Source organism: Musca autumnalis, unplaced genomic scaffold (genome assembly GCF_047663935.1).
Source record: "Musca autumnalis isolate F117 unplaced genomic scaffold, ASM4766393v1 scaffold_5, whole genome shotgun sequence".
Classification (NCBI taxonomy): domain Eukaryota; kingdom Metazoa; phylum Arthropoda; class Insecta; order Diptera; family Muscidae; genus Musca; species Musca autumnalis.
In genome coordinates this window covers 31,473,667-31,596,118 of record NW_027412088.1, presented here as the reverse complement: position 1 = coordinate 31,596,118, position 122,452 = coordinate 31,473,667, and the positions used below count along the sequence as shown (strand labels likewise).

Below are 122,452 nucleotides of genomic sequence, written 5' to 3'. Positions count from 1 at the left end.
TACTCAACGCGCCGTATTTGCAGCGGCCTTATGGCCCCGGCACATACGGTCCGTTCTGCGTCGCGTTACGCGTTAAAAGCTACAACCACATGAAAAAGTGTAAGTGATGCCAAGTTTGCTGTTGAAGTTTTCATGTGGTTGTTGTAACGAGACTCTCAACGGACCGTATGTGCCGCGGCCTTTAAATGTAACACCTTCCTATTCCACCATGGTAGCCTAAAAGTCCATTTAGACTACGCTGGATTTAATCTTAAATCCACTGGATTTGCTAAATCCAGCATAGTCTAAATCAGCCATTAGTCCATGGTGGAATAAGAAGGTGCTACATCAAATCATGTCAAACGTCAAATTTGCTCACAATAATGCATTACTGTAAATTTCTTGTTTACATTTTGCATGTGATTTTATTCACAATAACGCATTTTGACAACTGGTATGAAGATCAGCTGTTTTTGGCGTTACACCTTATTATTCCACCATACCTTCGTCCATGGTGGAATAATGTTTGGTTTACATTCGGCGTCTTTTCGTGATTTCAAAGGCGTTTCGTGATTTCGCGCGGAATCATGCAAAATTTATCATGATTTCGCATACAAAAATGAAATCATTTCATTTCGTGATTTCAGCGAAATCAGCATCGAAATCACAGTACACATGATAAACAACCCTGTTTTTGCCTAAAAAAGTGCCAAAAGTTGCAACACTTTTCACGTATCACAATAAACAAGGTAGATGGTCAATTGCTTTAACAAAAAAATTTAGTATCAAAATTTGTAAACAATGTAAAAAAAATATTAAATTACTTTGTTACAATGCTGGGGCCTAATTATGTGAGTCGATTCGATCGAGAAATTACTCGTGAATTTGTTTTCGACACGATAAAGAAGCGGCATTATAAGTCTCGATCGAAAACGTTTAAGCATTGTTATCGATTTTTTCGATAGTAACCGGTAATCGAACTGTGAAAACCGGTAATCGAACTGTGAAAGCCTAAATTTTCTTTAAGGAACATAATTATAGGTAGATGCCGAAAAAGTATTTATTTTAAAACAAAAACGAAAAAAGCATTATTATGAATAAAAAAATTTAAATTTTTAAGAAATTTTTTGAAAAATACTTTGAATAATAATTTCGGAATAAAGTTGTGGTAAGAAAATAAGAACATTATTAATGTTTGGAAATCCTTTTTTAAATTGTTGTGACACATTGATAATGCATCTACCTTAATAAACGTACGGTTGTTTTGGCAGAATTATTAGAAACATTCTTGGTTGGCGCAATTTTTATAAGAAATGAACATAAAATAATAAAATGGATCCATCTGTGTTATTCTTGTTATCTTCTTCTGACGAAGAAGATGACAACATTAATTTAATTCGTAAACAAATTCGTTCACACAGTGAACCTTTATCTTTACCGGAAGCTGCGTATGTGTTTTAAAGTATAAATCATAAATTGATCAATTTAAAATTTATATTATATTTCTTCGCAGATTTCTACAGAGATTCAGGCTGACAAAAGAGGCTTTCCGTTATGTACTTTTTTGTTTGGAATTTTCGTGCCAAAGTTCAAAATCTGTCCCCCCAATTTTGCAGTTGGCAGCAACGTTGTCACTTTTGGGAAGTGGCGGTTACCAATATACTATAGGGAATGATTTAATTTTAGGTCTGTGTCAGAGTGTTACATCAAAAATTGTTAAACATGTTGTAAATGAAATGGAGCGAAAACTATGCCCACAACATTTACGATTTTCTCCAGAGCAGTCTACTCTATGTAAGGAATCATTTTATACCAAATATGGAATTCCTGGAAGTTCGTATATAATATTTAATATATCATGCAATAATTAACAAAATTATATTAGTAATTGGATGTGTTGACGGAACCCATTTTGGCCGAAAAGGCTATCACAGCCTTAACTCTATGATAGTAAGTTTTGATTATAGAAAATGTTATTTTCATCAAATTTTATTTTCATGACTATAGATTTGCGATCATGAATATACAATTTTGGCTATATGTTCCAAATATGGCGGTGCGGCGCACGACTTATTATTAATCTTACTTTGTTCAGAAATCTTCACATTTATTAACTAATTTATCTGTATTTTTCATAAACGAAAGCAATATTCAATTTGCACATTACTTTTCTTGCATTTTCTTTCCTTTTGCTTGTTTACGATTGGTAATGTAGCAACGAGAAATGTCTCGCAGAAAATTGATCGATAACTCGATAATTTTACTCGATACCGAATGTTATCATACCAACTTTGGGTACTCGGTTCGAAAAAACTCGATATCGACTCACATAATTAGGCCCCTGTTTTCATTGTGTTCTCCTTCTTTTTTAATTGTAATAAAAAAGCGAATTCTCAAAAATTGCTTCCCCATACAAATTTCTTAAAAAATACGGGAACGAAAAAATGATGGAAATGGCAAAGACTGCAGCAGAAATGTCAAAATCAACGTATCAGCTATCGTATTTAGATGATAATGAACATGTTGCTATTGTCTACTATGCCAAAATTGTATGACAGAAAACAGGAGAATAAGGTGTTATTCGGCGCTATTTTTGTTTAAAGAGAAGTGCAAATCTTGCTAGATTTCGGAGTACGGGAAAGCATTTTTAGCACTAAACGGGAAAACTGCTGCAAGTATTAATATTTTGCAAGTTCTTTTCAAGTTCAATTCTTGTTCTATGAAAAGTTTTATAGAGGAAATAAATGTCAAATGCAAAATTTTATAAGGCAAATATTTTTCATTTCAATTTTTCATAGAACATTTCATTTGTTAGTACTATTCACAATTTATACGATATATAGATAATTTTACGATAATTTTCGAAATAAAGTTGTAAAGTTCTATATTGTCGTATATTTTTGATGACTAATTCAATTTACAACAACTTGTTTTGAAAATTTATGTTCGATCAGCTGCACATATTCATCTACCTTGATTATTGTGATATGTTTGAAATCAACAAAAAAATGAATATAAACATCGGGGTGTATTTCAGGATTTCGTGAAATCCTGTGGATTTTAGAGCGCAAGTGTAAACTTGGCATAAGAAGGTGTTACTGTGAATTGCTTGTTTACATTTTGGATGTGATTTTATTTACAATAACGCATTTTGACAACTGGTATGAAGATCAGCTGTTTTTGGCGCAACACCTTATTATTCCACCATGCCTTAGTCAAAGTCACTGCAAAAAAAAAAAAAAAAAAAAACAATCTATAAATCTCTTGTTCCCTTGCAAAACAAATAACACAACGCCGCCAAGTTTATAACTCTGCCAACTTTGAGTTCTTCTCACGTGTTGGTCGTGTATTGGTAAACATTGTGAGAAGAGAGGCAAGACAACGACGAGATATTCCAAAACGACGACAGCAAAATGGTAACCCAAGAACAAATCCAGAAAATAGGATCTGTCCTCAACAATAAAGAACGTCCGCTCAAGGAAAGATTTCGAGCCTTATTTACACTGAAAAATCTGGGTGGTGAGTTGGCCATTGAAGAAATTAGTCGTGGATTTTCTGATGATTCAGCGCTGTTAAAACATGAGTTGGCTTATTGTTTGGGACAAATGCAAGATAGCAAAGCTTTGGGCGTTTTGACAAAAGTCTTGGAGGATACAACACAAGAACCGATGGTACGTCACGAAGCTGCCGAAGCTATGGGTGCCATAGGTGATGCTGAAATCATACCCATTTTGGAAAAATATAAAAATGACCCGGTTGTGGAGGTGGCAGAAACATGTTCCATTGCATTGGATCGTGTTAAATGGTTGGCAAGTGGCCAAAAGGTAGATGACAATAATCCTTATGCATCTGTAGATCCCTCACCACCAGCTGAAAAGGATAAAACTGTTGATGAATTGAAGGCTATTTATTTGGATCCCACACAAAGTCTGTTTGATCGTTATCGTGCCATGTTTAGTTTGCGAAATATGCGGACCGAGGAGGCGGTGCTGGCCATTACCGAAGGATTAAAAGATAAATCGGCACTGTTCCGCCATGAAGTGGCATTTGTTTTGGGCCAATTGCAAGAACCTTGTAGTATACCTTATTTGAAGGAAAATCTAGAAGATCGGTTGGAAAATGAAATGGTACGTCATGAATGTGCCGAAGCTTTGGGTGCCATTGCTACCGAAGAGTGTATAGATATTTTAAGTCGTTATGCTGAGGATGATAAACGTGTGGTCAAGGAGTCGTGTGTCATTGCCCTGGATATGTGTGAATATGAAAATAGTCCCGAGTTTCAATATGCAGACGGTTTGTTAAATTTAAATAAATAATTAACGTGACGTTGTAAAATAACAATAACCAAAATACATAACTGTATTTGAGTATTAAATATAAGTGAAATTAAAAATGATTTTATATATTTGTTGTATCTATTAATAATAAATTAAAGAAATACGAATTTAAAATGGTTTTTGTGATAACAAAAATAAAACTGATTCAAAGTTGTATTATCCAAAAGAGCTTCTTATATTGTTGAATTATAGAAATGCTTTGCCACTCTTTTCCAATATATTTTCGCATGGTTAGCAGTCCATATATCGGATTTAACCCTAACGATATGTACACAATTTTGATGAGCTCAACAAGAAATACTTTATTTCATAGTCGTGCGAGTGGGAGTTATTAGACTGAATTGTGTTCCTCTTTTTTACAAAAGATAAATTCCTGTTATATCGAAATTAGTATAACTTAAAACATCATATTAATATTTAATTATTTGTATTTAAAATACTTAAAGTACATATTAGAAAAACTCGAAAGTACCTTATTACTATATTAATTCGGAATCACTTAAAGTCTCAATAGTAAACTCTTCCAATTCTTCTTCATCATCATCATCCAGTGGGTCTATGGCCATATCAGTTGAGGTATTTGACACATTCTCCAGCGGATTTTTAGCGTGGCTTTCGTTTTCAGAAGCTTTTGCTGAAACAAATGAAAAAAAAAACTTTTGGATAAACTATGGGTCTAATTATTCCACTGAAAGACCCAATCAACACTGTATCCACAGAATAAAACATACTAAAAAACTTTAGTAAGAAAGGTGTATGAAGGAGTAGCCCTAAATATTGGGAAATTTCGGTGCACTTATCGCCACATGTATTGTTATTACTACAATGACCAACTCTTTGGAAAAACGCAAAAGTGTTGAACTTTCACGGAGTAACGAAGTGGATCGACTTTTGTGAGGGTGGTCCCGATGGCATTGCCCGATACAGACCATCTTGGAAATTGATGTACGTTTAGAAGAAACTTACCGACGAGCAAAGTTTAGAACAAACCGGACACTCAATGCGTTAGTTGTGGTGCTCTTCTGCCCTTTTAGTTTGGACCGATAGGGTTTATAGAGGAAGTATGGACTTGCCGTCTAAAAAAATAGACCGCTGTAATAGGGGCCTCGAAGAAAAGCTTAAACTCCACAAGTGCGAAAATTGTCAAAATTTTGTGTGGGAGATACCCGAAGCAGTGGACCGATACCTATATCTGGACTCTCTTCTCACAATTTAGGCGAAAAAATTGGAACTTTTTAATGGAGGTACCTATATGACCCATCTTCGAACTTGATGAGAGTTTGGACAAAATATTACTAGATTCAAAATTTGGAATAAATTGGTTGATCCATTCGACAAAGATGACGAGCATAAAGGTCTAAATCGACTTTAAATGGTCTGAAACGACCATATGTTCGATCCAGCCCAACACCATCAGCTTGTCCTTGTGTTGTCCTTTCTTTCCCTGGCCTTATTAGTTTTCGTCCCTGAAAATGTGGAGGAGTGGTCCGTTTCTTTCTTTTCTTTTTTCTTAATAACCTTAGCCACTTGGAAACCTATCGGAATGTGAGGCTATTTCCTCTCAAATTTTCTCCCGAATTTGAGTTTCAGATGAATCTCTAGGAATTCTCATTCCTCTTGGGTACTGTCAACAGATTTGTTGCAGTTCTGTACTGCACGTGTATTTCCTCACAAATCACTTCACGAAACTGAGTTTCAGACGAATCTCGTGGAATGCCGTTTACAAACCTTGTGTTTATTTATTTTTGTACTGTCCTTTTCGTGTCTGGGGATCAGGTAGAGTGGTATTTTTTTCTTCTCCATAACCTCATCCACTACTGCACACTGTGTGGGATGGGGATGCATAAGGGGAAACGTTGCGGAACTTGGGGGTAATTCCACTCAAATCGTACCGGGTCCTCTCTATCAATTTTTTTGCAGTACTGCTGCGCTTCTGTGGACGTCCTTGCCCTTCCTTTACCTGTCATTATTAATATTTAGTGCTAGCGGTAATGCCTCACCCCCAGTTATAGCGGTTGGGAAGGGTGCTCTTCAGACCCACTAGGGAGGACACCACTCTTTTCTCTTGATATCCATCTCATTATACCCTACACCACTATGTGGTAAGGGGTATTATGTGTTAGTGCATTTGTATGTAACATACAAAAGGAAGCGAGATAGACCCATAGTTCCTTCTAGGGATATACATAGAATCACTTTCTGAGTCGATTTATGCATGTCCGTCCGTTCGCAACATACAGGTCGCATTTGTTGACCGATTTCGCTGAAAATTGGGGAATACAATTTTTTTAGCCGTCTGAAGATCAAGTTCGAAGATGGGCTATATCGGTCCAAGTTTTGGTATAGCCCCAATATAACGGTACCTCCCGATTTAAGGTATTTTAAGGATCTTAGCCGCATTTGTTGCCCAAACCAGCTGAAATTTTACATTTGAGGTTCCCAATGGCCGCGAAATTGCTCCACTAAAAATTGTCAAGATAGGTCCACGGTTCGGTATAGTCCCTATATAACGATACCTCCCGATTTAAGGTATTTTATGGATCGTAGCCACATTTTTTGCCCAAACTAGCTGAAATTTTACAATTGAGGTTCTCAATGGCCGCGAAATTGCTCCACAAAAAATTGTCAAGATAGGTCCACGTTTCGGTATAGTCCCCTTATAACGATACCTACCGATTTAAGGTATTTTAGGGATCTTAGCCACATTTTTTGCTTGAACTAGCCGAAATTTTACATATGTGGTTCCCAGTGGCCACGAAATTTCGCCACTTAAAATTGTTAAGATAGGTCCATGTTTACATATTTCGGCTGGTGTAGGGTATTACATAGTCGGCCCCGCCCGACTTTCGTCTTTTCCTACTGGTTTTCAGACAGAGAAATGTCGTCCCAGCTGCTTTCCGTAGAAACTTCCCGACTCAGCTCAAAGATCTGCACTTTTCCTTAGGAGTTAGCTCAATTCCCTGCTCCTTCTCCCAGTTTTGTGGGACTATCTAAAGCAATGATGGCACCAACACGGACACAGGCATAATTGCCTATGACCGTGAACAGCTGAACACCTCCCACACACAATCGATGCAATGCTCGGCTTTCGTTATCCACAAGGCCAAACATTTTGGTTGTTATTTTGAACAAAAATTTCCCGTAAATTTTATCTTTTCTCCATTCCAACTTAAATGAGGAAGTGAGAAAACTGACCGGAAATTTACTTTCAGATTAATCCCCCATAGTGAATATACATACCATAGAAAAAACACTTACGCAACGTATACTCCAACATGTCTTCATCTTCTTCAATCTTCGAAATTTCTATAAAATCCTTTATATAAATTTCATCATCCTCTTGGTACTGCTCCTCCTCTTCCTGCTGCTCCATTTCACTATCTTGCTCCATTATAACAGATTTTCTTTTACTATTACTGGCTTTATTATTTTTTGCACATTCTTCAGACAAAAGATTCTCTTGAGATTCCGGTTTAGTCTCACCAAATCCAATCATGCTATCCGTATTTCGATCTTCAAATATTGCATAAAAAAGGGAATTGAATTGAAACCAAAATTTCACAAAAAAATGCCAAATGCACCATAAAAATTCATTCTTACCCAATATGTACCTTCGTAATCGTTGTTTAAATTCCTTTTCCGTGGGATACACATTGTTTGGACATAGTGTATTCAGTAAATCCTCCATAACATCCTGACTTAAACGGCGCGTCAAAATCACAGGCATGTAATAATCTTTTATATAGCCATGAAGCATTCGTACACTGTTATTAGTGGTAAGAATGGCCAATTGAAAAAGTTCCAGCTCATCTTTATGAGGCGTAATTGGTTGTGACATTAGTTTATCCATACGTTCCAGTATTTGTTCTTGTTTGGGAAATGCAGTGCCATAAGCTTCCTTGGGATATTTTATTCAAGTTTGAAAATTAACAATTTAAATTTATGGAATTGTCGCTATTCCCTTACCTTGCCGGGTCTGTTTAAATTATCTGTTGAGGAATTCATGACATTAAACCATTCATTGATTTGCTTTAAAAAGTTTGCTGTTTCCAATGGTTTATAGATATTCGCCTTAAGATCATGACTACGTTTAAGGGCATTTGTTGTGGTGTTGGAAAATATTTCTACAATCAATTTGTTATCTTCCCTTCCTTAAAAAAGAGCCGAAATCAAAAATATTGTGACCATTGTTTTTTCGTTATACAAACCTTTTTCCGACAAATGTTCTTCGGTGAGATTTAGTTTTAGACGCTTTCTTCCATCTCTCTGGACATATTTCAATAACTCTGTGAGGGTGCAGGATTTTAAAACTGTTTTATTATGCACCAAACCATTATCCATTAAATGATTTCTTATCATCTTCAGCAAATGCATGGGGTTGGCAAATACAAAAATGTTTTGTTCGGGATTTGCTGGACTTGAAAACCAAGGTTTATCTTAAATGAAACTTTAATATTGAATATACAAATTATAAAAATATATATACTTTTCTCTAACCAATGGTTACACCTAATTCTTGCCACAGCCACTTATAATCTTCACTTATGTTACCCACCAGTCCCAAGACCAGAAAATCCACGTTATTTAATTCCTTGATCGCCTTAAATATGGCCTCCTTTTTGATGTCACTATCATAATTGTAATAAATCACTTGTTTCCATGATTTTCTCAATCCTCGTGCCATTATAATTTGCACGGTTTGGGGTTCTTGATCGTCTTCCCGCTTAACCTTCAGTTCATTGAGTATCAAGGTACAGATTTTATCTTCTTCCGATAGTTCTGGCTTATTTTTGAGGAATTCAATTGCGCTCTTTAGAATACCCTTCTCAACATCAAACCTGGTACACCATCTTTGTATGGAAGAAAGACCTGGAAACGGATATCCCATGGCACATAAATGCTTATATGTCTTAGGTCCTCCCTTTTGATATAAAACCAAAGCATTTGCAATGTCACACCATCCCCAGTATAGAGATTGGCGGCCCATTATTTTGCGCATTTGTCCATGGGTAAATATTTTACGCATATTTTCAACAGCGGTTTTATGATCATAAACGATTAATTTCAAATCTCTTATTTCACTTTCCAGCTTTTTAATAGTCTTCTTTTGTTCTTCGAATTTTGCTAAATACGCCACTTCTAAACGTATGGAACTTTTTCCCCTCCATTAAAAACTGAATGTTAGATCAAATCAATATAGACTTACTCCGTTTGTGTTCCCATATCAACAGGTTCATGCGGAAGATCAGTTTGTGTACCCATATTTACACATTGACGACCATTCTTGTCATACACAATACATTCGAAATTGTATGCATCCTCCAGTTGTTCTGATTCGATGTAATCTTCATCTTCTCTGTAAAAAGAAAGTAATTAGTTACTCAATTTCCAGTCTATCTAAATAGCCAGCTTACTCAGTATCCCATAAATAGTTTTCAGCCTCAGGATTTTGACATAGTGGCATGATGGGTGCTGCACAAGGCAGTAACATAGAGCGCTTTCCAATTTTCACAATTTCCTTTGGTATGAAGTGATCCTTACATATCGCATCATGTATTGTTAGCTTTCTTCGACAAACCTTCATCCACTGTTTTCTTCTATTTTCATCCGTTGGTACTCTGAAAAATGTTTCGCCGGTAACACTTTTCTTTCCGCAAATACAACAGGTTTTCATTCTGTATGAAAGTTTTTATTTATTTAATTTAAATTTATCTGGGAAAAATTTAAAATGCTGTAGCAACAAAAAAATGATTTGTTTACTTTTTGTCAATCAAAGCAAAACAGCCTATGGAATTAACGGCTAACCTTAAATAAATGCGTTCCGTACCATGGTACAATTACAAAGGTAGATGCATCGGCGAATTGCTACAACAAATCAACTTTTTTTGTAATGTAAACGGTTTTTTTGACGTTTTAGATTCAATCAGCTGGGCTGAGGCATCTACCTTTGTAATTGTACCATGACTTACACGTAGAAACTTTTAGGCATGTCACAGATTCCGATCGGAATGGTTGCAATTCCGAAATTTCATTTCGATCGTTTTTGTCTTAGCTTCTTTAGATTCCGATCGATTTTGTGAAGTCAAAAAACTTAATTATTTATTTTAAATGCGAAATTAAATGTAAATTTGTTAATAAAACAACATTTTAATTATTTCCAAGTGTTTTTAGAGTATTTTAAAGTGGCAGATTTAAACAAAATAAAAATACAATTCCGTTAGCAAAATCAAAAGTGGTTTCATTCCGAAAAATTCTTCGTTTTTCGTTTTCTGAAGAAGCTAAATACGGAATCAATTCCACTTTCGATCGGAATTCGTTTCTGTGACATGCCTGATTAATTCAAAATGTTTCGTATAAACAGGCATGTCACAGAAACGAATTCCGATCGAAAGTGGAATTGATTCCGTATTTAGCTTCTTCAGAAAACGAAAAACGAAGAATTTTTCGGAATGAAACCACTTTTGATTTTGCTAACGGAATTGTATTTTTATTTTGTTTAAATCTGCCACTTTAAAATACTCTAAAAACACTTGGAAATAATTAAAATGTTGTTTTATTAACAAATTTACATTTAATTTCGCATTTAAAATAAATAATTAAGTTTTTTGACTTCACAAAATCGATCGGAATCTAAAGAAGCTAAGACAAAAACGATCGAAATGAAATTTCGGAATTGCAACCATTCCGATCGGAATCTGTGACATGCCTGAATGTGTGTAATCTGGGATTTAACTATAAGGACTACTTTTTTTCAAAGTCGTGCGGGTGAGTTTTATTAAACTGACTTGTTTTCATCTTTTTTAACAAAATATAAAGTCCCATTATTTTCAAATGAATGTAATTTAAAACATCATATTCATATTTATTTGTATTTTTATTTTAATATTTAAGGGGTACTTTACACGGTATGTTTTTTACATATGAGTTGTCACTTCTGCCATACAAAATGTATATGCAAAGTGACAACTCTTATGTAAAAAACATATCGTGTAAAGTACCCATAAAGTACTTATTAGAAAAACTCGAAACAAACTTATTACTATATTAATTCGGAATCACTTAAAGTCTCAATAGTAAACTCTTCCAATTCTTCTTCATCATCATGCAGTGGGTCTATGGCCATATCAGTTGAAGTATTTGATACGTCTTCGAGCGGATTTTTGGCGTGACTTTCGTTTTCAGGAGCTTTTGCTAAAACAAATGAAAAAATTAATTTCGTGGCGGTAGGAATCATAAATAGTGGGCCTAATTATTCCATTGACAGACCCAATCAGAACTGTCTACACAGAATAAAAGTATAGCATTGTAGTAAAGAGCACAAAGATACTAAAAACTTTAGTACAAGAGGTGTATGACCTATGCCTGGAAATAATATTATGATGTGCAAAGTTTGTACTAATTCGGTTACTCTTCGGAAGTTATCGTGGTCACCATTTCAGCAATAAAATTTTTTGAGGGAGGTATCTATATTGTCCATATTCGAACTTGAGCTAAGTTTAGGCAAAAGATTACGAGATCCAAAGTTTGGTTGGTTGATCCGTTCGAGATTTGTAGAGCCAAACCAGAGACAGACCGACGGACAGTTCCAAAAGCCTCTAAATTATGGAAACAAATGCCTTGGGGGATTGTGTGATTTGTCGCCATCTCCGACTTCAACACGATGGTCACATTGGTAGGTGTCTGGTTGATTTGGTGGAAATCTTTCGGACCGTGAGGATAATTCCTCTCAAATTACCTCACGGACCTGAGTTGTTGACGAAACTCTAAGAAATTTCATTCTTGTTAACAAATTTGTTGCAGTTCTGCACTGCTTGGTCTTTTAGTTACGACACCTTATTATTTTTCGTGTTTAGGGATGTGAGATTTATTCCCTGATGACGTTACGTTCTGGTTGTTTGGAATGGTGCGGAAGACAACTTCTCTTTTCTAATGGTATTTATCTCATTGTCAGACAGAGAAATGCCCTCCCAATTAGTCTTCGTAGAACCTTTCCTATTCAGCCCAAGAGTTGTACTTTTCCTTAGGAGATGGAGCAATGTCCTGATCCATGAGGGTATTGTCCTTCTCCGCAATGATGTATAGAAAAAATACTTACGCAACGTATACTCCAACATGTCTTCATCTTCTTCAATCTTCTGAATTTCTAAAAACTCATTTATATCAATTTCATCGTCCTCTTGATACTGCTCCTCCCCTTCCTGCTCCATTTCACTATCTTGCTCCGTTGTAATAGATTTTCTTTTACTATTACTGGCTTTTTTATTTTTCGCACATTCTTCAAACAAAATATTCTCTTGAGATTCCGGTTTAGTCTCACCAAATCCAATCATGCTATCCATATTTCGATCTTCAAATATTGCATAAAAAAGGGAATTGAAATCAAAAAATTTCACAAAAAATTGCCAAATGCACCATAAAAGATCATTCTTACCCAATATGTACCTTCGTAATCGTTGTTTAAATTCCTTTTCCGTGGGATACACATTGTTTGGACATAGTGTATTCAGTAAGTCCTCCATAACATCCTGACTTAAACGGCGCGTCAATATCACAGGCATGTAATAATCTTTTATATAACTATGAAGCATTCTTACACTATTATTGGTGGTAAGAATGGCCAATTGAAAAAGTTCCAACTCATCTACGTGTCGAGTAATGGGTTGTGACATTAGCTTATCAATACGTTCCAGTATTTGTTCTTGTTTGGGAAATACACTGCCATAAGCTTCCTTGAGATATTTTATTCAAGTTTGAAAATTAATAATTTAAATTTATGGAATTGTCACTATTCCCTTACCTTGCCGGGTCTGTTTAAATTATCTGTTGAGGAATTCATGACATGGAACCATTCATTAATTTGCTTTAAAAAGTTTGCTGTTTCCAATGGTTTATAGATATTCGCCTTAAGATCATGACAACGTTTAAGGGCATTTGTTGTGGTCTTGGAAAATATTTCAACAATCAATTTGTTATCTTCCCTTCCTTAAAAAAAACAGTAGAAATCAAAAATATTGTAAACATTGTTTTGCGCGTTGTACAAACCTTTATCTGACAAGTGCTCTTCGGTGATATTAAGTTTTACACGTTTTCTCCCATCTCTCTGGGCATAGTTCAACAACTCTATGAGGGTGCATGGTTTTAAAACCGTTTTATTATACTCTAAATCATTATCCATTAAATGATTTCTTATCATTTTTAGCAAATGCATTGGATTGACAAATACAAAAATGTTTTGTTCAGCATTTGCTGGACTTGGAAACCAAGGTTTATCTTAAAAGAAACTTTAATATTGAATAAACGAATAAAAATAAATAAACTATCTCATTTACCTATGGTTACACCCAATTCTTGCCACAAGCCATAATACTCCTCACTTATATTACACACTAATCCCAAGACCAGAAAATCAGCATTTTTTAATTCCTTGATCACTTCAAATATGGTCTCTTTATTGATGTCACTCTCATAATTGTAATAGACAACTTGTTTCCATGATTTTCTCAATCCTCGTGCCATTATAATTTGTACAGTTTGGGGATCTTGATCATAATCCTTCTTAACCTTCAGTTCATTGAGTATCAAGGTACAAATTTTATCTTCTTCCGATAGTTCTGGCTTATTTTTAAGAAATTCAATTGCACTCTTTAGAATACCCTTCTCAACATCAAATCTGGTACCCCATCCTCTTATGGAAGAAAATGCTGGAAACGGATATCCCATAGCACATAAATGCTTATAAGTTTTGGGTCCTCCTTTTTGATATAAAACCAAAGCATTTGCAATGTCACACCACTGCCAGATATGGGTGCGGCCCATAATTTTGCGCACTTGACCTTGGGTAAATATTTTACGCATATTTTCAACAGCGTTTTTATAATCATTAAAGAATAATTTAATATCTCTTAATTCACTTTCCAACTTTCTAATCGTCTTCTTCTGTTCCTCGAATTTTGTTAGATATTCTGCTTCGAAAAATATGGACCTTTTTTCCATTAGAAACTGAAAATTATATACTAATCCAAATCTACATGTAGACTTACTCCGTTTGTGTTCCCATATCCACAGGTTCAGCCGGAAGATCAGTTTGTGTACCCATATTTACACATTGAAGACCATTCTTGTCATACACAATGCATTCGAAATTGTACGCATCATCCAGTTTTTGTGGTTCGATATAAGTTTCTTCTTCATATTCTCTGTAAGAAGAAACAAATTTTAAATTTGTTTCTCAATTTCCAATCGATAATCTAAACAGCCAGCTTACTCAGTATCCAATAAATAGTTCTCAGCCTCAGGATTTTGACATAGTGGCATAATGGGTGCAGCACAAGGCAGTAACATAGAGCGCTTTCCAATTTTTACAATTTCCTTTGGTATGAAGTGATCCTTACATATTCTATCATGTACTGATAGCTTCCTTCGACAAACCTTCATCCACTGTTTCCTTCTATTTTCATCCGTTGGTACTCTGAACAATGTTTCACCGGCAACACATTTCTTTCCGCAAATACAACAACTTTTCATTCTGTATGGAAGTTTTTATTTATTATTTAATTTAGAATTATTTGAGCAAAATTAAAATGCTGTAGCAACAAAAAATGATTTGTTTATTTTTTGGCAATCAAAGCATCAAAACAAAATAGCCTTTGAAATTAACGCCTAACCTTAAAAAATGCGTTCCGCACAAAAATACTTATGCTTGGTTTACATTTACGAAACCCACTAGATTTCAACAGTCAATTCCATGGCACAATTACCCAGGTAGTGGCATCGTAAAATTTTGAATATGTTATGTCAAAACTTTCTTTATGTTGTTGGGGAAATTACAACAAAAATATTTTTTATAACGTGATTTGACTTTTCATATTCGATCAGCTGGTGTGATACCACTACCTGGTAGTTCTGCCATGGTCAATTCCATTGCTTAAACGTCAAATGAATTGAAAGTTGAAATCGAGCATTATGCTATGTTTACATTTACGAAATCCACTCGATTTCATCTGTCAAATCTATAGGTTAAACGTCAAATGAAATCCAATGGATTTCAGATGAGATTTAATTTGACGTTTGAGCTATGGAATTGACAGATGAAATCGATTGGATATGGCAAAACAAAATAAAAGCACATTAATGAAAGGTAAAGTAACATCCAGAATAATGAAGAGAGTTCTACATGGTAGTTGTTGTTGCTTAAATAAAGTAACTGCGTAATAAAAACTTTACGTTACAATTCAAATTTTTAAATTAACGGAAATTAAACTAAACTAACTTAAACCTATCAGTTACATTCGTAACATTGCCTCCCGCTTAAGCCTGTTCGTCCCGAATAGGCACAGTTCCCTCTCTGTGGTATGGGCATTGGTAACACTGCCTCCCGCTTAAGCCTGTTCCTCATGACCTGGCACAGTTCTCGTTCCGTAGTTGTAGCAACCAATTTAGTTGTACCCTCTACGCCATTAGCTTTGGACTTTCGCTCTTTTCTCTCCAGGTATCGTGACGTTATATCTTCTTTCTCGGTCATCCTCCTAAGTGCCACCTGGTCGTCATCGGACTTGTCCTTCCTTGTTGTACGGCCGCTTTTCGATGGACCTTTCCTCGACGTACATCTTCGCTTTCTCGTCCTCGTTGCTGGATTTTTCCGCTTTCCTACGGTCCAATTGTCGGCGGCTTCCACCTTCAGCGTACGGACATCGACAGCGATCTCGCCGGATTCTGCCTTTGGGCGATGTTTGCTTTTCTCGTTGTAGCCCACACTTATCGGTATTTCCACATTGGACCAAGTCATCACACGGTGCTTTATGTCCAGGTTGATATCGAAGGCAATCATGAAGTCTACACCAAGTATAACTTCGTCCACAATATCGGCCACTATAAAATCGAAATTTACAGATTTTCTACCCATGCTCAGCCTTTGGTAGGCCTTTCCATGCACCGTTGTAGTCTCGCCTGTGGCCGTCCGCAATTTGACTCCATTTAACGGTCTAATAATGGACTTTGCTGCACCGGTGTCCAATGTCAAATTACGCAAAACACCATTGATGAAGCCTTTAACCGTTAGGTTGTGATTCTTCTGTTGGACTATGGCTATAGAGATGGTGGGACCATCGTTTTCTTCATCTGCCAGCGGCGCCTCGTGATTGACGGAATCCACTTTTGTTGATTCACCTGATGTCTCTCTTTCCAGATTCTTGGCCACCAGTTGGTCGTCGCTTTTTGAAGGCGGTGAGGTGGATCTGGGCCTTGCTTGTCTCAATCTGCATTCTCGGGCCAAGTGTCCAGTTTTCCGACAGTTGTAGCAAGTCCTTCTCGTTTTACCAGCCCTTCGTTTCACTTTACCTACTACCTGCATTAGTGCATCTTTCATTAGTTCGACAACGGTCTGAGGATTGTTGTCCTCAACTTCCAGCCTCCGCACATTGCAAGCCTGAGGTTTCACCATTGTCTCTTGCTTATGTCCGCCACCGTACTTAAGTTCGAGAGCAGCAATTATATCTCCATATTTGCTTCTAGAAGCGGCGGGAATATTCTGTAATATGTCAGCAGCACCGCCCTTCAATGCCATAAGTAGTCGTACCGCCTTGTCGTTGTCGTTCCACGAATTTCTCGAAGACACCGCCTCGAATTGTAATTTGAAGACATCAAACTATGTAGACCCGTCGAATTCCGGAGGCTTGATTTTCAGAGTGTTATCAATAACTCGCACTGGTCCTCCTTTGATTTCCAGTTCAGACATTTTCTTTTCCAGATTCACAATCTTCTCGTCGTGGGCCAGAAATTGCCTATCCAATTTCTTTAAATGGTTTTCCACAACCTCGCATCGCATTCCAATAACTTGCGTAATATTGTCGAGTCTTTCGCTGATTCTTGCCTCTAATTCTTCCAATTTTTCGTCCAATTCCTCCGTCAGACATTTGAAGCTTTCATTTATTGCAATATATTCCTCTTCCATTCTCTTACTAAATTCCTTCGCCAACGTTGCTGCAATCACTTTTGCAACCTCCGTATAACTCGGAACCGTTTTTGTAGCACAGCCTTACTTCCGGTAGTTGGCAACCCAAGCTTAGATAGGAACTTCTTCAAGTGTTCCTCTTGTAGATCCTTGAATTTTAAGTTCATTGTAGGATTATCGTAATCCCACTTCTGACACCAATTGTTACGTAATTAGGTTTAACTAATCTCCGTGTAGACGTTGTTTTATTCCCCAGTACGATTTGTACCAAATAAAACAGGGTTCGTTTTAGATTACGCTTCTACAATGCTTTATTTACTTTATTACACTTATTCAGAACCGACTTTAATTACTAAGCACACAGCAAGTCTCTAGTTAGCACGCAGCTATTTTTTAACCATTGGTACAATAATTCATAGGTAGGCCAGGTATGAGAATCGCCAAAAAAATACAACCCTGTCGCTATGGCGTAAAACGTCAAAATTGTTTTGATGAATGATAACGGATGAGTAAACAAAGAAGAAGAAGAACGAAATGTTGAAATGAAAACAAAACAGAGTTGAATTTTGTGATCAATAATAAATATCAACTCTGCATGTCAACACGGTTTTGATAGATTAAGCCATAACAAAAAAAATTGTAATCAGCTGTTAGCTGTGGCCTACCTAAGAATTATTGTACCATGCTTTAACCGATCTGTTCAGTTCAACGCTTAAAACACAACTACTCCGTCATTGCCATTTCCCCGGTATTTATACCCCAAAGTCTCCCTGTTCTAGAGTCCTCCAGAACACATATGGCAACATCTCGAATCTGTGCAGCGAACACACAGACGCACATTCGCACTAAGCGAACAAGCATACTCACATACATACATGGGGGAATACAATTGGACGACAAGCACAGTAATGACATAACTACAACAACAAACAAGTGCAATAAAGAAGTAACAAACTAAACAATAATTACACATTAATGATTGTTGCTTAAATAAAGTAACTGCGTAATAAAAACTTTACGTTACAATTCAAATTTTTAAATTAACGGAAATTAAACTAAACTAACTTAAACCTATCAGTTACATTCGTAACAGTATGAACAAATTAACTGACACGCAGTTTTAGAAAATTTACAGTGGTCGCGAAGCTTTTCAAGCAAAACATAATGATTGACACGATCGAACGCTTTTGTAATATCCAAAGAAACAAGTGTACAGCTAGAATGTTGATTTAATTGGTACCTAATGGACTCAGTAATTGAAAGTAGAGTCGAGGTTGTGTTGTGGTTTTTTCGAAAAGCAAACTGAAAAGGACTAAAAAACGAGGTTCGACGGTAATGCTCAATTATTTGGTCCTTCATAACATTTTCAAGAATTTTTGATAAAGAAGATAGTATGGAAATCGGTCTATAGTTCCTAATATTGTTTTGAGCATCTTTAGGTATCGGTATAATTTTACCAAGCTTCCAAGCATCAGGAAAACTGGACACAGTAAGAATAGTATTTAAAATATGCAACAAGACATTAGAAATTGCAGGAAATATTTGTTTAATGAATTTGATCGGCACCGAATCAAAACCTGAGGCGTTGGATTTAATAGAAGTAAGTGATACTAATAGTTCATATTCAGAAATAGAACGAAAAGAAAAAGCATTTGCATCTTCAACAAAACTATCAAAATCGAAAGAAACATTATCTAAGGGAGACATATTACTCAAAAAGTTATTTGCTATTGTTTCAACTTCACTTTCTTCAATTTCAACATTTTCACGATCAATGCAACCTAATTGCCGAATTTTTTTCCACATTTGAGTGCAATTGACATTGACGTATTTTCCTAATTATTGACTTGGCCTTATTCCGTAAGCGCTTATAAAAATTCCAGTTTTCATTGTTTGGATTTCTAATAAAGGCAGAATAGGCTCTATCCCTCTCCTTCCTAGCTTGTATAATTTCTCTCGAATTCATCCACGAATGATCCATAGACTTTGCTCTTACTCTTGCTATTGGAACATTAGAGTGGAGTAGATTGATAAAGTTATTTAATATTGATAATTTGGAGTCAACATCATAAACACGATATACAGAATCCAAATCAAACTCATTAATAAGTTGAGAATAATCATTGATTCTGAATTTGTTATAATCTTTAAAATCAATCCACCTTTGCCTTAGTTGGGTTTCGAACTTAAGAGAAATTAATATCAGACAGTGATTAGAAGAGAAAAACGGATATTGAATCTGGCTTTTGTGTGCTACATAAGACGGCTGACTTGTGAGAAACAAATCTAACAATGAAGTGCTGTTTGTAGGAAGATTAATATGCGTAGGTAGCGAGTTGTGAACACAATGAAGACCACACCTGTCAATAAGTGAGCGGAAATTAAACGATTTTACAGTATCAAAAAGGTTATAATTAAAGTCACCCATTACAACTATATTTGAGTATTTATCGAAGATACCTGAATGAAGACTCTCAAAGACATCAACCGAACCACTTGGTAAATAAACCACACCAACAATAAATGAAGAGTTTACGCCGAAAATTTCCACAAACAATGACTCACAAATACCATAACGCATGCCCCTAAAAATAACTTTGAAACGTAAATTTTTTGATATGTATAAACATACACCACCTCCTCTGTTTGAACAGCGGTCATTTCTGATCAGGGTATAATCTGACAGGTCTAAGGAAGTGGAATAAATATTGGGTTTGAACCAGGTCTCAGAAATTCCCACAATGTCCAAACCGCAATCACCAAAAATGTGCTTAAATTCTTCTAACTTAGCATTAGAGTTTGAAGGACACAAGCTTTGAGCGTTTATATGTCCAATATTAAGGTTATTAGAAAAAGAAGATGTAATGTTTTTCAGTATAGTATTATCCGTAGCTACGGGACCAAGATTAATGTTAGGACTCATCAAGATAGCAGTAATATTCATATATATTGGGGAACCGAATAGTAAGTATATATAATATATAAAAGATTTCAAATAACATTTTCAATGTGAAAAAAAATTCATTTAAAGTGGTAAGACCACTTGACTGAAAAAAGAAAAAGGTTTTTACAGCAAAAAAAAAAAAAAAAACTAGGTGTGAGATTAATGGAAAAACTAACAAGTTAAAAATTACATTGATTACTTTTGAAGAAATCAACACATTCTTGAAAATTCAACATTTTTGAAACATTATTAAGCATGATAAATTTTACTTTAAGAGTTTCTCGATTTATGAGATTAAAAGATATAATTTTATTCTCCTTCTTAAGCTTGAGGCAAATTTTCCAAACTCTATTGGCCAAATTAGAATAGTTATCATTTAGATATACGCGAGTTCCATCAGATCCACCAATTACATCAGAAACTTTAAGGGATTTGGTCTTATAATATGCAGCCATAACTTCATCACGCTTGCCAATATTCTTAAATTTGATTAGAATGGAATGTCGCTTTCTGATATATATGACACTATCTATATGATCCGAAATAATATCGACTTTGAGAAGACCACAAATATAAACAGCAATGTCGTTTAACTTATCAAGATTCTCAGGCAGGCCGGTTACAACAATATCCGCTCTGTTTAATCTGTGCTGAAGACAGTGATTTTGAAGCTCAAGCTCCATGAATTTATTTTTGTTAGAGACATCGTTAGAACTAACAAGATCTCTGCACTCTTGTACATCATCTCTTATTTCCTGCAGACCCTTTGTTAAATCACATCGAATTTCGGTCACCATGGTTTCAAGTGTTAGTTTGAATTCATTTTGATCTTTTTTCAAATCACCGGCAAGTGAACTAAAACACTCTCTCATTGCATCAAATTGTTGTCTTATTTCCGCTTTGAAGCCATCATCAATATCGTCTGTAGGATGATTTCCTGGAATTTTTTTGTCCTTGTTTTCTATTTTAATGCCAAGTTTACACTTGCGCTCCAAAATCCACTGGATTTTACGAAATCCTGAAATACACCCCGGTGTTTATACTTATTTTTTGTTGATTTCAAACATATCACAATTATCAAGGTAGATGCATATGCGCAGCTGAACGAACATGAATTTTCAAAACAAGTTGTTGTATATTTAATTAGTCATCAAAAATATACGACAATATAGAACTTTACAACTTTATTTCGAAAATTACCGTAAAATTATCTATATATCGTATTAATTGTGTATAGTACTAAAAAATAAAAAAATATTTTATCGTTGAGACATCATAATAATAAATTTTGATAGATAAAATTTGTGCTCAGAACCTGCAAAATATTATTACTTGATGTAGTTTGCTCGTTCAGTGCTAAAAATGATTTCCCGTACTCCGAAATCTTGCAAGACTTGCACTTCTCTTTAAACAATAACAGCGCCGAATAACACTCTCTTCTCCTATTTTCTGTCATACAATTTTGGCTTATTAGAAACTAGCAGCATGTTCGTTGGCATCTAACTACGATAGCTGATACGTTGATTTTGACATTTCTGCTGGAGTTTTTGCAATTTCCGTCATTTTTCCGTTCCCGTCTTTTTTAAGAAATTTGTATGGGGAAGAAATTTATGAAAATTCGCTCTTTTTTCTAACATAACCACCAAAAAGTACGGGAACACAATAAAAAACAGCATTTTAACAAAGTAATTTCATATTTTTTCACATTGCTTACAAATTTTGATAATAAAATTTTTTGTTGCAGCAACTGACCATCTACCTTGTTTATTGTGATACGTGAAAAGTGTTGCAACTTTTGGTACTTTTTCAGGCAAAAGCAGGGTTGTATATCATGTGTACTGTGATTTCGATGTTGATTTCGCTGAAATCACGAAATGAGATGATTTCATTTTTGTATGCGAAATCATGATAATTTTTGCTTGATTCCGCGCGAGATCACGAAACGCCTTCGAAATCACGAAAAGACGCCGAATGTAAACCAAACATAAGATATAGTGTTACAGCAGAAGTTTTTTGTTGGAACAATTCAGCGATACATCTACCTTTATGATTGCATAATGTCAAAAACAGTACAAAATGTCAACCCAGCTTTTGCCAGATTAGGCCATAAAAAGAAAAAAATTGTAATCAGCTGTTAGCTGTGGCCTACCTTTACTTTATTCTACCATGGGTTTACATTCGGCGTCGTTTCGTGATTTCGAAGGCGTTTCGTGATTTCGCGCAGAATCAAGCAAAATTTATCATGATTTCGCATACAAAAATGAAATCATCTCATTTCGTGATTTCAGCGAAATCAACATCGAAATCACAGTACACATGATATACAACCTTGCTTTTGCCTAAAAAAGTACCAAAAGTTGCAACACTTTTCACGTATCACAATAAACAAGGTAGATGTGCGAATTGCTGGAACAAAAAATTTTAATATCAAAATTTGTAAACAATTTGAAAAACTATTAAGTTACATTGTTACAATGCTATTTTTCATTGTGTTCCCGTGTCAAAAATTGCTTCCCCATACAAATTTCGTAAAAAATACGGGAACGGAAATTACAAAACTCCAGCAGAAATTTCAAAATCAACGTATCAGCTATAATATTAGATACCAATGAACATATGAACATGCTTGCTGCTAGTTTCTACTAGGCCAAAATTGTATAGCAGAAAACAGGAGAAGAGGGTGTTATTCGGCGCTATTTTTGTTTAAAGTCTTGCTAGATTTCGGAGTCCGGGAACGCATTTTTTGCACTAAACGAGAAAACTACTGCAAGTGCTAATATTGTGCAGGATCTGAGCACAACTTTTATCTATCAAAATTTATTATAACGATGTCTCAACGATAAAATCATTTTTTTATTTTTTCATTTGTTAGTACTATACACAAATAATACGATATATAGATATTTTTCCAAAGAAAGTTGTAAAATTCTATATTGTCGTATATTTTTGATGATTCAATTTGCAAAAACTTGATTTGAAAATTCATGTTCTATCAGCTGGGCATATGCCTCTACCTTCATCATTGTGATATGTTTGAAATCAACAAAAAACAAGTAAAAAAGTATCAGTCGGCTTTGCCAACAGAGATATAAGCTCTGTTCCAGAACTAAAAAGTTTTTACAATTTTTACCACTTTTACACATTTTGCGTTCCCGTACACAAAATTTATATGAAAATCGTTTACGACTTTTACAACTTTTACGACTTTTACCACTTTTTAAAGTACGGGAACAGGCCAATATCCTCAGCCTGTGCAAATTTAAACACTTTTTTTCACAAAAGACTTATGTATTTCGGGGGTTTCAAAATTTTGATCGTATGAACCGACAAAAATATTGATTGGGATTAAAGATCAAAATTTTTGCGGAAAAGGTACTTAAAGGAATGGACCGACATAGACTATGGGGGTGCCATAGGGGGTTTTTACACCCTTCGGGCTGTTTTCTCAAGAAGTATGGACTTGCCCCTGAAACAACTTTTACCATCGTAATTGAGGCAGCGAATGTAATTTGCTTCAACAAAAATCAAAGTGATTTGAGAGCATGTCTTAAAGTGAACGTATCCAAAATTGTGTGTGGGAGGTACGGGATGGAGTGGACAAATATAGTCCATATTCGAACCTGATCTATTTCTGGTAGATATTATGAGAATGTGTAAAGTATGGCCCAAATCGTTTACTCCCATCAAGAGTTATCGTGCGCACAATTTTTCCGAATATTTTTGAACTTTTGTGACCGATTGGCTTATCTACGAACTTAAACTACGTTTGGAAACAATATTACGAAGGCCAAATTTTGACCGGAATCAGCATATCCGTTTGAGAATTATCTTGCGCTTCCACCCATAAACAAACCCTATGTTTTTCAACTTTCAGGCTATTTGTTCAGGAAGTATGGACTTGCCCCTGAGGAAACTTGTACCTTCGTATAGGGGACAGTGAATACAATATGTTACAGCAAAAACCAAGGCGATTCGAGAGCAGGTCCTAAACTGAACTTTTCCGAAATTTTGTGTGGGAGGCACTCGACGGAGTTTACCGATTGAGTCCATATTGGAACCTCATCTAAGTTTGGTAGAAATTACACGATGTACAAAGTATGGACCAAATCGGTTACTCCCTTCAAGAGTTATATGGCCTGTTCCCGTACTTTATAAAGTGGTAGAAGTCGTAAAAGTTGTAAAAGTCGTAAACGATTTTCATATAAATTTTGTGTACGGGAACGCAAAATGTGTAAAAGTGGTAAAAATTTTAAAAACTGTTTAGTTCTGGAACAGAGCTATAGTGCGCAGAAATTTTCCGAACATTTTCGAACTTTTGTGGGGGAGGTACCGGAAGGAGTGGACCGAAATTATCAATCTGTGAACTTGAACTAAGTTTGGACAAAATATTATGAAAGCCAAATTTTGGACCGAATCGGCAGATCCGTTCAAGAGTTATCTTGCGCTCCAAACACTACACACGGTGTCATAGGGTTTTTTGTAACGTTCAGGCTATTTTCTCAGGAAGTATGGACTTGCCCCTAATGAAACTTACAGTGTCGTATAGAGGACAGCGAATAAAACTTGCGTAAACAAAAATCAAAGCGATTCGAGTACAGGTCCTAAACTGAACTTTTCCGAAATTTTGTGTGGGAGGTACCCGAAGGAGTGGACCGATTGAGTCCATATTGGAACCTCATCTAAGTTTGGTAGAAATTACACGGTGTGCAAAGTATGGACCAAATCGGTTATTCCTTACAAGAGTTATCGTGCGCACAAGTTTTGCAACAATTTTTGAACATTTGTGGGGGAGGTACCTGAAGGAGTGGACCTATATGGCCCATCTTCGAACTTAAATCGAATCTGGACAAAATATTTCGATACCCAAAATTTGAACCGAATCGATTGATCCGTTCGAGAGTTATCGTGCGCACCAGCCAGACAGACAGACAGACGGACGGACATTGCTAGATCTACTCAAAACTGCCTGAAACGGATATCGTACAAACAAACTTGGGGTCTAAAACCATTATTTCGATGAGTCACATTTTTGGTCGTATCAAACAGCCAGTTTCTGTATGTCGAAAGAAGAATGTGTGCGAATGAAACACGCCCGAACTTTAGTTTTCGAAATAGTTTTACCTTTGCTTTTGCTTCAAAACAAAAAACAAATTTGAAAAACACACAAGAGTTTGGATGTGTTTCTTTCGCACACATTCTTCTTTCGACATACAGAAACTGGCTAAAAGTGTAAATACCCTCTTTAGCCTAAAGGCTGAGGGTATAATAAGTGTAAACACCGGGGTGTATTTCAGGATTTCGTGAAATCCAGTGGATTTTTGAGCGCAAGTGTAAACTTGGCACAAGCATAACATACAGATATGTAAAATCGTATGTGTTTTTCCCAAAAATTACGCTTCTTACAAAAGCCCTGTTCCTTTACGTTCAAGAATCTTCAAGTTTTACAACTTTTTACTCGAAAAGCGTTCCTTTACTTCAGAGACAATACAATTCATATGGGAGCAGTTTTCAACTTTTACTACTTTTGCCGGTTTTACCATTTTCAGAAGTAAAGGAACAGACCAAATATTACGAAAAAATGCAACCCTACAAGTGCGAAAATGGTGATGCATGCAAAAGACCATGGTAGAACAAAGTGAAGGTAGGCCACAGCTAACAGCTGACTAAAATTTTTTTCTTTTTATGGCCTAATCTGTCAAAAGCAGGGTTGACATTTTGTACTGTTTTTGACATTATGCAATCATAAAGGTAGATGTATCGCTGAATTGTTCCAACAAAAAACTTCTGCTGTAACACTATATCTTAAAATTGAAAATAAAATAAAATTATTGATTTTTTTAGCAAAACTTACGAATGAACGATTTATCAAATATAATATCAATATTTGATAAATCGTTCATTCGTAAGTTTTAAATTTGTTCCAAAAGTACGGAAATGTAAAAATTACAATTTTTGTAAATATTCCGCTGACATTTATCTGCAAATTGGATGCCAGCAATCACGATGTCAGATTAGCCAAACTTGTCAAGTAGAAAATAAGTGAATGTCATTTTTCACTGTCATAAGTTTAGGAAGAACTTTTGCTATATGTTTTTGTAATACGGGATAGCTATGCAGGTACATCTACCATTATTATTGTACCATGCCATTTGACGTTTTAAGCCATGGCTGCAGGGTGGCATTTCTCAGTGATTTTCATACCTGGCCTACCTCTACTTTATTGTACCATGCAAAAGTCGCAGTGTGTGTACCAGTGTTGCCGTTCGAAAAATTTTTTTCGGCCCAAAATTTTCCTAAAAACGGCCCAAAACGACCTAAAACGGCCCAATATTAAAAATTAAAACAAAAAATATATACATATTTCTCATAGATACCTTTTATTACTTTTAGAAAAATCGAAAAAAATATTGTCTATTTTTACGTAAAGGTGGTATGTCGCAAAAAATTGACTGAGATATAATGATTGGAAGGCAACAATTTATTGTGATTTGAATGTAGCATATAAACTTTAAGTGCGTGCTTCTCGAAACGGCGTTTTTGAAGACGGTCCAAACGATAGCTCTAAAACGAATTGACCGATCTTCATATGACCTTATTATATTATTCATGTGTTATTCTGTCCCGCTTGACTTTAAGCGAGACAGATTAAAAAAATTATTTTGCCCAATTTTTTTTACAAAAACAGTAAAATTTTTTTCGGTAATGCGGAAATTTTTTTTAAGAATATTTTTTTATTCTTTTTTATGAAGTTCCTAAAGCGCTTACGAAAATGTACTATGATCGGCCCATCCGTTTTCGAGCTATCGTTGGCACCACAAAACGATTTTACATAAAGATGTACAAGAATATGCACTATTTTTCAACAACAAAAATTCCAAAGGTATTAGAAGATGTGTTCTTTGAGATGAAAAAAATTATAGTTTCGCCGAGTCTTAGCAAATTCCAATCTGTTACTATTAAATCGGGGTCACATTCTACAAGTCTGGGAAAATGTAATACCTGGTTCATAATAGACAAAACTTAGTTTGATGTTACCTTATATGGAGTTATTGTATTTAGTAGCCCATATTACATCCTTTCTTTTACTATTGGATGAATTTGAAAACGCAAAAAAAACAATTTTCATGCATTAAAAGTGTAATTTTCACACTAAACGTTAATAAAAAGAAGGTCCTCCTTCAATTTTAATCATTACGTTCAACTTTAAGTTAGCCGAAACGCTATAAATCTGTACGCAAAATCCAAACTATAACTATTTGGGTATAGGATAAACCTGAACTATCTGCTTGAAATTCATTCTTTAGGTTGTTAATTATAGGTAAAATATATGCCAAAAATAGAAAAAAGCCTATAGATTGACATGATTCCGTTGCCACCAATTTATTATGAACTTTTTTATTTATGAAAACAATGCATGAATCTTTACCAAATACTTAAGTATCACGAAAAATATATTTGAAAACCCGGGTAACTAAAAGTTAAAAGTGACAATTAAACTACTAGGAGGACCTTCTTGGCATTAATGGCCTGTTTCACTAAGACGATTCGAGTAAAAATTCGTTCGAACTACTACCAAATTTCTGTTTTTATACCCTAAGCATTTATGGGAAAACATCCCGAAAGTTGTAAAAAGCCATATGTGACCATATGTGTCCCTCGAACTGTTCTACCGATTTGGTGCAACATTTGGTCTTCGTCATATTTTATCCAAACTTAGTTTCATGGGGCAAGACCGGTCCCCAACTTCCGGTACTTCTCCCCAATATGTAAAAAATGTCACTAAAATGTTAGGACGATATCGCTTGAATGGTGCAACCAATTTGGTCCAAACTTTGGATCTCCTAATATTTTGTCAAAATTTAGTTTAACTTCTAAAATGGCCCATATCGGTCCTCCCTAAGGGTACCTCCCCCACAAAAGTTCAACATTTGTGTTAATTCCTTATCCACATTTTTGTCGTCAAGTTCAAATGTTGAAAAAGGGCCACAAAATTCTGAAGAGACGCTAAATACATTCTATCTGTCCGTAGATGAATGTTTTAATTCACATAGGCTGAGGGTATACCTCTGTCTGCAAAGCCGACTGACTTGTTTGAAATATATTTGAATTGTTTTTATTTCCAATCAAACAAATATAACCTACAACAGCAGGAGTTTGGTAGTAATTCGAACGAATTTGAATTCGTCTTAGAGAAACAGGCCATAAGTTCTTATGTGAAAATTATATTTTTAATGCCACCAAATTGCTTTATTTTACAAATCCATCCAATAGTAAAAGTATGCATGTAGTAATAGCCCAAAGGCTAATATTTGATATTTTATAAAATATTGTTTAAAATTTTTAATTAATTATTAGCATGAAAACGGCCCAAAAGGGATTTGGGCCGCCCATCGGCCCAAAATTAAAAATTATTTTTTATTCGGCCCAAATTTGGGCCGAAATGCCCAAAACGGCAACACTGGTGTGTACTCACACCAACTGTGTCTGACAGCTGTTTCATTCCTTCAGTTTCATTTATTTCTGGCAATGCTGGCTTATTTCGAGAATGACATTTGCGTTTGTATGTGTACACTTTTTTCTGCACACTGTATTTTGCATTTCGACAGAGTTCAGATAATTTGTTCCCGTTAAAAGAAAAAGTATTAAAAAACAAATGGCAATTTATAAATATCTTAATGAATAAAACCTATCTTGAAAAAGTTTAAATAAATCATTGCAATGATTGCTAATGTGAAAATTTGTCAAACTAAAGAGTATTGTGATTTTAAAGAAGATTCTTTGGCGAGAGAACAGAATTAGAAGAAAATTCATAGTTTAGTTTCTTCATGTGCTTCTTGTCGTCGTGAATTCATTTCATCGAGAAAAAAAATTGTATCTGAAATATACTTATATCCGCAGTTTGACGTGAAGAAGAAAGAAAAAAAGCGAAAAAAATGGTGAAGCAAAAATTATACGTAACCATAAATGAGAAAATGAAGTGTTATCTTGTTAATTGAAGTAAAAATTCAAGAATTTTTTTGTGTTTGTAAAGATTTAGGCACTACGGCGACGACTGGCGATTACACAAAACTGCGCAAGCAGACCCACACACAAACAACTCACACCGCTTGCTAGGAAAAAGGTAAGAAGATGGTCTGTCTTATGATCAAGTTATGTTGATTGTTGTTTTTGCCAGAAACTAACTGGGTTTGTTTAACTTTTTCTAGTTTAATTTATGATGATGGACGTTTTTTGGTGACGACATTGCCATTCGCATTTTGACATTATGCACCACACACTATGTTCCATCCACATGTATAATTGTGTTAAAACATGAGTCGCTCGCCAGCCACCATGAATCATACATTTTCCATACGTTTTACCTCCCACAAATTTGTTCGAGCTCCCTGCCATACGGTTTTTTTAGCTTTGCTGGCGTCGCTGGCCGAGTGCGCTTTCATTGATTGGCAATTATGGTGTAATTATCAATTATTGTTAAATAAACAACAAATCCTTCTGCTCAAGTCCAATTGTTGGACAACTAAAGGCCACTTTGTAAGCAAGAAATGCGGTTCGGGTCTTTATGATTTGTTTGCTTAACCTGTCTGTCGCAACCAACCAACAAACAATTATTGCCATTCATTCATATATTTTGTCTTAGCTGTTTTTTTCATTCTTTCTTTCTTGTTGTCAGGAGATTTATCTTTAAGGTTGCTATATATACATACTCTCACACATATCTCGAAATATTTTCGTAGGTTATATGGTATCTCACTCTCACGGCCTCAGAAGGAATTGTGTTAATTTTTTGTAGACGGGGAAATTTTAGTGTTCTTTTTTATTGTTTTATTTATTTTTATGTTCCTCTCATTGAATCTGATGGATGATGAATGTCAGTTTTACAGTTTGTCCGTTTGTTTTGTTTTATTTTGCGAACAGTTAGTGTATTTGTTAAAGAGATCATGTGAGCAACATTTTTCCGGGTAGATTAATTACGTTCGTCGTACTCTCTTTATCAGAGTTTGAAGCGAAAAAATAGTAATAAAATTTCATTGTAATTACACTGGCGAACAGATTTAAGCCCCATTTAGGCACAAGTGCCGTTTAGGAACACCTGTCGTATTGGATTGAAATTTGTACCATATGTAGTCTTTGGTTCCCTGATTACAACGATATATAGTTTTTAGGGGGAAAGTATGAAAAAGAAATGTTTCACCTTAATGTTGTTGAAGGACATCAATGGGATTAAAATGGTTATAATATGTAGTACAAATTTCAACCCGTTTCGATTGGTGTACCTAAACGACATGTAGATCTTCGTATTTTTATACCGTCCACCAAGGGTACATTAGGTTTGTTTTCCGTTTGTAACGCTTTGAACTAATCATTTGCGACCCTATAAAGTGTACATACTTTTGATCAGGATCAAATTCTGAGTCGATCTGGTGCGGATTTTTCCCCTTACCAAAAATCTAGTAATAAATGAGCGTATTTCGAAACTTTAGAGGTCCATATCAGGATGTTGGACTTCCCCCCAAGAAATTTGTATTGTAATCAGGACGAGAAGATCTAGCTGTGGTAAAAATTTCAGATTTTTTCGGCAGCTGGTAGAATAATCAATTTGTTCCCGATCCAGCCATGTCCGTCCGTTGTAATCACTCTAGTGTCCACAATAATTAAGATAGAGCACTATATTTTTGCACCCGAGTATCTTTTTTCAATAGGCATGCCAAATTCGAAGATTGGCTATATTGGCCCATGTTTTAGTATAGCTTTCATATAACGCTACCTCCGAATTTTCGGTATTTTGAGGATTTTAGCTATAATTTTTGACCGAACTAACTGTAATTTGACATTTGAGGTTCTTAGGGGTCACAACACTTCTCCACCAAAAATTGTTAACATAGGTTCATGTTTTGGTATTGCGGCCAAAGAACGCCAACTCCCGATTTTCGGTAATTTTAGGATTTAAGGTACATTTTTGACAGAACTTCATGCGTTTTGACATTTGAAATTCCCTTCTCCACCAAAAATTATCAACATAGGTCCATGTTTTGTTATATCGCCTATATAACGGTACCTCCTGAATTTGTAGTATTTTTAGTAGTGTTTTTACTATAATTTGTAGCCAAACTAAACTGGCGCCGCATAGCTTACCACATACCGATCTATCGCGTTATATGTGGTCAGCTAGGTCTGCACTCCAAGTTCTTGCAGTTAGGGACTTGAGGACCTTGCTTCTACTTCTTAGCTTGACGCAGATGGCTTTGGTATGAGCGGACGACATGAAGATGCTGTCGAATGGAACCCCTACAATTTTGGGGTAGTTTGTGGTCGGTATTCTGCTACCATCGATCATGATTTTCAACTCTGTTAACATCTCTGCCGTCCGTTCATGTGGTGAACAGAGTGGCCGTAGGTTAATGGCGGATATTTGCATATTCCTAGCGTGGAAAATGTGGTAAGATCAGTCAAATAGGACTGCAGGCTTTTCACAAGTGATATGAGGAAAGGTACCATCGATCTCAGTGCCGCCTGGAGGGCCGGAATACAGGAGATGTAGAGGTTAAATAGTTTCGGAGATATCACCCCACCTGTGGGAACTCCCTATTTCACTACACAGGGCTTGGACTTCTTGTTTCTGAATTCCCCATATAATAATTGGTTATCCAACAGTTTAAAATTGGCCGCAGGGTGTCTGCTCGATGTCCTCAAACCGTAACAAAGGCTTTTGATACGTCAAGCGCCACCATCACTGTTCTATCAACCGGCTTATCCTGGTTGAGTCATGTGCTTCTCACAGAATTCATTCTGTTGATCGGCAACTAGATAGCTATTTCTGACGCTTCGGAGGACTAAGGCCTCTAGGGTCTTTGCTTTAGGCGACAAAAGCGAAATCTGCCTGTTAGATTCACTTTTGCTGGTATCATTGCTTGGCTTCAGTAGCGGGACCACCCTGCCTGCCCAATTTCCTGACGTCGGGAACAGTGAGGCTGGCTAACAACAGACTCCATTCCAGGCTCATCCAGCTGTTTCAGCACAACCATGGAAATTCCATCAGGACCCAATGCTTTGGATGATATATCGTACCTGATAGCATACGCAACATCATTCATTGTAATCCTTCGCAGGAAAACATCTGATGCGTCATAGTACTCTTCTCTTCGCCCTCGTATCATTCCAGGGGTGCTCGACAAATCTTCGATTAAAATAACTTGCACACATCTTCGGATCAATCAGCTTAATGTCGCCAAACGTGACTGAGGTCCTATCTTCTCCCTTTCCAGGGTTCGAGAGTGACTTAACCTTTGCCCACTGGGGTTGGTGCCACGAAGCTCATCACGCACATTTGCTAATTCCGGTAAATTCGATCTCACATCGGGTATTCGACCAGCAGGTTTATGGCGAGCGGCTGCAGCAGTGATCATGTCTCGGAACCTTCTTTCTGCTACCTGAATATCAGAAGGGTTGGGTCGATCTCTGAAACGGTGATTAGCGAAACTAGATCAATTAGCGTTCCAATGATCGATGAAAGGTCGGCGTTCAGAGGTGATGAAATCGGTGGTCTGCTGATGAAGACAATATGGGGGAGATTGTCTGACCCAAGAGAAACGTTGGGTTGCCAGGTTATGTCATTTGTGTCAGACCAGGTGACACATTATTGTTGTTGTAGCAGCATGAAACCTAGGTGGAAGCAAATGTTTGATGCTGGGTTGGCAGCCGCTGGTCGAAACACTATGGTTTCTGGTCAAATCAGTGCAAAAGAACCTGCTGCCTTGGGAAACAGCTGCCGTGCATTGGTGACACGACAATTATGTCTGGTGAACTGTGATACTATCCGTTAATTCTGGAAGGGGCGTCCTCAGTGACCGTGAGAAACGTTTATCTATCAATCTGCTCAGCCAGCACTATAACACTCTGGTCATTGCCGAGGACCGTATGCCACAACTTATGATGAGCGTGAAAGTCACCAAAAAGACCAACCAGCGGGCTAATATGGGTCTGTAACATGGATTACAGCTATTCCAAATGTATGCCTTCGGCAACTCAACCTGGGCAGTTCCATACCTGACTTCTACCCCCTTACATTCCATGTACGAGTCATTAGAACCAGGCTCAAGCGATATAGGTCTGTCTGTATTGAATAGACTGGTGCAATAGGAAAGCTAATCCCCCACCTTCACTTCTGGTGCGATCCTTCCTTAGACGTTGTAACCATCACAACACTGTAAGCTGCAGTTGTTGTTGAGATTAGTTTCCTACCGTCGCGACCATGATATTCTTCCGCCTCATGAAATCCACTATTTCCTCGATATTACCACGGAGCCCTTTGCAATTAAATTGCAAAAAGGATGCATTTTCGGGGATTGGAACAGCAACGGCTGGTATTAAGTTGTGCATCTGCGGCTGCTGTTGGGAGGGGAGTCTTGTATACAGATGTCGTCGACGACGACTCACTGGGGGATGTGTATTAACCTCGCATGGACGGGTCCAGAACAACCCCTGATATGCACCCAATCCCGACATCTATTCCATTTTATCGAAGGTTAAGTGTGGTAGATGCGGATGTTGCAAACTGAGCACATCCATATTGGTCCTGGGTTTCCGGCGTGCCGGCACGGACCAAAAGAATCCAGAGCAGGCATTCCGGGATATGCTGCTACTAACACAGAAAAACGATAAAAAATACTAACATGTCTATACTGAGGTGGCAGCCCCTGGCCGGAACAATCGTTTTGTGTGGTTCCAGGTCAATCTGGTATCGAAGAAACCGGAAAATTTGTGCGCACGATAACTCTTGAAGGGAGAAACCGATTTGGTCCATACTTTGCACATCGTGAAATGTGTACCAGACTTAGATAAGGTTTCAATATTGACTCAATCGGTCCACTCCTTCGGGTACCTCCCACACAAAATTTCGGAAAAGTTCAGTTTAGGACCTGCTCTCGAATCGATTTGATTTTTGTTGTAGCAACTTATATTCACTGCCCCCTCTATATGACAGTACAAGTTCCCTCAGAGGCAAGTCCACACTTCCTGAGAAAATAGCCTGAAAGATGCAAAAAACCCCTATGACACCGTGTGTAGTGGTTGTAAGATAACACTTGAACGGATCTGCCGTTTCGGTCCAAAACGTGGCCTTCGTAATATTTTGTGCAAACTTTGTTTAAATTCGAAGATAAGCCATATCGGTCCACTCCTACAGGTACCTCCCCCACAAACGTTCAAAAATGTTCGGAAAAATTGTGCGTACGATAACTCTTGATGGGAGTGACAGATTTGGTCCATACTTTACACATCCTAATATATCTACCAGGTATAGGTCAGGTTCGAATATGGACTATATTTGTCTACTCCGTCGGATACCTCCCACACACATTTTTGGATAAATTCACTTTAAGACCTGCTCTCGAATCACTTTGATTTTTGTTGAAGCAACTTGCATTCGCTGCCTCAATTACGACAGTAAAAGTTTTTTTTCAAGGGCAAGTCCATACTGCTTGAGAACAAAGCCCGAAAGTTGTAAAAACCCCCTATGGCACCATATGTAGTGACTGGAGAACTCGAACCGAATACTGCGTTCGTCCACACTTTCTCTGAATATTAGATGGAATTCGAAGGTGGAAGGAGTGGACCTTTCGATACCTCCCCCACAAAAGTTCGAAAATATTCGCTAAATATTGTCGAAAATCAGTTTAAAAAAAGCCCTATCTATCGAAATCCCCGCAAATTTTTGCGCTTTAATCCTATCCATATTGTTTTGAAAATAGGGGGATTTTACGTGTTTTTTTTTTTTTTTTTTTTTTTTTTTTTTGAAAAAAGCATTTCGTTCCACACTGGCTGAGGGTATATCTCTGTCGGCAATGTCGACTGATACTTTTTTACTTGTTTTGTACAGTCATAGCCTAAGGGTATTTAGCTGCCGGCAATGGCTCCTAATTCATTTTAATAGTTTTTTAACTCCTCCCTTTAAACAAATTGTAAACTTGTGCACAATTTGTATTTATGGCCGATAACCATCGTTTGTTATTGTCTACTAACCGACTGAAACTGATTGTAACCAATAAACAATTGGAGAAAACCTAGAACTAATGATTATTTAGCAAATTTTAATATTTTGAAAAATACCCGCAACAAAATTTACAACGAAATTATTGTCACCTTAAAAAATTGAAAGAAGTGCTGAGAACTTTGAGTGGAATCCCCTTGCCGCCTATGTCACGAAATTAATAAGAATTAATTAGGTACTTTCGAACAAATCTTTGATAATTTATTAAACAATTAATTCGTGTTGCGGCCAGCCATGATATTGAAAAAAAAAATAGAAACCAAATTTTATAATTATAGAGATTATTTCAATTAACAACGGCGGCTGTGTAGACAGTCGGCCTTTGTTTATGACATTTGCTTATCTAACTCTTTTGACACAATAAAATCAACGATTTCCTTCCTCCATCATATCTTCAAATAGTTCATGTTCGATAATCAGGTACACTTGATATTGAAATTGTGGTTGATTGTAAATAAATGTCGTTAAATAGTTTATAATACACATTTCTTTAGTATTGGCTGGAGATTTTAAAGATCTTTCTTCATATTTGGGCTAGAAGTTAGAATTTTTTGGCAACTCATTGGGAAGTAATTAATCTTAAATCACCAGATCTTTCAGGTCTTGTGATTGAACAATCAGTTTAGGTTAGATTGAAAAGTGGGGAGAACGTTCCCACAAAAATTCAATTTTTCAAGAAAATTATGCACGCGACAGACTGTTCGAGGCAGAAACCGATTTGATCCAAACTTTGCACATCGTCATGTTTCATCCGGACATCGATTAGGTTCGAATATGGGCTATCGATCCAATCTTTCAAGTATCTCACACACAAAATGTCAAAATTTTCCTCAAAAGTGCAGTTTAAAGACAGGTCTCGAACAGGTTATCCTTATCTATTACGATGGTATTTTTTTGCGAGGGCAGCAAGTGTTCCTGAGATAATGGTTTCGAAGCTCTAAAAATTTACGAATTGAGTATTCGATTTTGCCGGAACTTTGCACAGCGCAAAATTGTTTCAATCAATTTTCAAGAAGGTCTATATCGAACAACACTTTCTGATACCTCCCCAAAAATATTCAAAATAAGTAAAAAAGTATCAGTCGGCTTTGCCGACAGAAATATACCCTCAGCTTCTATATATTGAAACAATTTTTTCCCAAAAAACGGAATTTAAACCGAGAAAAAGTTTCATTAGGATTAGAGGTGAAAAGTTTTGCGGAGGAGATACTAAAAGGAATGTATTTACATTGGCCATTAAGGGGATCTCCAGCCACTACATATGGTGCCATAGGGGGTTTTCGCACCCTTCGGGGTGTTTGCTCAAGAAGTATGGACTTGCCCCTGAAAAAACGTTTTCCATCGTAATTGAGGCAGCGAATGCAAGTTGTTTCAACAAAAATCAAAGTGATAGGATATCAGGTCTTAAAGTGAATTTATCCGAAATTTTGTGTGGGAGGTACCGGATGGAGTGGACATATATAGTCCATATTTGAACCTGATCTATATCTAGTAGATATATTAAGATGTGTAAAGTATGGACCAATTCGGCCACTCCCTCCAAGGGTTACCGTATGAACAAATTTTCCTAATATTTTTGAACTTTTGTAGGGGGGGTACCTGAAGAAGTGGACCGATATGGCTTATCTTCAAACGTAAACTATGTTTGGACAAAATATTACTAACGCCAAATTTTGGACCGAATCGGCAGATCCGTTCTAGAGTTATCTTGCGCTCCAACCACCTAACACGGTGTCATAGGGGAATTTTGCAACTTTCATGCTTGTACCGTCGTATGGAGGGCAGTGAATACATGTTGCTAAAACAAAAATCAGAGCGATTCGAGAGATGGCCCCAAACTGAACTTTTCCGAAATTTTGTGAGGGAGGTACCCGAAGGAGTGGGCCGATTGAGTCTATATTGAAACATTATCTAAGTCTGGTACACATTTTACGATGGGCAAAGTATGGATCAAATCGGTCACTCCCTTCAAGAGTTATTGTGCGCACAAATTTTCCGAACATTTTCGAACTTTTGTGGGGGAGGTACCGGAAGGAGTGGACCGATATAGCCCATCTTCGAACTTAAACTAAGTTGGGGCAAAATATTACGAAAGCCAAAATTTAAACCGAATCGGTTCATCCATTCGAGAGTTATCGTGCGCTCCAGCCAGCCAGACAGACAGACGGACGGACATTGCTCAATCGACTCCAAATTGTCTGAAACACATTTCGTCCAAACATACTTGGGGTCTAAAACTATTATTTTGATGAGGCGCATTTTGCCCGTATAAAAGTGTATATACCCCAGCAAAATTAAATGGAAGTGATTCCATGTGAAATCATGATTTCACTGGTTCTTTTGCATGAGTGCGAAAGGAGTCGTGAAAGATCCCATCTTTTTCATCGAATTTTCATGAGTGCAATTGAAGTCGTGAAAGGTCCGATCTTTTTCATCGAATTTTCATGAGTGCAATCGAAGTCATGAAAGATCCGATTTTTTTCATCGAATTTTCATGAGTGCAATTGAAGTCGTGAAAGATCCGATCTTTGTCACAATATTATCATGAGTTCAAATAAATTGATAAGTAACCGCACAATAAATTATCAAATACTCATATACCCGAATAATTGTGTACTTGCAAAAGTAATTGTTAAAATGAAAATAAAAGTCAGATGAAAGTGGTCGATAGTGGCAAAATTTATATATTTTAATTAAAAATACAATGTAAATTGATATAAAACAAAAGAAAAATATATTTTGTGTTTGGAAACCTGTTTCGATTTGTGGATATTAAAAAGAAGTATGAAAAAGACCCGGTCTATAAACCACGAGCTTCCCCAGCCGACCCACACCGATATAGTAAAACATATCGAGCTGCAATTATTGGGTTGGTTGGGCCATGTTAACAGAATGGATAAAGATGCCACCGGCATATGAATACGAGCCATTTGACGTTATGCGACCCGAGGGAACAAAACTCCAATGGAAAGATCACGATATCACAAGCATGGCATGCAAAGTGAGAGAAGCAAAGTAGGAGATCGGTAAAATAAGTATAAAAGAGACCATAACGTGGTAACTATTACAGGATAAGCTTTTTCTTTTGAAATAAAATAACAGAATTCAAATTTATACTAGATTTCCCAAACGATGAGCTTGGTTCAGAGATTGACACATAATTTATCGAATATTGGAAAAACGGAACCCCCAAGTTGAAAGAAGTATCTTGCAGCCATCGGAAGAGATAAATATGATATGGCAGATTAATATAATATATAATTTTGAAAATTACATACAAAATAAAGAAAAATAACATCTGGCGATACAAATCATCTGCGCATTGTATTCTTATTAATTCAACAAATTACATAATTGTATTGCGAATTTCATTTCTGATTGGCAAAAATCCGGATCCAAAGCATTGGTGCAAGAAGCCATGACGATGAACTGGTGCAAGAAGCCATGACAATGAACTGGTGCAAGAAGCCATGACAATGAACTGGTGCAAAATGCCATGACAATGAACTGGTGCAAAATGTCATGACAATGAACTGGTGCAAAATGCCGTGACAATGAACTGGTGCAAAATGCCGTGACAATGAACAGGTGAAATCAGGTGTCACTCCCTTGTAAATTTCATCGGTGATTCACCTAAATTTGCACCTATGACAAGTCACTTGCACCTATGATTCAACTCATGATCTGTCATCGAACATTTTGTTGGGTTTCTAAGCCAATACTTAGAAAAGTAGAGCAAGAGAAGGGATCAGGAAGAAATAATCATTCCCTATAATTCGCTCCACAAACATGGAACAAGTATAGCACTACAACACAAAGTGAATATAAAGATAAATCTAAGCAAATTTAACAATGCAAATATGGCTCCCCAGCCCAACAAAACAAATAAAATTAAAAAACAAAAAAATATATAATAACCCATAATTAAGTAAAAACACAACTCATAAAATCATAAGGAGTTATTCCGCAAGTACTCAAAGCACCTTGCTCTATATTCTCCTGTCAAACCATTAAAGCGTCGAAGCTCTAGCGGCAACTGATTCCATAATCTATCAACCCGAACAACAAAAGATTTTTCACCAGTTCGGGACGAAAATCTGGGGTACAATAATTGAGGGTTACGCAAAGACCTCAATCTTACAAAATCACTACGTAGTGGGATATTTTGTTGTTGTAACAATATTTTATATGTTTGTACATATGTATGTTTTTTCTGTTTAGTCTGGTTCTGGATCTACCTCCAGTTCTAGGAATCTGGCTGCTTCGATGGGGTGTAACCACAGATTTACTTTAGTTAGTTGAGTGAGTTTTGCAGAGCACTTGAACAGGTGCAGTGTATCGTGCGGACCTGTGCCACATGCTGGGCAGATGTTTTGCACAGTGTCGTCGATCCTTGCCCAATTGGAATTAAAACGGCTGCACCATCCCGAGCGTAGTGGAGCCAAAACTACTCTGAATTGTCGTGGCAGCTGACACTGCTCAGCTAGGGGATGTTCTCCGAGAACCGCATTCACACGGTTGTTGTTTATGGCTGCTTGTTGATCTAGGGATTCTCTCTTGTCCTATCCAAAATATAGTGGTGATTAGGATGACTCTCACGGTAACACCCGAGCAAGTACTGCAACGAAAGCAAGCCATTGTGTTGTTGTATTGTAAGAATCATTGTCTCCTCATGTAGATGGTGCACTGTTGCAGTTTTCAGGGCAGCATTCTGACAGGTTTGAATACTATTCCATCGCGTTGCACTTACATTCACAGACCAAACAGAATTACCACAGACGGACCAGTCCGTAAGGCTTCTTTAACTGCACACCAACTGCATGACCTTGTTCCTACATCTCAGCTTGTCGCAGATAGCGATGGCATGCGCGGACGTCATGAACATGCTGTCTAATGTGACCCCTAGAATTTTGGGGATAGTTAGTGCCGGAAGTCTGCTACCACCGATCATGATATTCAACTCTGTTCTCACCTCTGCCGTCGGCCCATGTGGTGAACAGAGTGACCGCATGAAAAAAGGTGGTAAGATTGGTCAAATAGGAGTTCAGCCTTTCATAAATGTTGGAAAGGTACCTGACGGCAAAATAGTACCATCATCCGCATATGTTACGATCTCAATGCCCTCTGGAGGGTGTGAAATACAGGCTAGGTAAAGGTTAAACAGTTCCGGAGATATAACCCACCTTGCGGAACTACCTGTTTCACTTACGGGGCTTGAACTTCTTGTTCCTGAACTGACGACTGATGTTCACACATATAATTGATTATTCAAACTTGGCGTGGAATGCTTGACAGTAGCAAAGGCGTTTGATAAGTCAAGCGTCACCATCACTGTTCTATCACACGGTTTTCGCTGGTTGAGTCCACGTCGAGGACTCGTCGACTAATATGTGTGGAGATGTCGAGGAGAACTGTTGTTGTGCTGTGCTGCTTACGGGACCCATGATGATGATCGGAAAATGGATAGCTATTTCTGTCTGGGGACTACTAAAGCCTCAAGGATCTTTCCTACGGGCCACAAAAGCGAAATCGGTCTTTATGATTCACTTCAGTGGCGGGTCCACCCTGCCCATTTTCCAGACTTCGGGAACGATGTTTGTGTCTAGCGATAGCTTGAGAACTTTAGTGAGATACTCGACCCCAGGCACAACCAGTTTTTTTTCAGTTTTACAATGGAGATGCCATCAGGTCCCAAAGCTTTGGATTATTTAACCTTCATGATGACATTCGCAACACCATCCATTGTACATTGTGGTGGGTCCGTCTCGGCAGGAAGACATCTAATGTCACATAGTGCTCTTCTCTTCGCCCTGTCACTCCCGAGGAGCTCAACAAACTGTCGATTAAAATAACTTGCGCACCTCTTCGGACCAGTCAGCGTAACGTCGCCAAACGTGACTGAAGTCCTATCTTCCTTCTTTCCAGGGTTCAAAAGTGATTTAACCCTTGCCCAATATTCACTTATTTCGGCTCCAATCTTGCAACTCTTCCGATGATTTAACCACTTGTTTTGTTTATGCTCATCGACAAACCTGTTAACTTTCTGTGTCAGCTCCCTAACTATGAGGTAAATGGGTTGGCACGGTAGAGCTCATTACGCTCATTTGCTAATCCCGACGCCACTGCTGGAAATTTTGGTCTCACTTCGGATATTCGATGAGGAGGTATATGGCGAGCGACTCCAGCAGTGATGATGTCTCGGAACGTCATTTCCGCTACCCGAACATAAGAAGGGTTGGGTAGATCAATTAGCATTCCAATGATTGATGAATGGTCGGCGTTCAGAGGCGATGAAATCGGTGGTCTGCTGATGAAGACGATATGGGGAGATGGTCTGACCCAAGAGAAACGTCGGGTTGCTAGGTTATATCATTTGTCAGACCAGGTGACACATTATTGTTGTTGTAGCAGCATGAAACCTAGGTGGAAGCATATGTTTGATGCTGGGTTGGCAACACTATGGTTTCTGCTCAATTCGGTACAAAAGAACCTACTGCCGTGGGATTGAGGTAAACAGCTGCCGTGGGATTGGGGTAACAGCTGCCGTGCATTGGTGACACGACAATTATGTCTGGTGAACTGTGACATTCTCGGTTAATTCTGGTAGGCGTGTGCTTATTGACAGTGCGAAACGTTGAGCTATCAATCTGCTCAGCCAGCACTATACCCCTCTGGTCATTGCCGAGGACCGTATGCCACAACTTATGATGAGCATTAAAGTCACCCAAGACCAACCAGTTATGACCATCCAAAAGCGGGCCAATATGGGTATGTAACATGGAGTACAGCTATTCGAGATGTATGCGTTCGGCAACTCTACCTGGACAGTTACATACCTGACTTCTACCCCCCTTACATTCCATGTACAAGTCATTAGAGCCAGGCTCCAGTGAGATTGGTCTGTCTGTATTGAATAGACTGGTGCAATAGGAAAGCTAATCCCTCACCTTCACTTCTGGTGCGATCCTTCCTCAGACGTTGTAACCATCACAACGCTGTAAGCTGCAGTTGTTGTTGAGATTCTTCCGACTCTCCGACTCATGAAATCCACTATTTCCTCGATTTTACCTTGGAGCCCTTTGCAATTAAATTGCAAAAATGATGCATTTTAGGGGATTGGAACAGCAACGGCTGGTATTAAGTGCTGCGTCTGCGGCTGCTGTTGGGAGGACTGCAGAGGAGTTGTGTATACTGATGTCGACGACTCACTGGGGGCTGTGTACCAACCTCGTATGGTCCAGAACAACCCCTGATATGCACCCAATCCCGGAATCTATTGCATTTTATCGAAGGTTAAGTGTGGTGGATGCGGATGTTGCAAACTGAGCACATCCATATTGGTCCTGGGTTTCCTGCTTGCCGGCACGGACCAAAAGAATCCGGAGCAGGCATTCCGGGATATGCTGCTACTAACACAGAAAAATGATAAAAAAAATACTATCATGTATATACTGAGGTGGCAGCCACTGGCCGGAACAAGCGTCCATCCATGGAGAGAATTATGGGGAGTTGGTCTGACCCAAGAGAAGCGACGGGTTGTCAGGTGACGTCATTTGTCAGATCAGATGACACGATGGTTATGTCTGGCAAACTGTGAAACTCTCCGCTAATCCTTTTGGGGGAGTAATCATTGACCACAAAACGTAGAGCTATTAATCTGCTCAGCCAGCAGTATACCAACAGTTCCACACCTGCCTGCTAACCCCATATTTTCCATGTACGGGTCATTAGAGCCAGTCTCAAGCGAGATAGGTCCATATTGAACAGACTAGTGCAATAGGAATGCTAATCCTCCACATCCACTTCTGCTGCGATCCTTCCTCAGTTACGTTGCTACCATCACAACGCTGTAAGCTGTTGTTGTTATTGAGCTTGGCTTCCTGCACCGCCGCGACCATAATATTCTTTCGACTCATGAAATACACTATTTCCTCGACCTCGGAGTCAATTGCAATTAAATTGCAAAAGGGATGCATTTTCTGGGATCGGAACACATGTTTCTATTAGTATCGTTTTTGTGTGGTCAATTAATTTACTGTCCACATCCATTTCCAATGGACTATGTCTTTCCATTCCATTCTTTATGCTTTAATCCAGTTTAAGGCAACTTCAGAGATCGTGTTGAAATTTTTATAGCGGGTAGTCCTTGTGACCATGACGTGAAAATCAATATTTAGGGTTACTCCATACACCTTTCGCACTATAATTATATCCTCAGCATTTATGCTAACGAGGACTGGCACTACTTGATAATCATCTTAATTTCGATTCAAAATGTTCATGGTGTTCGGACATTAATTAAACGATATCCAAGTTTGATTGATGTTCGATGGAATGCCATCTTGAGTGCTACATATGAGATATCCTTTTTATACCCTCAGCCTTTAGGCAGCGATTGTATATACACTTTCATACGGGCAAAATGTGCCTCATCGAAATAATGGTTTTAGACCCCAAGTATGTTTGGACGAAATGTGTTTCAGACAATTTGGAGTCGATTGAGCAATGTCCATCCGTCTGTCTGGCTGGCTGGAGCGCACGATAACTCTCGAACGGATGATCCGATTCGGTTCAAATGTTGGCTTTCGTAATATTTTGCCCACACTTAGTTTAAGTTCGAAGATGGGCTATATCGGTCAACTCCTTCCGGTACCTCCCACACAAAAGTTCGAAAATGTTCGGAAAATTTGTGCGCACGATAACTCTTGAAGGAAGTAACCGATTTGGTGCATACTTTGCACATCCTGAAATGTGTACCAGGCTTAGATAAGGTTTCAATATGGACTCAATCGGTCCACTCCTTTGGGTACCTCCCACACAAAATTTCGGAAAAGTTCAGTTTAGGGCCATCTCTCGAATCGCTTTGATTTTTGTTTTAGCAACTTGTATTCACTGCCCCCATACGACAGTACAAGTTTCTTTAGGGGCAAGTCCATACTTCCTGAAAAAATAGCATGAAAGTTGCAAAAAACCCCTATGACACCTCGTGAGGTGGTTGGAGCGAAAGATAACTCTAGAACGGATCTGCCGATTCGGTCCAACATTTGGCCTTAGTAATATTTTGTCCAAACATAGTTTAAGTTAGAAGATAAGCCATATCGGTCCACTCCTTCAGGTACCAACCCCACAAAAGTTCAAAAATGTTCGGAAAAATTGTTCGTACGGTAACTCTTGAAGGGAGTGGCCGAATTGGTCAATACTTTACACATCCTAATATATCTACCAGATATAGATCAGGTTCAAATATGGACTATATTTGTCCACTCCATCCGGTACCTCCCACACAAAATTTCGGATAAGTTCACTTGAAGACCTGATATCGAATCACTTTGATTTTTGTTGAAGCAACTTGCATTCGCTGCCTCAATTAAGATGGTAAAAGTTTTTTTAAGGGCAAGTCCATACTTATTGAGCAAACAGCCCGAAGGGTGTAAAAAACCCCTATGGCACCATATGTAGTGGCTGGAGATCCACTTCCATAATGGTCAATGTCGATCCACTCCTTTTAGTATCTCCTCCGCAAAATTTTTGATTTTTAATCCTAATCGACATTTTTGTCGGTTCAAACGCCCAAAATTTATAAAACCCCGTAAATAATTTTTTTTGGGAAAAAATTGTTTCAATATACACAGGCTGAGGGTATATCTCTGTCGGCAAAGCCGACTGATACTTTTTTACTTGTTTTTAGTAATCCCTCCCAAGTAGTATTCTTCCAATATAATAAGCATTATGGTATTGATGACCGGGTCTGTCAGTGGCCGAGACTGTCAGCCCACTGTTTAGGATACTCATCGCTCAAGCGCTTAAATGTACGCTGGAAATTTCCATAACATCTTTTATCACCTACGAAAATTATTTTTAAAATTGGGGATCTTCTGTTCATAGGACATTTAGCCATATGCTGAGGATATTTAGCTGTCGCAAAAACTGACTGATTCCTTTTTACTTGCTTTTCTACAAAAATGGTGATTTATTACAACCTCCAACAAGGTTGGTGTATTTGATTATATACATATATATGTGTAAAATTTCCCAACATACCTAACAAAAGTCCACCTCCTGTATTGTTTATTCAATTTAAGTGGATTTTTTATAACCCACCTTTTAAATTATCCAAAATATTCTACAAATTGCTGGTCGCTCGCTCTGTCACCAAGCAAAGGTGATGAGTGGTCGTAGTCGTCACTAATCGCAAATGTCTCGCACAAAAATGACTGATCATTATTTGGTGATCTGAGGCGCGCTATATGATACCTCTGGGCTTGGTATCTTTAATTACGTACATTATTTGGATATAAACACACACCCAAATACATACATACATATCTACATAGATATGGTTGTTGAAATTTGAGTGATATCTGTCATTATTTTTGTGCATATGTCAGCTTGGACTGCTGTAAATTGTCAAGTTTTTCGTTGTTTTATTTGGTTTTTATGAAAGATATGTTTGTATGAATATACGATTTCTTTGCACAGTAAAATAAACATATTCACGGCGAAATATTAGGGTAAATAGATAACACATTCTTAATATTTAAATAAAATTTCGAAATAATAAAAATAATTCCCTGCATTAAAAATGTGCTACTATAGCGTTTACCGTTGTTGGTGTAAAGTGTGTCAGTAATAAGACCTTGGGAGTCCGGGCGTTCGAAACTCAAGCAGGAAATCAGAAAGTTATACATCCATCATCCCACTCAAAACAGCCTAAAGAGTGGTTTTAAACAAAATCCTTTGCACACTTCATAGTATGGCAGCGAGGGTAACGTATTCCTTAGCCCCCAAATGCTTTCATGATTTCAGAAATTAAAAATTCTTCAATTCTAAAGTGTAGAAATTCTCACATTATTATTCTCAACATGGTATTCTATCATGATTCTCAATCAATAATTTGAAATCTATTTTTTTGTTTGTTTATTTGTGAAGAAGTTTTGTTGAATATACATATTGCATTTTTATTATTATTATCTGTCTATGCAAAATTTATTTCTTTTTTTTTTTGTAAGAACTTCAAGAATTGTTTACATTCACACCAACATATCTAAGAGCTTTAAACGCTTTGAGGTGATTTCCAATCAATATTTAGAGTACTCGTTGCACAAAACAAAAAAAAAAAAACAATTGTGGTCATTCTTTTTTATTCCATCATGCATGCCGTGCAGTGACTGACAACAGCTGTTGACGACACCTTTATTTTTAGCTTGACACACTCCACAGAATTTGTTATTGATTAGATGTGCATGTAGGTATGTAGGTTTCTTTTTTTCTATGTTCAAAGTTATCTCCAGCCCGAAGCCACCATGCAAATTTTAGATATGTGTGGCCGAAAAAAAGGCTAACAAAGAAAGAACGTTTCGAATATGGAACAAAGAACGAATTTTATTTGTGGTAGGTGGGTGTAACCTTTCACTAAATACCATAGATAAATGTTATTGAAACCATTTTAAAGAAATATTGTATGATCTTTTTAGAGATTTAAGCATGCAATGTTGAATCATTATCAATTATTAACCAAAACTTTTCGTTCCATATTGTGTCATTGGAAAATCTTTTTATTCGAAATATTCAAAATATTCCCACGTACATCACTGAAGGGACAATGGGAGACTTCTCTCATATTGATGATGATCAATCAATTATATGGAAAATATTTTATATAAAATGCACGACTTGAAAAATATTTCATAAAAAATCTACGCACTGAATAAATATTTTATATCAAAATCCACGCCTTAAAACATATTCCATAAAAAATCTACGCACTAAACACATATTTTATAAAAAATGTACCACTTTAATATTTTATATAAAAATCCACGCCTTAAAAAATATTTCATAAAAAAATCTACGCACTAAACAAATATTTTATAAAAATTTACCACTTAAAAATATTTTATATAAAAATCCACGCCTTGAAAAACTATTTAATAAAATTTTAAGACTTGAAAAACTATTTTATAAAAAATGTATGACTTGAAAAAATATTTTATAAAAAATCCAAGCCTTCTAAAAATATTTATAAAAAATTTATGACTTGGAAAACGCACTGAAAAAATATTTTATGAAGAATCCACGCCTTAAATAAGATTTCATAAAAAATCTGCGCACTGAAAACATTTTTATAAAAAATTTATGAGTAAAGAAAAATTTTACAAAAAATTTACTCCTTGAAAAAATATTTTATAAAAAATCCACACCTTAAAAATATTTCATAAAAAATCTACGCACTGAAAAAATATTTTATAAAAAATTTTATAAAAAATCCACGCATTGAAAAACTATTTTATAAAAAATTTACGGCCAAAAATATATTTTATAAAAAATCTACACCTTAAAAATATTTTATAAAAAATTTATAGCTTGAAAATAATATTTAATAAAAAATTCATGACTTGAAAAAATGTATTATAAAAAATTTACAACTTGCAAAAATATTTTATAAAAAATTTACAACTTGCAAAAAATTTTAAAAAAAAATTACGACTTCAAAAATTTGTTATAAAAAATCTACGCCTTGAAAGAATATTTTATAAAAAATGTACGACTTGAAAAATATTCTATAAAAATCATGCCGACTATTGGGTAATGGTGCCGACTACTGGTAAAAAAACAGTATTTCACTAAAATTGTAATTTTTGCATGTTGAACAGAAATAATCAACAAAATTGTTTATATAATCTAAAACTACACAAAATAACGAATCATAACAACTTAAATTCAATTTGATTGGACTTTTAGACTCGGAATTACACACGGCTAAAGATACGAGAATCCTTAAAGTGCCGACTACTGGTGCACTTACCCTACGCAATGAAAAAATATTTTATAAAGAATCCACGCCTGAAATAAAATTTCATAAAAAATCTACGCAATGAAAAAAAAAAAAAATTATAAAAAATTGAACTTGGGAAAAATATTTTATAAAAAATTTATGACATGAAAAAATGTTTTATAAAAAAATCAATCCTTGAAAAAATGTTTTATAAAAAGGAACATTCCTAGTTCGATCGACTTCAAATTTTCACCATAGATAGATCTCGATGCCCTGATTATGAAAATATAAAATTTTGCCAGCGGTCATATCCGGTTATCCGATTATTTGAACCGAAATTACGGTAAAAAAATTTTGGGTACGCGGGCAAAAGTTTCTTTAAAATTTTAAGTTTTCTTCTATGGACAGGTGCAAATTTCGGCTACGCGGACAAAAATTTTTTAAAAAATGTAAGTTTTCTTAAGTATGACGGCCTTCGGCCGAGAATTTAAGACTTTCTCCTATGGACGGGTTCAAATTTAAGCTACGCGGACAACAGTTTCTTTAAAATTGTACGTTTTTTTCCTTAAAGTTTTAATAATTACCAGAATTTTTAAGCAAAAAATATAATAAAAATACACTTTTTTCTCTAACTCCCAAACCGGGTTTAGCATCTTAACAGAAAATAAATCATTAACAATGTAATATTTTAAGCTTTCTTTTGATACGCATATCGGTCCATAAAACCCGGTTATATATCCGGTTTTTACCCGTAATTTCGGTTCAAATAATCGGATAACCGGTTACGACCGCCGCACAGTGGTTCAAAATCGTTGTTTCCTAGTCAAAATTCTGTAACTTTTGAACGGATAGAGATATTTTCACCATTTTTGTTAGACAGATAACACAGTCAGCTTTCCGGTGAATTATAAGCGGTCAAATTCGGTCTGGTAGTTGCAGAGCAATTCAATGTCAAATTTAAACTTTTGAATTTTTGTACTATTTTTCATCAAAATATCAGTGCTTTTGTGTTTTTATATCTTCTTATATATTAAGGATGGCCAAACGCCAATAAATAAACTATAAAAACGCCAAAAAAAAATTAAAAAAAATTTTCAAAAAAAAAGTAAAAAAAAAAATTTTCACAAATTTTTCACATAAGAAAATACAAAAAATTTAAATTTTTTCAAAAATTAAAATAAAATGCTCCTTGGGTGCTCATAAAACTTATATAACTCATATGAAAACTCATATACTCCAAAAACATTTAATTTGTGTAAAAAAGCTGTAATTCATATGGGAATTTGTATTGAAAAAAAAGGGCATCGAGATCTATCTATGAAAAAAATTTCAGATTTATCCGACAGTTATAGCTAAACTAGGAATAAGCCTTTATAAAAAATTTATAAGAATTCCACGCCTTAAAAAATATTTTTAAAAAATTACGACTTAAAAAAATTTTTTATACAAAATCTACGCCTTGAAAGATTATATATAGAAAATGTACAACTTACAAAAAAAAAAATATTTTATAAAAAATTACGACGACTTCAAAAAAATATTTTAAATCTACGTCTTAAAAAATATTTCATAAAATTTCTACGCACTGAAAAAAATATTTAATTAAGAATCCACGCCTTAAATAAGATTTCATAAAAAATCTACGCACTAAAAAAATTTTATAAAAAAGTGATCTTGGAAAAAATATTTTATATTTTATAAAAATCCAAGCTTTGAAAAAAATCGATGAGATGTAGTTTCAGATCTGTCATACTCAAATGATTACTAGATAATGTATAGTACCATAACAGCATTACTGAACCTGAACTGAGCATATCCCGGAAATGTCTGCTCCGTTACATTCGCATCCATCACATTCAAATGTCGGTGACATACAATAGATGCAGGGAGCAGGTGCATTTTAGGGGTTGTTCTGGACTTGTCAATGAGAGAGGGACTACGACATGGACTATGTTGATGCATGCTGCGTGACCACAGACTCCAGTGAGTCGTCATCATCAGAATACACGACTCGCCCGCAGTTCCCCCAACAACAGTCGCACACATATCACTTAATACCAGCCGTTGCTGTTCCAATCCCTGAAAATGCTTCCTTTTTGCAGTTTAATTGCAAGGGTAAAATCGAGAATATTGTGGATTTCAAGAATCGGAATAATAAAAAAGTCGCGGCGCGCAGGAAACCAAGCTCAACAACAACTGCAGCCTTAAGAAATTATAGTGTGAATAAAGTCCTCGAAATACATCCCCCATCTATTGCAGCTGAGGAGCGTCAGCTGCCACGACAAACTAGAGTAGTTTTGGCTCAACTTCGCTCGGGATATTGCAGTCGCCTAAATTCTTATTGGGCGGAAATCGACCGCGCCGTGCAAGACATCTACCCAGTATGTGGCATGGGCCCGCAAGACACAAAACACCTGTTCAACTGCCCAGCCAACCCTACTCATCTAACTTCAGTGGATCTGTGGTTACATCCCATCGAAACAGCCACTTTCCTGGAACTGGAGATAGAACCAGAGCCAGATTGAACAAAGAACGAACATACAAACATAATAACAAACACTGTTACAACAACAACAACTGCATCTTACAGCGTTGTGGTGGTTACAACGTATTGGGCTTGCCTATTCCAACAGTCTATTCAGTACAGACATATCTAGCTTGAGCCTGGCACTAATGACCCGTACATGGAATGTATGTGGGGGTAGCAGTCAGGTGTTGAACTGCCGAGATGGAGTTGCTTAACGTATACATTCCGCGACAAATAGTTGTACTTCAGGTCATAGGCCCAACATAAGCAAGCTTTTGGAAGATCATAACCGTCTGGTCTTGGGGGACTATAATGCTCATCATGGATTGTGGCATTTGGCCCTGGAAAATGGTCAGAGGGATATAGTGCTGGCTAAGAAGATTGATAGCTCTAAGTTTTGCCGGTCGTGCCAACTCCAGTGACCCCTGATGAGTCAGGGAGCTGAAACTGGAAGTTAAGAAGTGGCTAACTCATCTTAAGAGTTGCAACATTGGAGCCGGAATAAGTGAATTGTGGGCAACGGTTAAGTCTTTCTCAAACCCTGGAAAAAAGGAAGATAGGACCTCAGTCAGTCACGTTTGGCGACGTTACGCTGACTGATCCGAAGAGTTGCGCAAGTTATTTCAATCGACCGTTTCTCGAGCACCCCGTGAGTGAAAGGGCAAACAGAAGAGTACTACGACGCATTAGATCTCTTACTGCCGATAATGAACCATCACAATTTATAATGGATGGTGTTGTGATTGTTATAAAGAACTCTAAAAGCTTTGGGCCTTGATGTAATCTTCATGGTAATGGTGAAACAGCTGGATGTGCCGAGAGTCGAGTAAACCTGTACCTCCCGAAGTCTGGAAAATAGGCAGGGTGATCCCGCTACTGAAGCCACGCAGTAAGGAAGCCAGCAAAGGTGAATCGTACAGACCGATTTCGCTTTTGTAGTAGAGACCATTGAGGCTTTAGTTATCCCCAGCGTCAGAAATAGCTATCTAGTTGCCGATTATAAGCACACGACAACAGCGCTCACGCCATCTCCACACATCAATCGAGACTCAACCAGAACAAGATGATGCTTGACCAATCAAATTGATTTGATCCTGTCAAACACTCCACGCTGTTGGAGGACATCAAGCAGACTACCCTTCGGCCAAGTTTGAAACGTTGGATAATCAAGTATATGTGCGGACGCCATTCGTACGTGTGATTCAGAAATAAGAAGTCCAAGCTCCCAAAAGTGAAACAGAGAGTTCCCTAAGGTGGGGTGATATCTCCGGAACTTTTTAACCTATATCTTTCCTGTATTCCTTAACCTCCAGATGGAATTGAGACCCCGTTATGTATGCGTTGATGGTACGATCTAGGCGTCAGATACTTTCCCTGATGTCATTTGTGAAAGGCTAAAATTCTATTTTACTCATCTTACCACCTTTTTTCAAGCGAGGAATATGCTAATATTCGCAAGCCACTAAACCAACGGCCACTCTGTTCACCACATGTATTGCAGAGGTCAGAAGAGCGTTAAATGTCCTGGTCGATGGTGGCAGAATTCCTACCACTAGCTATCCCAAAATTTTATCTGCGAAAATATGAGATGTAGGAACGAAGCCCTCAAGTCCCTAACCGGCAGCACTTGTTTTGCAGATAAAGACACCTTATTGAGCACATAAAACGCGATAGGTCGGCCTGTGTAAGCTATGTGGCGCCTGTGTGGTCTGCAAATATAAGTGCAACGCGATGGAAAAATATGTAAGAATGCCGTCCTGAGAACTGAAACATGGCTAATCCTTATGTCTTCAGTGAACAATCTGCATGAGGAGGCAAAGATTCTTTCAGTACAGCAACACAATGACATGCTTTCGTTGTAGTACTTGCTCGGGGGTTACTGTGAGAGCCACCCTAAACACAATATGGTGGATAGGACCCCCCACCCAGGCATGTCAGGAGGAATCTTCATGATGTAGAAAGAGAGGTCCAACGTTATATGAGAGAACTCCTAGATCAGGTCAAAATAGGATTCACACGGACAGATCTATTGTGAATGTGGTCTTCGGAGAACATCCCCCATCTATTGCAACTGAGAAGAGTCAGCTGCGATGACAAACCAGTGTAGTCTTGGCTCAACTACGCTTCGGTATGGTGCAGTCGTTTTAATTCCAATAGGGCAAGGATCGATGACACCGTCCAAAACATCTGTCCAGCATGCGCCACAGGCCCGCACGGACACCCTGCTTCTTTTCAGCTGCCCTGCCAAACTTACTCAAATAACTTCAGTAGATTTGTGGTTACATCCCATCCAAGGCGGCCGCATTCTTAGAACTGGGGATACCCCAGAGCAAGATTAAGTGGAGGAACGAAAATACTAATATATCAAATACTGCTACAACAACAACTACTACCATAAATTACATCACATTGTTTGGAAGCGCCGCAGAAACCACAGGGAGGGCGGGCCTTTCTCAAAAGTTAAATAATTATTATGAGCGTGGACGCCAGTCATACTTGGGATCTAGGTGCAAAAAATCCTCTACCTTTCCAGTTTAGGGAATTTGTAGTCGATATATGTAGTTATGACAGTCTTTCCTTGAGGTACCTTCCTCATAAAAATTAATTGAATCCGCAAAAGCTTAAAAATTTGGGAAAAGATGCAATCTGAGACCATTTTCATACGGGCAAAATGTGCCTCATCGAAATAATAATTTGAGACCCCAAGAATGTTTGGAAGAAATGTGTTTCAGACAAATTGGAGTCGATTGAGCAATGTCCGTCCGTCTGTCTGGCTGGCTGGTGCGCACGATAACTCTCGAACGGATGAACCGATTCGGTTCAATTTTTGGCTTTCGTAATATTTTGCCCAAACTTAGTTTAAGTTCGAAGATGAGCTATATCGGTCCACTCCTTCCGGTACCTTTCACACAAAAGTTCGAAAATGTTCGGAAAATTTGGTCCATACTTTGCAAATCGTGAAATTTGTACCTGACTTAGATAAGGTTTTAATATGGACTCAATCGGTCCACTCCTTCGGGTACCTCCCACACAAAATTTTGGATAAGTTCAGTTTAGGACCTGCTCTCGAATCGCTTCGATTTTTGTTGAAACAACTTGTATTCACTTTCCCCTATACGACGGTACCAGTTTCATCAGTGGCAAGTCCATACTTCCTGAGAAAATGGCCGGAAAGGCGCAAAAAGCCCCTATGGCACCGTGTGAGGTGGTTGGAGCGCAAGATAACTCTAGAACGGATCTGCCGATTCGGTCCAAATTTTGCCCTTAGTAATATTTTGTCCAAACATAGTTTAAGTTCGAAGATAAGCCATATCGGTCCACTCCTTCCGGTACCTCCCCCACAAAAGTTCAAAAATATTCGGAAAAATTGTTCGTACGGTAACTCTTGAAGGGAGTGGCCGAATTGGTCCATACATTACACATCCTAATATATCTACCAGATATAAATCAGGTTTGAATATGGACTATATTTGTCCATTCCTTCGGGTACCTCTCACACAAAATTTCGGATAAGTTCACTTGAAGACCTGATATTGAATCACTTTGATTTTTGTTGAAGCAACTTGCATTCGCTGCCTCAATTACGATGGTAAAAGTTTTTTTCAGGGGCAAGTCCATACTTCTTGAGCCAACAGCCCGAAGGGTGTAAAAACCCCCTGTGGCACCATATGTTGCGGCTGGAGATCCACTTCAATAACGGTCAATGTCGATCCATTCCATTTATCTCCTCCGCAAAACTTTTGATCTTTAATCCTAATCAACATTTCTGTCTGTTCAAACGCCCAAACATTTTAAACCCCCCTAAATACATACGTATTTTGGGAAAAAATTGTTTCAATATACACAGGCTGAGGGTATATCTCTGTCGGCAAAGCCGACTGATACTTTTTTACTTGTTTTTTCAGTTATAGGTTAAGGGTACTTTGGCTCTCAACAAAATCCACTGCCACATTTTTACTTGCTTACTAATTTATGAACCTGCTCAACTGTCGTCTTTTCTATTTTAAAGTAAGTTCTTCACACCTAATGGGGGTTACCGAGTGAAGTGGTTGGTGTTCTGGTCGTCGCACATCCTATCTCTAGTTATTACTTTATTTATAGGTTAGGGTTTTTTGTTGGATCACAAAAGAAATCTTTCATTTAGAAGTTTCTTTGTTTTCAGCCTAAAAGTATGCTTTAAATTTGCCATTGCACCCACTATTATTTGCTTATTATTTCTTTGTTCTCTAATAGTGATGGATGGACATGATGTGACATTTTCATTCATTTGTTGTCAACATTTTCTTAAGAAAAAAAGAAATCTCTTCAATTTCTATTTTCTTTCCCTTCGTTTACAGATTTTTGGTCATCAAATGTTAATTTAAATGTCACATCTCTCATATGACCCTTAATATTTACACAAATAAAACTTGTCAAGGGGAGAAAATAAATTATAACGGTTGACAGGATTAACATACATACATTCACACAACATGCAACGTAAATGTCATCGTCACTCGTGTAGTAGGCTCTTCTTGTACGTGGTGAGATTTTTTCTCTCTCTCCCTATTTTGTCTTATTGGTGGCATGAACTTTGGAATTTCGTTTAAAGAAACAAATAAAAACGTGGCAATTTCCTACAACACACTACTGTGTAATTGGCATTGAGAGCTTTGTTGGCTTTCTATAGTTTTTATTGTTGTTGTTGTTATTGTTTTCAATTGTTGATGTTGATGATTTTTGCATCATGTGACGAAACGACAATGAACGATGGTGGCCACCAGTGCGCATACTCATGGCAAATGCGTAACTAGGAACAGGGCAACCAACAATCATTGACAAAGCAACAGTGGAAATTTTCATACTATGTGTATTTGTGTATGAATGGCAGAAGAAGACACAAGAAGTGAAGCAACCACATTTCTTTGGTTCAAGGAATATGGCATTTATTGATTTTTTTGTTTAAAACACACAGATATTTTTGTATGCTATTTATTAATGTTTGCTCTTTTTTTGTCTACTTTTAACAGATACGTTGCAGCGTGGCATCATCATCAGCAGCACTACTACTCATTCATTGAGTCCACCAAGAGAGAGAATAGAAATCTAAAAACTTTTTGCAGTATTCAGTTTAATATATACCGGCAAACGAACGTGTTGGACGGTCTCTGGCCTGGTTATATGGAACAAAGAAAAAAAGGATAACAAAGAAAAAGAAATCAAATCATCCTCAAAATATGCAGTGAAAAAATAAGTGAAATTTCCGAAATCAAATAAGAAAAGTTACAAAGAACCACCAATGAAATTTTCAACAAATCGAAATTGAAATTTAAAGAAAAACAAACTGTTCACCCCCACCCCCATTTAATCAAGCAAAAGAAAATTGTGCGAAATGAATATGAAGATTATTCAGAGTGTGCATGAGAAACAAAAATTCAAATCTTTATCAATGCATACAATTAGTAAACGTAATAAGAAGCAGTTTATTATTAATAATTTATTATTAAATTTATTAAACTCCACAATATTAGTTATAATTCAACAATTTATACAACAGCAACAAATGTCGTTTGTTATTAACAAAAATTGTAAATTTATTATTAATTTGATGTAAAAAGAAGAACACAAACAAACACACTCTCAAAAAAAAAAAAGATCATAAAAATCTCAAAAGATAAAATCTTACAAAAAAGTGAAACAAAAAAGTGTTCTAAGAAACCAAAAGAAAAACCATAAACAATTTATAGAGAAAAAAAGTGAAAAGAAAACCTCGAGAAAAGAGAACAAAATTGTGAAAAAAAACGATTTCATCTAAAAACTCTTACCTAAAAACAACCTTAAAAAGTCAATCCCCTTTTTATTGTAACCAAGTACTTAAGCGCTTTTAATAACGCTTATTAAACAAAGTTTTGTAAATTTTCGTTTAAAATCGTAATGCATTCAGTTCAAAGTTCAAAGAAACAATTAAAACTGAGAAGTAGACAACGAAGACATCGTACTCTTAAAGGCGGTGTACGAGCAGCAGCAAGAGCAACAGCAGCAGCACCAACAGTGGTAGAATTAACAACCGCAGCAGCAGCAACAACTCGAAATCCCCTATTTAACAAATCAAGCCGAAGGACCACATTCTTTGGTGGTAAATCAGTTCCTAAAATTCCAAACATTGTGCATGGCATTGTAGTATCAAATTTGTCCTTGGTGTTGTTGCAAAAAGAATACGTGGAACAATTCTATTTTGAGAAACGCAGCGGCGGGGGAGGACCCGAGGATCCGGATATAAGCAAATGCCACACGATAGATAAACATTCGCCCCTGTATTATGGATGATTGATAACCAAGGATAAAGATTGCTGGTTGCCCAAGTTATTACCACAGCAGTGTTTGGCGACAACGGTCAATTATTTTTTGCAAAAAAACTCCCAACAGCAGCAACAACAACATCATCATCAATTGAAACGTAGACGTTTAAAAACTCGTTCACGCAATCGTTAAAGTGCAGGCCAGCTAAACACGCTCATCACATGCCTTGAAGAGTATTGTTTTTCCACAAAAAAACCAAGAGAACGCGGAAATTCCTTCACCACTTGTGTGAAATTGAAAACCCCCAATACCAACAACCCCCCAATTGAAGGCATCCACACAAGGAATAGCTTACAAACTGGCTGCTTGTCAAGATCACAACACTCCGCTCAATAATTATTTGCAGCAGAACATCAATTGTTGCTGTGGTGGTGATCGTGTTGGTTGGAATCGTCTCATCTCAATTCTGGTTGATTTAAATTTCTATTAGACGACAACACTTTCAAAATGGAATTCAGTCAACCAAAAGACATGTTATTACATTCATCATATCAGCAGTATTGTCTAGAAGTAGAGTGTAATGAATGTTGTTGTAATCTCAGTTTGGAAGAAGATTCAAGCCGTGTTGGCCGCATTGCTGCTGGTAATACAAATAATGTAAGGGTTGCTGCAGGAGCCAAGAAACTGCGAAGCTGACATTATCTACTGCTCTATGAAAAGAAAAACAAAGAACAACAAATAAACTATTACAAGCGAATAACATAGCCAAAGCTAAAAAAGAAGGACTTAAAAAGAAAAACTTAAAAAAACATAACGAACAAAAAACAAAATTTCAAAGACTTTTTTGTATAAAAGAAAATTTAAAAAAAAAAACAAAGTATAGGAAAACGAAAACAAAAACATTTTCCCAAAAACTCGCGCTAACAACAAAACAAAAGAAAACTAAAACAAATTTGATTTAAAAAACGCACATTTATTAAAAACAACAACAAAATGCAAAAATACACAGCTCTTAAAGAAACTGCTGCTGGTGGTGTGGAACTCAACAGCACAGCAGCATCGCAAGTACCTCTAATCAATGGCCATGATTCCACACTTTGCGGAGAACAAAACATGATGGAAAATGGCTTCGCCATTGAAGAAGAAAATGTTCCAAAGAAAGATACTCCCACCTTTCAACATTACACAAACAAAGCCAACATTGCAAAATTACAATGGTGGAATACACCAACACCTCGCCTTACTTTGGATATATTCAATAATAAATCAACAACACCTTTGCAAAATGGCAACACATCTCCATCATTAACGCCAGCCAATAATGATGATTTAAATAAATCATTTGAAATGCAAAATCACTTTGGTGAGAATAATGTAAATGGCCCAACGGGCTTGGAGGAGCAGCAGGAACTCCATCTAACACCACGTTCTACATATAGTGCGGGTGGTGGTGGTAATGGCAGTGGTGTTGGTGACAATTCGCCATTATCAAAAAGTGCCAGCAGTTCACGCCATCGCCTAAATCATCATGGCCATCCCCCCCACCATCATCATCATTCTTCCAGCAGTGTGGATAATGCCTCACCTCGCATTCAACTAACCAATCAATTTAGCATTGATGAGGAACCAGATCCAAATAAACAGGATTCGCAGTTGCTGTTGAATGGTAAGTCATTACAAAAATATTATTTATAATATTTTAACTATTTGGGATGAGTCACGGTGAATGGTTCCCTAATGGTGTGAAGCGGAATTGCAATATTCAAATATTATTCAAATATGAGTATTATCTGACATGGCAATATTTTGATATAAAATTTTGTGTGTCCTAACTACCATATGGTGTTTGGGATAACTCTCACGGTAACACCCGAGCAAATACTGCAACGAAAGCATGTCATTGTGTTGCATACATTGAGGAGGCATCCTGTTGCAGGTTTGAATGAATACTGGCGCCGAATATCATATCACAGAATGACCTATCGTGTTGTTGTTGTAACAGTGTTTGTTATTATGTTTGTATGTTCGTTCTTCTGTTCAATCGGGCTCTGGGTCTATCTCCAGTTCCAGGAAAGTGGATGCTTCGATGGGATGTAACACAGATCCACTGGAGTTAGATGAGTAGGTTTGGCTGGGTAATTGAAAAGGTGCCACATGCTGGGTAGATGACTTGCACGCCGCGATCGATTTGCGCCCAATAAGAATTTAGGCGACTGCAATATCCCGAGCGTAGTTGAGCCAAAACTACTCTGGTTTGTCGTGGCAGCTGACGCTCCTCAGCTACAATAGATGGAGGATGTATTTCGAGGACTTTATTCACACTATAATTGCTTAAGGCCTTGGCAACTGCATCCTTGTGACTACTATTTAAACCAGTGTCGAACAGCCATTTGTCGCTGGTTACGAAGATTTTCGGCAATTCACACACATACGATTCGAACGCACAGAAAGAGCGTGCAAGAGAGAGCAAATGTTTTGATTTGTTTTTGTAGCTTGCGTGCATACAATCTTACTAACACATGGTCATAAATTGCCAATGTTTTGAATACATTCACATTTATGGCTTCGCTCTTCTTGGTCGGCACTGATTTAAACTGGCTTCATATGCTTGTTGATCTAGTGGTTCTCTCCTGTATCGTTGGACCTCTCCCTCTAGAGCATGGATATCCTTCCTGATCTGCCTGAATGTGTCGGGCCTACCCACAATGAAAGCATCTCATTGTGTTGCTTTACTGGAAGAATCTTTGCCTCCTCATGTAGATGGTCCACTGAAGATTTGAGGAGGCACCCTGTTGCTATTCTCAGGGCGGCATTCTGGCAAGTTTGAATATTTTTCCAATTCGTATCACATAATTTTGGAGACCAGACTGGCGCCACATAGATTACCACAGACGGACCTATCGCGTTATATGTGGTCAACAAGGTTTCTTTATCTGCACCCCAAGTGCTGCCGGCTAGGGACTTGAGGAACTTGTTCCTACTTTTCAGTTTGTCGCAGATAGCTGTGGCATGCGTGCACGACGTGAAAGTAGTGTCGAATGTGACCCCTAAAATTAAAATTTGGGGGCAGTTAGTGATCGGAATTCTGCTACCGTCGACCATACATACATACATATGTTCCCACAACATCCCCGAAGGGACAAGGGAGACTTCTCTCATATCAACGAGTGCACGCCGATTCATATTGGCTCAATGATATGGGACCTACTGTTTATTGCCGAGTCCGAACGGCGTGTCTTATGACACCACTTGTAGAGAAGTTTTTCATGGCTGAAATACTCAGGAAATGTCGCCAGCATTACTGAGGGGGAATTTTGCCACCGTTGTAAATTTGATGTTGCTTGGCCTGGGATTCGAACCGCCGATCTTCTGAGTGCAAGGCGGACGTGCTAACCATTGCACCACGGTGGCTACCGTCGACCACGACATTCAATTCTCGATGCCGTCTGGAGTGAGCGGAATACAGGAGAGGCAGAGGTTAAACAGTTCTGGAGATATCACCTCACCTTGGGGAACTCCCTGTTTCACTCTACGGGGTTTGGACTTCTTGTTCCTGAATTCCACCTACGACTGGCGTCCACACATATAATTGACTATCCAACGTTTCAAGCTTGGCCGGAGGGTTGTCTGCTCAATGTCCTCAAACAGCGTGGAGTGCCTGACTGTATCAAAGGCTTTTGATAAGTCAAGCGCCACCATCACTGTTCTATCGCACGGCCGTCTCTGGTTGAATTCTTGACAAATATGTGCGGTAATGGCGTGCAGAGCAGTTGTCGTGCTGTGCTGCTTACGGAGTCCATGCTGAAGATCGGCAACTCGATAGCTATTTCTGATACTGGGGAGGACTAAGGCCTCAAGGGTCTTTGCTACGGGCGACAAAAGCGAAATCGGCCTGTACGATTCATTTTTCCTGCCATCCTTGCCGGGCTTCCGTAGTGGGACCACACTGCCCATTTTCCAGACTTCGGGAACAATGAGGGTGGATAGCGACAAGTTGAGAACTTTAGTGAGATACTCCACTCCCGGCTCATCCAGCTGCTTCAGCAGTTCCATGGAGATTCCATCAGGGCCCAACGCTTTGGATGATTTAGCGTTCCTGATGGCATTGGCAACATCATCCATTGTAAACTGTGGTGGTTCCTCCTTGGCAGGAAGAGATCTGATGCGACGTAATAATCTTCACTTCGCCCTGTCACTCTCGGGGTGCTCGACAAACTGTCGATTGAAATAACTTGCACACCTCTTCGGGTCAGTCAACGTAACGTCGCCAAACGTGACTAAGGTCCTATCTTCCCTCCTTCTGGGGTTCGAGAGTGACTTAACCGTTGCCCACAATTCACATAAACCGGCACCAATGTTGCAACTCTTCAGATGATTTAACCACTTGTTCCGCTTATGCTCGCCGACCAGCCTGTTAACTTCCAGTGTCGGCTCCCTGACGCTGGGGTCACATGGAAGCTGGTCACGACGAAGCTCATCACGCTCATTTACTAATCCCGTCGTCTCTGCTGGGAAGTTTGGTCTTACTTAAGGTATTCGACCAGCAGGTATATGGCGAGCGACTGCAGCAGTGATGATGTTTCGGAACGTCCTTTCCGCTACCCGAACATCAGAAGGATTGGGTGATTGAAGCTCTCTTATGATTGACGAATATGCGGCGTTCAGAGGTGATGAAATCGGCACGTTTGCTGATGGAGACAATTATGGGGTGATTTTCGGATCCAAGAGAAATGAGGGTTTGCCAGCTGACATCATTTGTTAGACCAAGTGACACGATGGTAGGTGCGTCCTCATTGACCTTGCAAAACGTAAAGCTATAAATCTCATGATCATGAGTCCCCTAACAGCGGCCGGTTATGACCTTCGGAAAGTTGGTTAATGTTCGATCCACAACCTGGAGTACAGCTATTTATCGGCGGGAAGTATACGTTTAGCAACTCTACCTCGGCAGTGCCACAACTGACTGCTACCCCCATACATTCCATGTACGGGTCATTAGAGACAGTCTCAAGCGAGATAGGTTTGTATTCAATAGACTAGTGCAATATGGTGCGATCCTTCCTCAGTGAGTTGTAATCATCACAACACTGTAAGCTGCAGTGGATGTTGAGCCTGGTTTCCTGACCGGCGCAACTATGATATTATCTGGGAGTCCATTGCAATTAAATTGCAAAAAGGCGAATCAACCGATTCGGTCCAAAATTTGGCTTTCGTAATACTTTGTCCAAACTTAGTTTAAGTTCGGAGATGGGTTATATCGGTCCACTCCTTCCGGTGCCTCCCCCACAAAAGTTCGGAAATGTTCGGAAAATTTGTGCGCGCTATAACTCTTGAAGGGAGTAACCGATTTGGTCCATACTTTGCACATTGTGAAATTTCTACTAGTCTTAGATTTGGTTCCAATACGGACTCAATCCGTCCACTCCTTCGGGAACCTCCCACACAAAATTTCGGGAAAGTTCAGTTTAGGACCTGCTTTCGAATTGCTTTGATTTTTGTTGCAGCAACTTTTATTCACTGCCCTCTATACGACAGTACAAGTTTCATCAGAGGCAAGTCCACACTTCCTGAGCAAATAGCCTGAAAGGTGCAAAAAAACCCTATGACACCGTGTGTAGTGGTTGGAGCGCAAGATAACTCTTGAACGTATCTGCCGATTCGGTCCAAAATATGGCCTTCGTAATATTTTGTCCAAACATAGTTTAAATTTGAAGATAAGCCATATCGATCCACTCTTTCAGGTACCTCCCCCACAAAAGTCCAAAAATTTTCGGAAAAATTGTGCGCACGATAACTCTTAAAGGGAGTGACCGATGTAATCCATACTTTGCACATCTTAATATATCTACCAGATATAGATCAGGTTCGAATATGGACTATATTTGTCTACTCCTTCTGGTACCTCTCACACACAATTTCGGATAAGTTCACTTTAAGACCTGCTCTCGAATCACTTTGATTTTTGTTGAAGCGATTTGCATTCGCTACCTCCATTACGGCGGTAAAAGTTTTTTCAGGGGCAAGTCCATATTTCTTAGGAAAACAGCCCGAAAGTTGCAAAAAATCCCTATGTCACCATGTGGCTTTCGGAGAGCACAATAACTCCCGAACTGTTCAACCGATTTGGTCCAACATTTGGTCTTCGTCATATTATATCCAAACATAGTTTTATGGGGCAATACCACCGGTCCACAACTTCCGGTACTTCTTCCCAATATTTAAAAAATGTCACTAAAATGCTAGGACGATATCACTTGAATGGGGCAACCAATTTGGTCCAAACTTTGGATCTCCTAATATTTTGTCAAAATTTAGCTTAACTTCTAAAATGGCCCATGTCGGTCTTCCCTAAAGGTACCTCCCCCACAAAGGCTCAACATTTGTGTCTTAGTGCAGTTAATTACTAATCCACATTTTTGTCGGCAAGTTCAAATGTCGAAAAAGGGCCACAAAATTCTGAAGATACCTTAAATACATTCAATCTGACCGTAGGTGAAAGTTTCACTTCACATTGGCTGAGGGTATATATCTGTCGGCAAAGCCGACTGACTCTTTTTTACTTGTTTTTGGTTGATTTTGGTATTGATTTGTGCTACCAAAAAATCGACAGATGAATTGTCACATTTTATGACCCTGAATTACTTAGACCTAACATAAGTAAAAACCATTGTGTAATAAATTAACTTACTTAGTACACCATGGAACTTTCTCTCTTTTTGAACTAAAATAACTGTTTTCTACAGCAAACAATCATCTTTAATATCATACAATTTATGATGATATAGTTATTATACCGCTCCTTAAGAATTTATCGTGGATTAGCCGTCAGAGGACATTATTTTTCTGTAAATAATACGTATCCAATTGGAGAATCATTAGTAGAAATCAATACACAAACAATACATTAAAATAATAATGTTTGTAATGTGAAGGCATTTCAGTGAAAGACATAACCCCCCGGCACCCGTACACATAATGCACAATAAAATCATTCGAATGTAAAGACAAAAAGAAAAACCTTCACAATTCCATGACTGTAAATGGCTGTTAAATATTTTATGAACATACGGACATACAAACAAACAGATATATTACACAAATTTACACATGTAATTGCATTCTAAGGTCAGTTATTTGTATTGTAGTGCATTGGTTGTTGTTGTTACTGTCATTTTGTTTATAAATTAAACAAATATAAATTGATGTGATTGCCGTGACAGTATTGTTGTATGCGATAGATACATATGTATGTATGTAGATGGAGAAATATTTCTTGAGCGTTTACCGACCGAGCGATCCCTCGATTACTTTACACGATATTAATATAATGTAAATGATTGGTTGGTTGGTTGGTTGCACATGTTTGCTTGAATATTATTAATCATATTCATTCCGCATAACTTGTTACCCACTTATGTTGTTGCTAGATTTACATATATTGGAAATCATGTGTTTATTTTTTCATTTAACATAAATTGATTTTAAACATTAATTGATTGCAATAGATTGACGTTTTTTATTATTATTTTGAGTTTAATAAAAAATTATTCAATTGAAAATGGTTTTTGATTATCATCTTTTATTTCTCTCTTGTCGTTGGACCTTAAAGTGTTTTGTTGTTCCTGTTAATTGAATAGTCAACAAAATCGTACTAATTTTTTGTAACAACAATAACAAAAAAAACCCACTTGTTTATTTTTATGGCGCTAATTAATTAAATTGGTAGTTTTTATTAATATTTTTAACACGTTACAAACAAAACGTCATAAAAAGGAAACGCATTGTTTTGTTTGCTGTGTTGTTTTGTTTGTGATTACGAAAAACCAAAGCATAGTTTTAGGCATTCCACACACATAGAAACTGTCATACAATGCAAGTACTATTAATGCAGCCGCCAGTGGTTCTCAAACCTGTTAATAGAATTTTAATTAGGAAAATGTACAGTTGGGAGGATAAAAAGAGCGACGCTACCATGGACATTTTTCTTATTATAATAAAATAGTGTTGTTGTATATGTTTTTTGTTACTTTTTATTGAACATAGGCTGAGAAATGGGCAAATAAAGGTAATCAGCGTTTTAATAAAAGTGGAGGGCCTAAATGTACTATGGACAGATTCATAACTTTAATAATTTATTTTTATTTCTTTATTTAATCAAAAAATTCCCAACCTACAGTAGGTCTATTCTGTAACATTTATCGATTGAAAAGTTGTTAACATTTCTTTTGTTTTTGTAACAACTACAAAACAAATAAATAAAATTGTTGTAAAATAAACAATGGTTATCATGAACGGCAATTCACCTTGATTTTTTCACTTTCCCCCTTAAGTTTCAACGGCGGAAAAACAAAACTCACGCGGAAATTTCATTCATGATAACCCCTAATGAGTAGAGTTGTTAAAAAGTTACTGAATAGGGGGGCTGGGGCTACAAATGATAGAAATTAAAAAAAAAAAATAAATAATACGAGAGTACAATTTTTGCAACTTGTTAACTTTAAAAATAAATAATCTATATTAATAGAAATCAAATGTCGTTCGTTGGTAATGGCTTCAGTTGAGAACGGCTGGATCGGAGGAGGTGAGGCACCTTCCTCACGCCTTTTGCATTTCGGAGGAACGGTTTTTGATATTTTCCTATTTTTGATAGAAGTTTAGCACATTTTCTTCACAATCACAAATATTATTGATATTTGCAATATATTGGATGTCTTTATGGGGCATTATCTTTGATTCAATTTTAATTTTTGGTGCAGGTTCATGCGGGAAAATAATGTTAGGAAGGAAAACTAACATTTGATGATTTGATTTTGACGGTCAAGTTTAAATTTCCTTAAGAAATTGTCTTGTTTACCTAAAGTGGCTCTATTATTTCGCACAGCTCTTTACAGGCTCTGGCTAGCCTAATACAAAGTCAACCCCCAAATTGGACAAATGTTAACTGAATTTTATTTATGGGATAATGTTCCACTATAAAAATGCAATTTGCGCCATAAAACACTTTTCAGAAGTGATTTAGAAACGTTTAATGCGTTGTAACTTCAGTGGCTCTATTATTTCGCACACCAGTGTATGTTCGAGGACCATATTGGCGCCGCATAGCTTATCACAGACCGACCTATCGCGTTATATGTGGTCACCAAAGTTCCTTTATCTGCATCCCAAGTGCTGCCGGCTAGGGACTTGAGGACCTTGTTCCTACTTTTCAGCTTGTCGCAGATAGTTGTGGCGTGTGCGCACGACGTGAATGTAGTGTCGAATGTGACCCCTAAAATTTTAGGGCAGTTTGTGGTCGGAATTCTGCTACCGTTGACCACGACATTCAACTCACGTCCAAACTGCGCTGTCCATGTGGTGAACAGAGTGGCTGTAGATTTTGTGGCGGAAATCTGCATATTCCTCGAATGGAAAAAGGTGGTAAGATCGGTTAAATATTTGTTCAGTCTCTCACAGATGTCATCAGGATAGGTGCCCAGGATCGTGCAATCATCCGCATACGTTATAATATCGATGCCGTCTGGAGGGGGCTGAATACAAGGGAGATAGAGGTTAAACAGTTCCGGAGATATCACCCCACCTTGGGGAACTCCCTGTTTTACTCTATGGCATTGGTGCTCGCTTCCTTACGGTAGCGTAAAACAAGCCACACGCATTCTCTCTTTATTTCTGATGTACCATTGCTAAGCAATGGGGAGAGTGTCTTACCACTACTAATACACCAACTATTCTGAGCACCCCTGCTCTACGGGGCTTGGACTTCTTGTTCCTGAATTCCACGTACTACTGGCGTCCACACATATAATTGACTATCCAACGTTTCAAGCTTGGCCGGAGGGTTGTTTGCTCAATGTCCTCAAACAGCGTGGAGTGCCTGACTGTATAAAAGGCTTTTGATAAGTCAAGCGCCACCATCACTGTTCTATCGCACGGCCGTCTCTGGTTGAGTCCATGACAAATATGTGTGGTAATGGCGTGCAGCGCAGTTGTCGTGCTGCGCTGCTTACGGAATCACCTATACCGGCTCCAATGTTGCAACTCTTCAGATGATTTAACCACTTGTTCCGATTATGCTCGCCGACCAGCCTGTTAACTTCCAGTGTCAGCTCCCTGACTCTGGGGTTGTTTCGACGAAGCTCATCACGCTCATTTGCTAATCCCGTCGCCTCTGCTGGGAAGTTTGGTCTTACTTCGGGTATTCGACCAGCAGGGATATGGCGAGCGGCTGCAGCAGTGATGATGTCTCGAAACGTCCTTTCCGCTACCCGAACATCAGAAGGATTGGACAGTTCTCTGAAGCGGTGATTGGTGAAAGCTCTGGCGAGCTGTGACACTCTCCTCTAATTCTGGTAGGGGCGTCCTCATTGACCGTGCAAAACGTAGAGCTGTCAATCTGCTCAGCCAGCGCTGTACCTCTCTGGTCGTTTCCGAGGGTCGATTGCCACATCTCATGATGCGCAATAAAGTCCTCCAGGACCAGACGATCATGACCTTCCAAAAGCGGGCTAATGTTAGGCACGTAATCTGAGATACAGCTATTTCTCGGCGGGATGTATACGTTCAGCAACTCTATCTCGGCAGTTCCACACCTGACTGCTACGGTGTGCTACCCCCATACATTCCATGTACGGGTCATTAGAGATAGGCTCAAGCGAGATAGGTCTGTATTGGAAAGACTGGTGCAATAGGAAAGCTAATCCCCCACCTCCATTTCTGGTGCGATCTTTCCTTAGCGCGTAACCATCGCAACGTTGTAAGCTACAGTTGTTGTTGAGCTTGGTTTCTTGCACCGCAGCGACCTTGATATTCTGGCCATAGGATTTTTTTACAGCATTCAGTAAATTTTCTCAGGAAGTATGGGGCGGCGAGACCAACCTTTTGCCAAAAAGTCTAATCGAACCAATAATAGGTTTATAACTGTCGTAGGATTTTTTTACAGCCTTCAAGATATTTTTTCGGGAAGTATGGGAAGCGAGATCAAGCTTTTGCAAAAAAAATCTAATCGATACGAGAACAGATTTTCAACTGCTCTTTCCCGAAAGTTTGTGTGCGAGAACTCCAAAGAGTGGACCGATATAGCTCATATTCGAACCTGATCTACATCTGGAAGAAATATTACGATGTGCAAAGTATGGGCCAAATCAGTTACTCCCTTCTATGTTGCGCATGTTGCTAAATCGACTCCAAATTGTCTGAAACGGGTTTCGGCCAAACATACTTGAGGTCTAAAATCCCTTGTTTGAAGAGGCACGTTTTGGTTGTATGAACGTGTATAAACCCTTGTTAGCCTAAAGGCTGAAACGATTACCAAAGGCTACCTCTGGTAAAAATTGCAACCCAGGCGGAGAGGCTGCCCTAAACGACATTTAAGCTTTCATTTCTCTAACACAAAACGTAAGGGTGCTTCTACAGACTCTTTCTGAAAGAAAGGGTGCTTCTACAGACTCTTTCTGAAAGAAAGGGTGCGTCTATATACTCTTTCTGAAAGAAAGGGTGCTTCTATAGCAGCGTCGCCCAACAGAATACCATCAAACTAAAGCAAGTGGTTAGGTATAGGTGAAACAAGTAAAAAAGTATCAGTCGGCTTTGCCGACAGAGATATACCCTCAGCCTGTGTATATTGAAACAATTTTTTTCCAAAAAACGCATGTATTTAGGGAGTTTTAAAAATGTTGGGCGTTTGAACTGACAAAAATGTTGATTAGGATTTAATATCAAAAGTTTTGCGGAGGAGATACTAAAAAGAATGGATCTCCAGCTACTACCTATTGTACCAAAGGGGTTTTAAGTATGAACTTGCCCCTGAAACAACTTTTACCATCGCAATTGAGGCAGCAATGCAAGTTGTTTCTACAAAAATCAAAGTGATTCGAAAGCAGGTCTTAAAGTGAACATGTATCCGAAATTTTGAGTGGGAGGTACCGGATGGAGTGGACAAATATAGTCCATATTAGAACCTGATCTATATCTGATAGATATATTAGGATGTGTAAAGTATGGACCAATTCGGCCACTCTCTTCAAGAGTTATCGTACGCACAATTTTTCCGAACATTTTTGAACTTTTGTGGGGGAGGTACCTGAAGGAGTGGACCGATATGGCTTATCTTCGAACTTAAACTATGTTTGGACAAAATATTACTAAGGCCAAACTTTGGACCGAATCGGCAGACCTGTTCGAGAGTTATTTTGCCCTCCAACGTCCTCACACGGTGTCATAGGGGCTTTTTTTGCAACTTTCAGGCTATTTTCTCAGGAAGTATGGACTTGCCCCTGATGAAACTTATACCGTCGTATGGAGGGCAGTGAATACAAGTTGCTAAAGCAAAAAATCAAAGCGATTCGAGAGATGTTCCTAAACTGAACTTTTCCAAAATTTTGTGTGGGAGGTACCCGACGGAGTGGACCGATTGAGTCCATATTAAAACCTGATCTATGTCTGGTACACGCTCCACGATGGGCAAAGTATGGACCAAATCGGTTACACCCTTCAAGAGTTATCGTGCGTACAAATTTTCCGAACATGTTCGAACTTTTGTGGGGGAGGTACCGGAAGGAGTGGACCGATATAGCTCATCTTCGAACTTAAACTAAGTTTGGACAAAATATTACGAAAGCCAAAATTTGAACCGAATCGGTTCATCCCTTCGAGAGTTATCGTGCGCTCCAGCCAGCCAGACAGACAGACGGACGGACATTGCTCAATCGACTCCAAATTGTCTGAAACACATTTCGTCCAAACATACTTGGGGTCTAAAACCATTATTTCGATGAGGCACATTTTGCCCGTATGAAAGTGTATATGAGGAAAAGTCAAAATTTTTTAGTTTCCATGAAGCCAAGGTTTGCACTATTATAATACGCGAACTATTGTAGTTTACCAGTAACTATGACTATTGCTGGATTATTTTAGATGTTTTTGTACAAAGCTCAAAAATTTAGCAAAAAAATTTAATTTACGTGGTAGTTACGACCGCGTAAAGGAAAAAACATAGGTAAAAACACGTTGAAGCTAAACAGGTTTTTTACATTGCTATTCGATTTCTGATTAAACCATTCAAATGACGGACATCTGTCCAAAGTAAAAGTAGGAGAATACAATATGAAGATTACACTTCTAATGTATCACTTTCCAAAATTTCCACTGCATCCACCTTTTATGGATGCTGACATTTTGAAGCCGGATTTCAGGTGGTTTTTGTATTTTTTATGTAACTGGGACGCGCATTCGGATATTTCGAAAAACCAATTATAGGATTAAAGAACTCGCGATTTCGCATAATCTGATATGTATATTGAGTATGTAGCCCACACAGCAGCAGAGTAATCTACTGCCAAAGGCCAAAATTTAGTGTGATATTTTTTCTAAAAAACCTATTTTTTGGGTACAGTATTTACAATATAGTTTTGAGTGTGCTGGTACCCCGCGATATTTTAGTTTTTCGACAATCCGGATTATATGAATCACAGATCATAAAAATCCATCTACTAGAACGGCGGAAATGGCTACTGCAAAAATTGAAAAATTTGCGAAAAGTGTTTTTCAAAATATCGCTGACTAATTCGCGTTTTATGTGGATCGTTTCCATTTCAATGAAGAAAGTGAATCATCACTCGCGTTTGTGCGAAAACAGCGGTTTGAAAAAATTAGTGGCGTGGGAGCTGTATCCGATTTATCCAAAAAATACTGTGTGATGCTACATCCACGGTTCTTGATGGATTTTATTGAAATATGTTTAGATCGATGTATTTATTCACGGTTGATAGTGAAATCGGATGCGCATAAAAAGTGTATGCACTTTGTGCAAAATATTAGCGTTATACAGTTTGTTGCACACTAAACTGCAGACGATGCTACATCTTAGCGGCCAAAGTAAATCCTGGCAAATGTGTACAAATTAAAAGAGAAGAATTCGGTGTATTGGTAAACCGCATGCGCATCAAGTGATTTTGAGGATTTCGCGATTTACACGCATTTCAAAATGAGCATTACCCGATACAATTTTATTTCAAGATTATACCCCATTTAAAGAAACCAAACATTTATTTGAAAGATATCCATATCTTCTGCTATATGTTAGCGTGTTTTCGAAAAGTGATTAGAATAAAAAATGTGATTTATTGCGTGAAATTTAACTAAAATAGAAGAAAAACTCCGACCTATTTTTCTTACATTTTGTTCAACTAACTCACAAAATAAATTTTAATAAATATTTTCTCTTACAAAAATTTTATAAATTTCCTCAATATATTTTTTTGTTTTCGCTATAATATGAAAACCACTAAACGGATTTACATAGTTTTGGTTTCATTTGAATCTTCGCGATGTATAGATTACGTACATATTTTTTATATATTTTTCAGTGGCATAAGCAGGTTGAATTTTATTAAAACAAGTTGCAAACTACCAATTGTTTGGAATTCTTTCCTAATTTCCGCGAAAATGCACAACTTTATCACTAAAGTTATGGGACCTCAGTAAACATATAGTATGTAGGGAGCCCCTAATTAAGAGAGTTTCTCAATATAATGATTAGAGTCTTTTAAAGATTTTTTTCTTTTTATCAGAATTGAAACCGCCATAACTTTTGCGCGCAACAACCAAAATCAGTATCACGAACAGATTTAAGAATGGCATTTTTTTCCCAATCTATGTACCAAAAATCTTTCATGTAGCTTAAAAAAAATTTTAATTTTTTTTTATGGAAAACTAAAAAATTTTGTCTTTTCTTCATATACCCTTCATAGCCTAAAGGCTGAGGGTATAAAAACAAGAACCACACGATGTTTATCAGTCGCGTTTTGCTCACGTACACTGTGAATGAGGGAGAATGGCAAAAGCAAAACAACTCAGTGGGCGCCCGCAGTATACAGATGGGTGACCCTGTTCTATAGACTCTTTCTGAAAGAAAGGGTGCTTCTATAGACTCTTTCTGAAAGAAAAGGTGCTTCTATAGACTCTTTCTGAAAGAAAGGGAGCTTCTATAGACCCTTTCTGAAAGAAAGGGTGCTTCTTTAGACCCTTTCTGAAAGTAAGGGTGCTTCTATAGACCCTATTTGAAAGTGAGGGTGCTTCTTTAGGCCCTTTCTGAATGAAAGGGTGCTTCTTTAGACCCTTTCTGAATGAAAGGGTGCTTCTTTAGACCCTTTCTGAATGAAAGGGTGCTTCTTTAGACCCTTTCTGAATGAAAGGGTGCTTCTTTAGACCCTTTCTGAATGAAAGGGTGCTTCTTTAGACCCTTTCTGAATGAAAGGGTGCTTCTTTAGACCCTTTCTGAATGAAAGGGTGCTTCTTTAGACCCTTTCTGAATGAAAGGGTGCTTCTTTAGACCCTTTCTGAATGAAAGGGTGCTTCTTTAGACCCTTTCTGAATGAAAGGGTGCTTCTTTAGACCCTTTCTGAATGAAAGGGTGCTTCTATAGACTCTTTCTGAAAGAAAGGGTGTTTCTATAGACTCTTTCTGAAAGAAAGGGTGCTTCTATAGACTCTTTCTGAAAGAAAGGGTGCGTCTATATACTCTTTCTGAAATAAAGGGTGCTTCTATAGCAGCGTCGCCCAACAGAATACCATCAAACTAAAGCAAGTGGTTAGGTATAGGTGAAAAAACAACAACCACACGATGTTTATCAGTCGCGTTTTGCTCACGTACACTGTGAATGAGGGAGAATGGCAAAAGCAAAACAACTCAGTGGGGGCCCGCAGTATACAGATGAGTGACCCTGTTCTATAGACTCTTTCTGAAAGAAAGGGTGCTTCTATAGACTCTTTCTGAAAGGGTGCTTCTATAGACTCTTTCAGAAAGAAAAGGTGCTTCTATAGACTCTTTCTGAAAGAAAGGGAGCTTCTATAGACCCTTTCTGAAAGAAAGGGTGCTTCTTTAGACCCTTTCTGAAAGTAAGGGTGCTTCTATAGACCCTATTTGAAAGTAAGGGTGCTTCTTTAGGCCCTTTCTGAATGAAATGGTGCTTCTTTAGGCCCTTTCTGAATGAAAGGGTGCTTCTTTAGACCCTTTCTGAATGAAAGGGTGCTTCTTTAGACCCTTTCTGAATGAAAGGGTGCTTCTTTAGACCCTTTCTGAATGAAAGGGTGCTTCTTTAGACCCTTTCTGAATGAAAGGGTGCTTCTTTAGACCCTTTCTGAATGAAAGGGTGCTTCTTTAGACCCTTTCTGAATGAAAGGGTGCTTCTTTAGACCCTTTCTGAATGAAAGGGTGCTTCTTTAGACCCTTTCTGAATGAAAGGGTGCTTCTTTAGACCCTTTCTGAATGAAAGGGTGCTTCTTTAGACCCTTTCTGAATGAAAGGGTGCTTCTTTAGACCCTTTCTGAATGAAAGGGTGCTTCTTTAGACCCTTTCTGAATGAAAGGGTGCTTCTTTAGACCCTTTCTGAATGAAAGGGTGCTTCTTTAGACCCTTTCTGAATGAAAGGGTGCTTCTTTAGACCCTTTCTGAATGAAAGGGTGCTTCTTTAGACCCTTTCTGAATGAAAGGGTGCTTCTTTAGACCCTTTCTGAATGAAAGGGTGCTTCTTTAGACCCTTTCTGAATGAAAGGGTGCTTCTTTAGACCCTTTCTGAATGAAAGGGTGCTTCTTTAGACCCTTTCTGAATGAAAGGGTGCTTCTTTAGACCCTTTCTGAATGAAAGGGTGCTTCTTTAGACCCTTTCTGAATGAAAGGGTGCTTCTTTAGACCCTTTCTGAATGAAAGGGTGCTTCTTTAGACCCTTTCTGAATGAAAGGGTGCTTCTTTAGACCCTTTCTGAATGAAAGGGTGCTTCTTTAGACCCTTTCTGAATGAAAGGGTGCTTCTTTAGACCCTTTCTGAATGAAAGGGTGCTTCTTTAGACCCTTTCTGAATGAAAGGGTGCTTCTTTAGACCCTTTCTGAATGAAAGGGTGCTTCTTTAGACCCTTTCTGAATGAAAGGGTGCTTCTTTAGACCCTTTCTGAATGAAAGGGTGCTTCTTTAGACCCTTTCTGAATGAAAGGGTGCTTCTTTAGACCCTTTCTGAATGAAAGGGTGCTTCTTTAGACCCTTTCTGAATGAAAGGGTGCTTCTTTAGACCCTTTCTGAATGAAAGGGTGCTTCTTTAGACCCTTTCTGAATGAAAGGGTGCTTCTTTAGACCCTTTCTGAATGAAAGGGTGCTTCTTTAGACCCTTTCTGAATGAAAGGGTGCTTCTTTAGACCCTTTCTGAATGAAAGGGTGCTTCTTTAGACCCTTTCTGAATGAAAGGGTGCTTCTTTAGACCCTTTCTGAATGAAAGGGTGCTTCTTTAGACCCTTTCTGAATGAAAGGGTGCTTCTTTAGACCCTTTCTGAATGAAAGGGTGCTTCTTTAGACCCTTTCTGAATGAAAGGGTGCTTCTTTAGACCCTTTCTGAATGAAAGGGTGCTTCTTTAGACCCTTTCTGAATGAAAGGGTGCTTCTTTAGACCCTTTCTGAATGAAAGGGTGCTTCTTTAGACCCTTTCTGAATGAAAGGGTGCTTCTTTAGACCCTTTCTGAATGAAAGGGTGCTTCTTTAGACCCTTTCTGAATGAAAGGGTGCTTCTTTAGACCCTTTCTGAATGAAAGGGTGCTTCTTTAGACCCTTTCTGAATGAAAGGGTGCTTCTTTAGACCCTTTCTGAATGAAAGGGTGCTTCTTTAGACCCTTTCTGAATGAAAGGGTGCTTCTTTAGACCCTTTCTGAATGAAAGGGTGCTTCTTTAGACCCTTTCTGAATGAAAGGGTGCTTCTTTAGACCCTTTCTGAATGAAAGGGTGCTTCTTTAGACCCTTTCTGAATGAAAGGGTGCTTCTTTAGACCCTTTCTGAATGAAAGGGTGCTTCTTTAGACCCTTTCTGAATGAAAGGGTGCTTCTTTAGACCCTTTCTGAATGAAAGGGTGCTTCTTTAGACCCTTTCTGAATGAAAGGGTGCTTCTTTAGACCCTTTCTGAATGAAAGGGTGCTTCTTTAGACCCTTTCTGAATGAAAGGGTGCTTCTTTAGACCCTTTCTGAATGAAAGGGTGCTTCTTTAGACCCTTTCTGAATGAAAGGGTGCTTCTTTAGACCCTTTCTGAATGAAAGGGTGCTTCTTTAGACCCTTTCTGAATGAAAGGGTGCTTCTTTAGACCCTTTCTGAATGAAAGGGTGCTTCTTTAGACCCTTTCTGAATGAAAGGGTGCTTCTTTAGACCCTTTCTGAATGAAAGGGTGCTTCTTTAGACCCTTTCTGAATGAAAGGGTGCTTCTTTAGACCCTTTCTGAATGAAAGGGTGCTTCTTTAGACCCTTTCTGAATGAAAGGGTGCTTCTTTAGACCCTTTCTGAATGAAAGGGTGCTTCTTTAGACCCTTTCTGAATGAAAGGGTGCTTCTTTAGACCCTTTCTGAATGAAAGGGTGCTTCTTTAGACCCTTTCTGAATGAAAGGGTTCTTCTTTAGACCCTTTCTGAATGAAAGGGTTCTTCTTTAGACCCTTTCTGAATGAAAGGGTTCTTCTTTAGACCCTTTCTGAATGAAAGGGTTCTTCTTTAGACCCTTTCTGAATGAAAGGGTTCTTCTTTAGACCCTTTCTGAATGAAATGTTAGACCCTTTCTGAATGAAAGGGTGCTTCTTTAGACCCTTTCTGAATGAAAGGGTGCTTCTTTAGACCCTTTCTGAATGAAATGTTAGACCCTTTCTGAATGAAAGGGTGCTTCTTTAGACCCTTTCTGAATGAAAGGGTGCTTCTTTAGACCCTTTCTGAATGAAAGGGTGCTTCTTTAGACCCTTTCTGAATGAAAGGGTGCTTCTTTAGACCCTTTCTGAATGAAAGGGTGCTTCTTTAGACCCTTTCTGAATGAAAGGGTGCTTCTTTAGACCCTTTCTGAATGAAAGGGTGCTTCTTTAGACCCTTTCTGAATGAAAGGGTGCTTCTTTAGACCCTTTCTGAATGAAAGGGTGCTTCTTTAGACTCTTTCTGAATGAAAGGGTGCTTCTTTAGACCCTTTCTGAATGAAAGGGTGCTTCTTTAGACCCTTTCTGAATGAAAGGGTGCTTCTTTAGACCCTTTCTGAATGAAAGGGTGCTTCTTTAGACCCTTTCTGAATGAAAGGGTGCTTCTTTAGACCCTTTCTGAATGAAAGGGTGCTTCTTTAGACCCTTTCTGAATGAAAGGGTGCTTCTTTAGACCCTTTCTGAATGAAAGGGTGCTTCTTTAGACCCTTTCTGAATGAAAGGGTGCTTCTTTAGACCCTTTCTGAATGAAAGGGTGCTTCTTTAGACCCTTTCTGAATGAAAGGGTGCTTCTTTAGACCCTTTCTGAATGAAAGGGTGCTTCTTTAGACCCTTTCTGAATGAAAGGGTGCTTCTTTAGACCCTTTCTGAATGAAAGGGTGCTTCTTTAGACCCTTTCTGAATGAAAGGGTGCTTCTTTAGACCCTTTCTGAATGAAAGGGTGCTTCTTTAGACCCTTTCTGAATGAAAGGGTGCTTCTTTAGACCCTTTCTGAATGAAAGGGTGCTTCTTTAGACCCTTTCTGAATGAAAGGGTGCTTCTTTAGACCCTTTCTGAATGAAAGGGTGCTTCTTTAGACCCTTTCTGAATGAAAGGGTGCTTCTTTAGACCCTTTCTGAATGAAAGGGTGCTTCTTTAGACCCTTTCTGAATGAAAGGGTGCTTCTTTAGACCCTTTCTGAATGAAAGGGTGCTTCTTTAGACCCTTTCTGAATGAAAGGGTGCTTCTTTAGACCCTTTCTGAATGAAAGGGTGCTTCTTTAGACCCTTTCTGAATGAAAGGGTGCATCTTTAGACCCTTTCTGAATGAAAGGGTGCTTCTTTAGACCCTTTCTGAATGAAAGGGTTCTTCTTTAGACCCTTTCTGAATGAAATGTTAGACCCTTTCTGAATGAAAGGGTGCTTCTTTAGACCCTTTCTGAATGAAAGGGTGCTTCTTTAGACCCTTTCTGAATGAAAGGGTGCTTCTTTAGACCCTTTCTGAATGAAAGGGTGCTTCTTTAGACCCTTTCTGAATGAAAGGGTGCTTCTTTAGACCCTTTCTGAATGAAAGGGTGCTTCTTTAGACCCTTTCTGAATGAAAGGGTGCTTCTTTAGACCCTTTCTGAATGAAAGGGTGCTTCTTTAGACCCTTTCTGAATGAAAGGGTGCTTCTTTAGACCCTTTCTGAATGAAAGGGTGCTTCTTTAGACCCTTTCTGAATGAAAGGGTGCTTCTTTAGACCCTTTCTGAATGAAAGGGTGCTTCTTTAGACCCTTTCTGAATGAAAGGGTGCTTCTTTAGACCCTTTCTGAATGAAAGGGTGCTTCTTTAGACCCTTTCTGAATGAAAGGGTGCTTCTTTAGACCCTTTCTGAATGAAAGGGTGCTTCTTTAGACCCTTTCTGAATGAAAGGGTGCTTCTTTAGACCCTTTCTGAATGAAAGGGTGCTTCTTTAGACCCTTTCTGAATGAAAGGGTGCTTCTTTAGACCCTTTCTGAATGAAAGGGTGCTTCTTTAGACCCTTTCTGAATGAAAGGGTGCTTCTTTAGACCCTTTCTGAATGAAAGGGTGCTTCTTTAGACCCTTTCTGAATGAAAGGGTGCTTCTTTAGACCCTTTCTGAATGAAAGGGTGCTTCTTTAGACCCTTTCTGAATGAAAGGGTGCTTCTTTAGACCCTTTCTGAATGAAAGGGTGCTTCTTTAGACCCTTTCTGAATGAAAGGGTGCTTCTTTAGACCCTTTCTGAATGAAAGGGTGCTTCTTTAGACCCTTTCTGAATGAAAGGGTGCTTCTTTAGACCCTTTCTGAATGAAAGGGTGCTTCTTTAGACCCTTTCTGAATGAAAGGGTGCTTCTTTAGACCCTTTCTGAATGAAAGGGTGCTTCTTTAGACCCTTTCTGAATGAAAGGGTGCTTCTTTAGACCCTTTCTGAATGAAAGGGTGCTTCTTTAGACCCTTTCTGAATGAAAGGGTGCTTCTTTAGACCCTTTCTGAATGAAAGGGTGCTTCTTTAGACCCTTTCTGAATGAAAGGGTGCTTCTTTAGACCCTTTCTGAATGAAAGGGTGCTTCTTTAGACCCTTTCTGAATGAAAGGGTGCTTCTTTAGACCCTTTCTGAATGAAAGGGTGCTTCTTTAGACCCTTTCTGAATGAAAGGGTGCTTCTTTAGACCCTTTCTGAATGAAAGGGTGCTTCTTTAGACCCTTTCTGAATGAAAGGGTGCTTCTTTAGACCCTTTCTGAATGAAAGGGTGCTTCTTTAGACCCTTTCTGAATGAAAGGGTGCTTCTTTAGACCCTTTCTGAATGAAAGGGTGCTTCTTTAGACCCTTTCTGAATGAAAGGGTGCTTCTTTAGACCCTTTCTGAATGAAATGTTAGACCCTTTCTGAATGAAAGGGTGCTTCTTTAGACCCTTTCTGAATGAAATGTTAGACCCTTTCTGAATGAAAGGGTGCTTCTTTAGACCCTTTCTGAATGAAAGGGTGCTTCTTTAGACCCTTTCTGAATGAAAGGGTGCTTCTTTAGACCCTTTCTGAATGAAAGGGTGCTTCTTTAGACCCTTTCTGAATGAAAGGGTGCTTCTTTAGACCCTTTCTGAATGAAAGGGTGCTTCTTTAGACCCTTTCTGAATGAAAGGGTGCTTCTTTAGACCCTTTCTGAATGAAAGGGTGCTTCTTTAGACCCTTTCTGAATGAAAGGGTGCTTCTTTAGACCCTTTCTGAATGAAAGGGTGCTTCTTTAGACCCTTTCTGAATGAAAGGGTGCTTCTTTAGACCCTTTCTGAATGAAATGTTAGACCCTTTCTGAATGAAAGGGTGCTTCTTTAGACCCTTTCTGAATGAAAGGGTGCTTCTTTAGACCCTTTCTGAATGAAAGGGTGCTTCTTTAGACCCTTTCTGAATGAAAGGGTGCTTCTTTAGACCCTTTCTGAATGAAAGGGTGCTTCTTTAGACCCTTTCTGAATGAAAGGGTGCTTCTTTAGACCCTTTCTGAATGAAAGGGTGCTTCTTTAGACCCTTTCTGAATGAAAGGGTGCTTCTTTAGACCCTTTCTGAATGAAAGGGTGCTTCTTTAGACCCTTTCTGAATGAAAGGGTGCTTCTTTAGACCCTTTCTGAATGAAAGGGTGCTTCTTTAGACCCTTTCTGAATGAAAGGGTGCTTCTTTAGACCTTTTCTGAATGAAAGGGTGCTTCTTTAGACCCTTTCTGAATGAAAGGGTGCTTCTTTAGACCCTTTCTGAATGAAAGGGTGCTTCTTTAGACCCTTTCTGAATGAAAGGGTGCTTCTTTAGACCCTTTCTGAATGAAAGGGTGCTTCTTTAGACCCTTTCTGAATGAAAGGGTGCTTCTTTAGACCCTTTCTGAATGAAAGGGTGCTTCTTTAGACCCTTTCTGAATGAAAGGGTTCTTCTTTAGACCCTTTCTGAATGAAAGGGTTCTTCTTTAGACCCTTTCTGAATGAAATGTTAGACCCTTTCTGAATGAAAAGGTGCTTCTTTAGACCCTTTCTGAATGAAAGGGTGCTTCTTTAGACCCTTTCTGAATGAAAGGGTGCTTCTTTAGACCCTTTCTGAATGAAAGGGTGCTTCTTTAGACCCTTTCTGAATGAAAGGGTGCTTCTTTAGACCCTTTCTGAATGAAAGGGTGCTTCTTTAGACCCTTTCTGAATGAAAGGGTGCTTCTTTAGACCCTTTCTGAATGAAAGGGTTCTTCTTTAGACCCTTTCTGAATGAAATGTTAGACCCTTTCTGAATGAAAGGGTGCTTCTTTTGACCCTTTCTGTATGAAAGGGTGCTTCTTTACACCCTTTCTGAATGAAAGGGTGCTTCTAAATGAAAGGGTGCTTCTTTAGACCCTTTCAGAATGAAATGGTGCTTCTTTAGACCCTTTCTGAATGAAATGGTGTTTCTTTAGACCCTTTCTGAATGAAATGGTGCTTCTTTAGACCCTTTCTGAATGAAAGGGTGCTTCTTTAGACCCTTTCTGAATGAAAGGGTGCTTCTTTAGACCCTTTCTGAATGAAAGGGTGCTTCTTTAGACCCTTTCTGAATGAAAGGGTGCTTCTTTAGACCCTTTCTGAATGAAAGGGTGCTTCTTTAGACCCTTTCTGAATGAAAGGGTGCTTCTTTAGACCCATTCTGAATGAAAGGGTGCTTCTTTAGACCCTTTCTGAATGAAAGGGTGCTTCTTTAGACCCTTTCTGAATGAAAGGGTGCTTCTTTAGACCCTTTCTGAATGAAAGGGTGCTTCTTTAGACCTTTTCTGAATGAAAGGGTGCTTCTTTAGACCCTTTCTGAATGAAAGGGTGCTTCTTTAGACCCTTTCTGAATGAAAGGGTTCTTCTTTAGACCCTTTCTGAATGAAAGGGTTCTTCTTTAGACCCTTTCTGAATGAAATGTTAGACCCTTTCTGAATGAAATGGTGCTTCTTTTGACCCTTTCTGTATGAAAGGGTGCTTCTTTACACCCTTTCTGAATGAAAGGGTGCTTCTAAATGAAAGGGTGCTTCTTTAGACCCTTTCAGAATGAAATGGTGCTTCTTTAGACCCTTTCTGAATGAAAGGGTGCTTCTTTAGACCCTTTCTGAATGAAAGGGTGCTTCTTTAGACCCTTTCTGAATGAAAGGGTGCTTCTTTAGACCCTTTCTGAATGAAAGGGTGCTTCTTTAGACCCTTTCTGAATGAAAGGGTGCTTCTTTAGACCCTTTCTGAATGAAAGGGTGCTTCTTTAGACCCTTTCTGAATGAAAGGGTGCTTCTTTAGACCCTTTCTGAATGAAAGGGTGCTTCTTTAGACCCTTTCTGAATGAAAGGGTGCTTCTTTAGACCCTTTCTGAATGAAATGGTGCTTCTTTAGACCCTTTCTGAATGAAAGGGTGCTTCTTTAGACCCTTTCTGAATGAAAGGGTGCTTCTTTAGACCCTTTCTGAAAAAAAAGGATGCTTCTATAGACTCTTTCTGAAAGAAAGGGTGCTTCTATAGACTCTTTCTGAAAGAAAGGGTGCTTCTATAGACCCTTTCTGAAAGTAAGGGTACTTCTATAGACCCTTTCTGAAAGTAAGGGTGCTTGTAGAGACCCTTTCTGAAAGTAAGGGTGCTTGTAGAGACCCTTTCTGAAAGTAAGGGTGCTTCTATAGACCCTTTCTGAAAGTAAGGGTGCTTCTATAGACCCTTTCTGGAAGTAAGGCTGCTTCTATAGACCCTTTCTGAAAGTAAGGGTGCTTCTATAGACCCTTTCTGAAAGTAAGGGTGCTTCTATAGACCCTTTCTGAAAGTAAGGGTGCTTCTATAGACCATTTTTGAAAGTAAACGGTGCTGCTATAGACCCTTTCTGAAAGTAACGGTGCTTGTATAGACCCTTTTTGAAAGTAAGGGTGCTTCTATAGACCCTTTCTGAAAGTGAATGTGCTTCTTTAGACCCTTTCTGAAAGTAAGGGTGCTTCTATAGACCCTTTCTGAAAGTAAGGGTGCTTCTATAGACTCTTTCTGAAATAAGGAGTGCTTCTATAGACCCTTTCTGAATGAAAGGGTGCTTCTACAGACCCTTTCTGAATGAAAGGATGCTTCTATAGACCCTTTCTGAATGAAAGGGTGCTTCTATAGACCCTTTCTGAAAGTAAAGGTACTTCTATAGACCCTTTCTGAAAGTAAGGGTGCTTGTATAGACCATTTCTGAAAGAAAGGATGCTTCTGTAGACCATTTCTGAAAGAAAGGGTGCTTCTACAGACTCTTTCTGAAATAAAGCATGCTTCTATAGACTCTTTCTGAAGGAAAGTGTGCTTCTATAGACTCTTTCTGAAAGAAAGGGTACTTCTATAGACCCGACATTTTTCTTTGGGTGTAATTTAAAATTGACAAGTTGTTTTTCTTTCTACTCACTTCTTGCCTATTTTGGTTACCATTAGTCGTACCAATCTTGAGCAATTTGATTAATTATCTTACACTTATATTGTTGCTATTATTATTGTTGTTGTTTTTCTTATTATTATTGGTGTTGATAATAAACGATAAACTCAAAACAACGAATAAAAATTGCTTAAACAGCATGCCAACAACAACAGCAACAAAGACGTTAGTTTCACAAGGAGAGTAAGCAATACTTCTTATACGACTACACTCTACAAGTGCGCGCAGCACATGGTAAGTCGACGCCATCGCTAACCCAGTCAAATGAACCACGAATGCTACCAATTTACGATCGAATACAATTTGCTGCTGATAATTTGCTCGATTCGATTGTTATTTCTTGCCGTTTTAATTTCGATTTTGCTTTGTCTTTGGTGAGTTCTCTGTTCTCGGCCCCCTTTACTGCTCTTCTCCACGCAAAACATCAATTGAATTTCATAAAAAAATAACAACACGCGTTAAACTACGTTGACGACTTTGGAAAGCCGTTAACGTTAAAGTCAACGAAGACTGTGGCGATGTCGACGACGTCGTCGCAAATTCATTTCAAGTGGCAATCCGACTGACTGACGATCAGCAACAAAACTGTGTTTTGCTGCTCTGACGTTTCTCCATATCGTCAATCGCATTCAGTCTCCTTTGCGTTTCTGATCCGTTCGTGTGTTCATTATGTTAAGAAGGCGGTCGTTCGGTCGGTTGATCAAATAACCGCTGTTTCTGTCTGTCCATCGCCTGTCAATAGAAAAATAAGAAAAGTCAATGCGATAGTAGTGCTGTTGTTGTTGTGATTCGTTATTTTTTTGTTGGTCTCCTCCAGTATTGGCAGGCAGCTCTTTTTTGCGGTCTCATCTTCATCTTCTTTAAATGCTGTCTAATGAAACAATTAAAAGTAATTAAAAAAAAGAAAAGAAATACACACAAGTGATGGAATATAAAATGCTAAACAAATGCCAATAAAACAAAGAGTGAAACAAAAAATGAAACAAATGATGAATAATAAAAAAATAAGCAATGTCTTATTTTCAAGTGTTTGAAAAACTTCCAAGAATGATAAATAAGAAAAATAACCCACAACCAATCATTGGTGTCATGCAAAAAAATGGAATGAAAACTGTTGTTGTTTTGAAAATGAAAACGCACTTGCGCCGTATTTATTCAATGATAAAATACGGAATTCCGTTGTGAATTTAACCCAATTTACAATTGCCATGACTTTACGATGAGGGGAAGAACTTGCATTACCAAGAATGCATCAAAACAAAAATTATTTATTCTTACCTTTCTGAATCACAAAAGAAATCGCAGGCATTCAATGGTGAATCCCCAAAAAGTGGGTTTTTACAGACACGCACTCCAAGACCCGCCATGTTCAATGGGATTTCTTTGTAAGCTGTTCCTAAGAAGCGTACATAAGTAGATATGCGTGTGTATTGCATAAGTGAAAGTATCACATAACTAGAATTGCATTGTGACAACAAAGGAGGAAATATTTAGTTTTGGGTGAGGGACAAGAAAGGAAACTTCAATGCTAATTTAGGTCTCGTTTAGGGCCACCTCTCGAATCACCCTGCAATTTTTACCATAGGTTGTGCTTGGGACGCTGATCAAAACGATATATAGCTTTTCCGGAGGAAGTCCATATTTCCCGAGAAAGGGGTCTTAACATTTTAATGTTCTTATTTGGACAATCATTTAAAAGCTGGAGAGTACTTTTGTTCGCGTAGCACCAGAGCTCCGAATACACGCTCGAATTCCACTCGCGAGTGAAAATTTTTTCGAATTCGAGCAAGTTGAGGGGGATAACTTGCCCCTGTCCCCACCGCCAAACAAAAACTTACCCCACCCCCAAATAAACTAGCCCCACTCCCACCAAAAACATCGGACCCACAAAAAACTACCACCTCCTCCCAAATTTTCACTCGCGAGTAAATCGGAGCTCTGCGTAGCAGACTTTTTTTACACCTTCCCATAAGAGAAAGTCTAAAATCCCCGGCCGAAGGCCGCGTACTTAAAGAAAATGTCAGACGGAATTCCCCCGGAAAAGTTATATATTGTTGTGATTAAGGTCCCAAAGACTACCTATGGTACAAACTTCAGTCCGATACGAGATGTGCCTATAAATAAGGTAATGGTGTTAAGGTAAGACATTTCCGAAATGTCAAGACCCGTATCTCACGAAATATGGACTTCCCCCGGGAAAGCTATAAATCGTTGTAATCAGGCTTCCAAGGGCTACATACAGTAACAATTTCAGCCCGATCCGAGAGAAGCCCCTAACCGAGACTTGTTCCATAATTTTGATAAAATTATCTTAAAATGTGTTGTGTTGGGGCCGGACCATAGGTAGTCCACGGTCGAATGCTGGCTACTTATAGAAAATGGAAAGACCCAAAGAAAAAGAAAATACCCATGTCTTGTGGACATTCCAGCAGAAAACAATACATCAGGATAACTACGCTAAAAATTTCAACCCGATTCGATCTCGTAAGCGAGATTTAAGCATTAACACAAAAGGTAGACACGAACTTTTCATGTGTACCTGATTGGTGTTCTCTAGGCTAACAAATCTAATGTGCCCGATTTTTTATGCAGCCGCCCTGAAACAAAAAGCCAAGAAGAGAAAAACTCAGTATTGAGAAGGTAATTTTTTTCCTCGGGAGAAGCTACTTCCATTGCTCATCGACAGGAACGCAAGAAACCGTCTGACAACCTTCGAGAGACAATCATTGACAAAGCTGACTCTGACGGGAGAATCTCCCACAGTCATTGCTGACTAATCGAAACCGGTCTCCGGAGCGAGGGTGTATGAAGGAGTAGCCCTAAATATTGGCAAATTCGAGGCCTATATCTCAGGAAATATCGGCTATCCAAAACTATCCAAGAAATACATTTATACTGGATTGAATGAAGTGCAAATGTGTTCAAATTTTGCGGAGATGGTATCTGTAGAAATGGACCTAGGGGCCATCAACTCTTCAGTAAACGAGACTAGGGGCCATATACTCCACAGTATGCGAGCCTAGGAGACATATACTCTGCTGTAGACGACCCTAGGGGTCATCTACTCTGCAGTATATGACCCTAGAGTCCATCTACTCCACAGTAGACAACCCTAGGGGAAATCTACTCCACAGTAGACGACCCTAGAGGAAATCTACTCCATCTACTCTACAGTAGTCGACGGCCCTAGGGGCCATCTACTCTACAGTAGACGACCCTAGGGGCCATCTACTCTACATTAGACGATCCTAGGTGCCATATACTCTACAGTAGACGACCCTAGGGACCATTTACTCTACATTAGACGATCCTAGGTGCCATATACTCTACAGTAGACGACCCTAGGGACCATTTACTCTACAGTAGACGACCTTAGGGGCCATCTACTCTACGGTAGACGGCCCTAGGGGCCATCTACTCTACAGTAGACGACCCTAGGGGCCATCTACTCTACAGTAGACGATCGTAGGGGCCATCTACTCTACAGTAGACGACCCTAGGGGCCATCTACTCTACAGTAGACGACCCTAGGGGCCATCTACTCTACAGTAGACGACCCTAGGGGCCATCTACTCTACAGAAGACGACCCTAGGGGCCATCTACTCTACAGAAGACGACCCTAGGGGCCATCTACTCTACAGTAGACGACCCTAGGGGCCATCTACTCTACAGTAGACGACCCTAGGGGCCATCTACTCTACAGTAGACGACCCTAGGGGCCATCTACTCTACAGTAGACGGCCCTAGGGGCCATCTACTCTACAGTAGACGGCCCTAGGGGCCATCTACTCTACAGTAGACGACCCTAGGGGCCATCTACTCTACAGTAGACGACCCTAGAGGCCATCTACTCTACAGTAGACGACCCTAGGGGGCCATTTTCTCTACAGTAGACGACCCTAGGGGCCATCTACTCTACAGTAGACGACCCTAGGGGCCATCTACTCTACAGTAGACGACCCTAGGGGCCATCTACTCTACAGTAGACGACCCTATGGGCCATCTACTCTACAGTAGACGACCCTATGGGGCCATCTACTCTACAGTAGACTACACTAGGGGCCATCTACTCTACTGTAGACGACCCTAGGGGCCATCTACTCTACAGTAGACGACCCAAGGGGCCATATACTCTACAGTAGACGACCCTAGGGGCCATCTACTCTACAGTAGACGACCCTAGGGGCCATCTACTCTACAGTAGACGAACCTAGGGGCCATCTACTCTACAGTAGACGACCCTAGGGGCCATCTACTCTACAGTAGACGACCCTAGGGGCCATCTACTCTACAGTAGACGACCCTAGGGGCCATCTACTCTACAGTAGACGACCCTAGGGGCCATCTACTCTACAGTAGACGACCCTAGGGGCCATCTACTCTTCAGTAGACGATCCTAGGGACCATATACTCTACAATAGACGACGCTACGGCCCATCTACTCTGCAGTAGACAACCCTAGGGGCCTTCTACTCTACAGTAGACGACCCTAGGGGCCATCTACTCTACAGTAGACGACCTTAGGGGCCATCTACTCTACAGTAGACGACGCTACGGGCCATCTACTCTACAGTAGACGACCCTAGGGGCCTTCTACTCTGCAGTAGACGACCCTAGGGGCCTTCTACTCTACAGTAGACGAACCTAGGGGCCATCTACTCTACAGTAGACGACCCTAGGGGCCATCTACTCTACAGTAGACGACCCTAGGGGCCATCTAACTACAGTAGACGACCCTAGGGGCCATCTACTCTACAGTAGACGACCCTAGGGGCCATATACTCTACAGTAGACGACCTTAGGGGCCATTTACTCTACAGTAGACGACCCTAGGGGCCATCTACTCTACAGTAGACGATCCTAGGGACCATTTACTCTACAGTAGACGATCCTAGGGACCATCTACATCACACTAGACGACCCTAGGGGCCATATACTCTACAGTAGACGACCTTAGGGGCCATTTATTCTACAGTAGACGACCTAGGAGCCATTTACTCTACAGTAGACAACCCTAGGGACCATCTACTCTACAGTAGACGACCTTAGGGGCCATCTACTCTACAGTAGACGACCTTAGGGGCCATCTACTCTACAGTAGACGACCCTAGGGCCATCTACTCTACAGTAGACGACCCTAGGGGCCATCTACTCTACAGTAGACGACCCTAGGGGCCATCTACTCTACAGTAGACCACCCTAGGGGCCATTTAATCTACAGTAGACGACCCTAGGGGTCATCTACTCTACAGTAGACGACCCTAGGGGACATCTAATCTACAGTAGACGACCCTAGGGGCCATCTGCTCTACAGTAGACGACCCTAGGGGCCATCTACTCTACAGTAGACGACCCTAGGGGCCATCTACTCTACAGTAGACGACCCTAGGGGCCATCTACTCTACAGTAGACGACCCTAGGGGCCATCTACTCTACAGAAGACGACCCTAGGGGCCATCTACTCTACAGTAGAAGACCCTATGGGCCATCTACTCTACAGTAGACGACCCTAGGGGCCATCTGCTCTACAGTAGACGACCCTAGGGTCCATCTACTCTACAGTAGACGACCCTAGGGGCCATCTACTCTACAGTAGACGACCCTAGGGGCCATCTACTCTGCAATATACGACCCTAGGGGCCATCTACTCTTCAATAGACGACCTTAGGGGCCATCTACTCTACAGTAGACGACCTTAGGGCCATGTACTCTACAGTAGACGACCTAGGGGCCATCTACTTTACAGTAGACGACCCTAGGGGCCATCTACTTTACAGTAGACGACCCTAGGGGCCATCTACTTTACAGTATACGACCCTAGGGGTCATATACTCTACAGTACACACCCCTAGGGGCCATCTACTCTGCAGTACACACCCCTAGGGGCCATCTACTCTGCAGTAGATGACCCTAGAAGCTATCTACTCTTCAGTAAACGACGCTAGGGATCATCTACTCTACGGTAGACTCTACTCACTTGACTCAACTTTTTTACAATTGTAATGTTTTACATTTGCATTTTGTCGGGAAAGCACCTTATACCGTCAATTTGAAAATGTACAAAATACAGGTGTAAAAAATCGAGTTCAATTTTGTAACATAACAATTTGTGGCTGTTGTGTTTTACGACATCAAATGACGACGATGTGTTTTTGTTTTGTAAGCGTTTAGCGCGCTCAGTAACTAAAATGCGGTTTCTAGCAGCCACTTTTCTGCTGCTGTTACAAATGCATTTTTTAATAGATTTATTTTGTTGAGAAGAAAAAGAAAACAAACAAAAATATAAAAAACAAAACCAGTTTTGAAATGTGTGTTTTTAGTTTAAAAACCGAATGGATTAGAATGTTGAAATGAGTGACTGTTAATTATACAAAAAGGTATTCGAAAGATGTAAATTAAAGATTTTTTTTTTTTTAATTCATTTCACTAAACGAGATTTATAAGAGAATGCAAATATGTTTGCTATTTCAATTAATTAATTAAATAATGAAGTGCAGTCAAGTTAATGTATTAATTTTTTAAATGCGGATTTTTTTAAATTTATTTGAAAATTAAATCAGCTTAGATGAGGTTTTGTTAGACACACTTTTGAGCATTTCGTATATGTAAATAACAAACATCTCTATAAAATGCGGCGGAAAATTAACTATAAATACAAGACCCACAGCACTCATTATTAAGAGAAAAAGTCTTCCGTTGTTTCTTCGAGGACGACTTTTGTGGGCCGGGCCACCGATTTTAATGATTTTATATAAATCGGAATAATTATTTCTTATCAGAGTACATGACATGAAATTCAAATGGAATTGTCTTCAATAGCTCGTCGTCGATTTGTATTTAACCATAATTTTGAATGTCACAATTTTGTATTCATTTATAAAATACCATGAATAACCAAAACGAAAAAAATTCCAGACATGCTGGTTGGTGGTGGTATCATATTTCCGTATTTTTTTCAATTTTTATTTTTTGGCATTCAATAATCTATACTTATAGTCTACTTGCTGCTGCCTTGCCTTTCTTCCCATACTTCCCTTTCCAATGCCTCACTCTCATTATTGAGCACGTTGCGGTTTTTTTGCTGAGTAGATACTTCAAAATATGTTCCATACATATAATCTTTGGTAAAAATCACCCAAAATAAGTTATTCAATATCTCAAGTTATATTTTAAGAAATTCTTACGTTCAATTTATCGGTATTGCCGTTTTCGTTCTACACACGAAAGTACTACATACTCGCGTATCGATCGTTGTACATGGGACCCTGATAATTGGTCGAGTTTCTGCTGGTAGATTTTCAACAGAAACAAAATATAAATTCTTTGATTTGAATTATTGCCAATTGATAAGGTTTTCAAATAAATTCATGTCTACAACAACTTTGTTTAATCGATAACAAATTTGGGTTTTTGCTGGTGTTGTTATTGTCGTCTTTGTGTCACATAAAATTGCTGTACTACCAGTCAATTGTTCGTTCGGCTTGGTTGGGCTGGTTGATTGGTCGCGGTCGGTCAACAACCAGAATTTCGTTTATTGCCATTGATTTCATTATTCTTATGGCATTAATTGTGTACGAAACAAGAGTTTCGTTTTCATTTCATATCGGAGCTGTTAATTGAAGCAATGGCATTTTTTGCAATCATTATTATTATTGTAAAATTTAACAGTCGGTGGTTTTGTCGGAGCGATATTGTATGCCCTAATTTTCAACTAACCGAAGTAGAAGGCCCCCTAGTGTCGTCTATTGTAGAGTAGATGCCTCCTAGTGTCATCTATTATAGAGTGGATGGCCCCTAGGGTCGTCTGCTGTAGGGTAGATGGCCCCTAGGGTCGTCTACTGCAGAGTAGATGACCCCTAGGATCGTCTACTGTAGAGTAAATGCCCCTAAGGTCGTCTACTGTATAGAATATGGCCCCTAGTGTTGCATACTGTATAGTAGATGGCCCCTAGGGTCGTTTACTGTAGAGTAGATGGCCCCTAGGGTCGTCTACTGCAGAGTTGATGGCCCCTAGGGTCGTCAACTATTGAGATGGTCCCTAGGATCGTCAACTATTGAGATGGTCCTTCGGGCCGTCCACTGTAGAGTAGATGACTCCTTTGATCGTCTAGTGTAGAGTAGATGGCCCCTAGGGTTGTCTTCTAAGGAACAGATTGCCCCTAGGGTTGTCTACTGTGGAGTAGATGAACCCTAAGGCCGTCTACTGTAGAGTAGATGGCTCCTAGGGTCGTCTACTGTAGAGTAGATGGCCCCTAGGGTCGTCTACTGTAGAGTAGATGACCCCTTTGATCGTCTACCATAGAGTAGTTGGCCCCTAGGGTCGTCTACTGTAAAGTAGAAGCCCCTAGGATCGTCTAGTGTAGAGTAGTTGGCCCCTTTGATCGTCTACTGTAGAGTAGATGACCCCTTTGACCGTCTACCATAGAGTAGATGGCCGCAAGGGTCGTTTACTATAGAGTAGATGACCCCGAGGGTCGTCTACTGCGGCCCCTAGGGTCGTCTACTGTAAAGAAGATGCCCCTAGGTTCGTCTACTGTAAAGTAGATGCCCCCTAGGGTCGTCTACTGTAAAGTAGATGCCCCCTAGGGTCGTCTACTGTAAAGTGTATGCCTCCTAGGGTCGTCTACTGTAGAGTAGATGGCCCCTAGGGTCGTCTACTGTAGAGTAGATGACCCCTTTGATCGTCTACCATAGAGTAGTTGGTCCCTAGGGTCGTCTACTGTAAAGTAGAAGCCCCTAGGATCGTCTAGTGTAGAGTAGTTGGCCCCTTTGATCGTCTACTGTAGAGTAGATGACCCCTTTGACCGTCTACCATAGAGTAGATGGCCGCAAGGGTCGTTTACTATAGAGTAGATGACCCCGAGGGTCGTCTACTGCGGCCCCTAGGGTCGTCTACTGTAAAGAAGATGCCCCTAAGTTCGTCTACTGTAAAGTAGATGCCCCCTAGGGTCGTCTACTGTAAAGTAGATGCCCCCTAGGGTCGTCTACTGTAAAGTGTATGCCTCCTAGGGTCGTCTACTGTAGAGTAGATGACCCCTTTGATCGTCCACTGTAGAGTAGATGACTCCTTTGATCGTCTAGTGTAGAGTAGATGGCCCCTAGGGTTGTCTTCTAAGGAACAGATTGTCCCTAGGGTTGTCTACTGTGGAGTAGATGAACCCTAAGGCCGTCTACTGTAGAGTAGATGGCTCCTAGGGTCGTCTACTGTAGAGTAGATGGCCCCTAGGGTCGTCTACTGTAGAGTAGATGACCCCTTTGATCGTCTACCATAGATGACCCCGAGGGTCGTCTACTGCGGCCCCTAGGGTCGTCTACTGTAGAGAAGATGACCCCTTTGATCGTCCACTGTAGAGTAGATGACACCTTTGATCGTCTACCATAGAGTAGCTGGCCCCTAGGGTCGTCTACTGTAGAGTAGATGACCCCTTTGACCGTCTACCATAGAGTAGATGGCCGTAAGGGTCGTCTACTATAGAGTAGATGACCCCGAGGGTCGTCTACTGCGGCCCCTAGGGTCGTCTACTGTAAAGAAGATGCCCCTAGGTTCGTCTACTGTAAAGTAGATGCCCCCTAGGGTCGTCTACTCTAAAGTATATGCCCCCTAGGGTCGTCTACTGTAAAGTGTATGTCTCCTAGGGTTGTCTACTGTAGAGTAGATGACCCCTTTGATCGTCCACTGTAGAGTAGATGACTCCTTTGATCGTCTAGTGTAGAGTAGATGGCCCCTAGGGTTGTCTTCTAAGGAACAGATTGCCCCTAGGGTTGTCTACTGTGGAGTAGATGAACCCTAAGGCCGTCTACTGTAGAGTAGATGGCTCCTAGGGTCGTCTACTGTAGAGTAGATGGCTCCTAGGGTCGTCTACTGTAGAGTAGATGGCCCCTAAGGTCGTCTACTGTAGAGTAGATGGCCCCTAGGGTCGTCTACTGTAGAGTAGATGGTCCCTAGGGTCGTCTACTGTAGAGTAGATGGCCCCTAGGCTCGTCTACTGAAGGGTATATGGCCCCTAGAGTCTTCTACTGCAGAGAAGATGGCCCTGAGGGTCGCCTATTGTAGAGTAAGTAGATCGCCCCTAGGGTCATCTACTGTATGGTAAGTGGATGGCACCTAGGATCGTCTACTGTAGAGTAGTTGGCCCCTAGGTTCGTCTACTGTAAAGTAGATGCCTCCTAGGATCTACTGTAGAGTAGTTGGCCCCTAGGTTCGTCTACTGTAAAGTAGATGCCTCCTAGGGTCGTCTACTGTAATGTAGATGCTCCTAGGGTCGTCTACTGTAGAGTACATTGCCTCTAGGGTCGTCTGCTGTGGAGTAGATAGCCCCTAGGATCGTCTACTGAAGAATATATGGCCCCTAGAGTCTTCTACTGCAGAGAAGATGGCCCCTAGGGTCGCCTATTGTAGAGTAAGTAGATCGCCCCTAGGTTCGTCTACTGTATGGTAAGTGGATGGTACCTAGGGTCGTCTATAGTAAAGTAGATGCCCCCTGGGGTCGTCTACTGTAAAGTAGATGCCCCCTGGGTCGTCTACTGTAAAGTAGATGCCCCCTGGGTCGTCTACTGTAAAGTAGATGCCCCCTGGGTCGTCTACTGTAAAGTAGATGCCCCATAGGATCGTCTACTGTAGAGTAGTTGGCCCCTAGGGTCGTCTACTGTAAAGTTGATGCCCCCTAGGGTCGTCTACTGAAAAGTAGATGGACCCTAGGGTTGTCTACTGTAAAGTAGATGGCCCCTAGGGTTGTCTGCTATAGAGTAGATGGCCTCTAGGGTTGTCTACTGTAGAGTAGATGACCCCATAGGGTCGTCTACTATAGAGTAGATGGCCTCTAGGGTCGTCTACTGCGGTGTAGATATTCTTAGGGACGTCCACTGTAGATTAGATGGTCCCTAGCCACGCCTAATAGAGAGTAGTTGGTCCCTAGGGTCGTCTACTGTAGAGTAGATGGCCGCTTGGGTCGTCTACTGTAAAGTAGATGCCCCATAGGATCGTCTACTGTAGAGTAGTTGGCCCCTAGGGTCGTCTACTGTAAAGTAGATGCCCCCTAGGCTCGACTACTGAAAAGTAGATGGACCCTAGGGTTGTCTACTGTAGAGTAGATGGCCCCTAGGGTCGTCTACTGTAAAGTAGATGCCCCCTAGGATCGTCTACTGTAGAGTAGATGCCCCCTAGGATCATCTACTGTAGAGTAGTTGGCCCCTATGGTCGTCTACTGTAAAGTAGATGCCCCCTAGGATCGTCTACTATAGAGTAGATGACCCCTTGGGTTATTATTTGAAATATGGTCCTTTTAGCCTTCTTCATTCCTTTCTGGTTTAGGTTCTGCTTCGGAAACGAATTAGACTCCACGTCCTTTGCTTACGGAGTAGAGAACAAGATTCACATTTTTTGTTTCTAAGCTAAGTTCGTCTTTCCAGAAGACGCTGGTATTTCAGTTGGCCCAACCACCTTGGCTTAGTTACAGCCTGACTATGTTTGATTGGGTCTGTCAGTGGAGTAATTAGGCCCACTGTTTATTACACGATACCACAAACGCCTACAAATTTACGCAGGAAATGTCTCAATCCTGCCTTTGCTATTTACGAAAATGTTACTGATTTTTTTATTTTTTTCAAATTAGGGATCTGTTCATAGTACCTTTAGGTCCACACTGTATTTTTTTGTTGTTTTTCTTTTTGTACTGTCATAAGCTGAGGGTATTTAGCTGTATGTAATTATTTTGTACTTGTTTTCAAAATGATTAAAAAATTAGACCACTTTTCAAACTAAGCAATTAAATTGTTAGTTTTAAGGGAACAAACCTATTATTAAAGGTGTTAAATATTTCAGTTTTGCTAATTAGAATGCAATATGTTTTTTTTTCTTCTGATTTAACTCATTTTATAATTACTTCTACATGACCCAACTGACATATGGACGTTGTTGCTGTTGGTACCCTACTAACTTGACGTTATTTGTAATTAAGACATACGTCCAATTATTGGAAATTATTTGTTTAATAAAATTTTAAATTGTTTACAATGATGTTTAATATGACTGAATCATTTCCTCTATAATCAACTTAAATAGACTAAAATAAACAGTTTGTTTTTTATTTGCATATTTTGCTAAACTTCGTTGATAGGTTATTCGTTTATAAAATGATTTTTTGTTTTCAAAGTCAGGGTTATATGTAAATTAGAGTCTCTTTTTTTGTTGGCCCATTTGAATCCGCTGATCCATTTGTTGTTTGTTGCTGCTGCTGCAGCTACGAATGTTGTGGTGAGTCACAATGTTATGTCTGGAGTTTATTGAACTTTATGAAATAAATTCAGTCGGAGGTTTTTTTGGGTTACCTTCCCCCAAAAACGTGCTAAGAGTGATAAATGAATAAAATGCATTAATATTTGTTGGTTTTTGTTCATATTTTGTTTTTTTGCACTAAATTGCAAAAATTTAAAACATACTGGCAAAATCCGGCCATTTCCATGTTAACTTTACTCTCTTACTCTCACACAACATACCACACATGTCATTTCATGTTGTTTTTGGGCACCTGCCACTCTCTCTCCGTCTAAAAATTAAAATTTTTTGTTTTTTCTTTATTGTATTACCTCGTGTTGAAGAATAATAATATTATTGCAAAACACAAAAAGATAAGGTTTCTTGTTAAAAAGTCACTAATCTAAATCTTTATATGAGGGTTTATTGTTTTTCTTTTCTTCCTTTTGGTGTTTGCCATTTCAAGTGCTTAATGACGTTTACACAAATGACGATTGCCAAATGATAATACATAGTGTAATAAGTGAGTGAGCACTTATTGTGGCACTTCTTTTCCCACTCTCACAATTATTTATGATAAGACGGGAGAGAGGCTAAAAGTGAGAGTTTATATTGCATTCATATAATATTTTTTAATATGTAGGCCTCTTTTTTTAGAAGAATTTATTATTATCGCCATCTTCTGTGTGTCAATTGTCGATAAAAATTGTTATCGCCCGAATGTTTTGTTCATTAATCGTTTTATTGTAATTTGTGTGTTTTTTTTTGTGATAAATGCCTGGCCTTATTATGATGGTATTGCGTGTTATGTGATTGTGATTTGGAAAATGAATTGTAAAACAAATCTAAAAACAATTAGGTATAAAGCGTAGATTACAACCTTTCACTTCTCTATTTCAATCATAAATAGCTTAACAATTTCCCACGAACATTCCAGAGGGATAAGAGTTGTGGTAACTTCTATATAATTAGTTACGTATTATTATTCAGTGACATTAATAAGAAATTGTTAGCGTTATAGGTTTCCAATCGGTCATTCTACAATCTCGATGAGTACGTTCTATCAATCTTAAAATGTTTGATTCGTACTCTATATACTCTACAGTAGACGACCCTAGGGACCATCTACTCTACAGTAGACGACCCTAGGGGCCATCTACTCTACAGTAGACGACCCTAGGGGCCATCTACTCTACAGTAGACGACCCTAGGGGTCATTTACTCTACAGTAGACGACCCTAGGGGTCATCTACTCTACAGTAGACGACCCTAGGGGCCATCTACTCTACAGTAGACGGCCCTAGGGGCCATCTACTCTACAGTAGACGACCCTAGAGGCCATCTACTCTACAGTAGACGACCCTAGGGGTCATCTACTCTACAGTAGACGACCCTAGAGGCCATCTACTTACAGTAGACGACCCTAGGGGCCATCTACTCTTCAGTTGATGACCCTAGAGGCCATCTACTCTACAGTAGACGACCCTAGGGGCTATCTACTCTACAGTAGACGACCCTAGGGCCTATCTACTCTACAGTAGACGACCCTAGGGGCCATCTACTCTACAGTAGACGACCCTAGGGCCTATCTACTCTACAGTAGACGACCCTAGGGGCCATCTACTCTACAGTAGACGACCCTAGGGCCTATCTACTCTACAGTAGACGACCCTAGGGCCCAACTACTCTACAGTAGACGACCCTAGGGCCCAACTACTCTACAGTAGACGACCCTAGGGGCTATAGTAGACGACCCTAGGGCCCAACTACTCTACAGTAGACGACCCTAGGGGCCATCTACTCTTCAGTAGACGACCCTAGGGGCCATCTACTCTTCAGTAGACGACCGTAGGGGCCAACTACTCTTCAGTAGACGACCCTAGGGGCCATCTACTCTTCAGTAGACGACCCTAGGGGCCATCTACTCTTCAGTAGACGACCCTAGGGGCCATCTACTCTTCAGTAGACGACCCTAGGGGCCATCTACTCTTCAGTAGACGACCCTAGGGGCCATCTACTCTTCAGTAGACGACCCTAGGGGCCTTCTACTCTTCAGTAGACGACCCTAGGGGCCATCTACTCTTCAGTAGACGACCCTAGGGGCCTTCTACTCTTCAGTAGACGACCCTAGGGGCCATCTACTCTTCAGTAGACGACCCTAGGGGCCATCTACTCTTCAGTAGACGACCCTAGGGGCCATCTACTCTTCAGTAGACGACCCTAGGGGCCATCTACTCTTCAGTAGATGACACTAGGGGCCATCTACTCTTCAGTAGACGACCCTAGGGGCCATCTACTCTTCAGTAGACGACCCTAGGGGCCATCTACTCTTCAGTAGACGACCCTAGTGGCCATCTACTCTTCAGTAGACGACCCTAGGGGCCATCTACTCTTCTGTAGACGACCCTAGGGACCATCTACTCTTCAGTAGACGACCCTAGGCGCCATCTACTCTTCAGTAGACGACCCTAGGGGCCATCTACTCTAAAGTAGGTTACGCTAGGGGCCATCTACTCTTCAGTAGACGACCCTAGGGGCCATCTACTCTAAAGTAGATGACCCTAGGCGCCATCTACTCTACAGTAACAATTCTAGAGGCCATCTAATCTACAGTAGATTACCCTAGAGGCCATCTACTCTACAGTAGATGACCCTAGAGACCATCTACTCTACAGTAGACGACCTTAGGGGCCATTTACTCTACAGTAGATGGACCTAGAGGCCAATTACTTTACAGTAGATGACCCTAGAGGCCATCTACTCTACAGTAGACGACCCGAGGGGCCATCTACTCTAAAGTAGATGATCTTAGGGGTCAGCTTAGGGGCCATACACTCTCAAGAAGACGACACTAGGGGCCATCTGCTCTACTATAGACGCTAGGGGCCGTTTACTCCACCGTAGACGACCCTAGTGGCGATCTACAATCCAAGGAACCATCATCTACAATCCAAGGAAATCCAAAGTTCCTCACGCACCCTTATTCTGGAAGCCAAATTGGTCTTCACTTTTTCGAACCACTCTATTATATTATAAACACATTGTATGTAGTAAGAAAAAACTTTTTTTTACAAAAAAATTTTGTATTCAAAATTGATCATAACTCGCGTGCGTTCTCATTGAAAAACAACAACAAATACAAGAAGACGAAAGACATAAATTAACAAATAATGCCTTATTATTAAACCAATACAAATTAATATTATTATTCCCTCCCAACCCCACCCAAACAATTAGAATTCAATTCCAAGGCAAAGTGAGTTTTTTTTTCGTAATAATAAAATAAATAATAAATTAACAACAATTTACATTAAATAAAATACTACAAACATTAAGCACAATAAGTTATCAAATAAACCAAACGGAGAATTCAAATTCACTTAAAATTAACCAAACATCGACAAGTCGTTCGTTACGCTATCCATTTTTCCGCCCAATTACTTTAATGTCGTTAGAAAATAATTATTTGACAATTTCATCGGCCGCACATTTTGCTGCATTTCCACAGACAAATGAACGATAGAGGAGAAGTAACTGTAACAGGTAGGTGTTTGGCCAAGCCTATTTTTTATTATTTTTTAACTTATAAAGAGCCTCCCCCCACTTTAAACAAGTCACAAATAGTTGGAAATGTCAGAAGCCGTTATGAAAGATACAGCCATTAAAGATTAAAGCTCTCAAACTGTAATGTTTGTGTTAGTTATGTTATCTAGGCTCCTATTGGTCGAATCTCCTTTAACATTTCTTTCAATTTCTATAAATAAATATCCAATATTTTCATATAAACATCCCCATAATTGCAAAAACCCACGTAATATTTGGACAAATTGCGTGTTTTGGTGCTTGGTGAACTTCCTTGCAGATGTTTGACGTTTCTATACAACGAATGTATGTAGGTGGGAGTAAACTGTATATGATTTTTAACACATTTTTGGTATTGTTGTAGATTGGTATGTAAATCAGGTTCTCTTCGTTTTTAAAACGGCCAAGACACAACAGTAGCGCTTACGGCATGCAAATTACGTACGTCATACATGCAATGCATACAAAATTATATGCTAATGATGATGATAATGATGATGGATGGGGTTAGCTGAGAGAATGTGATATTTCACAGAGTACATAAGCACCTACAAACATACATACATACATGTGCAAAAAAGTCATGTGCAATAATGCAGGTCAAGTGTTTTCGAAAAATAAATAAACAGATTTTATTTATAGTGACATTTAAGGGCTAAAAAATGTCATTACTGAAGGTTTATTGTTTGCTTAAAAACGAATGGTATTGAAAGTAATGGGCATTAAAATAAATGTAAACATTTGTATAACAGTCGTTAGATCGTTTTAAATGGCTTCTAATGACACAATTAAAATAATTATATCATAGGTACATATTTATAATGATCATTTAATGCTTATAAGGAAGTAATGAAATGTTCTTGGAGATCATAAGTCATTCAATGCCACGGCCACTTGTAGCTTTGCTTTTCCAATTTGAAATACGGGATTTTTTGATCTCGTCTTCCACTTGTTTGCTTTATCGAAACCGCCTTGACCTTTCAGTTCTGCGTGTACCGCCATGTGGCCCGTATTTATACGCCTTTTTAGCTGGTTCATTGTCGCTTATTCTTATGACATGGCCAAGCAAACGCAATTGTTGTATGTAGATACTTTTAACTAGAGTTGTGTAGTTCCGGAACGAACTAGTTCCAAGGAACTATTCCGGACAAGGAACTATTGGAACTATATCCGGCTCTTTCATTTATATAGTTCCTTTAGTTCATATAGTTCCAGCCGTACATATAATTCCTTTCAATTATATAATTCATTTTCTTTCTTCGATCTTTCACGTTTGGTTCCTTCATCATTCAGATGCGGCCACATTGTTAAATAAATGTAAATTACATCCTCGTAACATTGCTGCAATTTATTTATTTTTATGTCAATTCATCCACCAAAAAATGAAAACAAAAAGAAAGAGAATGATGCGTTAAACTACTTCATTCTCGGAACTATTTGGAATGAAGGAAATAAAAAGAACGAGGAACGAGAAAGTGGCATTGAACTATAACGGTCACGGAACTATTTGGAATGAAGGAAATAAAAAGAGCGTGGAACGAGAAAGATGCATTGAACTATATCGCACTCGGAACTATTTGAAACTATATTAAGGAACTAGTTCCTTTTGGCAAAAGGAACTAGAAAGATCGATCCGCTCCAGGAACTATATTGCCCAACTCTACTTTTAACTATACTTATGTGGTTGTATAGCCGTGGTTCATACGACGCACAGTGGTTCAGAATCGCTTTTTCATGGTCAAAACTCTGTAACTTTTAACCGGATAGAAATATTTTCCTATTTTTTCTTGTTCGACATTTAACACAATCGGCTATCCGATGCATCAAACACGATCAAATTTTGTCTAGCAGTTGTAGAGGTATTCAAAATTGAAATTTTGAGATTTTTTTTTTTTCATTTTTTAAGGCAAAACAAACGACAAACCGTGGCAGCTGGAGTTCATCAGCTGCAATAGAGGGATGATAAAAACCGAGAACCGCATTCACACGAATGCTATCCAAACCTGGTGTTCTATTTTATCATTGGACCTCTCCCTATAGATCATGGAGATCCCTCTTGACAAGACTGGGTGAGGGTAACACCCGAGCAAGTACTGCAAATAGAGCGTGTCATTGCGTTTCCGTTTCTTCATGCAGATGGTTCACTGAAAAAATGAGAAGGCACCCTGTTGCAGTTCTTAGGGTGGCATTCTGACAGGTTTGAATATTTTTTCCATCGCCCTGCATTTATATTCGCGGACCAAACGGGCGCCGCATAGCTTATCACAGAACGACCTATCGCGTTATATGTGGCCAACAAGGTTACCTCAAGTACTGCCGGCTAGCAACTTGAGGAACTTATTCATACAATTCAGCTTGTCAGAGATGGCGCGGACGAGAGGAACATACTGTTGGATGTGGCCTCTAGAAGTGAGGAGAGTTCTGATGGAGAAGAGGAAGGTAAAAGAGCGAAGTTGGGTACGCCAATTAAAGGGTGCTATGGGAGAGTCGGCGTCGACGTCAGGTTCCTCTGCTGCGGTTGGTAGCTTAAGTGTGCCCGTTGCTCCGCAAAAGGTGTTGGAGAATGTAGACAGTGCTGCGTCAGCTAGTGCTGTTGTTGGGTCAGCTAGTGTTGTTGGTGGTTGGTGGTCAGCAGCGGGAGGAGGAAGAGAGGTGTAGTCAAATCGGTGTGTGGAGTTTCTGTGTTGGAAATGAAGAGAGTGTGTGACTGCTACCTGGGATGTGGGTGATGACAGACAAGCGAAAATTAACTTGGTTCTGGAGTGCACGGAGAGGGCTGCCGAGAAATTATGTAATGAAGGTGTTTACATCAGATGGCATCGTTTCACGGCTCGGATGCAGGATGTGGTAGCATCTTGATATACATAGGTGTTTGTCATTCGACCACAGAGTCCGGGACTGTAGATTAGTCGGACGTTTGTCCTAGGTGTGGTGGCACTGGCCACCTTATGATGTCTCTGGGGTATCCAGTTTTAGCTGGGCTGGTGGCTAGGGCGAACGCTCGACACTAATATGCGGGTTGTCCAATACAACTGTCAGCGGTCGGCGAGTGTGACGGAGGAGCTGGGACAAGCGTTACTGAAACTGTAGGGACGGCTGTGTGAGAGGATTACCGGGGAGTATGATGGTCTTTACGGACCAGAATTGTGACTCTGATATAGTTGTGGGGGACAGTGACATGGACGTGACAGTCTTATCTCCCTTCTTGTGGACGGGGCACAGGATAGTCAGGTTCCAATCGTCGGGTACTCGTTCTTCCTGCCAGATGGTGCTAACTAGTTGATGAATACACCTTATCAGCGTGTCGCCTCCGGTTTTGAACAGCTCGGCTGGTAAGCCATCGGCCCCTGCTGCCTTATTATTCTTCAGCCGATTTATTGCCGATTTATCAGTTACCAAATTACCTTGCTGGTCTCTACAGGAGGATGTGCCTGTACCAAAGCCATCAGTTTGATGCTTGACTCTTTGGTAGAATTTTCGGTCTTCATTCTGGCTTCTGTACATCTTGATTTTTCCACACTCTCTCTTTTCCATCTCTCTCTTTTTCCTGCGGAAAAGACGTTTCTCTTCTCTCCTTTTCTCCCTGTATCTCTCTCGTGCCCTATATGCCGCATTTTTCTCTTCGGTGGCAGCACGACAGTCCTTTTCATACCATGGATTCCTTGGTGGAGGTCTCTGCTATCAAAGTATGGATTTTGCGGCTGTTTGCATGGAGTGGGCAATGCTTTGCCATTGCGCTGATATGTTATCGGGATGAGGAGTGCTTTGATTAAGCAATTGGGCTAGTTGAGTGGAATATGCTGTGGCTATCTGTTGTGATTGCAGCTTACCGATGTCTAACTTTCGTGTTGTGTCTGTTCGTGCTTTGTTTGCTACGTTTAAGCGGGTGCGTACCTTTGCTGCAACAAGGTAGTGGTCCGAATCAATGTTTGCGCCTCGGAACGATCGTACATCCAACACGCTCGATGAATGTCTTCCATCTATCAGAACATGATCAATTTGATTTCTTGTTTTCTGATCTGGAGACAGCCTGGTGCCCTTATGAATATCGAGATGATTAAATCTGGTACTGCTAACTACCATGTTTTTGCAGCTGCAAAGTCGATCAGCCCCATACCATTGTCAGATCTTTCACTGTGGAGACTGAATTTCCCGACTGTTGGGCCAAAGATATTCTCCTTTAAAATCGCCTAGAATAATTTTAATGTCATGGGCAGGGCAACGGTCATAAGTTTCTTCAAAGCGCTCATAAAATATATCTTTGGTCAGTTCGTCCTTGTCTTCAGTGGGTGCATGAGCGCAAATAAAGCTGATGTTGAAGAATTTTGCTTTTATTCGAATTGTAGCAAGTCTTTCATTCACTGGTGTAAAGCTGGAGACCAGGTGTTTTAACCTCCGACAAACTACAAATCCGCAACCAAACTCATGCTTTATGTCATGGCAGCTATAATACAGTGCGTCACCTTTAGGTGTTGTTGGGACGCCTTTCCCAATCCATCGTATTTCCTGTATGGCAGTAATATCGGCCTTGTACTTTTCAAGTACGTCTGCCAATGCGAAGACAGCACCTTCTCTATAAAGAGTGCGATCGTTCCAGGTGCAGATTCGCAGATCATGGTCCTTAAAACGTTTGCGGGGTTCGTCAACTTTAGAGGTGTTTGTTTTTCTTTTCTTTCGTTTTTTCATATTTGGCTGTTTTTTCTAGAGGAGGGTTACTAACCCGACGCCCAAACCCAGGTTTTTAATGTTCTTATGGGTGAACGCGCGGCACATGTTAGGTCACTACTTTTAACGGGTGTTAAAGGCAGTTCCCCAGGTGACACCCGTGCTGATGTATGGTTCCTAAGCCTGGGTACTTGCCCAAGCAGATAGGGCAGTGCTTGGCGTGTTTGAGAGAAAAATTCTTCGAAAGATCTACGGAACGATCTGCGTTGACGTCGACGTCGTATGAACCACGAGCTGTATCTGCTATACAACGACATCAATATTGTTAAACGTATCGAGATGCAGCGTTTGGCTAGGCCATATAATAAGAATGAGCGATGATGAACCCGCTAAAAAGGCGTATAAATTCGAGCCACATGGCGGTGCACGCAGAATTGGCAGGCCAAAGAGTAGATGGCGCAAACAAGTGGATGAAGAGATGACAAGACGTGGTATTCCAAAAAGCGAAGCACGAAACAGAGAGAGTTGGAGATCTTTTTATAGTTCGGTCTATGGAACAAATGTTCTGTAATGGACCAGCTAAGTAACATTATATTAAAACTCTACCAGATAGGTGTGTCGAATAAATTGATTACATTAATCGAAAACATATACAACAATACACACTCTGCAGTTTGGAACGGAAGAGAACGTTCGGAGTACTTTGATACAACTAAGGGGGTAAAACAAGGATGTCTCTTGTCGCCATTATTATTTAGCCTTTATATAAATTACCTGCACGATTATATTGAAGGTGGACTGTTTGTGGACAACATTAACGTTCGAATACTCCTATAAGCAGATGATATTGTCATTTTAGCAGATTTGCTGAATTTTCAGTTGCAGGGTTTTACACACCCGTCGTCGCTTCTACGTCTTCTATAAATCATACACGCAGCTTTTTTTTTTTGAAATAAGCGAGAGCCTTGTTGTTACGCTCTTTGAAAAAAATCCTCTCTCCACCCATAAAAAATATGTTGGTACCCAAACAAATAAATTGAGATATGTTTAAAAATGTTGCAAACATATTGTTTGGACTAAACAAGATATGTTTGGATCCAAAAATATATATGTTTGCAACCAGTCCCAAACATATATTTTTTTGGATCCAAACATATTTCTAACACATACTTTTCTGCGTGTATTTACCCCGCGGTTAAAACACTGACACTGTGCACTGTGGTGTAGGGTGTCTTACTCGTTTTTTTATTTGTGCTAAACGACTTCTTCGATTAAAATATAAATTTTAATGATCACCATAAGGAAATCAGTTTAATGTTTAAATAAAATCTTTATTTCGTGAGTTTATTACGTGAGAAATTGTTTAAAAAATATCTCTACATTTATTTTACTTGGAAACACTATTTTGAGTATTTACGTTATTCTACATTGAATAGTTTTTATAAGATCTTTGAACTACAACAATGATGACTGGTATTTAGGATATAAAATCTGATATGAGTTTCCAATAATAGTTAATAGTGTGCCATTCAAGAGCCATTCATTAATCATATAAATCACATTCATTCCAAGTAAAATAGACTTGAAAGATACGACGATGACGACGATTCATCGTTATTACTTTGTACAACATTTGTAATTAGGTCTGTCTGTGTGTCTCTTCTGTGCAATAAAAGATGTGTAATCACATTCTGTGTTTGTGTTGTGTCTAATAAAAATATCTGGCGCGATAGCATTTCTATGACATGGAGACGGTGTTTTCGCAGCCTTGAACAAGAGTAGAAAATTGCCAGCACACGATTCCCTATTTGTTCAATAAAACTTGGAATGTTTAGTTTTTTTTTTTTTTGGTATGACAGAATTCAGTCACTTTGTTCCAAAAGTGCATTGTTTACGAATTTATCCATTGTCAAGAAATTCATAATGGCAAATAACCATTATTTGCTTAATTTAATTTTTTTTGTGTAAAAATCGAAATTTATTGCAAAGACAAAAGAAGAAAAAAAAAAACACATGTACTCGTTTTAAACGGGCTATTAACAAATACTAAAGTCAATAAGCAGGTGTTAAAGATAACACAAACTTTAAGAACACATCTACATAGGTATCGTCGTATCGTTCGTTTTGTTTCCAAAGCTTGGCATAGCTCAAAATATATGAAACATTTTGAAAACAATATGCGACACAAGAGTATGTGGAAACTTCATCTCCAGACTTCTATTTTATTTCTATAATTTATTTTTCTAAACCTCAATTTGTCTCTTTAAAAAACAACGTCCTAATTTTAATCATTTTCTCTTTGTTTTTCCAGATAAGAAACCATGCTTTGGTTTACTCAACCCCAATGAAGAAGATGAAATGAAAATAACCGGCTATCGCCGGTCATCGCTGCGCACCGCCCTCTGTTGGCTATGCATTTGCTTGACCGGCGGTCTGCTGCGTTTGATATTGCATTGGTGGCGCCACTGGTATCTAATGGCAACCCATGAAATTTGCAGCTTGGAAGAAGCCGACAAAGTTCTGGTACAAGAAGATTACAAGGGCAACCATAAAATCTACTATGTCAAGGAGATACAAAATTTAGATATTAATACCTTAAGGTGGGTAGACAAATAATATGGGAATTATAGTAAAACTTATGTTGCAATGCACACACATTTTTGTTGTAATTTTTTCTTTTTAGACAAGAACAGCTGAAGGCAGCCAAACAGCAAAAATCATCGTCGCCAGCAAGAAATTCAACGGCAACAACAACTGCGGAAGTCAATAAAGCGGATCTAGCCAATGGTGGTTGTAATAATGTTGTTGATAGTGATGTTGCTGCTGTCGATGTGGATGAACGGAATTTCCATTTGTCAATGCATTTTGCAACTGGACAATTTAAATGTGAGTCAAGCTAAATTTTCTTATTTCTAATAAAGGGGTTACTTCGCAATGTTTAATTCAAACTTTGATAAGTTCGGAGTTCATATGGGTGCAATCCTTCGGGGACCTACATCCATCCATCCCCAAAATTGTTAAAAAATGTTTAATGATATTCAGTTTAAGTGCTGTTCGAGAATCATTTTGATTTTTTACCGAATGCAGACCTTATGGCCGTGAATGCAATGTTATAATTTTTTCGCGGGCAAGTCCGTACTTCCAAAAAGGTGTAAATGAACACTGCTGCCACCAACTAAAATTAATTATGTGCACGATGTCTTAAGACACGCCGTTCGGACTCGGTGATACAAAATAGGTCCCACATCTTTGAGCGAATATTAATTGGCGTGCACTTATTGATATGATAGAAGTCTCACTTGTCCCTTCGGGGATGTTGTGGAAACATATGTATTTCCCGATTCAAATGATATATTTTATTCGTGTCCAAGTTCAAACCATTTGATTATATGACTTGCCCGAAACTTTGTAAATCGTATGAAAGGCTTCGGATAAGTCAAGCGCCACCATCACTGTTCTATCGCACGGCCGTCTCTGGTTGAGTCCTTGACAAATATGTGTGCTAATGGCGTGCAGCGCAGTTGTCGTGCTGTGCTGCTTACGGAATCCATGCTGATTATCGGCAACTTGGTAGATATTTCTGATACTGGGGAGGACTAAGGCCTCAAGGGTCTTTGCTACGGGCGACAAAAGCGAAATCGGCCTGTACGATTCACTTTTGCTGGCATCCTTGCGGGGCTTCCGTAGTAGGACCACCCTGCCCATTTTCCAGACTTCGGGAACAATGAGGGTGGATAGAGACAAGTTGAGAACTTTAGTGAGATACTCCACTCCCGGCTCATTCAGCTGCTTCAGCATTACCATGGAGATTCCATCAGGGCCAAACGCTTTGAATGATTTACCGTTCCTGATGGCATTGGCAACATCATCCATCGTAAATTGTGATGGTTCCTCCTCGGCAGGAAGATATCTGATGCGACGTGTTCGACAAACTGTCGATTGAAATAACTTGCACACCTCTTTGGGTCAGTCAACGTAACGTCGCCAAACGTGACTGAGGTCCTATCTTCCCTTCTTTCAGGGTTCGAAAGTTACTTAACCGTTGTCCACAATTCACCTATACCGGCTCCAATGTTGCAACTCTTCAGATGATTTAACCACTTGTTCCGCTTATGCTCACCGACCAGCCTGTTAACTTCCAGTGTCAGATCCCTGACTCTAGGGTCATTGGGGTTGGTTCGGCGAAGCTCATCACGCTCATTTGCTAATTCGGGTATTCGACCAGCAGGGATATGGCGAGCGGTTGCAGCAGTGATGATGTCTTGGAACGTCCTTTCAGCTACCCGAACATCAGAAGGATTGGGCAGTTCTCTGAAGCGGTGATTGGTGAACTCTCTGAAACGCGGTCAATCATCTTTCTTATGATTGACGAATGTGCGGCGTTCAGAGGTAATGAAATCCAAGGATCCAAGGGAAATGACGGGTTCAGACCAGGTGACACGATGGTTATGTCTGGCGAGCTGTGACACTCTCCTCTAATTCTGGTAGGGGGGTCCTCATTAACCGTGCAAAACGTAGAGCTGTCAATCTGCTCAGCCAGCGCTGTACCTTTCTGGTCGTTTCCGAGGGCTGTCTGCCACATCTTATGATGCGAAGTAAAGTCCCCCAGGACCAGACGATTATGACCTTCCAAAATCGGGCTAATGTTGGGCACGTAATCTGAGATACTCATGAAATCTACTACGACTATCTACGACCTTACCTCGGAGTCCATTGCAATTAAATTGCAAAAAGGATGCATTTTCTGAGATTGGGACAACAACGGCTGGTGTTAAAGGCTGCATGTGCGGTTGTTGTCGAGGAGACTGCGGGGGAGTCTCATAATCAGATGACGAGGGAGATTCATAATCCGATGACTACTCACTGGGGACTGTATTCACACAGCATGCAGCAACATAGTCCCTGTCGTAGTCCCTCACGTGGACAAGTCCAGAGCAACCCCTTAGATGCACCCACTCCTGATATCTATTGCATCTCACCGAAGGCTGGATGTGGGTGAAGATGCGGATGTGACAAACCGAGCACAAATATATTGGTCCTGGATTTTTCTTCGTCCCGGCACGGACCAAAGGGATTCAGAGCAGGCATTCCGCGATATGCTGCTCCCAACACAGAAAAACGAAACAAATACAAACATATGTACACTGAGGTGGCAGCCGCTGGCCGGAACAATGATGTTGTGTAGTTCCCGGTCAATCCGCTGCCGTTAAATTGAAAATGAGTGGTGTACACTATTAACACGACAACTACCGAAAGGAGTGATTGTCATTGGTCCAAACTTTGCACTTAGTAATATTTCTCTTAAAGTTAAATCGTGCTCTAAAATGTATCGGACAACTTATTGGGGTAACACCCTCACAGAACTTAAAAAAATAATTTCGTTGAGGCACAGTTTAGGGGTGTCGAAGATTGTTTTGAAATCCTCAGGAAGGAAGTCCAAAACGTTGTGTACAATCCCACGGCAGCGGGTTCTTTCGTACCGAATTGACCCGAGACCATAGTGTTTCGGCCAGCGCCTACCAACCCAGCATTAAGCCTATGCTACTACGTAAGTTTCTATGCTGTTGCAACAACAACAAAGCGATGTCTACTTCGGTACTTTGTAAGGGAGAGAAGCAGTTCGACAAAGACCATGTTGTCTAAATTCTTTACTTTGACTTCGAAATGCGGAATCGAAGCCACTCCAACCCGCAGTACAGCTTTCCCTTACAGTCCTTAATGTATTTTGCGATGACTTTATAACGATACCCCCACCATTATGGAAGTAGTTGACCAACATCCAACTGTCGGTTTGGAGGCTCCATTCTGCTTTCCGGTCAGCTTCAACACCTCTGCCACATCAGTGTCTGCAAGTGGCTGTAAGCCTACATGAGAGACCGTGGCCAGCTTGCAACCCTCCTAAAGTGTGCCAGAGGCATTATTGTCTAGATGAGGAACACTTTTGATTTCTGATCGCAGCACTGCCAAAGCCGGTCTTTCTGTCATCCACGTTGTCAGAAGCGATAACCTTCATCGGAAGACTTTTCACCAGCAACTAATGATCCCCACTGGTCCGGTCCTGTCTTCAGGATCAGACTTATCAATGATCGCATCCACAAGGTCATCTGGGGAGTTCATCCTCATAGGTAAAGATGACTCGTGCTGCTTCTCACCACAGGGTTTTTGCCCCCAGGCTACCTTTGCGGTTGACCCAGGCTTCCTTACCAGGTTCAACTTGCTTAACTATCTGGCGAGCGGCCACCTTTTCGTACGAAGCCAAGTGATTGCCGACTGATTGCCTCTTTGCACCTACCTGTGGATCCTTCGAAGACCGCACTCTCTTTACACAAGCCTGTTGTGAAGTGGTTGTCTTCGGGCCACTTACCTGCTTTGAGGTTGGTGGACCGCCAGTCGTATCAGCCAGCTGACGACTCCCTCTGCGAGTCTTTCCTTTGCTAAACCACGACAATTGAGAATAAAGAAAACATATGTTGTTGTTGGAGTCACGTTAACGTGTATGGGTGATCTTGGCTGCTCTGCTCCATTCTTCTTGTTTCGGTGAGTGATATCTTTAGCAAATTTCTGTGAATTCGGACCTCCAGAACACTTCCAGCTACTGTTTGTCACCAGAAGCTTTGCGGTTGGGAATGTGAGAGAAAGAACCACCTCTTCATCCACAGACTCATTTACCAAAGCGTAATGCCGTCCTTAAACCACAATGTGCAACAAAATGGAGGTGAAAGTCTGGGGCACGAACATTCCTGTTGGGGAAGAAAGGCCTTGGTGAGTATATTAAGAACCCCGAAGGACAGATCCGCCGTGAGTCGAACTTCCGCTTTATGACGTGATGAAGTTTTTGCTAGAGATCCTGTAAGCCATCAGGAATTAGCGTTATATCTTTATTCACTGTTGCTTTTGCCACAAAATCGATTAGTTGTCAATGAGAACCGTACCTAAAATTTTCTGAGCGACATTTTTGCAGAACATTTCGAAGCCGAAAAACGAAATCTTGTGGTACTTTTATAGTGTCTCTTAAATTAAAGGACGAAAATAATCCTCATTCGATTTGACTGCAGACATGTCATCTCAAAAATAAGCTAAAACAGTGATCAAAGATATAACGCCAATTCCGGATGCCTTACAGGGTCTCTAGCAAAAACTTCATCACGCCATAACGCGGAAGTTCGACTCACGGCGGATCTGTCTTTTGAGATTCTTAATATACTCACCAAGGGCTTTCATCTCCAAAAGGAATCTCTGCTCCAAAAATTGTGATGTTGTACTGGACCCTACATACCTTACAATTTCTCAGCAGAGGCAATGGGACTAGCAAATGAGTGTGATGAACTTCGTTGTACGAACCATGAAGACCCAAGTGTTAGGGAACATACACTTGATGTCAATAGGCTAGGGAGCATAAGCGGAATACTTGGCTAGACCATTTGAAGAGTGCAACATTAGTACAGGATTAAGTAAATTGTGTACATCGGTGTTTAAACACTCGTGAATCCCGAAAAAAAGGATTATAGAAAGACGTGACAATGATAGATCCAGACCCGAAGAGGTACACGTTTTATTTTAACCGGCAATTTATAGAGCTCTCCTAGAGTCATATGGCAAAATGAAATGTGCTACGCCATATAAGAAAGCCCTCTCAGCAGAGGAGGTACCACCACTGTGAGCGATGTTGCAAATGTTATTCGAACGCGAAATCATCCAAAGCATTGGGTCCGCACGGATTCTCAATTATAATGTTTAAGTGACAGGATCCGGGTTCAATTGAGTATTTGACAAGTGTTCTCAATATAGCATTAGCCACTCATATTGTACCACAATCCTGGAAAGTTTGCAGGGTGGTTCCACCAGGCAAGGATGTAAGCAGGCATAATGGTTCAAAAGCTCTAAAAAATTCTGTGATGACCAACTAAATTGCCTAGTGGGTACGATAACTATGGAAACGACCGACTTCCAAACATTTGTCGCACCATTACTTAAGGTACCACCTCTACAAAATTTTAACAATTTTGCACTTAAATCTAGTTTAAGACCACTTTTGGAATCGAGTTGAAATTTTAAAAGTACATAGCCCTGTAATCTTGACCACAATGCTATCATTTTGTTTAAGAGAAGTCAAAACTTCACGAGGTATGGGCCCGAAATGTCCTAATATTTGTCAATCATTCATACATCTTCTGCTTAAAAGTGCAATTATTCCCGTGTTTTTACTGCCGACAGTATTATCATTTTATTCTCCATACACTCTTCGATATCTACCCTAAAGTTCCAAAACTATATGCAGGACTATTAATACTTTTCGTGTAGACAGTGTTGATTGTAGCTGTCAGTGACCAACGTTTGTTAAACCACTATTTCACAGACGCCTAAAAAGTCGTCCTGGAAAATTCCAAAACTTATTTTGTCACCTTTGATAAATTTCTCATTGGCACGAGCCTTTGCCATTCAATAACCATAATGAAGAACAAACAAGTAAAAAAGTATCAGTCGGCTTAGCCGACAGAGATATACCCTCAGCCTCGGACCTAAAGAAAAAATATGGAACACACAATACTTCTGACGTCTACATAATACGATGTACAACGTTTGGACCAAATCTGTTTCTGCCTTCGAGGGTTATCTTATATCTCAGGCATTATCTCAAAAAGTAAGGACTTGCCCCTGAAAATACATGTACCGTCGTAGTGGGAAAATCGAATACCACTACTTCACAGACGCCTAAAAAGTCGTCCTGGAAAATTCCAAAACTTATTTTGTCACCTTTGATAATTTTCTCTCGTTGGCATGACCCTTTGCCATTCAATAACCATAATGAAGAACAAAACAGAATGGGTGATATATATTTTGGATTTGAAAATGTCGACAGGTTGGATATTGGAAGATGCCTATGTGGTACCTGACAAACAGAAATATAGTTTACTACATTCAACAGTGGTGCGACCCTTCCCACAGTTGTTGGTCTGTCAATGGCCCACTTTTTGTGAAAAACCTACCTTATAATGGATAAAACTTCACCAGGATACTTCTTTTTTTCATATTCAAAAATGTCATTCTTTTTAAATTGAATGCTTTGTTCAAGGCCATTTAGGTCCACACTCATAGCCTGAGAGTAGAGGCGACATAGCTGACTGATTCCTTTTTACTTGTTTCATAGAGAATCTCATCATTTATTTTACATTTTAACATCTCCAACTAAAACACTCTCAATTAATTCCTTTTCAGATTGTACAAGTGCCCGGATATTCGTCTGTAAACAGCTACGCTATGCCTGGAATTCACAAACGCAAAGCTTTGACAAATTGCAAGGACTGGATGTCGATGTGTCCAATGCATATTTTCATCAACAACATGGCCTCAGTCAGCAGGAGAGAGTGGCACGGCGCCTAGTCTATGGGCCAAACGAAATAACAGTTCCTTATAAAGATGTGAAAACGTTGTTGTTCTTAGAAGTACTTAATCCGTTTTATGTATTCCAAATATTTTCGGTGGTGTTGTGGTTTGCCTACGACTACTACTACTATGCCTGTGTTATTGTGTTGATGTCAGTGTTTGGCATAACTATGTCGATTATACAAACGAAAAAGGTTCTACCAATGAAATTTTGCAAATCTTTAACTCTTTTTTTTAATCAATTTTTTGTTTTGCAGAATCAAGATGCCCTCCGTGAGACTGTACAAAATACTGGTACTGCCTTAATTGTTGGAGAACGGGGCGAGGTCCACGAGCTACCGACTCAACGTTTGGTGCCGGGTGATATTATTGAAATACCCTCCAGCGGTTGTACCATGCAATGCGATGCTGTTTTGTTGTCGGGCAATTGTATCCTAGATGAGGCCATGTTAACTGGTATGAAGAAAAAATTGGAGTCTTGTTGTTCTTGATGTTGTTGTTATTGATATTGTTGTTATTCATGTGGACATTTAGCAAATACTGAGTATGGTATTTTATCCTCCTCCCCATCCCTCCCCCTTAGGTGAAAGTGTACCGGTTACCAAGACGCCACTGCCATCCAAACGTGATGTTGTCTTTGACAAAAAGGAACATGCACGTCACACGCTCTTCTGTGGTACCAAAGTTATACAGACCCGCTATATCGGCTCGGAAAAGGTGCTAGCCATTGTCATAAATACGGGCAATATAACGGCCAAAGGCGGTTTGATACGTTCCATATTGTACCCACCACCAGTTGATTATAAATTTGAGCAGGACTCTTATAAGTTTATTGAGTTTTTGGGTTTAATTGCCTTAATTGGATTCATATATACGCTAGTCAGTAAGGTGAGGTAGTTGACACTTATTTACCTTCCTCGAATAGGATATTAATCTCTCTCTCTCTCTTTGTTTGCAGATAATGAGAAACATAGATGCCACCAAAATAATTGTTGAATCATTGGATTTAATAACTGTTGTTGTGCCTCCAGCCTTACCAGCTGCCATGACAGTGGGCCGGTTTTATGCCCAGAAACGTTTGGAACGCAATAATATTTATTGCATATCACCGCGTTCGATAAATGTGGCCGGCAGCATAGATTGTTGTTGTTTCGATAAGGTAAGCGATATCAAAAGCACTTTTGTTTCATCCGAATTAGTTTGTGTTTCTAACTGAAATTGTCGAGTTATTTTCAAATCCGGAAGCAGTTTTTCTCTATCAGCTCTTGCTTTCGACATATAGCACAGGACTCTTTTTAAGATTTTTGCCCAGATTTTCGTTTTCCTCGGCAACGAGAAATATTTTTTCGGTCTTTTTAAACATGAGTTTGTTAAGAAGATGTCGTGTGATCGATTCAAACAGGTCTATAGACCCCTTCCGAAAGAAAGGGTGCTTCTAGACACCCTTTCTGAAAGAAAGAGTGCTAGTATAGACCCTTTCCGAAAGAAAGGGTGCTTCTGTTGACCCTTTCCGGAAAAAAGGGTGCTTCTATAGACCCTTTCCGGAAGAAAGGGTGCTTCTATAGACCCTTTCCGAAAGAAATGGTGCTTCTATAGACCATTTCCGAAAGAAAGGGTGCTTCTATAGACCCTTTCCGAAAGAAAGGGTGCTTCTATAGACCCTTTCCGAAAGAAAGGGTGCTTCTATAGACCCTTTCCGAAAAAAGGGTGCTTCTATAGACCCTTTCCGAAAGAAAGGGTGCTTCTATAGACCCTTTCCGAAAGAAAGGGTGCTTCTGTAGACCCTTTCCGAAGAAAGGGTGCTTCTATAGACCCTTTCCGAAAGAAAGGGTGCTTCTATAGACCCTTTCCGAAAGAAAGGGTGCTTCTATAGACCCTTTCCGGAAGAAAGGATGCTTCTATAGAACCTTTCCGGAAGAAAGGGTGCTTCTATAGACCCTTTCCGGAAGAAAGGGTGCTTCTATAGACCCTTTCCGGAAGAAAGGGTGCTTCTATAGACCCTTTCCGGAAGAAAGGGTGCTTCTATAGACCCTTTCCGAAAGAAAGGGTGCTTCTATAGACCCTTTCCGAAAGAAATGGTGCTTCTATAGACCCTTTCCGAAAGAAAGGGTGCTTCTATAGACCTTTCCGAAAGAAAGGGTGCTTCTATAGACCCTTTCCGAAAGAAATGGTGCTTCTATAGACCCTTTCCGAAAGAAAGGGTGCTTCTATAGACCCTTTCCGAAAGAAAGGGTGCTTCTATAGACCCTTTCCGAAAGAAAGGGTGCTCTATAGACCCTTTCCGAAAGAAATGGTGCTTCTATAGACCCTTTCCGAAAGAAAGGTTGCTTCTATAGACCCTTTCCGAAAGAAAGGGTGCTTCTATAGACCCTTTCCGAAAGAAAGGGTGCTTCTATAGACCCTTTCCGAAAGAAAGGGTGCTCTATAGACCCTTTCCGAAAGAAAGGGTGCTTCTATAGACCCTTTCCGAAAGAAAGGGTGCTCTATAGACCCTTTCCGAAAGAAAGGGTGCTTCTATAGACCCTTTCCGAAAGAAAGGGTGCTTCTATAGTATAGACCCTTTCCGAAAGAAAGGGTGCTTCTATAGTATAGACCCTTTCCGAAAGAAAGGGTGCTTCTATAGACCCTTTCCGAAAGAAAGGGTGCTTCTATAGTATAGACCCTTTCCGAAAGAAAGGGTGCTTCTATAGTATAGACCCTTTCCGAAAGAAAGGGTGCTTCTATAGTATAGACCCTTTCCGAAAGAAAGGGTGCTTCTATAGTATAGACCCTTTCCGAAAGAAAGGGTGCTTCTATAGTATAGACCCTTTCCGAAAGAAAGGGTGCTTCTATAGACCCTTTCCGAAAGAAAGGGTGCTTCTATAGACCCTTTCCGAAAGAAAGGGTGCTTCTATAGACCCTTTCCGAAAGAAAGGGTGCTTCTATAGACCCTTTCCGAAAGAAAGGGTGCTTCTATAGACCCTTTCCGAAAGAAAGGGTGCTTCTATAGACCCTTTCCGAAAGAAAGGGTGCTTCTATAGACCCTTTCCGAAAGAAAGGGTGCTTCTATAGACCCTTTCCGAAAGAAAGGGTGCTTCTATAGACCCTTTCCGAAAGAAAGGGTGCTTCTGTAGACCCTTTCCGAAAGAAAGGGTGCTTCTATAGACCCTTTCCGAAAGAAAGGGTGCTTCTATAGACCCTTTCCGAAAGAAAGGGTGCTTCTATAGACCCTTTCCGAAAGAAAGGGTGCTTCTATAGACCCTTTCCGAAAGAAAGGGTGCTTCTATAGACCCTTTCCGAAAGAAAGGGTGCTTCTATAGACCCTTTCCGAAAGAAAGGGTGCTTCTATAGACCCTGTCCGAAAGAAAGGGTGCTTCTATAGACCCTTTCCGAAAGAAAGGGTGCTTCTATAGACCCTTTCCGAAAGAAAGGGTGCTTCTATAGACCCTTCCCGAAAGAAAGGGTGCTTCTATAGACCCTTTCCGAAAGAAAGGGTGCTTCTATAGACCCTTTCCGAAAGAAAGGGTGCTTGTATAGACCCTTTCCGAAAGAAAGGGTGCTTCTATAGACCCTTTCCGAAAGAAAGGGTGCTTCTATAGACCCTTTCCGAAAGAAAGGGTGCTTCTATAGACCCTTTCCGAAAGAAAGGGTGCTTCTATAGACCCTTTCCGAAAAAACGGGTGCTTCTATAGACCCTTTCCGAAAGAAAGGGTGCTTCTATAGACCCTTTCCGAAAGAAAGGGTGCTTCTATAGACGCTTTCCGAAAGAAAGGGTGCTTCTATAGACCATTTCCGAAAGAAAGGGTGCTTCTATAGACCCTTTGCGAAAGAAAGGGTGCTTCTATAGAACCTTTCCGAAAGAAAGGGTGCTTCTATAGACCCTTTCCAAAAGAAAGGGTGCTTCTACAAACCTGTTTGAATCCATCACACGACATCTTCTTAACAATTTCATGTTTAAAAAACACTGAACCTATATTTCTGGAAGCCAAGCATAGCGAAAATCTGGGAAAAATCGTAAAATAGGGTCCTGAGTTATATCTCGAAAACAAGAGCTGATTGAGAAAAACTGCTCCCGAATTTGGAAATAACTCCACAATTTCAGTTAGAAACACAAAAAAATCGAATGAAACTCCCTGGGAGTTTTCTCCTTCTCTCCTTTAAGTTAAAACGGCAGAGAGACAAAACTCACGGAGAGTTTACTTTCATAAATGGGTAACAAGATTTCTAATTCCATTCTCTTTTATTTTTTTTTATTTGCAGACCGGAACCCTCACCGAAGATGGCCTGGACATGTGGGGTGTTGTACCCAAGTCGGCCACCAATCAATTCCAAATACCCATCAAACAAATCGAACGTCTGCCTTTCGATAATTTTCTCTTTGGCATGGTCACTTGTCATTCCATTACCATAATGAACAACAAAATGATGGGTGATCCGCTAGATTTAAAAATGTTTGAATCGACAGGTTGGATATTGGAAGATGCCCAAGGGGTACCAGACAATCAGAAATATGGTTTATTACATCCCACAGTGGTGCGTCCACCAAAGGTGGAAAAACAACCCTCAACAGAAGAACCAAAAATGGTTGAGCGTCAATCTTCCGTTGATGATCTGCTATCCGATGTGGGCCTGTTAAATGGTGAAGCTGTCAATGATCATGGTATTGTTCGTGAATTTCCATTTACCTCAAATCTCCAACGTATGTCGGTGATAACTCGGCGCCTTAGCGAGAAACATTTCAATGTCTACTGCAAAGGTTCCCCGGAAATGCTGCAGCAGCTGTGTTTACCTGAAAGTCTACCCGACAACTATTCCCAACAGTTATCGGTGTATGCCAAGCAGGGTTATCGTGTCATAGCCTTGGCCTACAAGTCGCTAAGTACCAAAGTCAACTATACCAAAGTGCAACGTTTGCCTCGTGAAAGTGCTGAAAGTGATTTGGAATTTTTGGGTTTTGTGGTATTGGAGAATCGCTTGAAACCCGATACAACCGAGGTCATTGAAGCCTTGACCAAGGCCAGCATACGTTCCATTATGATAACGGGTGATAATATATTGACGGCCTTAAGTGTGGCCCGTGACTGTGGCATTGTTAGCTCTAATCAGCCGGTGGTTACGGTAAATGTACGTCACAAAGCCGATGCAGAGGGAGGAGCAGGAGGAGATCATCATCATCACCACCACCACCATCATCATCATTCACAACAACACAACGAAACGGATCACAGCAATTATGAGCTTTATTATACTCTGGATTTGGGCAGTGCCTCGTGTGCCTCTACCTCATTAACAAATGGTAAAACTAATGGCACTCTCACCTCATCCAATACCAATGATTCTTCGTTGTACGACACCAACTATCATCGCCTGAATGGTGATGTGGCCTCTTTGTCAAGTGCTGCCTCGATAACAATACCAAATAGCAAAAGTTGTGGTAGTGTTGAAACTGTAGATACCTGGACCCACAATGACACGGAACTTGGTTTGAATTCTCCCCTCGATGCAGAACCACCACCACCCACCTCATTGTTGAACAAAAACTGGCGTGATAATTATCGTTTTGCCATGGTCGGAAAGACATGGCAAATTGTTAAGGACTATTATCCGGATTTGTTGCCGAATTTCCTAACCCGCGGTGTCATCTATGCCCGCATGTCACCCGAACAAAAACAGGCCCTAGTTGTAGAACTACAAAACATGGACTATTGTGTGGCCATGTGTGGTGATGGTGCCAACGATTGTGGTGCCTTAAAAGTGGCCCACACTGGTATTTCCCTGAGTGAAACAGAATCATCAATTGCCTCGCCTTTTACCTCGCGTAACCCCACCATAGCTGCCGTACCGAATGTCATAAAGGAGGGACGTGCCGCCTTGGTTACCTCATTTGGTATTTTCAAATATATGGCTGCCTATTCGATGGTGCAATTTGTATCGGTTATGATTCTCTATTCCATCGATTCGAATTTAACGGATAAACAGTATTTATATATCGATTTGGGTTTAATCTCGATCTTTGCATTTTTCTTTGGTAAAACGGAATCGTTCAATGGACCATTGGTGAAGCAAGTGCCGCTGTCATCGTTGATATCGTTAACACCGCTGGCCTCGATTGTTATGCATTTGTTGGTGGTTGTTGCATTCCAGGTTGCAGGTGAGTTGACACAGATATTGAATAAGTTTTACCCATATAAATTAAGTGATAAGGTCAAGATGTGGACACAGACGTATATGTTATCTATATGAGTTAAAAAGGTCTTCTTATGAGGCCTCTAGATATTCTACCTTCTTCTACCTTTTGGATTTCTACGGAAAGATCTAGACTCCGACAGGAAGACCGTCTGGTCTTCTAGACTCTCTGCTCTTATACGAGAAGTCCTGGCTGATCTTCCACCAGAAGACCTTCTAGTCTTCTATATAAAGAGCTTCTGCTTTTCTACGAGAACACCTTCTGGTCTTCCGCGAGAAGACCCTCTGATCTTCTACAAGAAGATTTTCTGGTCTTCTAAGGGAAGATTTTTTGGTCTTCTACGAGATGATCCTCTCTTCGTCTATATGAGAACTTTTACGAGAAGAGCTTCTGGTCTTCTACGAGAACACCTCTGATCTTCTATTAGAAGATCTTCAGCTCTTCTTTGAGAATACCTTTTGTTCCTTCATAAGACCTTACCTGCTCTTCTATGAGAAGCTCTTCTTACTTCTACGGGATGACTCTCAGATCTTCTATGAAAAGACCTTCTGGTCTTCTCCGAGATGACTCTCTGGTCTCCTACGAGAAGACCCTCTGATCTACAAGAAGATTTTCTGGTCTTCTGTGGGAAGAACTTATTCTATGAGAAGACCTTCAGCTCTTCTATGAGAAGACCTTCAGCTCTTCTATGAGAAGACCTTCAGCTCTTCTATGAGAAGACCTTCAGCTCTTCTATGAGAAGACCTTCAGCTCTTCTATGAGAAGACCTTCAGCTCTTCTATGAGAAGACCTTCAGCTCTTCTATGAGAAGACCTTCAGCTCTTCTATGAGAAGACCTTCAGCTCTTCTATGAGAAGACCTTCAGCTCTTCTATGAGAAGACCTTCAGCTCTTCTATGAGAAGACCTTCAGCTCTTCTATGAGAAGACCTTCAGCTCTTCTATGAGAAGACCTTCAGCTCTTCTATGAGAAGACCTTCAGCTCTTCTATGAGAAGACCTTCAGCTCTTCTATGAGAAGACCTCCATGAGAAGACCTCCTGCTCTTCTCTGAAAAGAACGTTCAGCTCTTCTATGAGAAGACCTTCAGCTCTTTTATGAGAAGACCTCCAGCTCTTTTATAAGAAGACCTTCAGCTCTTCTATGAGAAGACCTCCTGCTCTTCTCTGAGAAGACCTTCTGCTCTAATCTGAAAAGAACGTTCTGCTCTTCATTGGGAAGACCTTCTACTCTTCTATGGAAATAACTTCTGCTCTTCTCTGAGAAGATTTTCTGTTACTCTCTGAGAAGACCTTCTGCTCTTCTTTTAGAAGACCTTCCGTTCTTCTCTTAGAAGACCTTCTGCTCATCTCTGAGAACACCTTCTGCTCTTCTATGTGAACACCTTCTGCTCTTCTATTAGAAGACCTTCAGCTGTTCTATGAGAAGACGTTCTGCTCCCGCTATGTCCCTCAATTTATTTTTGTATTAATTAAAATTCCCTCTCTCTCTTCCTTTCTCTTTACAGGCTGGTTCCATATACATCAACAAGAATGGTTCGAACCGTTCGTCTACAGCAGTGACGAACATTTAGGCTGTTGGGAAAACTACACAATGTTTGCCATATCCAGTTTCCAGTATATCATTTTAGCTTTTGTATTCTCCAAAGGTGCTCCATATCGTCGACCCATCTGGTCGAATTTACCCTTCTGTTTGACACTCATTGTTAATACGTGTATTGTTATCTACCTCATTGTCTATCCACCGGCATGGTTGTCAGAATTTTTCCAATTAATTTTACCGCCCGAAATGAATTTCCGTTATTGGATGTTAATCTATGGTGCTGCGGCATTTGTGGCTCATGTGGTGATCGAAACGTTGATTGTGGAATATTGTCTGTTCAAGAAATTCCAAGCGAAACGGGATCGTGATGTGAAGACATCGAAGCGACGTTATATGCAAATTGAATACGATATGCAGTTCTTTAAGAATTGGCCACAAATAACGGAGGTTGTTGAATCAATGCCACAGGCAAAGAGACAGAGCAACATTAATCCGGCCTATTTTGAAATAAGTGCGGAACAAAATTTCGATACTCCCGTGTCGGATGACCATAATCCATTGAATAGTTTCTTTGATGTGGATACACCAACAACAGAAACACCACTACCACGATCCTCCACTTTCTCAAATCCCAACACTGACGATGGTGCAGCCGCAGCAGTAGATGCGGCAACGTTGAGTGCAAATGTTGCCAATAATTAGAGAATTTATAATAGAAACAACCTTCCCCTTCCCCCAACTCCCCAAAACTATTCCTTTTTACGAGGTCTACCTACTTACTATTGTTTAGTTTATTCATAGGAAACTTACAACAAAACCCACAATTGTAAAAGTCAACTTAAATTGTAAATTAAGAAAAGAGAAAAAGTTAAGAAAGAGAATAGAAAAACAAAAGATAAACAACAGATAGTTCAATTTTGTAGAAATATTTATATTATTTTGTACTTATAAAGAAACAAAAAAAAAAAAAAAAAAAGATATCAAAAATAAAACAAAACAATGCCGAGAAACTTACTACCATTATTAGCAAAAAAACAACAGAAACAACAAACAAAACAAAACCATAACTTAATAGGATAGCTATAAAAACTATGATTTATTTACTCTCTACCACTTAATTTTTGTTACTTAGCCCCCAATGGAACTCTTAGAGTTCTGTGCGGAAATTTAAAACTTATTTAATTATTTTTCTTCATTTATCATTATACATTTACATATATTGTTTTTATTTAAGCTAAATATTTTTTCTTTTCTAAAAAAACTATATTTTTTAGAAATATGCAATAATGTTTATTATTTAAGTTTAGGTATGTATGAAATAAATGCAATTAAGCTTAAGGTTTGAAATGAATGATAAACCAACAACAACAAAAAACTAAAATATATTATATATCATAATTATATTATGTAAGAAACAAAACAATAATTATTTCGTCTTTTTATTAGTGTTTTAGTTTTTATTTGAGAATAATTGTTAGCATTTGTTTGGAAATGGATGGGGGTTGTTTTTTAAATAAGTAAATTGTGTCAAAAAACCAATCAGGTTGTCTATTTTAAAAGCAGGTACCTTCATATGGCGTTTTAGAATTTTTATTGGCCAAAGACTCTATGGGAAAAACAAAAAAAAAAAAAAAAAAAAAAATTGGCTTTACTCAACAAATTGGAATTTGATATTTTGTCTACATGTCTTGGGACACGATACTAAAAAGATAATTACATTGTGGATGTCAGCCAGGGGCCTAATTATGTGAGTCGATTCGATCGTGAATTTACTCGTGAATAAGTTTTCGACACGAGAAAAAAACGGCATGATAAGACTCGATCGAAATCGTTGATCGAATGTTTCGAGAGTAACCGGTAATCGACTATGTGTTCTTCAGGGAATTTTATGAAGGTAGATGTCAAAAAAATGTGTTTATTTCAAAGCAAAAACTAAAAGACAAAATTATGGATGAAAAATGTAAATATTTGTGGAATTTTTTGAACAATACATTGAATAATAATTTCGGAATGAAGTTGTGCTAAGAAAATATGAAAATTAGTAATGTTTGCAAAATTGTTTTGACATTCTTGTTACAGTTTGCTAATACATCTACCTTAATAATTCTCTCTCAAAATAAATGAGAGAATTTGGTGGGTGTTTTGACTTAGCCTCTCTGAGAGAGTATTTCCTTTGGTAAACAAGGGGGGATGAACTGTTTAAAATGCACTTTATTAAAAGCTGTTCACCTATAAAGTGAAGGCTATTAATATTAATGGCCTGTTTCTCTAAGACGATTAGAATTCAAATTCGTTCAAACTACGACCAAGCTCCTATTGTTGTAGAATATGTTTGTTTGATTGAAAACTAACATAAATCAAATATTTTTCAAAAAACAGAAGTTTGGTAGTAGTTCGAACGAATTTCTGTTCGAATCGTCTTAGTGAAACAGGCCATAAATAATTTTTTGTTTTGCAGAAATTCATATTTTTTCAACTTGTATTTTAACGACTGCAAACACTAATTTTTGGTTAATGATTGCATGCATATGTATTTATTTTAATTCTAATTTTATCACAATTTCTCAAAACGACTGAAAAGGATTTTTCCCAATTTCTCTTGTTATTTTGTGTAAAGAATGCTCACAATTATTTACGAATATCATTTTCCCTCTATAAACCGTCTACAAACAACAATTTTTATATTTTAAACAAAAATACAATAAGAAATCTTTCATTTCGTTTGTTTACGATAGGTCATTTGGCTACGAGAAATTACTCGCAAATTTATGCTCAATTTCTCGATAATTTTACTCGATAACGAATGTTGTCATCCCAACTTTGAGTACTCGGGTCGAAACAACTCGATATCGAATCACGTAATTAGGCCCCAGGTGTCAAATAAGTACCAATAAATGGTGCTTCTAATAGTGACAGTAGTCTTGTGGATAATGTTACTGAGCTGGTTAACAACAACATGAAAAAGTTGTTTGATGAATTAGCTGAATCTTTGAAATCGAAGATAGAAAAGCATAGAAACGCATATCTTGCAGATTTTCAGCGTACTGTGGATGGCGTGATAGCATCTTTTCGTGAAGAATTTTTTGATGGACTTCGTAAAGTTAATGATGACGAAGGGGTTGGAAGGACAAAATTTCCACTGTATCTGCATCCATTGCGGCAATT

At 39.2% G+C, this 122,452-nt stretch overlaps 2 protein-coding genes across 6 annotated transcripts; both read left to right on the top strand.

Moving 5' to 3' along the window:
* The first annotated feature begins 3,297 nt into the window (after positions 1–3,297).
* nero (deoxyhypusine hydroxylase nero) lies at positions 3,298–4,423 on the top strand. Its single transcript, XM_073990205.1, has one exon. It carries the CDS (start codon positions 3,393–3,395, stop codon positions 4,293–4,295), a length of 903 nt encoding a protein of 300 aa, XP_073846306.1. The 5' UTR covers positions 3,298–3,392; the 3' UTR covers positions 4,296–4,423.
* Positions 4,424–28,722: 24,299 nt separating this feature from the next.
* On the top strand, positions 28,723–120,284 carry anne (polyamine-transporting ATPase anne boleyn). Of its 5 annotated transcripts, XM_073992831.1 has the most exons (11): positions 82,322–82,586; positions 97,189–97,207; positions 97,288–97,494; positions 104,510–104,798; positions 104,882–105,084; positions 111,415–111,776; positions 111,840–112,038; positions 112,166–112,470; positions 112,541–112,741; positions 115,822–117,712; positions 119,253–120,284. In XM_073992831.1, the coding sequence occupies exons 3-11, from the start codon at positions 97,464–97,466 to the stop codon at positions 119,987–119,989; spliced, it is 4,218 nt and encodes a 1,405-aa protein (XP_073848932.1). In that variant the 5' UTR covers positions 82,322–82,586; positions 97,189–97,207; positions 97,288–97,463; the 3' UTR covers positions 119,990–120,284. The 5 variants fall into 5 exon arrangements, with proteins under 5 accessions (XP_073848929.1, XP_073848930.1, XP_073848931.1 ...); XM_073992828.1 differs by lacking the exons at positions 82,322–82,586; positions 97,189–97,207; positions 97,288–97,494 and adding exons at positions 28,723–29,330; positions 55,570–58,505; XM_073992829.1 differs by lacking the exons at positions 82,322–82,586; positions 97,189–97,207; positions 97,288–97,494 and adding exons at positions 55,302–55,445; positions 55,570–58,505.
* The last annotated feature ends 2,168 nt before the right edge of the window (positions 120,285–122,452 follow it).

Coding starts and splice junctions, on each gene's coding strand:
- anne (XM_073992828.1), top strand. CDS start 57,833: ATGCAAAAATACACAGCTCTTAAAGAAACTGCTGCTGGTGGTGTGGAA. Junction 112,471..112,540: donor TATATACGCTAGTCAGTAAG/GTGAGGTAGTTG, acceptor CTTTGTTTGCAG/ATAATGAGAAACATAGATGC. Junction 112,742..115,821: donor ATTGTTGTTGTTTCGATAAG/GTAAGCGATATC, acceptor TTTTATTTGCAG/ACCGGAACCCTCACCGAAGA.
- nero (XM_073990205.1), top strand. CDS start 3,393: ATGGTAACCCAAGAACAAATCCAGAAAATAGGATCTGTCCTCAACAAT.